The sequence below is a fragment of the Gallinula chloropus genome (genome assembly GCF_964237585.1).
Source record: "Gallinula chloropus genome assembly, chromosome: 1".
NCBI classification, from domain to species: Eukaryota; Metazoa; Chordata; class Aves; order Gruiformes; family Rallidae; genus Gallinula; species Gallinula chloropus.
Genome location: NC_140085.1, coordinates 55,112,072 through 55,256,250, shown reverse-complemented (window position 1 = coordinate 55,256,250; position 144,179 = coordinate 55,112,072). Strand labels below are relative to the sequence as shown.

General features: G+C 43.7%; 4 protein-coding genes across 5 annotated transcripts; 3 read left to right on the top strand and 1 right to left on the bottom strand.

Moving 5' to 3' along the window:
* The first annotated feature begins 45,822 nt into the window (after positions 1-45,822).
* On the top strand, positions 45,823-74,765 carry NUDT4 (nudix hydrolase 4). 2 transcript variants are annotated; one of them, XM_084278364.1, is made up of 5 exons: positions 45,823-46,234; positions 59,778-59,888; positions 67,474-67,518; positions 69,391-69,475; positions 71,053-74,765. In XM_084278364.1, exons 1-5 carry the CDS (start codon positions 46,136-46,138, stop codon positions 71,253-71,255), a joined length of 543 nt encoding a protein of 180 aa, XP_084134490.1. In that variant the 5' UTR covers positions 45,823-46,135; the 3' UTR covers positions 71,256-74,765. The 2 variants fall into 2 exon arrangements, with proteins under 2 accessions (XP_084134490.1, XP_084134489.1); XM_084278363.1 differs by having other exon boundaries at positions 69,388-69,475.
* Positions 74,766-80,500: 5,735 nt separating this feature from the next.
* Positions 80,501-102,371, bottom strand: UBE2N (ubiquitin conjugating enzyme E2 N). The gene is made up of 4 exons (XM_084275760.1): positions 102,271-102,371; positions 82,115-82,361; positions 81,787-81,927; positions 80,501-81,187 (listed from the first exon to the last, which is right to left on the bottom strand). Exons 1-4 carry the CDS (start codon positions 102,298-102,300, stop codon positions 81,147-81,149), a joined length of 459 nt encoding a protein of 152 aa, XP_084131886.1. The 5' UTR covers positions 102,301-102,371; the 3' UTR covers positions 80,501-81,146.
* A 10,887-nt stretch (positions 102,372-113,258) lies between these two features.
* On the top strand, positions 113,259-123,442 carry MRPL42 (mitochondrial ribosomal protein L42). Its single transcript, XM_084261959.1, has 6 exons — positions 113,259-113,527; positions 114,916-115,087; positions 119,510-119,573; positions 120,572-120,656; positions 121,911-122,074; positions 123,327-123,442. The coding sequence occupies exons 2-6, from the start codon at positions 115,003-115,005 to the stop codon at positions 123,370-123,372; spliced, it is 444 nt and encodes a 147-aa protein (XP_084118085.1). The 5' UTR covers positions 113,259-113,527; positions 114,916-115,002; the 3' UTR covers positions 123,373-123,442.
* An 18,045-nt stretch (positions 123,443-141,487) lies between these two features.
* Positions 141,488-143,077, top strand: SOCS2 (suppressor of cytokine signaling 2; the record flags this gene model as incomplete). Its single annotated transcript, XM_084279192.1, has 2 exons — positions 141,488-141,644; positions 142,629-143,077. The coding sequence occupies 2 exons, from the start codon at positions 141,488-141,490 to the stop codon at positions 143,075-143,077; spliced, it is 606 nt and encodes a 201-aa protein (XP_084135318.1).
* Between the last annotated feature and the right edge of the window lie 1,102 nt (positions 143,078-144,179).

The window sequence follows — 144,179 nt, the reverse complement described above, 5'->3', positions numbered from 1 at the left end:
GGGTCTCACCAGGGTAGAGTAGAGGGGCAGAATCACCTCTCTTGAACTGCTGGCTATATTTCTTTTGATGCAGCCCATGATATGGTTGGCTTTCTGGGCTGCAAGTGCACACTGACAGTTCATATTGAGCTTATTATCATCCAACATTCCCAAGTCCTTCTCCTCAGGGCTGCTCTCAATCCATTCTATGCCCAGCTTGTAGTTGTACTTGGGATTGCACCAAACCATGTGCAGGACCATGCATGTGGTCTTGCTGAACTTCAGTGTTTCACATGAGCCCACCTCTCAAGCCTGTCAAAGTGCCTCTGGATTGCATCCCTACCCTCTGTGCCAGTCACTTGTTTTGCTAAGCAGTGCAGATCTCTCCTACCTCCCATGCAATGACACAATTATTTGCACAGGGTTTTCAGAGGTGCACTAAGCTAAACTAATGACTCCCTGAAACTATGATCAGGAGGTCATGCTTCTGTTGTTTATCTTCTACTAGCTCTGGTGCTCACCAGACCTTCCCTTGAGCTAATTTATTGTGCTAAAACAGCAGAGTAAAAAATGGGGTGGCATAGTTTTCTGCTGCTCTATCTGGTAAGCTAAATCAGCTCACAGAAGGGTCTGACGTATTGAAGCTGTTGTCAAGAAGGAGGAGAGAACCAGTGCAAAGCCGGGAAACCTCTGCCCTTTCACAGAAGTAAGCCAGCACCTCCTCCTGCCCCCTTTTTGTTTGCACTATTTTTAACCTTATCTGGTCCTCTGATCCAGTTCACAATCCCTAAACAGTTGTGTCAACAACTGAGTGAGTGACAACCTGAGTGTAGAATTTCTTCAGTTAGTTTCTTGCTAAAGGCCACGTGTTGTCTGAGCAGCATTTTGCTTCAGACATGTCTATTAGGATCATTTAAACAAGACCGTGGATGGAGATGTTACCAGGCATTAAAGATGCTAATCTGGTGTATTCAATTTTTACCAAGGTTCTGTTAGTCCACCACATTCTCTGCTCTACCAGACCAGAAAAAACAACACTATGTATGATGGGCAGCTGTGGTATATTCCACAAACACCACTGTTTACCCATTGTTCACCTTCTTACATACGAGGTTTAGTCTCTACATAAACTAGAGATAAGCTTACTTTCCTTATTATCACTAATGAAGTTTCACAACTGTTTTCTAGAGATATAAAAGATTTGCCCTAAAGCTGCTATGACATTTCAGAGTTTATCTCATGAACAGAACAAGACAAAACTCAACAGCAAGAAAGGACCTAATTTATCAATAAGCTGGCTCCTATACTTGCTTAGGAGGTACGTAGCTTCAGGGATGCATTTCAGAAAAGCCCTTTCAACTATCAGAAAGTTACATAGTGACAGACAGCATTTCATAAGTAGCAAGGTAAGTTTAGTGCTGCAATTTGGTGGGTCATCAAGGCTGCAGAAAAAGTAACAGAGGTGCATTTACCTGACTACAATCTTCCAAGACTACAAGAGCTCAGAAGGGGAAGCTTCAGCCAAAATACAGTTGAGTTTGGGTGGCCACTCTTACTGAAATGTAGGAAAATGCCTCAAAGACCAGCCATCAGCACCCCAGCTGTACATTCTGCTAAACCTTTCTCTCCACTGGATTTATCAACCCTGTGGAGTGGCAAGACAAAGAAGATCATAACTTAGCACTGACATGCCATTAACTATTGCAGTCCTGCCTGTGACATTTATTCATCTGTTTCCAAATGCAACAAGGAGTTTCTTCATCAATAAACCTTGCCCAATGATAGTCTGGGAAACATTGGGCATTTACATTTCCCAGGGAGTGAAACCAACCATCCTGAGGATCATGACCCAGTGGGTTCAGCAGAACCAAGTGCCTCCACTCTGCACTTCCTAAACTGTGCATCTTCCACCAACCTGGCACATACCAATGCAGTAGCAACCACAATTTTCTTCTTTCATAATCATCAGGACAGCAGGCAAAAGACCTAGAAGGTGGGCTTCCCCACAGATGTCATTACAGTGGATTACTTCATCTTCAATCTGTGAAAGCAGAGGAAAACTAGCTATGTACAGAAGACTTCTCTCAAAAATCTCAATGCACTAAAAGGTCACTTGAGCTTTTTAATACAGATACAGCAATACTATTTCTTTGAAGTGTTCCCAATTAAATCTTTACTGCTGTACCTATAAAGACCAGTGTGAAATTAACTTGGATTTTGGTTTTGAAAACAAGAAGTTAACAGCCTGAGCCTGAGATTGTCAACCAGAGAGTCAAAGCTTCACCTAGGTTCTATTGCTAGATTTGATTTTCTCTGACCTGTAAAACACAAGAATGCTTGTATCCACGACTAGTCTAATTTAGCTGACAAGACTGACGCAGTACCTATCTGACAGAGACACTGTACATTCAAGAGATCCTTTGTAAGGCAAGCTGAGGACTGGTAATACCAAGTAGTCTGGCTACATACAAGTTCTCAAGCAAGTCTGACTGCTACAAAACTTTCAGAAAAAGGCTAGTAAAAAGTTTGAGACATCAACTGAAAATTTTGAGAAGTAGCATGGCACACTGTCATCCCCATCTCTGACTGCCCAGCTCAGAGGGCAGTGTGGCAGCTGAGGTGATCAAAATGCAGACTGATTTTCAGACCTTACACTCACACTTTATCCCTTTGGTGTTTCACTGATTTTAATGCTCATGTATGTGGCATTCCTGAGAAGTTGAGAAAAATAACAGATATTGATTCAAACTGGGATATATATGGCTATATGCTTCCAGGACTGCTTTATCTTTCAGGGAGCAGATCTGATCCTTCCCATTCCTGTCCTTATCCCATCCTTTCTTTGCCCCCTTTAAGCAATGAGACCAGCCCAATAAGCCTCCTGTCTGCTTAGCACTTCGGTGAATTTTTTAGTCAGACTTGCAAACACCGCTAAACATGATCCTCAGCTCTCACAAGACTTTTCCTCACTAAATTACTGCCATTCACCTAGCTGAGCTGCTCTTCAGCAGAACTGTAATACAGTAGTAGCCAGTGATGCTGAGAAAACAGCAGCAAACCATTCCTCCAAGCAGTGTAAAATTCTGTGTCACAGCCACCCAGACAAAAAACAAAGGCATGACTGCAAGGATATGGCTAACAAGTAGACCAACATCTGCATAATGACTGCAAGATATGGTATCTAGAAGAAAGAAAAGAAACATGCCTTAGGTAAGACATCTCTATGGCTAACAGATCAGGAAGCAAGAAAGCATTTTATACTATTCAGCCCAGATTAAGAGATGAACACGCCTAAGAACGTATTTGCTATTTTCCACCCTTTCATTCTACAAACAGCATTCAGTGGGATGATGGAGTTAAAAGGGTGTGGCTGTTGTTCTCCTCTAATACCTCCATTTACAATATTCTGGTACTGGCAAGCACTATATATACATAAAAAGGAGCAAAGGTTGGACACCAAAAAAATTGAAGAGTTTACAGGGTTGGGTTTTTTTCCCCTTCCTGTGGGATTTTTGTTGTTGTTGTCTATCAATAAACCATTTAATCATATAATGCAGTATCTCTGCAGTAACTCCAGAGAAAATTCATAGTTGTTCTTCATGTAAATATGTTTGGGTTTGGTGTTTTTGTTTAAGTAGTCACTGAAATGAACCAGGCACATATGTACTGGATCTGTTTATCTAATTGCCTTTGAAGGATTAGCGATCACACATGCACTTCTTTAGCATAGGCTCCAGTTTTGCTTTGTCAGAGATTTGCAAAACTCTTGTCAAAATCATATTACTCCTGTTTTGACTGGATATAATGATGTTTTCACAAGGCCAAAGTTTAGACAGACAAAGAGATAAAAATATAAGGTCACCTGAGTGAGGCAATCTGAGCTGGAATGCACATTTTGAATGAACAAATATGTAGACTTTGTACAAGGCTTTCCTCTCAGCCCTGCACAGCCCTTCCAGTGGCGAGTATCAGCCTGGTGACAGAAGCACAGACTACAGAGTCAGCTTGTATACCTGGCTTGGATACAGATTTGTTGTGTGACCTTGATCAAGTATGATCAAACCTCTTGCATTTACTTATTTGTAAACAAGAATAACCACCATCCCTTACCTCATAGGTTTAATTCATGAACACTTGCAAAGAGCCTTGAGATTCTTGGCTGAATGTTGCTATAGAAACAAGAAACATAACTACAGTACAATCGTGTATGATACTCCAATGACCCCAGTCACTGTAGCACTCAAGTACCTCAGCCTTTCATTTTAATATGCAGTGATATCGTCATTAAGAGTGAAATAACAGCAATTTCATCCATTTTTGGAGATAGGGAATTGAGACACAGACATCACACCTGGACAATCTTTTGAGCTCAAAGTCGTGCTTTGATTTAGCTTTCAAATTCAGTCACATACATGAGGTAGACACAAGAAAGACTAAGGACAGAAAACTCAAACCAACATTCCCCTTAACATGGGTCCAACTGGACACATGTACAAACCATATGGGCAGAGTAACCCTGCTGCACTTAGCTGGCCATTAACATTTATCCCATCTGCCCTTCTTGTAAGAGAGTTTGCTACGTGCTTCTTAAGAAAGTTCAGACATCACACATTGCAAAAGCAGGTGACAGGAGTTTTAGCGTAGAAGACCACCACCCCCCACACTTATCAAAAGATATCTAGTGGGTGACAACATAGCTTCATAGAAATGTGTGAGGGAATGAAACAGCGTTAACTTTCCCAGTAGTCCAGCCTGCACAGCACAGGTACAAACATGGACACTTCCCTCTCTGCTTCAGTCAGTGACATAATCCACACCTACAACAGTCAGCAAACGTTCAGTCACTAAATGACCAACTGAGAAACAAAGAGAGTAACCTGCAGCAGATCTGCTACATCTCACGTTAGTCCTCTGCATGACCAGTCTACTCTTCTTCTGTACACATGGAACTGCCAGCACTGTCACTGTGAGTGCTGCACATTCAGAAGAGATCAGTAAAGCTGAGATCACCATGATCCAAGGAGATACTTCTGCATAATGCATGTAATGGTACATGCCATTCATGCAACAAAGTCAGCCTGTACAGCAACCACGGAACTCATTTTATTTCAGAAACATGTATTAAACAGTTGGAAATCACAGATAAACACAGTTATTGTTTTTGCTGTCCCTCAAAATTTGGTACTGTTTGAACTGTAAGAAGTTTTAATTAATCCTTGTGAATTAGCACATGAATTTAATGTCACTTTTATATATATAATGCTTTTATATGCTGACATTTATGATAAGATTTCCACTAATAAAGTTTTTTTTCTGACAGGCTTTTTGCTGCTCCTTCCCCCACCACTAATATTGCAGGCAGCCAGTTTAATCACAACACTGCTAGATGTGAAGCACTGAGGTATCTGTGCTCTAAACCTGCTTCAGGACCTACTAATAAGGTACGTGTCGGGGAAGGCAGTAGGCCTGCCAGCAGCCTGACTCTCCTCACAGAAGACATAGGCCCTGACAACATCCTCACATTCCTGTGAGACAAGAAAGTTACTCATGTTGAGAGGTTTCTGGTAATCATATTCTCAAAACACAATGGCCTTGAAGACAGGGGTACAGACTGCCCTAAACCAAGAAGGAGTTGTGGGAAGAGATTTGGGAGTAAGTGAACATGTCAAGAACCATCCATAATAAATGGTTGATACGGCAGGTGTGCAGACACTTTTAGACATCAAAGGTAAACTGACAATGTTTGGCTATAAGATATGCTTATCAGAACCCGATATAATCACTAACCAATCAAGTGTGGTGTGAACAGTGTGTGTGACCAGTTAGCAATTTTTTAGCTTGCCACGTTTGCAGTAACAAATGTCTATAATCTGTGTGATTTCACTCAGTAGATGGCTTCACCCTAATTCATATCGAGTTGTGTGTTGCCCATCGCTGATCTCCACAGGTACAGGGTAAAACTATCATATAGGTTAACTTCCTGTCATGAAAGCCAGTAGAGAAAATATGTGGAGAAAGAGTGTTTAAGTGTGACACAACTTCTACAGCAAATCATTTCAACTGATGCAGATTCAGCCACTTGCTCACTGTCAAGATGCACAGGACTGCATCTGCTGCTATGGGAGTCAAGTTGGAAGGGACAGCCTTTGTCACTGGTTGTACCTCAGTCAGCAAGTGTTCTCTGTGGCTGAGGAATAGTTTCTGAATCAAGATCAAAGAACCACAGAATCACAAGGTTGGAAAAGACCTTTAAGATCATTAAGTCCAACCATTCCTGTCCTGTGATAAGCCAAAACATCATAAAGATCATCATAAAGTACAAGATTCTGGAGTTAAACCTCATCACATGCACAGATATTCTCCCATCACTGTGTAAAAGTATATTTTTTTAAATTATATACTATATTTTCTTACAATATTTATAGAAAGGTTTTGAATTATTTTAAATTCTGTTTTTTAAAAAAGAAAAAGTGGATTAAACTTCCTACATACAGTCTTCATAAATATTTTTTCTACAGTGCAGTAATACAAGCATTTGACCTAATGCTCTTTTTTCTTAGATTAGACCAACAAAACCTTGGCAGCAGTTTCTGGACACTAGTATAAACATCTGGGTTCCCTGTGGGTCCAAAGATACACTTTACAAAAAAAAAGAGTCCATGGTAGACAATTTTATTCCAGACCCTTATCATAATGTTCATCCTGAATATCTCACTGATGACAGAGAATACACACACATTAGGCAAACTTTATAAAAAGGCCTTTCTGGAGGCCCCATCTTAGTTGGCCAAGGCCCATTCTTAGCATTGTTTTGTCCTTCTGCCAACACTGAGGTTTGCACAAATTGATGACCTTCAGTACCTTTGCGAAGGAACAGGGCAAATGACAAGTTAGGAACCAACCCCCACTGATGAGCACAAGGCTTCAGCAGGCTTAGCTGGCAAGCTGCTGTGAGCTTGGTTAACACATCTGGGGCTTTGTTTGAAATCTGTGCTGTACAATAGCATTTGTATGAATCAGCAAACACAAAGAAATATATGTATAGATATGATATGTATAGAAATCAATATTGGTCATTTTATATCAGGCAGCATATCTTTGTTTTCTTTTCTGGTTTGAGTTTGACTACTCCACAAGCCTAGATTAAAAAGAATGACAAAACACTCTTCCTTTAGTTAGCTACTCTTGATTGCTTTCCTCTCACCAAGGGAAAAGCAGGGCAGAATCACAGACTGGATCTTCCTCATTTTATCCTGCATAAGAAAGGAGGAAAAGGAAAAATAATAATAAAAAAAAAAGCTATGAGCTCTCCCTCTTGGGATTCTGCCAAGTGTTTCTCACGCATGACCAGTTAATGGAATGTCCAATGCTCAGAAATTTCACAGCCTGACTCACACTACTTCCACTCCTGCCTATAATGTCTTCCCATGACCACAACAGAGGTTATCTGTAAGTGACCCTATGCTTTTAGCATGGGAGGGACTTCCTCTTTTCCATTGTTTTTCAGGTCCTTCAGCTCCTTGGTCTCTTTGGATTTTTATTTGGTTTTACATTTTGAAAGGATATTTTTCGTACATTAATAAGGAGGTACCTGCTTTCTGTTAGGGATGGAGAAGGAGGGTCCTGGTCTGTCAGTATTCTGTCTTTGCTATTAAAACTCTGCAGGTCAGTTTGATAATGGCAGTTCAGAAATCAACAACATGCCAGTAAGAGCTTACTGGACTGAATCAAGGCACTAGGATGATTTCAAGGCATAAGAATATGAATACAAAGGAAAAAGACCGGCATTAATTGTACAAGTCCAGGGCCACAAAATTGCTACAAATCTAATACATCAGTTTCTTACACTTTGTTTATCATATAAGGCAGAAAAATGTGGATATAGGCTGCCACGGGTCTAGCTAAGAAAAGTGCAGACGCAGGATCAGACCTTTACAACCATCAACAGGACAACCTTGGAGGTATTTCCCCAGTCATTGTGAGAGAGATTCAACACGTGCAGTGCAGAGTTAACATTCTGAAAAAGGATGTAAAGTATCAGCTGTGCACAAGCATTTAACAGCTAGATGCAAAAGAAGTAGAATGGACCTCTGCCTTCTTTGCCTGCTCTGCTGCTTTTCTCACAGCAGCAGAAAAAGTGCTAGCATCACCATGAGCTGTGTAAGGCAGCACTAGCCACTTTAAAAAGTGCAACTAATATCACAGAATCATAGGGGTTGGAAGGGACCGTGAGAGAGCACTGGGTCCAACCCCCCTGCCAAAGCAGACTCCCTAGCTCATATTGCACAGATAGGCATCCAGATGGGTCTTGAATATCTCCAGATATGGAGACTCCACCACCTCCCTGGGCAGCCTGTGCCAGGGCTCTGTCACCCTCACTGTGTAGAAGTTCTTCCGCATGTTGGTGCGGAATTTCCTGTGCTCCAATTTGCAGCCATTGCCCCTTGTCCTGTCTCCACAGACCACTGAAAAGGGGCTGGCCATTCCCCCCTGCATCCCATACTTAAGATATTTATAAACACTAATTAGGTTCCCCCTTAGTCTTCTTTTCTCTAGACTGAACAGCCCCAGCTCACTCAGCCTTTCCTCATAGGGGAGATGCTCCAAGCCCTTAATCATCTTTGTAGCCCTTCTCTGGACTCTCTCCAGGAGACCCCTGTCTTTTTATACCAGGGAGCCCAGAACTGGACACAATACTCCAGGTGGGGCCTGACCAGGGCAGAGTAGAGGAGGAGGATCACCTCCTTAGACCTGCTGGCCACACTCCTCCTGATGCATCCCAGGATCCCATTGGCCCTCTTAGCCACCAGGGCACACTGCTGGATCATAGCCAGCAGTCAACCTGTCATCAACCAGGACCACCAGGTCTTTCTCCACAGAGCTCTTCTCCAGCTGGTCATCCCCCAGCCTGTACTGATACAAGCAGATATTCCTCCACAGGTGCAAGACTCTACACTTGCTTTGTTGAATCTCATCTGGTTTCTCCCTGCCCAGCTCTCCAGCCTGTCCAGGTCTCTCTGGATGGCAGCGCAGTGTTCCTGTGTGTCGGCCACCCCTCACAGCTTTGTATCATCGGCACTTGCTGAGGGTGGATGCTATTCCCTCATCAAGGTCGTCAATGAAGATATTAAACAGGACTGGACCCAACATCAAGCCCTGAGGAACTCCGCTAGTCACAGGCCTCCAGTCAGACTCTGCTCCACTGATCACGACCCTCTGAGCCCGATCCAACAGCCAATTCTCAACCCACCTCACTGTCCACTCATCTATCCCATGCTCTCTCAGCTTTTCTATCAGGATGTCATGGGAGACAGTATCGAAAGCCTTGCTGAAGTCAAGGTAGATGACATCCACTGCTCTCCCTCCATCCACCCAGCCAGTGATGAGATCCTCCTTCTTGCCCTTTTTAAAGACTGGAGTGATATTGGCTATCCTCCAATCCTCAGGCACTTCTCCTGTTCTCCAAGACATTAAAACATTAGTCCATGTTTCACATCAACCTAGTCTAAATGGAAAAAGAAACAAAGAGATGATATCTAATGAAAGCATATAGACCCATATAGAAAAGCTACAGTATAGAATATAGCATATATACCTGTTCTCAAATGTGTCACCCGTGCCACATTGCCACCCCCGGAGAAAGAATTTTACTTCACACCCAGACTTTCTTTGGCCACAGAGGCTGCTAACTAGCTCATCAATCCTATCTACATTGTCAGCTGTAGGCTAGAATAAAAGCAACAACTAATTATAGAAAGGCCCTATGAAAATGTTCAGTGCTAATGGCCTTAGATTATCTGAGCTTTTAGACGTTCTAGAAGGTGGAAGTCCCCATGTGTCCCAGCTTGCCTTGCCCTACTCACCTTTGCTCCCTCTTCAGGATCTCTATAACCTCAAGTTCACATTTGTAAAGATTGCATGAAAGCTGCCATATTATCACATACTTCACTGGCAAAGCTGCAAAAGCTAGCAAAGCTGTGGCTACCATCCCTCATATAATTAAGATGTAATAGCAGTGCAAAGAGAAAAGCAAGAGAATGCTTTAAAGAAAAATGTCTGGTAAAACTTGAGATGTAAGAAGCCAAGCTTTATATTAATTTAGGAACAGCTGCTAAAGAATTGCAGTGCCTCCTTGATCCCCAAGGAATTTGCTGTGTCCACTGATAGATGAGGAAGGAAGAGGAAAGGATGGTAGTGATAGGGCAGTGCACAGCAACCCTCAGGGGAAGGGAAGCTGAGTGGCACTCCAGTCCTCCCGATACGCAAACCCCTTTTCCCCTCTGGAAATCCACAGAGAACACAAACTATTTCCTGCTCCCTTCTCTAGAACTTCTGCTCCTTTAGCTATCTGGCACAGCTCTCACTTGTAGCTCTGGCAAGAGGTCAGTCATCACATAAACACCACCGAGTGTATTAATTACTGTGTTCACATGGTCCCTGTGTCTTATTGCCCAATTATTTCGTCACGGAGCGCTATGTACCGTGCCAGACCCAAGCACACAGCTCTCACTGACTTCAAGGGCTCCCTTCACGCATAGGTCTGTTAGAATCCACGTTTTTCATAGCTTTATTTACCTGACCTGTAAATATTTTGGAGAACATAATGGTGCTTTTGAACGTTTGCATATTTGCCTTGTCTACGCATTGGAGCTGTACTTACACATGTATCTCTTGCAGAATTCATTCATGAGGAAAACCATACAAGTTTACAAGTTAATCATTTTCCTGAATGTCAAAAGCCAGGGCAGAGCAGGATGTGCATTGTGTTGGCAGAGCTGGAAACTAGGCTGCTTTAGTATTAACAGTAAATTTCCTAGCCTCAGTAAGACTTTTAATAGTTTATACAGCAGGTTAACAAGTAGCTACAGTTATTTGCTGTAAGTAATCGCAAAGCACGGGAAAAAAGTGTGATTCTTAAGAAAACAGGTGACCTGAGCGTTCAGTTCAATAGAAAAGGAAAGTGTCCGGTGTGGCCTTTTAGCTTTCAGCTCCTGAGTAAAACAGATACTCTGCCTTAATAAGAAAGAGCAGGATTTCAAGAAACCCCCTCATCAACCCATTTTATATATCTCAAATGTTCCAAACCAACATCCGGTAAGATTCTGTTATGGCTGCTAGCTGTAGAGTGTGGCTCTGTACCTCACAGCATTTAGGCTCAAGCTTCAGTTAAAGGATCAATGAGGCCAAAAAGGTAACACTCAGCTGCGCAGAGCAGGGTGGCAAAGTATGCTTTAGCTGCTCCACCTCACCAGCTGGTAGATAACAAAACCCACCTCATGAACAAGATTGTTGACTGGGATGACTGGCACGCTAACACACATTCTGCCATCCTAGTTTTGGGGATAGCAACATCTGGCAAACAGAACATGAACACCTGAGAAAGCTTTTCTCAGAACACAGACTAGTTTTTTCCATCCACCTTAGGAAGATAAAAGCCAGTAAGATCTTTACAATGACTCTTCAGAGATAACCACCCCCACATCTGCCACTGGTGATAGCCAAGAGGAGCAGTCTTCTGTGTTTAGATTTCATCAGACACTCATATTCTTTCATCATTCTCCCCTACTCATTTTCTTTTGATTGTAAATCATGAGATACAATGTGTGTGTAAGCTATTTAACATTCTGCCCCTTTTGTTTTCTCCTCTGATTGCCCCTTCTCCTGTCAACCCCAAATTTGCTTCTCGCGGCTCCCTACAGAGAGCAAGCAGAAAGTAGGTCAGACAAATGGGCACTGTCAGATGACTAGTTTCAATTTATGGACATGTTGTTGCCTCTGTAGTACCACAGCAAGTTGTTACAAATCCTTAAAAGTTTGTTTTAGCCTGAAAGGCTAAAAAAGACTTACTCAACTGGCAAAGGAGAAGGCTTTCTGCAGGAATTTCATCTGGCTAAGTCAACAGAGCTCTGCCTGCACAGCACAGCTTTCAAACACAAGGCTTCATTTTGTACAATTAATTCTTCACCTTCTCCTCTTTATGATGAAAACAGTATTAAATGTTTAAACAACTTCACACCTGGGGTTTATTTCCCCTTCTCCCCTCACCTTTGCCCACACACTCCAACCCCACAGTTTCAGTCAGTCATTTTAGTTTTCAGTGGTAACCAGCGCTGCTTGCCCATGCTTTGCATATTGACGTGCTTCATGCTGCAACGTGACAGAGTCCCATCACACAATGAGGAATGCACACCACACTGGGCAGTGCTAATGGCAGGGAAGGAGAGTGGGATTTACAGCTATTTTAACTCCCTCAGTAAAGCCACCACCAGTCAGTTACAGGGCCAAACAACACACTCTGACAGAAGTATGACTGGAGTTGACAATGGTCCCCCAAACTTCAGCAGCTTCCAGCTATGTTCAGAATTTTAGTGCATCAATGGCAAGGCAAACGGTATCTGCTCAACCAGTTTTGTGGTCTGGTAAGGCCAGAAAGACAGTTTTAATAGTTCGATGTCTAATCACCTGTCAGGTATAGTAAGTATCTCAAAGTTATAGTGAAAGACTGTAACCATGAGAGAAGGCCATTCTGCTTGATGCTCTATAGTCTAATAGGGCATGCCTACATTTCCATCAAGGCATTACTCTATCATATGAAGGTATAGTTGAACATATAGACTTGCAAGTAGCACAGCACTGAAGCTACAGAAATTGGCACAGCAAAGCCTGCCTGAAAAGCAAATTCAGAAAATTAATCTGTGCTGAATTCTTTCCTGCTCAATCTATACTGATAGCAGTATTTGACTGATGTTAATTTAGGGTTAATTTAAGTATTTCTATGTAAGATGGAGTGAAAATGTGATTGCTATGTAAATATCTTTGCAGCACAAGACTACTTTCTTGTGGTTGCCAAAATTCAAGAAAGGTAATGTCATGAGAGGACAGGGATACAGTGAAACCACGTGGCTTCCTTAATTTCCTGCTAAAAATGACAAAAATGCAAAGTGCCTGGCATGAACTACAGTGAGTGGGTACAGAAACAGGTAATTTCTAAACTTCAGTCTCTACAGACTTCAGAAGCAGCATCTGTGGTTAAGACAGCCCAGCATACCTTACTTTTCTTTATCAGTACAGTGTCAACTCCCTGTCAACTTCAGTTCCCAAATTCACCTTCCCACTTCCTCAATCTGAAAAAAAACAATAACAGCAACTCAAAAGTCAGCAAAAGCAAGGGTGGCTCTAGTATTAGTGATGGATATTTACCACCTTATCCACTCACTTTAAGGACTATGAAAGCAGGGCAGTACATAAAAGAGTTGTTCTTTTCTGTCCACTGCCCATTAGAGCTCCTCTCACATATCTACAGTGCTGATTGCACAAGTCACATGGAAGATGACATCAGAACTCCAGCATTAGAAACTGGTGGGATTTAGCAATAGCTGACCACTAGGTTCAGTATATACAAGAGGTCTCTGTTATACTGCTGCTGTTGTACAGTCCTCTGAATTTCTGATTTCCGAACACAGCCTTCTGATACAGTTAACAGTAGTATACCATGGTTACTCAACTCATTCTGGGGACTGAAAAAGGAACACAAAGACAACAAACTTTTGAATACATGGTCAATTTAAAAAAAAAAACAAAACAAAAAAAAAAAAAACCACAGCTTTTGAGGCTCTTTCGCTTCTTGAATTTTTTGTCAAGTCTTTCAAGTGACTCAAAAAGTGACAACCACTGACACTGCCATGTGACTGTATAGCTAAAATACTAACACTCTATATGAAAAAATGAACCATGGAAAAGTAAAACTGGAAGCATTTTTAAAGTACTGACTCAGAAGAACTATTTCAACAGGAAGTTCACAAAACTCAGAAGGAAAAGTAAGTAAAAGAGAACAGCCAGGAAAAGATTAGAAAGTCATGTTATATAATGTTGTGATTTAACAGTAGGTTGGCTAAATCTTAACACATACAAACCTGAATTTTCCAAGCTTGAAGATTTGAAAAATTCACACCTTTTCCTCAGTACTGTCATGAAATGTCCTTTCAAATTAGTCCCTTCTTCACAGAAACAAGCTGAAAATATGTTTTCATGTGTATAACCAGTGCTATTCTGTTGATGGAGAAACCCAGGAAGAGCAAGCACAAGCATATTAAATGACTTTATCAGACAAGACCGAGGGTTTCAAATACACATGTAGCAAGCCCAGTATCCCAAGCACTAGTGAGACTTGGCACTGGTTACATGATTCTCAGGGGTATGACAAATTCTTGGGCAAGTCTTATATGGTAAAAATATGACATTTAATGTCTAAACATACAATTCGAATGTTTAGGCCTAGAAACTAGATGTAAACTTTCCATACAAAGGAGCTCAAATCGGGGAGCTCATACTCAGACCCTGTTATCAAAATGCACATAGAAAAGTCCTTCAAAGTCTATTATACAATCTGCTTGCAGAAACTCCCCAGTCTACAATGTCTGTTCTGCAACTTTAACAAGCCTGCTGAGGACTTGAGGAGTTCAAGTATGCAACAACCTGCAGACTGCCAGAGCATCTAATACCTTTCCTCTATCAGCTGGAAGACATCCCTTTCTCTTCTAATTTCTGTGACACCACACATCTTCTGCAGGAGTACTCACTGATGCTTTTTGAATCCACTGGAGAACTGATTAGTGAGATAACTGAAAAAGTACCAAAATTACCCTACCTTTCTTACTTCATCTAAAGAGCTGAAAACTTACTCAGGTGTAGACACAAGTGAAGAGCATCCCTAAAACAATCTTACAGACATTGTAGGTCCAAATGAAAACACTTTTCTGGGTACTGGACAAACTTTATCAAAAGGTTTATCTTCATGACTGAAGGCCACAAAACAATTCTGGGTTGAACACAATACAATGGTTTGTCATTTGCTTTTATACTGTGTGCAGATGAAAGCTAACCATATTAAGGGCTGCATCAAAAGAAGCCTGAGGCTCGAGGGAGGTGATTCTGCCCCTCTAATCTGCTCTTGTGAGACCCCACCTGGAGTACTGCATCCAGCTCTGGGGTCCACAGTACAAGAAATACATAAGCCTCTGATTCCAGAGGAGAGTCACAAAGATGATCAGAGGGCTGGAACAACTCTACTGTGAAGACAAGCTGAGAGACTGGGGTTATTCAGCCTGGAGAAGAAAAGGCTCTGGGGAAATCTTAAAGCAGCCTTCCAGTACCAATAGGACAAGGGATAATGGATTTAAGATGAAGTAGGGTAGATATAGATTAGATATTAGGAAGAAAATCTTCTATATGAGGGTGTTGAGTCAATGGAACAGGTTACCCAGAAAAGCTGTGGATAGCCCCTCCTTGGCAGTGTTCAAGGCCAGGTTGGATGGGGCTTTGGGCAACCTGGTCCAGTGGAGGGTGTCCTCTCCCATGGCAAAAGGTTGGAACTAGGCTTTGAGGTCTCTTCCAACCCAATCTATTCTGTGATTCCTGCTCCACTTCCTGTCTCCTTGAGAAAACCAGGGGCAAAAAGCTGGGAAAGTTAAAACTGTTCCCCCAAGCAATATAAGTTCTCTCTTGGCCTGCTGCCATCACAATAAAAGGCAACCTATTGCAGACAACTGTAGTCAGCTACAGTACAGGCTTTTAATGCTGAAAGAGTCATCTCAGGCCTCCTTTAAAATCATTGGAGAAAACAGGCATTTAACGAGTGATTCATCTGGTTTATTTTAGACAGTGCCATTGGGATGAGATAAATTGTGATTCAAAATGAAAAAGAAGAAAGACAGAAAAAAAAAAGCCCAAGAAATGCCTCTTTCCCTCTATACACAATAAATGAAGTCCAGATGAGGAATCGTCTGTATTTGGTAAGATGAATCCCACACAGTAAGCCTGTGGCATACATTCACTCCTCTCAGAGACCTTTTGTTATAGCTGTTACAGTTCCCATCATTTTCAGACTACTGGGCAACCAGAGTACCTCCATGATGAGCTCTAGATGGACAGTGGAATCACAGGCATGTGGACTGACACGGATCTGGAGGATATTCCTTGCCATGTAGAATACATGGTAAATGGGAAAGAAACCAGAGAAGCTCTCTTTTCTGAATTAGGAACATAAACACCTTCCCATTGCAGAGTCTTATAACAAAATCTGAAAGACTAAAAGCTGCATGAATATATGCTACAATTTTCAAAGAAAAAATGGATACTAAACTGCATTCTTGATTAGAACATCAAAATACTAGCAACCTAGAATCCACAACACAGGATGAAAAAGAATCCCCTTTAGTTGAAGACCTACATCATCTTCCTCACTCCGTTCTATAGCAGTACTGAATACAAAGGGAGGAGAACATCTGCTATGAATCTTCCTATCTAGAAGTCACCATAAATGCAAAGGCCTGCATTTTGCACTCCTCATTATGTAAGTTAGGCTTGACAAAAGTCTATTTTCTGAAAATTCACCTTTATGTTATTTTGTATTAGATGGAAATTCCCAAAAATTAATTGCTAAAATAATTTCTGCATGCATGATAACAAAACCAATCACTGACTGGTTAGTGCATACCATCCCAATGCTCTCTTTTATGCTCCCTCAAACAGTTGGTACATATGGTAGACAGAACTGATGTATCTCTGACTTCAGCAGTTAATACAAACACCTTGTTTCTCCATCTGAACAAGTCTGCGAGGGACATGATAGTTGCAGGAGTTCTCAAAACAGTTTCACTATTTTATAGATGGCTTTGAGTACTGTGTTTTTTTTGGAGCTCCCCATCACAAGAAATACATTGTTGTACCAGCATGAGTCCAGCAGAAGGCTACCAAGTTGGCTGGGAGCTGAAGCACATGATGTACATCGAGAGGATGGAAGAACTAGGTTTGTCCATTCTTTAGAAGATAATATTTAAAGGAGACCTTACTGCTGTATACAACTATCTCATTGGACTATACAAGGAAGAGGGAGCCAGACCCTTCTCAGGAATGCACAGCAGCAGAACAAGAGGCAGCGGGCACAAGCTGAACAGAGGAAGATCCAGGCAGATATAAGACAGTAGTGAAAAACTTGGTTGCCCAGAGAGGTTGTAGAATGCCCTTGAAAGTGGTTGAGTCAAGCAGACAGCGCCCTGAGAAACCTGATCCTGTTGAAGCTGCTTTGTGTAAAGGATAGTTGACCTTCCAGAAGTTCCTTCCAACCTAAGTAATTTTATGGTTCTATAATGTGAATGGGAATAAGTGTGAGAATACTAAATACATTCTTGCAGAAGAGTTTCTGTGGCTTTAATGCACAGCTCCCCCAGTTCCTAAAGGATACTTTCTCAGTATTCAATATTCAAAAGCAGCATCACCTTGTTACATGCCCAATAATGGCACATTAATATGGTTGGCTCTACACATAGATACTTCAGACTGCCCATGAACCCCATCACCCTTCACAGCAAGTGATGACACAGCTGTCCCAAAGACAAGGAGCCATCTTCTTACCCACACAGAAAGCTGAATTAGCCAGGCACACAGCCTATCCACATAACAGTAAGGATACTCTTGAACAAGCTTTAAATCTTCAGCACTACCCAATATTTTTCCTGCTGGAGAATTGTGTTTTCATGTGTCCCCAGGTTCAGGAATAACGACGCCCTAACAAGTGTGGAATGAATAGCTAAGTGCATTTGGCTTCAAGACAAGTACCGCACAGCATTAGAGACACAGATACCAAGATCCTCTTACATGCTACATATATTTTGCCAATATAATCTGAAGCCATGAAGAAATATATTGCCAACAGAAGCAGCCAAATGTGAATGCATTCTGCCAAAAGAACTTGCTAGCTGCATTATGCCAACAGACTGTTTGCCAGCTAGATCTCCTCATGCAGAAAAGGCCACTGGTTTCCACTGTCCTTCAAACTCTGTCAAATTCCAGTATTAAACGGATGGATTAACATTTTGCAAACAACAAGGTGACACTGGTTATCTTCACAAGTGTTTTCTGTCAGAAGTCAGTACTAGTCAACATGTCCATTTACACCACCTTCTGTACTGAACCATATAATAAATACAAGGCTGCAAGTATCTGGGAGTTCTTAGTGAGGTGATGTTAAACTCCATAAATGTAGGCTTACTTGAGAAGTCTGTGAGGTTTCATATGCTGCTACAGACATTACATGCAGACATTACTACTGCAGCAAAAGAAATTCTGCTCATTTTAGCAGAAAATCTGAAAGAATGTATTTCCAGAGTGTACTAGCTGAGGCTAAAAATGAGATGGATTGCCTAGGTTAGCAAGCAAGGGTGAGCCTCGGGTTTGCCTTGAAGCTATTCAATAACTGGTGAGGAAACATGAGGTGATCACCAACTAACTGCCTAGAGACCATTTACACACACTAAATTTCTGAAAGTAACAATATACTCTGTAGCCCTGAAAGGTGAAGTAATTCCTGGAAAATCTATTCTAACTTTTAAAGAGATAATTCAAACTTAATAAGGAAATTTACCAAATACCATTTGCCTTCTGCAGGTCTTAGTTCTTTGAGAGGCATCAGCATAAGATAACAAACCTTCAGCTTCTCTCCAAGTTTCAACTTGTAACAAACAACCATTTTGAAGGAAGTTTTCTATTCCTATTATTTAATATCCTTCTCCTGAATGTTTGTACGGATTATTAGGCAAACGCTTGCAAAGGCCCTAGATCATTAGGAAGTATGGTTATAGAAATACTATACTTAAAATGCAAATCAAATTATGTTTATCATATCTTTAACCACCTCATTTTGAAAGTTAGGGAAAGTTTTGCTCTTGACTTTAATGGCTACAGGTAATACATCTTTTAAGGGTTCTGTTAGAGGTGCACATGTACTCAGTACTACTTGCACCTTCACTGAAATATTTTTCCTTTAAAAAGCAGTTACCATGCAGTCATGGGGAGCACATCAAGTACAATGTAAGCCAGCCCTCTACAAACACTCTGCAAATCTTTGAGCTAGGGTGTAGTTCTGGATGAAAAATATTATCTACTCAAGTTTTGCATAGTTTAGATCAATAGTTTTGATCTTCCCACCTACTTACTCTTCCCGCTTTAACACTGCTGTGAGGAGGTATTTCTGATATCCACCTACACCAAAGAGAATCTGATTTACAGCCCTTTTAAATTTCAGTACTCCAAAAGACATTTTCAGCTAATTGCTGCAGACAAACACTTTTGCAATACGTTCTGTGGTTTTCCTATGCCACATCAACAGGTCAGTTCTGAAAATCACTAGTCTAACCAGCATTTCTAGGTCATCTTCTCAGATTTTAGGGTAAAAAAAAAAATCAGACTGTGCTTCAGCCAGGCCTAGGTACAGGCTAGGTCAGTGACACATGAGTTCAGCTATGAATTCAGGTATTTTGACATTGCATTAAAAGAGGTGGTTCAAACTAAAGAATTAACAGGAGGACTCAGAAGAGTAGAACTAAATCAGGTAACTTTTTTAAATGGTGTTCCCGTGGTGCATGTCATACAAAACATGCACATTTGATCACTTAAACGTTAGCAATGACTAGTGTGTTGAATTGAAGGTAACCTATAACTGTTCTTTTGGCTACAGTAAGTAGCTTTCCCATTGTGGCTTTATTAAACTGCAAATAGGAAATGCAGGATGGATGGGAGAAGGGTACTTTAGAGACTTCTTGGGGTTAATGTTACTTTAAAGATCCACCTCCTGTGAAATACTATACAAAGCATGAACCAACCAAGCACAGGTTAAGCAAGATCGAGACAGCTAATGTGCTATTCCCTCAGGTATCTTCTGGTTTAGGGGTGGGAGTACAGTGAGGCTTGGCTAAATACTGGTGGGTGTTTCCTTGCTGAATAGTACATGCAGAAACTCTTAAGTCCTATTATCTTTATCTTGAGTACCCAGCTCTTGTTATACAAACTTTGATAATCAAAGCTAAGCTTATCTTTTCAGCAATTACTTCTCTTCCTCTTTTTTTCCCCATAAGTAGCGGTATTTCTCGGCTAGTGATGGTGTGTTATCACTTCTCCATGCCTCTGGTGACTGAGACAGGCTAAGGGCTAACTGTTTTAATGAATGTTTTGTGGGCTGTTCTGTGAGTGCAGATTGCAAGCTTTCTCAGAGTCCACAGGCTTCGCTTCCTTTTAAGCTTTTTCAGGGAACTGGCATGTGGTAACACCTATCTGCACTGCTGTCAACTAAAAGCCTGGTTAGACCTCAAGAAATCAAGCTCAGGATGACATAATTCAAACATCTGACCAGCCTGAACTGGATTTGTAAGCATTTTTTCCACTTCTTAGAAGGAGCATTGAGTCCTATGCTGGCTTTTCTTCCAGCATTAAGCACCTCAGCTGGAAGGACCTATTTTTACTGAAGAATAGTCTGTATGTCTGAGAACCACTAAAATTGTTTTTTAGCTTTAAAAAGAGTAGGTAAACCTCACTAAAATTCTATGTGTAAAAAACCCTAAGTCATTTGAGAATCTTCTTAAAACATAATGGACTAAGCTTGAAAGACTGTCCAAATTATACAGGAAACCTGTTTTTAAATGGCATACTTCACAGAGTTGTGCTTCTTTAATTTTACTTTGGAAAGATGAACAGCATTAACACCAGTTCATGCCTTGTAGTATAGCATTTGAAAGTGGCAGCACCAGGTTCTCTAAAAAGCCAAGTTCTATTTTGCTTTCTAATTAAAACACTTTGGTAAAACTTAAGAAGTTCAGATCATCTACTAAACTTTTCACCTACAACATTTCTGACAGAAAAGGTATATGCTTATTGTAGGATAATTACATTTTCTTTAATTATGATACTGCTTTACTTGGTGTTCTCTTAGAATACCATCATTATTGCTTCTTCATACAGGCACAAATGTACGATGCTTCAACACTTAAACCTGGAAATCTGACTTGAGTATCATCGGTAGATCACAGTTAATACAGGAGTACAGGACACTCATACCCTAAGGCTGTTGTTTGAACTGCCTGCAGAATCAAATATAACTCTGCATTATTGGTCTACTCTCTTTGACCTCACTACAATCATTCCCTCATTTCATGCGATTTCTCTTCCTGTGATTTAAATATCCAGGAATCCTGTTCCCAAAAGTCAGCTTTATCCACTGGACACATAGAGCATTCTTTTGTGATGCAAATGACAGCACAGACAGCATACAAAAATAGCTGGGAAAGGGCATTGATTTTTTTTATTTTTCACCACACTCAACTGCTGGAAACAGACTAATGCCAATAACAGTGATCAACTTTTTTATATATATATACTAAAAGTGACTTGTTGAAACCCTAATATATAATTTAATTAATGATCTATTCTATATCTTTCTATATCAACAACTTTAAAGGCAACAGCTGCTGGTGTACAAGATGTAGTGCAAAGTACACTAGATAATTTATGTAATCAGTCCTGGCTCTGAAAACATAAACATCTTTACTTTTATCTTTACTGGGGTTTTATTTCTGGTTGCCACGTCTGTCCTACCCTCACTAGATTCCTTATGTTATTCCACTTTGTCTAACTGCTATTAACAGTCATTTCTTAGCAACTTACTGAAACTCTCTCCGTAGTCCCAACTTCAGTTAAGGCCTTTGATGCTGTCTCCCTAACAGCCTCATGGACAAGCTGACAACAGAGGGGTGAGATCAGCGGACAGTAAGGCAGATTGAAAACAACAAAGGCCAAGCCGAGAGGGTTGTGGACAGTGGCACAAATTCCAACTGGAGGCAAGTCACTGCTGGTGTACCCCAGGCGTCAATACTAGGGCCAGAACTGTCTACCACTCTCATTAATGACGTGTATGAAGGGACAGAGTGCACCATCAGCAAGTTCATGGATAATGGAAAACTGGATAGAGCAGTTAATACACTGGAAGGATCTTGGGGTCTTTCCAACCAACATGTTGACCATGAGCCAGCAACATGCCCTTGCAGCAGGGAAGACCAAGAACTTCCTGGGCTGCATCAGAAACAGCGTTGCCAACAGGTCAAGTGAGGTGATCCTTCCCTCTATTCAGCCCCAGTAAGACACATCTGGGGTGTTGGGCACACTGCTAGGCTCCCCAGTGCAAGACAGAGACTTACTGGAGTGAGCCCAGCAAAGAGCAACTTATATTATTAAGGGGCTGGAGCATCTGACATAAGAGGATAGGCTGGGAGAGTTGTAAGTGTTCAGCCTGGAGATAAAAAGAGGTTAAGGGTGATCCTATCCATGTGTAAAAATACCCAAAAGAAGGGAATGAAGAAAAGGGAGACAAACACTTCTCAGTGTTGCCCAGTGACAGCATAAGAGGCAATGGACACAAATTAAAACACATGAAATCCCACCAGAACACAAAAAAACATTTTTTTCACTCTGTGAGAGTGATCAAATCATGGACCAGGTTGCCAAGAGAGGTTGTGGAATTTCCACCCTTGGACTTACTCAAAACACAACTGGACATGGCTCTAGGCAACCTGCTTCAGCTGACCCCGCTTGAGCAGAAGTTGGACTAGACAATCCCAAGAGGTTCCTTCCAACCCCAGGCATTCTGTGAATTCTAAGATGGAGATAATGCTAACATTTTCATTACTATTTCTCCTTGTAAAATCTATACAGGAATGGGATGGAAAAGAATAACCTCAATCTCCATGCTGTCATCTTCTTCCCAATGTTAAAGTGTTCTTTTCTTAAACTAATCAATCCTAAATGAAGTTAGGACTCCCATTCTCACACCTCCTACTTGAAGGTTAGGTGGTTTAAAAAACCTTACTCTAGCTTATTTTAGCCTACCTAACACCCACATGTTCTTATCCTGACATTGTTTTTCAGCCTAAGTATATTTTCCCCTCCCATGTATTTATAGGGATGTGGGCTTATTTAGCATGTGAAAACAAAGCTTTTTACGGGCTCTTATAATATGCTGTCCATTCCTGTGACCATGCTCATAGTCTTTCCCTGCACCTGTTCTGGTTTTAATTAATCCTTCATGAACACAAGAGAGAAAAATGATATGAATTATTCCTCAAAAAAATCATATTAATGCCTCCCTCCCTGTTCTGTCTCGTGTAAACATTTCCTGACTCTTTGTGGGTAACAGATTTACTTATGCCAGGCTAAATGGGAGAAATTAACACAATAGAATACCCAGGTGCTTACCTGCATTGTGCTTACAGCCTGTACCACTGTGGGCAACAGATGTGAGGCACCTTTCTGCATCCTCACAACCCTCATCACAGTCATAGGGCTATGACGTGCTGGCTACAGCCATTTCATTAAGATCTTGCTTCCAGGCACAAAATCAATTGAAGTCTTTTTATTATGGTTGTATTTCCACCCATGTGCATTCTCTGATATTGCAGACTGCTTTTCTCAGAAAATCTCCAGCAGCCTCTGTAAGATGTTCTAAGAGCTAGAAAAATCTGAGCCACGAGGGAATCTGACTCAAGTTAGTCCAACACATACCAAACTACTCAGCAGAGAGTAGGTGGGTTTGGCTTTCTTTAAACAGAACCTGCATTTTAAATCATGCCTATTAGAAAAATTTTCAAACTTCTCTGCTTGTACCCAGTTCTCTGTAAATACAAAAAGATAAAGAATGGGTTAAAACTTTCAAAAGTAGCAGAAGGCTCATTGGTCACTTATGAAAATGGGACTTCAGAGCTTTGGAATTTCCATTCTAAGTAAGTTTCTAAATTGGAGAAGACACTGAAACAGAACTTCAGCAACAGAGCAGGACATTTGATAAGCCAAAAATAGCCGTTAGCGAAGCAAATATAACTCTAAAGAGATGTAATCTATTTAGAAGAAGTTTGGAAAGTGGAAGGTGATGGAAGGAGGGGAAAAGCTAATGCAGAGATCACTTAACTTATGATGTAAATGAAATATGATCCCATGGCATCCTGAAGCTTGGGATATATTTGTTCATGAGATACAAGCTCATCATCTTCTATATAGAGTTAGGACAACCTTGGAATATTACTTCTTTTTTTTTTTGGAAGAAGAGTGAGGTAAGAGAGCTATAAAACAAAGTGAGAGAAATTACTCTTATACGGAGCAAGCCACTGTTAGTTTTGTGCTCTTTGCTCTTATTTGCTCTTACAATGTTTTTTATAAGACTTTGTTTCTGTCCTGATATTTCTCATGCCATTACAGCCAATAATATGTGAAAGGCTATTTCCGAACCCCTATCACTGTCCTTCCTCCTATCTTCCGTTTCTTGGAGTAAATATACAAAGTGAAGAGTGGAGGGAGACGATATTTTTTGTTTGAAGGTAATACAGTCTACAGAACTAAAATAAGAAGTTGTATTAAATAAAATTGTAACCACAATTCCAGTCCCAAATATTTTGCTCCTTATAGAGTGATTATGCATGTTCACAGGAAGGACGCAAATGGCAATCCAATATTAGGTAGATTTACTGCAGCTAAAATTAGAGTAAATATCAGCTCACTGAGACCTTAGCCTCAATTCATTAGCAAATCTTATCCTCAGTATCTTGATATATGCACACTGTTACACATTCTGCTAGCTCTCAGCAAAAGGGATTTGACTCCTTCCTCGTGTATGATTTTTCCTTGGTAGCTGATACGAATACAGCCACTCCAAAGAAAGGGACGCTTACCCTTTGCTTGAGATTATATTTTTAGAGTGTCAGTTATAAAGATACACTAAAGCAGTAGCTCCCTTTTACTTGATAATAAACATAGCCCAACAGCTGAAAAGATACTTTTACAATCTTCCACCAGAATCCTCCCAACCCTGTACTGCTAAGAAAAAACAAGTGGGCCACTGCAGCATGTCCCAGAACTATTTTGGTATGGGGGAAGTGCAAGTTCCAAAGCAGTGTGGAAAAATGCCCTGCCAGCTGCTCCCCTCTCATACAAATGGAGGCTTGTCTTCCCTGATCAACTAGTAGATGAAGGAACTTTCAGTTAAGTTGTTTCTACGTCATTAGTGCCACATCTAGAGAGATTTTTAGGTGTCCAAAGGCCCAAAGATTCAAATGAATTGCTAGGAGCTAATCAAGTATCACACCTCAGATGAACTACAGTAACTGGCTGTGCAAGTCAACAAAAAAATGCCATGTAACTCCCAGCAGTTCAGCTCCCTTCACTACAGGGTACACTCACGCCAATTACTTGTGCCTGCCACATATTAAGACCACAGAGCATAGAGACCTCCTGAGGCACAGTAACTTGTTACCTCATACCAACTGTCTCTGCTCTGACTAACATTTGTATTTATAAATATCAATCTGCTTTCAAAGCTCTAGCACCTCAAAAGCCATTGGTGCTTTAACTCTCACCAGTGAAGTCCGCTGAGTGCCGGACGTTCTGCTGCTCTGCATGCCAAGACCCTGGTTTAGCTGAGCATCTCAAGGGCCTGCCTCGAACCTGCTGAGCACAAGCTACCAGGCTTTGTCTGCCAATCAACCCAACAGACAGGCTTGTAGTATCAATGTCAGACTGAGACCAGATTAAAACACTGGGTATAACACACACTTTCGCTCAGAAGCACTAAGAAAGCAGAAGGTGGTATCCCCCACCATTTACATGGCACATGGCTGTCTACAGGTGGGCGTACTCAGGGAAGAAGTAAGAGTCTGAACTGTGTGAGTTTTGGGCCCCTCACTAAAAGAAAGACATCAAGGTCCTGGACCATGTCCAGAGACAGGCAACCAGGCTGGTGATGGGTCTGGAAAGCAAACCTCCCAAGGAGTGGCTGAGGGACCTGGGGGTGTTTAGCCTGTAGAAGAGGAAGCTGAGGGGAAACCTTACCACCACCCACAACTACCTGAAAAAACGTTGTAGAGAGATGGGGTTTGGTCTCTTCTCCCAAGTGACAGGTGATAGGAAAAGGGGGAATGGCCTCAAGCTGTGCCAGGGCAGGTTCAGATTAGACATCAGGAAAAAGTTCTTCACCGAAACGGTTGTCAGACATTGGAACAGACTGCCCAGGGAGGCAGTTGAATCATGATCCCTGGATGTATTAAAAAGAAAGGTAAACAAGGTGCTTAGGGGTATGGTTTAGTAGAGAATGGGTATGGTTGGACTCAGTGATCTCAAAGGTCTTTTTGAACCTAGTGATTCTGTGAGGCTACTCAGCTGAGGGGATTCAAGCCCAGATTCTTTATGTTCTTCTTGGAAGCATAAGGGCATTTGCCTTTCTAAAGGGAATTTATAATAGAGATTATGCTTCTAAAGAACAGTTTAAAAATGTGAACCTCCAGTGAGTCAAAACCTTGGGAAGCAAACAGAAGTCAGGTTCATATAGATTTTTTCTAAATCTCATGACTCCTGGAACCTGTGGCATTAATGACAGTAAATGCAGTAACACCAATGATAATAGATGATATAAAGCATCCTGAAACTAATTTACCCTGGAAATGAAATAAGAAAAAGAAGATAGTTGGACAGCCTATATGAACTGCATATAAACACAGCTCCTTGGTTAAGCTGCAACCAAAAGCCAGACCGGCATGGTCTGGCCGCTGATGCTGCAACCCGAGTGCTTCTTTTGTCAAGAAAGCTTTTGTAATTAATCCTCCTCTTTCTTCAGAAAGACTTTCAGGCTACTTCTAAGTCTCAGTCAAGAGTAGGACTGAAGCTGATTTACACCAACACTCGTTAGCTATAAGCAAAGTAACATTGCAGAGGCTTTAGTTACCACATAGTACCAGGATACCGCCCAGGTTTGTCCAGCTGAAGCCAGATTCAATGCTCTTGCTAACTTCAGTGCCGTGGCTTAGGCTAGATCAATATTTGCAAAGCAGTAGTTATACATGTTGCTATCACACCTCTCACTGCAGTGCAGATACAGTCACAGGTAGCTACGATCATTAGTGCTCCGAACTCACATCGGCACCAAAGCTGGCAAATTGCCTTCTCAACTCTTTGAGACACTGAATTCCTGTGAGCAGGCTAGGTCTTATTAGAATCTATGGATCACAGTTGGAAGGACACTGCAAAGGGGTAAATGACATGACAAAGCAGAGAAGCAGATGGGGAATTAAATTTATCTCAGTGCAAACTGTGCCAAATTTCCAAGACACACTGAAGACTGCTATTTCAAAATTAAGAGATGCTAGACATTTGCTGTGCCACATTTTGATTGCCTAACCTAATGCTCTCATGAACTCAAATTATAGTGAAATTTGAGGGGAAGCAGTTAAGCCACGAGCAACTTCTATTAGTCTGCCAAGATAAATTTTCCCTTTTGATGCACACAACAGTCTTGACCTTTTTCTGAAAGCAATATATTGCATCATAGTAATGTGCAATTTTACTTTGCAATGCAGTTATATATTTAAGGTAAACTATAACATATGCACATGCAGACGCACTGAGAAATTGTTTTCAAAAAAATACTTTGGTGAGCCAAGCATCCAGGGGAGAACCAAGGCTAACAAAATGCTAAAACTTAGAAATGTTCTAGAATTTCTGGAATTATCATCCTCTACTCAGTTTTAGACCTGAAGCTTTCATAAAGCAACAATCAAAAGACCATGCTGCATATGTAGAGGGAAGAGGCTATAAAACAGCAGACTTCCAATCACCTAGACCTGAGCACACACCCCATGCAGAATGGCAGAGCTGGAAGAGCTACTGCCTCTATTATCACTGTTCAGACATCTGCATCTCTTACAACACAAATTTGTTTTATATCTAGCCAGGCTCTTTCCAATGGTTTGGGGTTCTTTTATCTCCCAGTAAGCACATTCTATCTTCAGTTTCAACCTCAGGATAGAAGGCAAAGGCTGAGAGCTTGTGCTACAAATTCCATCTGCAAAACCTCTTGTGTGGGCAGCATCACAAGAAATTCTTCAAGGCAGATTGCAGCTCAGAAGACATTGATGGTTATGTTTGCACAATGTAGTGACAGTAGATATAAACAATGTTTGAGCATGTTTTAAATTTAATTTCAGAGCACATCAACTGTGGGCATCCAGAAGATGGGAACAAACATCAGAGCAGAAGTGCCAGAGTGCTATCACCTCATCTTTGCAACAGCAATTCTCAGTAGCCCTGCAACAAAATTGGTAGAAATTTTTACATCACACACACCCCCATAACACTAGTAGAGCATTTCCTCATCCTGCTGATTAAGCTTAAATGGTTAGACCAATATCACCCACCTCCAGCACAGGACTAATAAACATTGTTATAGTAACACTACTTGCCTTTACAAGCAGTATCACTGTGCTGTGTCCAGAAAAATCAGTGAATAAAAATGGTCACATACATTTGATGATGCCCCATCCCTGGAGGTGTTCAAGGCCAGGTTGGATGGGGCCCTGGGCAGCCTTGTGTAGATCCAGGCCTGGAGGTTGGTGTCCCTGCCTGTGGCAGAGGGGTTGGAACTCTATGATCCTTGGGGTCCCTTCCAACCCAGACCATTCTATGATTTGCTACAGTTGGTTAAAAAGAATACAAAAGTATCTCATGATATAATGACATGGCTACAAGACATGGTACCACACAAATTCAGTATTAAAACATTTCCTTTTTTTTTTTTTTAATAGGGTAGTGAGAGACATTCAGATTTAATTGCACACAAATATAAAACAAACGAAGCAATCCAAGAAACAAACAGCTTTCCCAACTATGGAGTTTTTCTCTTTCAATGCAAAATTCTCTTTCAAATGTAAAATTCACGCTACAGGTTGCAGAAAGGACTATCTTTTTAAGTCAAAGAGTGAGAGACAACATACATCATGCACGAAGGCATCTGTGGCTGATGCAAGAAGCAAAATAAGGAAAGACAACACAGAGAAAACTATGGAGTCTTTGCTGTGGGCTACTGTCAATGGAAAGCTCAACTCCACTGTCACAAAGAACAAGCTGTCGACAAACCCATCGCTGATGGTGGTCTGAGAGCTGACTGGTACTGTTCAAACAATGGGTAGGACCAGCATGAGAATGCAAGTGGAACCCAAAACGTGCTGGTTGATCCCATCCGTGGTTCCTCCCAGAAACATTTTTATGTGGCCTAGCCAGAAGTCAGACCCACATAAGCAAGGGCCCTTAGGCACCCAGTTCCTATTGATTTCAGTGGGAATCAGGCTCCTAAAAGCATTTGTTGGTCTCAGCTTTACAGCTTTTGTACTGCTTTCGGTCTCAGTTTCACTGCTTTTGCTTTGTTCTCAGGGAGAAGCTTTTGTACCACGGTGTTTCTGCCTCAATACTTTTTCAGGACAAAGGTGGGGACATATATGCATGCCTTAGGGATGATTTATGTTCATTTTATAAGGAGATAACCACATAGCCAGCATTTAAAAATAAACAAATCAAGTGGTATAGCATTATCTATGGCTTCTAACAGTACATTGCAGCACTGTCTGGTTATCACAATTCTTTCAGAAACTCTGATACCAAAGTCCAGTATTAACGAAATGCCTATTCTCCTTCTCTTTCCTTCAGGTACCTTTGAAAACTAGCTGTGAGGCTCTGCATTTGTGTGACATTCTAACAGTTCTTTTATACACAAGATGTATTTGGGCATAGTTAACCTGGCTGTCAAGCAGTTTGATCGCACCCATTTATTACACCACAACAGAATGTATTTAAGGTGACTCTCTTCAGAGTTATGTTCTGTTAGTGTCCAACCCCCTTTATGAGACAAGATGATTGAAGAAAAAAAAAAAATCATATGGCATCTATTACCAAAACAAACACATTCCACATCTTGTTTCTGAAATCCTGCATGCTACTCCAGTTACTTAAAAAGAGTTAAAAACCAACAACATACATCAATTCCATTTATTGCCTCCTAGGGTTTTTTCTTTCTTTTTTTTTCCTTTTTTTTTTCTTCTTTTTTTAATTTTTTCTCTTTTTTTGCCTGGCAACAGGACATTACAAAGATCTGATATTCATTAAAAAAATGGAGAAAAGCAACTGGGCTAGAAATCATGAATGTCAAGGAAAACTGAGAATGCTAGCACATGCTGAGTCATGTTCTCCAGCACTTTAGCAGTAATACATTCCAAACCCAGGATTTATCCTAAGAAACTCTGATTGGGAGAAGAAACTATTCTTGTTATGGAAACAGAGATATATGCAAAATGATAACCAGTACTTATATTACTTTCAGTGCTCAAATTCTTATACAGTTTATGGACATACCAGTGTAGACAGCATTATTTGTGCATGCCACTGTGTCATCACAGACCTTCAGCAGTGACAGCTGACTGACAATTTATCTCCTTTTGTATAAATGACACATAGCTACCAGTCAGACTACCCTGCTCCCAAAGACAAAGAAACAAATCTTTGTACCTAGGACAAAGACTTGATAAAATAGGACTTAAAGTGTCATCTGGTCCATTCCTTTACTCCATGCAGAATGCAACTGTTAGGGTTCAAACTATATTTTGGCATTTTTGAGTCTGTATCTAGAATAGCCTAGAAGATGGGTGAAACCAAACCTCCCTCATCCCAGAAGAGGTTTCCACCCCACGAACTAATTTTGGAGGGGAAAAAAATAAAGATGATACTCCAGGAGTTGCAATTAAATTACATGGTTTGGTCTAGGGGAGGTTATTGTAAGATGTACTGTTCTGCCTTGGAAGTGATGCTTTTAGTATGAGAATTCCTGAACACAGGAATGCCTATGTCTTCAGGCCTTGCCATCAGCTAACAACAATTTGCTATACTGCAAGCACAACAGAACAGTTAACAACTGTCTGATAAAACAATACACAAAACTACCTGCTTTATTTTCTGCATCTATTAGAAACGTTGCACCAAGGTACAGTTTTCATTAGACACAGACTGACATATCCAGCTTGCAGGTAAGCAAATATTCCCATTTTAACCAATGAACAATGAGAATTAATGTTTAATATACCAGGTGACAGAAAGGCCATCTGAGGAAATAGATGCTTTGTGTTGCTCCTGAAGACAATGTGATTTGAAGCCTGTTTATGCACAATGTGTGGAATTAACTTTTTTCCCCTCTGAAGAGGGAAGTAATCTGCAATTCTACAGATTACTTCTATGTAAAAAAAACCCCAAAGTGTAAAAAAAAAATTAAAATTAAAGCTAAGCACATTTGCAGAAGTATTCTACTGTTTAGTCATCACTATGAACAAAAAGTTGGTTCTTTGTTAAAGAGGAAATATCACAAATACCACATGCAATGAGTTTCCCAAAATGGTAGCTAGCAGCAGCAGCAAATACGCTTTCACTGTTGCAAGGACCAAAAGACTCAGATGGGCATATGAAATACCATTTTTACTAGCTGCATCTAGCATGCACCATAAAAAGCATATGTTCTCTTTTTAATTTTTCCATTCATACCTGCTCTTCCCTTCCTGTTCCATTTTCTTGATGCTCACTCTCGTTACTTTAGTTTTCAGAACTTCCTTCCATAGGTTCAGTTCACCTTACTTTCAGACCAGCATAGAAGTCACTGCTTTCCTACTGTTCTCAAACAACAATCATTTTGTTCTAGAAAACAGCTGAGGAGCCACAGCTGAAAAAAAACCCCAAACCAACAATCCAAAAAAACCCAACTTGCAACTATTTCAATCCTCTCTTGCACAGCAGCCTCAGGTAATCTGTGATGATTCCACTGCTGGAAGAGCTATGGCAGGGGGAGGATTTTGAAAGGAAACATTAACATTTTTGTATACTATTTCAAAGCAAAGTAAAAATGGTTATGTTTACTTTACCATTAAAAAATAATTGGTTAGAATTTACATGGGCCAGTCTGCCCTGGGTTACAGCTTGACAAGTGTGAGTCTACATGATCTACTTAAACCATTTCATAGCTCATTTTTTGAGCAAGATTACCTTTTAAGTCATTGAAATGACACTGCTAGATAAACCAGTAATCCTGCTGTTTCCATGAGCACTTGTAAAAATATCCTTCAAAGGAGGTTATAAGAAGCCCTGAAGTGACAAGTTCCATATGGGAATTTTCTTTTTAATTACAGAGAATATTTTTATTTTTACATTTAATTTTCAGACTCATTTCAGTTATTCCATGTTTCTTCATCTACAACCACACAGCAAGACATGTTACGGAAGACAGCTGTGAGAACATTGAGAATGGAAAACTTATTTTTGCTTGAACTTTTCTAAGATACCCACATTTACTCTACTGAATAAAAGGCCTTCCAAAATTCAGATACAGAAATAATCTGGGTAGCATAAAACAGTATAAATTTATGAGAAAACCACTGTGGGCCTAATCCTTCAGATTTTCAACTATGACAATAAAAATACAGGAACGGGACTGGTTTATGTAGTAATAGAAGGTGAGGAGGAGAAAGATGTTACCTCTGTGTGCAGGAAGACACAAATTATTCTTATACAACATTTTTATCTACATACATTTAATTTTGCACTTTGAAGTCTTCCATTCCCTTAAAAATAAAATAGAGAAAATACTAATGCCCCTATTAGCACAACACTATCAAATCAGCATTTCTGCCAGCATGGTCATCAAATTATAAAGGTACTAGCAAGTCACAACAAAGTACTCTCCCAGCAGTATGCCAAAGACTTTTACAATTCATTATGAAACCTCAAAATCAGGACAGATACTCTCCAGTAAACTATTGTCATAAATGCATACAAGATGAGATGCAGGTAGAAAGTAGACCATACTTTCAACCTGTGGACAGTATACACAAGCAGAAACTAGCCTGGCTAATTTGTTTAGTAGGAATGATTAAGGCAACTGAGGTATACTAACCTACACAGCTCATGAAAAGGAGCCACAGAAGAAAGAAAATAACCATCTGACCGCTTCTGCCTTTTTCCATCTAGATCTCAGCATCCAGTTTCCTCTCCCAAGCTCTGCAACATTCTAACACCATCTGCTAAAGCCATGTCTTGGAAGATCTCCCAAAGCTTTAACACTGACAACCCTCCCTGGGTGTGAGCTGCAGTTACCAGCATCACACTGATGCAGCTTTCACAGGTAACGTTGTACAGTTCTGTGGGCTTTTCTACATGAGAGTAATTGAGACATAAAACCATATTTCATGAGTTTTACTGAATACATTTGAAGACACTGAGCCTGTGCAAAGGAAAAAACCTTGTACACATTTTCCAAGCTGTGCATTTTGATAGGAAGTGTTCAAAGATGTATGTATTTCATTTATACTGTAAGGATGAATACTCATTCAGGCTATTCATACAGGCTCTCTGGAAGAGCAAGGAAGCATTAAAATAAATTAATTGTAAATAAAATGCAAATGAAACATTAAAAACATAAATCAAGGAACAGCTCAGTTTTTATTTTTTTGTTACTGTTGAATATGGGAGTACAATCAACTATGATAAAAGTTAATTAACTTTTGAACAGTCCAGCCCTTCTACACAGTGCAACAGTGACAATTATCCTTCTGTTAGCAACTTCCATATTGCAGGATAACCTGATCACTATAAAAAGAAGCAAGCATGAAGAAAGAAAGGAAAAGCTAAAAGGAAATGAAGAAACACAGACTTTTGTAAAAACAAGACAACTCAATATATATGAAATGTTTCCTCCAAGTCCCAAATTTTTCCCGTGTTTATGTCCTGTACAAAGTAGCTTTTTCTTTTAAGAAACATTCCTTTCTGAACTTCAACCAGAATCAGGCCACAACCAACATCTCGCTTCCCAAGAATCCTTCTTTATTTGCAGACCTTGCTACAGGTCTGCTCTGTCCTCTACTACTCTCTTCTGTCCTACTGTTGTGCCTCCTTGCAGCTTTTTGGGGGTTACCTGTCTATCTTAGCAGCCCTTGCCTTCACTACCATCTTTGCTTTGATTCTGGCCCTTCACCAGCTGCAGTTCCCTCTCACCCTTAGCACCTCAGTGAGGATGGCACTTCGTTAGCACTCTGTTGGGTGATCCAGCTGTCTACTACTGCTTCTCAAATTAAATTTTAACACATTTTTGTGCTCTGACACAGTGACAATTCACTCACACAAGTGCTAGTTTCGTCTATGCCCCAATATCCAAATATGTGTCTCTCTGCCTTTAACACTTTGCCACCTTTGCCACTTCTGTATTATACTCAGGAAGACTCTCCCATTCCCTGGAATAACCCCATATACCTACACACCCAGGCTGACTCCACCCATTGCCTTACACATCTTGCTTCAGAGTACGTTCTTTTCCCCACCTTCACTCAATCACATCCTCCTCTTCCTCTAGTACTGTTCAACTTTTAAAAATACAAATATGCTACTACTCTTGAGGCCAAAGTTTCAAAGTTCTATTAAAAGTGAGTGTTAGCAAGTAAAAACGTGGAAGTTCCATGTGGGAAGGAGCTATCTTGTGACTGCAGAAAGAAAAGGCACAGTGGAAATGCACATCAGTAAGCAGTTGTCCTGGTTCTGGCCAGGCCAGAGTCAACCTCCCCAAGCAGCCAGCACAGGCGAGCTGAGTTATCCTGGGCTGTTTAACACTCCACCTGACATCACTCTCCCATAGAAGGGGCTTGTCAAAGAGAGGTGATTCTGTGCAGCTCTAGGACAACAGCAGTTCAAACTCACAACCTCAGGATTAAGAGCCCTATGCTCTAGCGCTACCCCAGCCCTTCAAGCCTCCTCAAATCATTTCACAGGTATTTCCTAGTTCACAGAAATTGAACTTAAAGGAACCTGAGCTTTTGTTTAGGACTCACTACAAATTTAGTTTGCAGCACACTGGAAGTACAGTAGGGAAAGACTGCTGACCATGATGCAGCTGAGTGAGTTGCCTCAATCTACTTCAAAATCTTATTCCTATTGTTGGCTTATGCCAAGCTCCAACTGTTGAGTCATCTCTTTCTGCGAACTTTTCTCCCAAATATTTATTGTATAAAGCATTACTCAAAAAGGAAATAACTGAAAGGACAGGGCTTTTTTTATAGCATTTTACATCCGAAATTGCCTACAGTATTTTAAGTCTATTCACTCAAATATGATGAGGTAAAACCAAGTGAAAGCTCATAAGGTTAATGGTCCCTAACACAAGCATGAATTTTACAGTACATTTAGAAGTGAGAATACTGAGGCAGTTTCTCTGCATGAATCTAAATCACTGCAACAGGGAAGTTGGTAAAATAACTAATCCTTCACTAAAATAAACGAACATCTCTGTATAATCCATGAACATTATATTTAAAAACTGTTTGAGACAGCTAGTTTCAGCATGAATTTTAAATGTGTGTAGTAAAGCACTTGTACTACTTGTTCATTCTTTGTATTTAAGACTTTATTACATAAAAAGAGGCCTGTACATTGAGTTCAGCTGAGGACAAATGGAGTGGCAGACATTACTTCATACTTAAATGGGACTGGTCCACTGCTGTTGAGCCAGGAAAGCGTAGAACTGGAGTTCATATAATACAGTTAGTATGCCATTTTGCAGCATTTCACATTGAAATGGCCTTATGATCTCTAATACTGGGGTGTTGCTCACAGATGAAACTGTGAGTTCTCACAAAGTATATCCCAATTCTACGATTGGAGCTATTCAGGTCATATTCACATACACAAAATCCCAAAGGACTTTTGAAGACCAAGGTATGAATGTGACACAAAGCTTATACAAAGAGGATAGTACTTTCTGAAGAAAAAGAGATAAAAGAAAACATCATCGGGATAGTCAGAGAAAATTGGATTAAAAATAAAGGAGGGGGGGTAAAGGCTAAAAAACACACACTCAGCAATTATATGATGGAATTTTAATTCATGTGTTCAGTTTTCACATATTTTACTGGACTCTGGTACCATTTGTGATGCATCTCTAGACATTCTCTGTGCTTTTGTCAAAAATTTTGGACCTACTATTGGGGAAAACTAGTACCCAATTGCAAAGTCCTCTTCAAGTCCCATTTCAAGGCAAGTATCTTTAACAGCTGATTTCAAGGGACATGTCACCACTTTGAATGGTGACGAATTTGCAGTTGCAAATACAACTGACCTCTCACGTAATCAGGACATGAATTGTGAAGCCTTCGAACCATCTAAATTTGATTCATTCTCGGTCAAGTCCTAAACCTTATTCCAATCTTAATTTACACCATAATAACCCTGTGTCTTTTAAAACTCAAAATTACAAGATCTGTAGTAAAGCATTGCCCTAGGTGGGTCAGTCTTATATGTTTCCTGCTAATTCTAGCAGTCCATGAGGTCCTCAGTCTCTACTAAGGCAGAAAAGAGACATGATAAACAAAGAACCACAGAAACCATGTCCACAGTTGCCATTACAAAAATTGGAGAATTGGGATTATGCCTGTTTTAACAGGCTATTTGTGACACATTTTATGCTTTCAGTGATTCACTGCTATGGTCAGAACTGTCTTTCTTATACACATAGAAAGATGCTTTATCTAAACTTTAAAAATAATTAACAGCAAGGCTCAGGAAATAAAATATAAAATCAAAAGAAGCCTCCCCCTTTTAATATTAGTATGTGCTGTGAAAAATGGTAAAACTGACTGCAAAAATTAAATAAGAAATAAACTTCTACAAACTCTTGTCCTGGAGTTGTACTTTAGCCTATAATTTATATAAATGTGGCTTAAGGATCAAGATACTGTGTGTCTTAAGAAATTTTACAGGTTTTTTCACTTACTCTTTGCCCACAGTGAAAATATTAAGTCCTCATTCAGAAGAATCAATTTTAATTTAATCAGAAGTGTTACCCATTTATTACTCATTTACCCCAGGAAAATCAATATTAAATTCTATTCAATGGAAAATGAAGCTTTTAAAATCAAATTTTAGTTCTTGTAATATGAGTAAATGTTGAAATTTTTTAAGTTCTCTACACTCCCACTTGATCACTTGAGAATGAGACAAACTCAACACCATCCCTAAAAATTCACACACAGGTTCACATAAACAAGGAAGCCTGAAGATAAAGCTGAAAGTAACTTTTTAAGAAAACTTGTGATATATTATGACATTATAGCTCTATATTTAAGTCAACTAAGATTACATGAGCCATTGTATCCAATTTGGCAAGTGAGTTAAAGTTTTAAAGCTTGCACAAGCACAGTGGAGGTTTAGAATTTGTTGTGTTAATTATTTAATTTAATAAGGCAACAAATTAAGTAATACAGCAAAAGTAAAAAAAAAACCCCAAAAACCTAAAAAGCAGCCTTCAGGCAGCTAAAGAAACAATTACAACACAATTACATTGCCACACAAAGAGACATAGTCTATCAATACTAGCAACAGACAGACCAGAGAAATCCTACAACAGTAATGACTTTCCTCTTCTTCCTGAGAAAGGTTTAAACACCACAGCATGGAACATTTTTTTCTGTGGAGGAGTCCAAAAGAGCTGAATTCCCAAATTCAGGGAATAGCAAACTTTAATAAAACAATGGACCAACTCTTACTGTGGTTCAACTTTACAAGCAGTAACAATGCAAAAAGGTATTAATTTACAGCATGCTCACACTACACACCATTCCCATCAATATTTTAACATCTATAATCAAGAAAATAGTAAAACCAGAGTGCCGTTACGCTGAAAGATATGAAGCTGTTAACACACAGCTCAATAAGGAGTTGCATTTCAGAATCAAACACCCTCAGGCTTTGATTTGAAACTGCCCACATTTGTTGTCTTTCAGGACATAGTTCACTCACCATTTACTCAGCTTCTACTGGGAGTGAGGAGTAGCTATGATAACATAGTAACAGACACCTAATTTACTAAGGTTGGGAGGAACTCCAGCAGGAAAACCTGGTTTTATCCTGTGTAACACCATTTTTCAATTTATCTGCCTAAAATTTGGGAGAGAGGTTTTAAATCACTGTTAAGGAAAACTATAGCACTGGTGAATGCACGCTCAAGGCTTCATGCATATACTGGACTCCCCCCATACTAGCTATATGAGGAGAAAAAAAAACAAACCTTCTCAAGAAGATAAACAGGTAAGTTTCAGCAGATATTTATCAAAACACGCAATTTAACTGATTTAAATAATAAATATGAATTGTGGCATAAAGAAAAACACTCAAAGCATGGGTCAGAGAAAGAGCTAGAAGTTCTCTTCTTGGCTGTTGCTAATTTGAAGCTTACTGGATCTCAACAGTCCAACCATCTGTCCATTCTGATGGTCTTTCTCAAGTACAAGTTCTATCTCAGAGAACCTAGAAATTTTCCAGAGACAGTTTGTCAAAATAAATGCAATCCTTCTGTCAAACTTCCTTTTCTAGGGAGAAAAGAACCTGAGAGAGTCCTAGCTAGCTCTAGTAACATATTTCTGTTTCACTCTGTCCCTCATATCCATGCCATTTTATTGTAGTCATGCACAGAAGACATATTCCACTTGCTCAGAAGCTGAGCAACAGAACCCCAAAGCATATGGAAATCACTAGGCTAAAATCCAGAGCCACCATAGTGATTTCCTACTGTTATCAACATGTAAGTTTATATGCAAATCTTCTGGCCGCCCACAAACTGTCTTTGCAGGATCCTCTATGTGAAAAAAACAAACCAGGCACACGTTTGCGCCTCTGAGCCCAGCAGAGCGCTTACGCGCAGCCTCAACGCTACCTTCTACTGGCCCTCTTAACACCAGGAGGTTCAACTGTGAAACTGCAGGCAGCTCTGGTGTGTATATTTAGTAGCAGCAGCTAAACCACAGTCTGATACAAAAGCACCGAAATAAAAGCGATAATACCAGGCCCTACTGTAATTTGGCTCCAGTGCTGGTAACACATTCTGTCACCACACAGCCTCTTAAAAGAGAGAGCGATGATCAGCTTGCATGCCTAGTCTAGGTGTTTTCAATTAGCCCATAAAAAATGATAATGACTAACTATGATTCAAAATTGGTGGGGTACCTATTATGAGTCCACTCCACCCATACTGACCTGTAGAACTGATCTCTTTTTTAAAAGCTGCTTTGTGCAAGAAAGGTTAAGCCTGACTAAACACATCAGGGTCAAAAGCCAACGTTTTGGAATGAAACCTTCAGATGAAAACAGCGGAGAGAGGAACATTCAGGGGTTTTTACTGCTTTCTCTGCCACCACACCTTTGCAGTAATCACTTTTTCCAGTAAGTTGGTTGAAGCCTGCAACGTAACAGCACTCAGAATATTGCTCAGATATTTCATAAACCGCCATGCTCCAATACGGAGGTTTACCTTTGAAATTCAACCAGACCTAAGAGTAAAATTTAAGCATTGCTTATTTCTCACATGGAATTACCTCTAGCAATTATGTTGAGCACTTTTTGAACTTGCAGCTACGAGTAGCTTTGTAACTCCTACTTAGCACAGTTCCTCCAAAAGCATGGCATGGCCAAGCCTCCATTGTTTTTCCTGCCACAAATTACTACATTTTTCTACACAGTCAAAAAAAGGTGTCACTATCAGACAAGCTTTTCTACTACATTTATATAGTGTCCTATCAGAAATAGGCAGGCTCAAATAGTCAGTAACCTGGCTACACAAACATACCAAAACAAACATAATAAATAAATGACCTGTTCTGTGGGACTCAAGTGCCAAGTCTGGCCAAGCATACTTCCGTTAGATTAAAAGATTGCTTAAATGGGAATCCATCCTTCCACTTTTGATGCCTCTGTTAATAATACTACCATTCTATTATTAACCTGGCTTCTAAGAGACACGCTCTGCCAGAAAGAACTACGTGATTTCGAGGTATGAGATTTCCAACTACCAACTCTTTCCCTCACCCCATTGTTGGAAAACATGCTCCACAGTAGATTTAGACAAACAGAACACATGTCCAACTCTTGGCAACCCAGTTTAGGGTCCCATTTCCTCTGGACCTGAAGGTACCTGTACCTTCTCTGTGCCTGGAGCAGTTGATATTTGGTACAGGCTTGCTACTCTGCTATGGAAGTGATAAGGACTTAACCACAGATAGACTTCCAACACAATTCAGGTATTTTCTCAATATTGATTCAGTGAAGCCCTGTTCTCCCAAGCCAAACTCCTCAAAGGCTGTATATATTTACCCCTGTTTATTCAGGAAAAATAAAGAATTCCAACAAAGAGCTTGCTTACACTACTGCAATCTTCATAGAGCCACACTTACAACTTTAAACATTTGCAGGTAAAGCAGGATTTCACTACAATCACTGGAAGGCCTAACTTAATGAACAAGCCCAGTAACGCATAGAGTCTCTCCAAACTACCTCCACTGACACCAAAAATATTCTACTGTCAGAAAACCTGAATAACAAGAATATTATAGCCATGAATTCATAAATAAGGAGGAGAAAATACTATGGATCCAATTGTGAAATGCACTGCTCACACGAATATATTATTATAATTTATTAACATAAAACTAAAAAATAGGACACCCCACCAACAAGACCCTGTACATTAAGGAGCTTCAACACAAGTTTAAGATTACATAATCTCAGAGAATTTGAAATTCACAACAACAATCATATTCATAGAATCATAGAATGGTCTGGATTTGAAGGGACCCCAAGGATCAGAGAGTTCCAGCCCCCAGGGACACCAACCTCCAGGCCTGGATCTACACAAGGTTGCCCAGGGCCCCATCCAACCTGGCCTTGAACACCTCCAGGGACAGGGCACCCACCACCTCTCTGGGCAGCCTGTTCCAGCACCTCACCACTTTCTCTGTAAAAAAACTTCCCCCTAATATCTAATCTAAACCTTCCCTCCTTTAGCTTTGATCCATTACCCCTTGTCCTGCCATTGTCTACCCTTTTAAATCCATACTTATGTTAGAAGTCTGGCAAAATCCTTAGTATTTTAGGTTGTCTCTACAATAAAGATAAAAGAGTTTGCATCAGTTAAAAAAAAGCCTTCTTCAGGTACTTATAGCAAAGTTGAGTATTGTCAACCTAGCTTTATTGTAGAAGCTCAATAATGTATGCTAAACAGTTCTGTAAAATACAACTTATTCTATTTTCCTAAAACAGGTTGAATTTGAAGCAAATCCAAACCAATCACAATTCACCAAACCCATAAAAGCACACAAAAACATACAATATTCTTATCATATACAAATAAACATGCTCAGATGTCTACCCTCAAAGAGAACTCTATTTAACTGATTTCCCCCTTTTCATTCACCAGAGAATATCATATCTCCTCCTCCTCTGTAAGCATTTAATGCAACCCCCTATCTTTACTGGAAGGGGCCCTCTTACCAGGTATCAAAGCAAGGTTAACTACACTTTTTATAAAGCTGGATTGGCAGACAGTAATTATGTAATTGAATACAAGTTGTTCAACAATAACAAAGCAAAGGAAAAGTTATTTGCTGACAGCTGCAGCAAAGCTCAAGATTCACCTGAAAATACAGGAGTCCTGAGGATGGGGAACGCAACCCTTATTGTAGAGAGCACGTACATGTGTTCTCTCTAAAGTGCATTTTACAACAGATTCAGGTGAAGATCTGGCTCTAAGGGAAAAGACAACGTGGGAATAACTACATAAAAGCTGCTTTATGCAGAAGCATGATTTAGAAATGAGTAAGTGTTCCATTTTTTAAAGTTAGTTCTCTCTGTGTTCAGTGTTTACCAGAAGCGAGTGTGTGTATGATTTGGCAAGCCTTTTGCATATTTTTTGGCACTTAAAAGTATTTTAAGACTAATGCTGGCATTTTCATAACTGCTAAATCATTAGAAAGATGACATTTTAAAGTCTGCAGGGAAGTTAGCTTGGCACTGTTCTCATGTGCTTCCTTATAGCTAACCACATAGTAGTGTAAAATCTCAGAAGAATCACTGCGCCCTCCTATTGTATCTTGGTGGAGCGAGTCACCTGAAGTAACTACAAACCAGATGAGTACTCGCCCTTTCCACATATCAAAACTTCTTCTATTTAAATTCAGTTAGGATTTTTTTTTCCTAGGTTTGGGAAAGATGTTAACCGGCCTGGTTGTCAGGTTCACATTGCCAGCCTCCACACCAGTCATCCTAAATCCTGCTGAAACAATGGCCTGGGGGAGAGCTGCAGGGAGCCTTTCACTGGGCTACAATGCAACCGAGTGAGGATTTACAGTAGCAAAAGCCCACACAACGCAGCACCACAGAGATGCATTTTCAACACACAGTTTGCCCCTCAACTTTTGGATTTCTGTGCCTGTTTAACTGTTGACTAACAAAGAAATGTTAGAACCATAGCAGAACCAATTATCTTCCAGAACAAGAACAACTAAAGACACTGGTTTCCCTCACATAAAGAACTTTAATTAATTTGATGTGCTATTTGTAGAGATGAGACAAAAATATCTGAGTATCTACTTCTCTTCAGAACAAACGTTAAGTAGAGGACTGAGAGTACCTCCAAAGCAAATATTTAATTTTTATTAACCATAATAAACTAAGAGTGGAAAAGAAAGTTACATAAAACTTGCCAGAACATAGTTATTGAACACTGCAGTTTCTAATCTCAGCACTAAATATAGGTCAAGGGAATTGGAAAATTTAATTACTCTGTAAATTTTTAAACCTGTTTGTTTCTTCTCAAGGAAAAGAAAATTGTTCCCTTGCATCTAAGCAGACTTCACTCAAAGTGCAACTACACCTGAGTGGAAGTTATTTTTGCCTGAATGTAGTGGGTTTTGAAATTCCTTTAAAGTGTCTTTACATCCTGCACCGTACACCCAGCTATGGTTCATACTCATATTCACAGTATCATCAGTTACTTTGCAACTGCTATAGCTACAGCACAAAACCCAGACACTCTTCAAAACAACAACAAAGAACCCCACCTCTGAATAAAACAGACCTTTGGTACCACACTGTAGCTGTTCCTTTCACTAACATATCCCATGCAGTCATCATTTGATACCCAGTATTCACACACTGCATGAACAGAACACGAAGCAATGCATCATTACAGAACTATTGTGAATAGAAGTATGTGATAGCATTGTAAATGTTAATTATTTACTGATGATCTGACTGGTTCACATAGTTGTTGCTGACTTCTGCGTAGAGACAGACTGTGTAACTTAGACTTACAAGAGGAATGAATACTTTAAAAAAATACAAAACCCCTTGAAGATTCAAGCCTCTTGGTGATTCTAAAAACCAAGGGCTGCTTAAGAATCCCATCTCCAACAACAAAAAATAATTACAGGCATTTAACTTTAAATTAAAAAAAAAAAAAGCTGCATCTCCCAGAACAAAATCCCTCAATGCCCAAAACTTTCTATCACTTTACTTTTTAGGATTCATCTATCATTGCTTTTTAATTTTTTTTTCCATATTCACAAAGATGTGTTTCTTCTGTTTTGTAAAATAAGAGCCTAATAGGCAGAAGCTGACTCTTTTCACCACAACAAAGAGCGCCCCAATCAATATACAAATCATTGCAGTTGTTATCATGCTTGAGGATACGTGGACTAAAAAGTGTAACTGGCTGTCCTGTCTCACAGAACTCTTTCTTCGGCTCTCCCCTCTGTGATACGTGACGAAGAAACCACCGAGTTTCACAACAGAGATAGGATTTGTGTGTTGTGTTCTGATTTGGCAGTCAAATGTTTTGTTTGTTTTTTGGGGGTGGGAGGGATGAGTTGTACAGCAGTGGAAAACCTGACCTAAGCTCATCTGATCTTTGGACACTGCTCTCGTTAAGTTTAAAGCCTACTTTTGAACTTCCTCCAATTGCGTGAGAGGTGAAGCCTTCCAAAAAAGAGAAGATAGTTCAGGAAGACCCACATTGAGGACTCAAAACACATTTGTCTCAGGGCGAGTCCTGAAACAGTAGTTTGAAGAACAGAGCAAAGCAAAATTACTTGCATCATAATGGTCTATTTAAAAAAGCAGACCAATTTTAAGATGTTTTTCAATATATATACATTGCATGAATGTGTATCTATGGTGTTTGTAAAGATGTTTTTAAAAGGGAATGCAATGAAGATGGCAAGGTCATACATGAAAGTCATTGAACCAATATTTCATAGACTTAACTGTGCAATCTAGATAGATGGATAAATAAATAAAGAGTAGATGAGGTACTAAGGGATATGGTTCAGCATAGGATGGGACCAGCTGGCTTCCTTCTTCTGTATCATAGGCAAGTTTATGTGCACAGGCATCAAAATCATGTTTTTGTTCCTCAGCATTCTCAAAGGTTTCAGATCTCAACCCCTTAAACTTTGAATTCAAATTTCAGATTACAATTGAGTAATGGTCTTTCCCCTCATGAAAAAAAAAAGAATCTATCCTGGCCAGGGATCCATTAAGTAACTACCAAAATTATATGCAGCCTGAGGCCTGGGTGCTAACAGGTAGTAAATAAATGGGACCTGCATTCACACAGAACGAGGAGGGAAAGAAGTCTGATCTACCACTCCATTTCCTAAGTGGCAAAAGTGGCACAGGTTTTAATAGGAACGGTATGTTTATACAAGTAATCAATGTGTAAAAGCAAATTAAATTTTGAGTTTTGGATATTTGACACTATAGTTCATTATAACTTTAACAAAATCATATAAGTCAATACAATCTGGCTTTCCTTCCTTCAGCTTCCATGGTTTTCAAGCATGATAGTGCACTAACTCATTGCACTTTGCTCACGTTCTAAAGAACAGAAGGTCCAAATTTCACTAAGGAGCAGAGTAACCAGTGATGACAAACCAACCTCCTATCAATGCATGCCACAAAAAGCATACAAAACGTCTGGCTTGTTACAGATCAGAAATATTATTTAAATTTAAAAAAGAAAAAAGACATTTTAGGAATTAAAAAGATAGGTGCTCCGAAACAAGAAGAAACGTGCAGGATAGAAGTTTAAAGTCCACTCTAAAAGCAAAGGAGTCTACTAAACATCAGTAAGATTCAGATGAAGGAAAAAGTTAATGGAAGTTTGGATGGGTGGTTTCTGTAAGTGTCTGAGCTCACAGTACCTTCCATCTGCCAACACAACCAAGCAATCTTTCATGAGCAAGCATTAAGTGCTTTGATGGCTACATGCAATTGACAGCAATCCAGGGGCATTGATAACAGCAGCATTTCCTTGTTTTGCTTTTGGGTTGGGTTTTGCGGGTGGGTTTCTTTGTGATGATAATGAACACTCCAGGGCTTTCGACCCTACCAGACTGACAGAAAAGGTATGTGAAGTTTTTTCCTGGCCCACTGGCAGCATTGCAGAGGCCTTTTGTCCATCTCCAGCTCCCAAATAATATTATATAAACAAGCAAACAAAAATTAGCATGGGCTGCCTGGTTTTCCAGCCTGTCCACACCAGAATTATTTGAAAACCGGTATAATTTATACTGATAAAGCTACGCTCTTACTGTGGTACTCGAGCCACGAGCATCCTCCACCCACCGAGCCTCGCAGAAGGGAGAGCCGCCCTGCCTCGCACACCTACGCCGGGCTCTCTGCCACGGAGCCTGCCAGCAGAGACCGCATCCCTTCCGCGCTCGGAGAGCCGCGCTGGACTAAGGCCCAGCGCCGCTGGAGCGGCGCCTGCGGTAGCCCTACGGACCCGGGGGAGACCGACCGCGGCCCGGCGCCGCGCCCGCTCCCGCCCCCACCCCACGGGGACATCGGGTCTCACAAGCCCCTGAGGTAGCCCTGCCCCCCCCCCACATTCGCCCCGGTTCGGCAGGGCAACCGCAGCCGGTGGGGCAGAAAGGACAGACAGCGAGGATAGACCCCGAGCCGCCCGCCAGCAGCCCTGGGCGGCACGGGAGGATTCCTGTCAGCCCGCGGCGCTGTCAAGGAGGGCGGGGCGGGGCCGGGCCGGGCCAGGCTAGGCCGGCCTCGCCTCGCACCAGGCCCTTCACCCCTACCCGCTCCTCTCAGGGGCAGACACAGCCCCCGACCCTGGCGGAGCCCCACCGGTGACTAAGCACGCCCGCCGCCGCGCCGTGACCGGCCTTTTACCTCCCCTCCCGCTCCCCGGGCTCCACCCGCCGGCGGGACCCGCCTCTCCCTCACCCCCACCCTCGTCCGCTGCCGCGCCCGGCGCCTGCGCGGTGGTGCGCGGCGCGCAGGAATGTGCGTTACAGTTAAATAGTGGGCGCAGGGGCGGCCGCCGCGGCGCTCGGGGCCGGCGCGGGGCGGCGGCTGAGGAGCGAGTCGGGCTGAAGCCGAGCAGGGCGGCGAGGCAGCCTCCATGGCGCGGCGCGGCTCCTGGGGCGGTGGCAGCGGCGTGGCGCTGCTGTGACAGGAGCTTGGCAGCTGGGACCGGCCTTCCTCCTGCCCCTCTGTCGAGCAGGGGCCCCGCGCCGGCGTGCCGGAGGCGCGGCGGCGCTCGGAGAGCGGAGCCGTGGCGGCGGCGGCGGCGGCTGGCGGCAGCCGGTGTGTCACCGCCTCTATGATGAAATTTAAGCCGAACCAGACGCGGACGTACGACCGGGAGGGCTACAAGAAGCGGGCGGCGTGCCTGTGCTTCCGCAGCGAGCGGGAGGATGAGGTGAGCCCGCCGAGCACGTGGGGTGGGGGGCGCCGGGCCCGGTGCGGGACTCCCGCTTCTCTGGGCCCGCCGGTGCCGCGTCCCTTTGTCCGTCCGGGGAGCGCGGGCCGCTCCCGGGGAGCGACCCCTTCGCGCACAGACACACACACAGACACAGTTGTGCCGGTGCTCTTCTCCCCCGCCCCCTCCCGTCCTCGATCCGGAGGGAGGACTAACGCGGCGGAGCTGTGCGGACCCCCAGCCCGCGCCCTACTGCTGGCAGCAGCGGCGGAGGGCGCCCCGCTTGCCGGGCCGTCCGCGGGGGCGGGCGCGGCAGCTCCGCGGCGCAGCGCGCCGCTCGCCCACCATCTTGGGGCGGCGCGGGGCGGCGGGGCGCGGGCCCACGTGCGCGGCGCCCGCCTTTGTGCCCGGCCGCGGCGGCAGGCGGGCGGGGGGGGAGGGAAGGGAAAGGGAAAGGGGAAGGACGGGGGGGGGGGGGGGGAGTGTTGGCCCCCCGGGGCCGTATCGGACGCCGGCTGCAACTCCCGGGTTGTTATCCTTTGTGCGCCCGCGACGCGCGCAACGCCGGGTAATGTATAATGGCGCATCGAGGGCAGGGCTGGCGCTGCCCTTAGAGCGAACACACACACACACCCCCCGCCATGCTTTGGGAGGAGGAGAGGGGTGGTGTGTGAGGGTAATTGAATAAAAAATGAAAAATAAAAAGTAATAAAACCCCTGGGTTTGTGAAAACCTGCGCCTCGGTGGGTGCTTCCCACCAAGAGAGTGGAGAAGGTGCTCACATACATGTGTCCCGTGTGGGGGGGGCGGGACGCGGGGTGTCGCGGCCCTGGCTGCGGGGGACGGAGCGCGGCAGGGCCTTTGCGGTGCAGCGGGATCGGGAGGTGGCAACGCAGCCCTCTTACGCCGAGCCAAGGTCACTTGCGCCGGCCGCTGCCGGGGAACTTCGCTGGTGGCTTCGTTGCACAACGCGTCTGTAGGCTGGCTGGGGCTGGGAGCGTGCCCTCTCCTGACTCTCCTTTCGTCGTTTGGGGTTTGGGGCGGGTGTGTCTTGGGGTTTATACTGGGGTTTGGGTTTTTTTTTTGGGGGGGGGGGGTGTTGTTGGGGTCTTTTTTGGGGGGGTTCTTTACGTGCAGGAAGAAACTAGTGTCCTACTTCGACTGTCAGTATGGCAAGTACTTATTTTTAAACATCTAATAAGGAATAGAAGGGAGGAGGGAGAGGCCTGATCTCAAACCGTTGGGGTCAGGCAAAATTTTCACATGGTGTTCTGGTATATGTCATGCCCTGCAACGTTACAAACACAGCATTGAGGCCACGCTGATCAGCTCTGGCTAGTAATATAAAGGAGAGGGGTGCCCAGCAGGAATCCTGCTAGTTCATGCTTTTCTTTGCTGTCAGGCAGCACTGCTGGATGCTGCAGTGTGCTTCCCCATCTGTGTCTCTTCTGTGTTTACCTTTGGATGCTGCTCCAGCTCCACCTTGCTTGGGGTTCAAATACCAAATCCACCAGAACAGCTCTCTTGCACCAGCTGTGGTTAGAAATTCATGGTTGGGGTCACCGTTGTCAGTAATTTCCCCTTACTCTTCATTTTCTGCTTCAACTTCTAATATTCTCTTTGGGTCTTGCATCTGAGCGAGACCCTTGGTCGCTTCAAAAATTGTGTCTAAGGACACCCTCTGAGGCTTCAGATGGCGGTAGCAGCTTTGCTGGGCTGCGTCGGAAGGCTGGATGCCGACACTTGTCGCACTGGAGCAGTTTGGGGTTTTGCAGACGGAGCACCTGTATGGCTGGCATGAGGCTGGGCCTTGGCATTGTCCGAGTAGGCATGCTTGAAGATTAAATTAATGGGATAACACCGAGTCTGATTTGGGATGGAAGCTAAGCCTGTGGAAGCAGTTCAAATCTTTCAGATATGTTGTTTCCAGAAAAGCAGTGGCAACATCCTGAACTCACTTAGCTGTTTCCCAAGTTTCAACTCTGCCAGTATCAATACAGAACCTATCCCATGGAGATTTGATGCCTGTGATTAGCTTGTATCACCAGCTATGTTCCCCAGATTGGTTGGATGAGGCTTGCTTCTGTTCTTGAATGCTGTTGTCTTCATATGTTTCTGTGTAGGCCTACTTCAAACTCCATATAAATTTCTTCAGTTCTCTAGAGGTTTTCAACTGACCTACATCTCCAGGGACCTTTAAAATGCACAGCAACTTCTAGTGTAAAGGAGCACAAAGTCTGTGCCTAAGTGACTTGAGTGAGACAAGGGGAACAGCAGACTCATGTAGAAGCTATTGGGGGAGGAAATAGTTTTAATAATTATTTTAATCCACAGTGTTACTACCCCCTAAGCAAAGGATTGCTCGTCATTGGAGGAGAGACTACAGAAAACTGAAAGCAATCTTGAGCGATGCATTTCTTTTTAGGAATCCTATAACAAGAAATAATTAAGAAACCCCAAAAACTGGAGATCCTGCCTGCAAGACTCCATAGATCTCGTTCTACTTTTCAGCTGGTTGGTTTTTATCCAGAGAAATGAGTATCTGCTGCCATCTTCCAACACAAAGCTTGGAATTAACCTGTCTTCCTGCTTCCTGACTTTGAAAGGCCGGTCTGTATCCAGTTGTGCCTGTGCTTTAGCTTTTTTCCTCCTTTCTTGCAATTTGCTTTCTGACATATTTGTAGACATCAGTAATTCGTTGCTTGGTACTCTTGTGATGGACTTGAAGTCGTGGAGCCTTGTCTCCCAAAACCAGTTTAGCACTTTCATCTCCTTCAGTTTGACAGCCGTAACTTTTGAATGTGGGTGACAGTTGTAGTTGCTTTAGATGAAATTTCACTGTGTTACTCATGCTTCTCCAGCCATAACAGAGAAAACAAAACCAACCCCACGTTGTGATATGACCCACCTTTATCACGATTGTAAAGTTGCCATGTAGTCATCTTGTGATTAGTTGTGTAGGTAAGTGTATAGGTTGTTCCCACCTCGTGAACTCTCAGATTGTATGAGAAATTCTTAGTGTCCCACCCATCTCTCACACACAATATGTTCTTAATCAAACGTTCTGCAACTTCAGTGTGATACTGATGGACACTGCCTCTCAGTCTGGAGACTTACAGATTTTGGTAACAGTTTGTTGTGATGGTGACCAATGACAAGCTGGTTACTAAAACATTTAATATTTCTGGTTTTAAACACCTTCTTTTAAAATCTGCATGTTATGGCTTTGTGGTCTATTCCCTATCCAAATTGCACTTCTCATGTTACATTTGTTGCCTTGTTGAAGGTCGTGTTACAGCTGAGTTTTATGAGGCAAGATGTGAATTGAAAAAGACTGGTAGCAAAGAATGGGGTTGTTTTTGCAAAGCCAAGTTGTACAACCGCTCTTTTTCGAGTCACTTCTTAATTTCTTTGTTTGAAACCTAGGTGGGCTTCAGAAATTCAGTCTGGTGCCCCCTGCAAACAGTTTGAAATACAGCTGCTGTCCTCCTGCTCTCAGCTATAGCACAGTTAGACTTACCAGCAGCCTTTGCTGCCAGACTGAAAACTGTTGAGTCAGTTCTCTTGGGTGTTACAGGCTGGTAGCTGGGCTTGCCCGCAGTCTCTCAGCCTGTCAAGAGCTTCTGCTTTGTCCCTGGAGCTGGTATTGCAGCTGAAAGCACCTACTTATGAGATGACTGATGGCTGTCCAGATGCAAAAATCCTCCCTTCCTGTTTCTTTCTTAATCTGGAAGAGATTCCGCATGTGCCAATTTACTGCTGTGTAGCCCATTTTGGTTTAGATTTTGTAGCTTTTGTGCCATGATACTGTATGATTTATTTAAAAAAACCCAAACAAACCCAAAGCCAACCAACAGAATCCTGGATGAAGTCAAAATAGCAGAGTAGTGGCCAATAGCTTTGGATTTCTTTTTTCTGGAGTGTTTTAGAAGATCTCTTGGACTACTGTCCTTAAAGTGTTACCTGTTTTGGCCTCTCAATGCTGTCATTTGGGCTGAGGAGAGAGAGCAAGATGGCTGGGTATGAGCTGAAGTGCTGGCTCCTACTGTTGTTCTTAATGGAAATGAAGCAGTAATTGCAGGCACTGTCTGCCCTTTGAAGGAAGAAAAATATGCTGGAAATTAAGCAGGAGAAATCCCATGAAAAATGAAACACATCTATGTGGGCACAAAATGGGTGGGGGCTGCTGGCTTTTTGCTTTGAACAAGCAAGAAGCTGTTAGGTGTGTGTGAAAAGCTGATGGCATTCAGCAGACTGGGATGGGCTGGTGGATTCGTGTGTGCGAGGAAAGGCAGGTCTCTGCTGAGCAAGTAGGAGGTTGGGATGGCAGCTTTAGGATAAGCCCAAAGCAGGACATCTCAGCACTGTGAGGACTGACTGCTTCTGCACATTGGAGTCACCTATAAATACTCTGCAAACACTGGTTTTGCATTAACTGCTGCTGGTTTAGGGTCTGGGTTGAGGGTAGGCAAGGAAATACTTACCTCAAAGTAGAGAACAGGGCAGACCTTTGTTACCATTTGCTCTGCTTTAAACTTTTTTCTAGTCATTTCGATAACTAAAACAATTTTAAAAGCTAATTTAATTTTTCTTCCATCTAACTAGATATTATGCAAACAAATGAACAGTTATTTTTAAGTACTTTGAATATAAACCTTGAGTGCTTTTTAACTACTTTGGCATCTAACAGTGCTTTATGTAATAGAATATAATCTTGAAAGCCCTACTTTAGTGTTCAACCAGAAGTTGCAAGTGGCAGATCTGAAAAATAGCTTCATACTCAAAAAATAAGTGTTTAATCTCTTCAGTTTTGAAGTTTGCCTTTTTTGTTGTTCAGTCTTGTACAAGAGACAAAAATAGATGGGATGGGTTTCCTGTTACAGCAGAGAGGATGACTGTATTGTCACATACTTATGGAAAATATAGAATTTTTGTGCTTTGTTTTCTGTAGCAAGGCATATACTTGCATGTTAAGTGTTAATTAAGAGTTAAAAATGATAAGCTTCTGGTATTGTATCTAATCTATTTCTTGGGCTGTGGAATGGCAAGATTTAAGAAACCCATGCTTAATTCACCTGGTTCTAGTGGTGACTTTTATTATTTTAAAAATGATAGTAGTGTTCTTCAGTTTCTTACAGCTGTTGCTTTGTATTAGCAATGGTTCTATTAAAGGGTAATAAAGGAAAGAGTAAAATGTTAGTTTTATTTACATTGGTCTAAATAGACCAAAAACTAGAAAGACCTGTTGTAATGTAACCTGTTGTATAAAACCAGGGCCCAGAAATGTCACCTGGCTACCCTGGCAAAATGGGGTGTTCTAGGAATTACTGCAAATGAACTTGAATGGTGATGAAAGATCTTTTCAGCTTGACTTGGAATTTGTCACTTGGTTTCTTAATCCTTCAGTGTAAGCTCTCAGGTGTGAACACACAGGTAACATGTGCTTTAAAATAGACTTGGAGTATGACCATGGCACCATGTTTAAGGCTGGCACTCTTCCCAAAGCAGTGTATGGAGTGACAGAGGTTACCTAGCTTGCTTTACAATTCCCTAATAGAATATTAATTCTAATGTACCAGAGAATACACATTTCAGTATGCTTGGGCGTGCTGTGGTTTTTACTTGTTCTGTCTCATGTTCGTTCCTCATTGACAGACAGGGGGAATAGTTGGTACAGGATTACTGCCTGCTTTAACTTTTTTTCTCAGCATTTTCTTGATACTTGGACATCAAATCCCCTGTGTGGGAAGGGGTATAGCTTGAAAAATCAAGTCCTATAAATAGCTTCCAAAATGGCTCTTTATGAGGTGTCTGCTTATAGTATATCCCTGAAGACTCATATGGAGTTCTGCCATGGTTTAAGCTTCTGTTAATGTTAAAAATAATGTTAGGTTGCTGTGGTGGGGTTTATATCAGGTAACCAGCTTACAAAGCACAAGTGCCTTGTTATTCCTACTTCCACAGGAAAACAGCTTTCTGCAGGCATTGCATATGCACCTTGCCTTCTTCACATGGGGATCCCTTTTCACCCTCTGCAGTTGCTTGCCAGCCCTGGAAGCCTGTGAGTAGGATGGATTTGTAGGAAATCAGCTGTCCACCACAGCAGGAAGCTTCAGTCTTTGCTTATGCCTCTTCAGATATGTAAATCAGTCAACCATGAGCTGTCATGGTTGGCTTTTTTTATTACAAAGCCTTGATAATTTTTTTCCAGTACCCCATGGTATTACTTGTCTATGTCACACAAAGGTATTTAGTGGGGTGGCTGAAGATGGGCTATGGAACAAAGGAAGTGTGGCTGTACCTGACTTGACATCAGGCTACTGTGTCCTGCCACAAAATGTGTTTTGTCCTGTTTAGAAGGTGCTGTCTTTTTCAACTGGTAATGTTTAGTTAGATGCTTGAGAAAATACCATTTATAGCTTGCACTGTCCTAAGTTTACTTAGAGGATTTAAACCAGGGGCTAAATTTGTTTGACTTGCCCCACTTAACTTGGTAGTGCTCAAAACATTCAGGTTACCAGTTTTTGTGAAATAAGAGAGGCAGACCTCTTCAGAAAGATATGCAAATCATAGCCAGAGGTATATAGGCATATATAGGCACACATATGTGTATATGCCTAGCTAGGATTTGTAACCATGTTTTAAGCATCTTTTGTAAATAGGTGACCTGATACACATCAACTTGTGGTCCATGAATGTCTATTATTTCCTTCCTCCAGTCATGTTTGTAGAACACTTAAAAAGCTTATTTTAATTAGGTGACTTACTCCAGCTTGAAGAAAGATGTGTTTGGCTTTGGCGAGCCACTGATTTCATGAAACACTAGAGTATGACATAGTGCTTGAGCACTGCAGTGGAACCAGTCCTGTAAATGTAAATATTTTAAAACAATCTTTTTCTTCAAAGATGTATGTTTGTTTTGGTGGTTTGTTGTTAGGTGGGCTCTTTTTTTTTTTTTTTTTTTTTTTTTTTTTAGAATCTCAAAGACAAGAAAAGGCTAGAAGGTAACTGGTACTTGTCAAGAAGTAACCTTGTCAAGTCTTTACCTGCAGCTGAATGGTTCTCAAAGACTTTAAACTCTTGTTTCTGACTAGTGCTTGGAAGCTGATCCCTTAGTCAAACAGATTATGTTGCTGAGTAACCAGTAAAGCCCAGTTCTCCTGCTCAAGATTATGCCATGGTTTCAGGTTACAAAGAAATGGGCAGCAATTCTCCTTTTGGCTCTTCCCCTACTTTAGGTGTTTTCTCCCTTGGTCTTTATTGGCAAGCATAAAGAATGAAGGACATACTGTAAAGTGTTGTTGGGGAATTGACCCAGTGTGAGAAAATTCTCCTATAGTCACTTGTGGGGAGGTGGGTTTTTTTTGTTTGCAGGGTTGGATTTTTTTTTTTTTCAGCCAGGAATCTTTCTGCTGTATGGCTGTGTGCAAGATCCTCACCCTTCGTTGCACCATGAGACCTGTCACATCTGATTCTCCAAAGCATGCCAAAGCTAAGGGGGAGATCTAATGTTACAGGTGACTTGAGTGCTTGTTGACGTGAGGAAATGTGTTCTGACTGACGTACCACAGTAGTATAGTGCTGTCTGTTCCTGATATGAACACTTTAGCCAAAGAACAAAACAAAGTACTTTAAATAGCCAGGGGAAGATACTCAGAATCTAAATTGCTGTAACATGTTAGCTAAATGCATGAATTTCATGTGTAATAAAATTTACAGAATAATAGAATTTTAATTGCAAGTCAAAGCAAAAATTCTGAAAAAGGCCAGTGGTGTTTTTCCTATTGCTGTGTATCCTTCCAGTCAGAAGATATCAAAGGAAAAATAATTTGCAGGCATGATTTGGAAGTATTAAAAAATGTATGCATGTATTTCTTAATCATTCATCTTCAGAAATCTGGTAAAGTTGCACTGATTGATGTCCAAGCACTGTGCTGCTTTGGACAGTGATCTTTCCTTGAAGTTGGGAGAACATTTCAGACTTCATTAAATATATTGTATAGACAAAACCTGGTTTTCTGGGTTGTTTTCAAGATGCTGCGCTCAAGTTAATGAGCATTAGGATTGATGTGCTGCTGGTTGTTATGCCATTTCTCTGCTGCTCTGCCAGTTCCTGTTGATTGAGACTAAATCTTGTTTTTAACCTCCACCATGGACTGGAAAGCAGTACCTAGCTATTGTCTGTAAAAAAAAAAAACCCCAAAACCTTTGCTAGAGGTTCTCAAATTGATTTTAGGCTGATGTGAAATTGGGTAGCTGCAGCGATGCCTTTCTTGCCCCAGTTTGTGTGGTCCGTTGTCTGGCTGTGTGCTGACCAGCGGTGAGCATGTGCAGGCTGAAGGGGAAGCTGTAGTGGTACAAGGTAGTTTTCAGCCAGACCAGCTTCCTCAACTGGTTGTGTCATTGTCAGGGTGACAGTAAAGATGTTGCAGCCTTGGCTTTAATTAGCTTTTAAAATGCTGTCAGGTCTGATCCTGTGGTTTTTATACTGCTCTGCAATCACTTCACCCACACTGCATCTCCAGGTTAAGGAAAGTCATTTCGGAAATGATTGCAGTGAAGAGTGAGGAGTATTAAGTGGTTGCTCTACTGAGGCTGTTTTTAGGAAGACAAAAGGATGTCCCTTGCTAAATGCTGCCTGGGAGGCATTGCTACAGCAAGTCGTAATGCTCTGTTGCATTTATCAACTTTCTGTAGTCCAAAAAAGAGTGGATGGCATTCCAGGACAAGGATACCACAGTAAGCTATAGGGAAGCTGAAAAGCTGTTTCAGAACTGCTGAGATGAGGTAGTGGTTCTTAAAATAGCAAAAAGTGGTAAAGGAAATACTTTAACTACAGTAGCAGGTTGAAATGTTCAGTTTTTCCCTTAAATTCATGCTGTGAATCCTGCAAATGTGGTCCAGTTGGCTGTTATGATGGTTTGGTGAGATCTGTAAGAGATGCTTTTTCCTTGCTACTTGGTAATATTCCTGTGTTGTGGCATTCAAAGTGGTTTCCCAATACTTTTCAGGAAGCTCCTGAGCTGAAAACAATTGGAAGTTGAAAGTGTTAGGGAATAGTGGAATATTTTCTGCTCCCATCACAGAGCATCTGCTTGTGGCTGTTTTCAAACAAATCTTAGGGCTTGATTGACCCTTTTGTCTGTATTTGGATTAAACCATCTTCATGACTCTTTCAGTCATGACTTTATGACTTTGGCAGATTAACCATGTATACTGCAGTCCTTGCTGACTCTGCTAGGTTAGACTATATTAACTTCAATCAAAGTGTGTCCTGTTGTTTCCTCTGAATAGGGTTGGATTGGGGTTCTTTGCCTCTTAACATTTCTGGTGCTTGTGAGAACATACAGTACATCTGATCTCTAACAGTATTTTGACACTCTTAAGAAAAGGCAAACTTGGCTATTTCCATCATGTCATTCAAACAGCAAGTCGGACGTAGCTAGTGGATTAGTGTGGTGATGAGAGGGGAGAAAACGAGATGTGCAACGGGTAACAGAGGGGTAGATGTAATTACACTGGGAGGAGAGAGCTCACAGATCTGATGGCAGTTTCTGTGGAACTGGAGAGGTATGCTTTTCTTTGTATGTAATATATGGACTACGGGGGGGGGGAAAAATCCCATCTTGCAGTTGGTTTACAGGGGCTTCTGTTGCTTCCTTACGTCAAGTTGTGGCTGACTTTGCTCTGAAGTCGAAGAATCCTGTGCCAGTCATGGGGATTGGTTCTGTTTAGAAAGTTTTAAAGTTGATTATTAGAATTTAAGGTGATTTTAATACAATTATTGTTGTAAACTGTAATGCCCTGCAATTAAGGAAGATAGAAAGCAATTCTATTTTGTACATAACCTTCAGTAATTGTCTGAGTGCTTGATATAAAAAAAAACCCACCCCACTTAACCATGGGAGTAGCTTTTGGTTGTAGCTTGTATTACTCTGAGGTGTTGCCATTTTAGTCTTCTGGATTATATGGCTGCTAACTGTTTCACAAGTTTCTTTTTACTTGAGAACACTAAACAGGCCAGAACTTTGGCATCTTTCTCCAGAAATTTTCGGTTGTTTGTCTGCAGGCTTAGCATTTATAGTGAGCAAGTCCCATGATGCCATATGCCCTGTAATTACCTTTGGGTTTTTGGTTAACCATATCTTGGTTAAGCATATTGATAGGTGCTTATTACAAGTAGGCTGGCTAGCAGTTTCTCTTCCTCACTGCACTCTCAAAGGTCATTGCTATTTCTGGACTTGAAAACAAGGTAAAAACTTGGCTAGTAAGAATTAGTGGAAGAATTTTTCTCCTCTTAGCTGAGTTTTGCAGCTTTACTTACTCATTTGGCAGTGCTGTGCAAAATAGCAGCTTTACCTTCATCTTTGGAGTAAGATAAACTCCACGGTATAGCTAGGCTGGTGCATTTGATGCCATCCATTACTCTGTAGGTTGGAAGTCTTTTGAACACGAGTGAGTCATCAATAGCAAGGCTTTTTCAGAGGCATGGGAAAGGCGTTGGCCACTAGCAGATAATACAACATGAGAAGTCTCATTCCTTTCTCTGCATTCAGAGCTATGGGATTCCACTGCATTAGAAGTGCTTCCACTTTTTTTCTGAGCCTAATGAGGTTATGATGTAAAGTCTGCTCTGTGTGGCCCAGAAAATAGGTGTTACTGCAGTTTTATTTTTCAGTAGACTATGGTAGTCTGTGTGAACATGAACATCCTCAGAAAAGACTTGAATGTCCATGAGATCTAGATCTCCAGTCTCCTGGTTTGCCTATCCTTACATTAAGGGAGGATGAATCAATGGCTTTTTGCTGCGGAGACAGCTGCTTCTTTTGCAAACGAGTGCAGTGCCAGCCAACCAGCTTTTTGGTGTCTTCATTTTTAAGTAGTCTTTATATTTACAGCCTAGTCGTTCAGGTACTGTGGGATGTGGCTCTTGGAAATACCTGAAAACTACTGAAACCAAAAATGTGGAGGCAAATGATTGCTACTGTAACTGAATCTCTCTGTGTGTCGGCCACACAATCTTATAATTGCCAGTTATCACATCTCAGCCTGTGTAGAAGATCATTAACACTAAGTGCATTTTTGCTACCATACCCTAGGATGGCCCCCCCACAGGGGCTTCAAATGTTCATCCTCTTGGGAGGAAAAACCCTGTGTGTTTGAAGGTCCCAGGGATGTACCTTAGCATGGTTAGTGGGATCACAGGAGAAGAGAGCAGAGAGGGAAAGATGCTTGAGAAAATGCTTCAGTTGCAGGGATAGTGGAGAGCTGCCAGAATGAACTCCCAGGCTGTAATGCTTGGGGGTTAGTTGTACCTATAGCTGTAAAGCCTGTCTACCAGAGTGGATGTATTTTACCCTTGATTACTTGTTAGATATATTTGTTTCTGCTTTTTAAAAGGGTAATGTACAGCTAATAGATGTATAAACCCAGCTCAATAGATGATTGATCAGCTTACCAGTAGTCAACTATTTATATGTAAAGGCATAAAAAAAATTCCTGGCTTTAAGATATGCTGCCAGAACCAGCAACCTGATTTATCCCTCAGTAGTAATTAAGAGTTTTATGTTAAGCATTAACTACACAGTGAATACTGATTAAAACTATTCTACCAAGCTGGGAAGGATTTAATGTGATATAATCATCCTTTTGTTCATCATTCTTGCCAGCTTCCACATGACTGCAGTGAGTGCTAGTTTCATCAGCAGAAAATTATGTGTAATGCTTATGTCTGGGATCCCACAAGTGAATTGGTAACTTGATTTTTCTACAACTGCTTTGTAAGCATTGCCAATTTGGTGGTTCTTTGTAGTGATATAAATGCTCCACCTACGTGCTCAAAAATACTTTAAAAACTACGTTTAATAGAGCTGTGTAACCTCTGGGAATCTTTTGTTAATATCAAAGGATCTTAGGAAAACAAAGCCTTTGGTTGTAAGGATCAAGTTGAGACCCATTTGTGTCTAACCTTGTTGCCTTTGACTATTACTAGGGTTTTAAATAGCTGAATTAAAAAAAAAAAATGAGTTGACTGAAAATGTGAACACTTAGTACAGTCACTCCCAGCATCTGATCTAAAAGAGGTCTCTGCTCTAATCCTTATTTAGCCCAGGAAAAAATACGGGGAAATTAGTACAGTGGAGAAGCTTTTGGAGTAGGGCAAATCTTGACTGCAAATCAAACTCAGATTACAAGAAGAAAATGCCAGGTAAGGCTCTTCTAGGTACACTTGAGTATGCACATGAATTACTGCATTCACATAGGTATGCAGGCATCTTAATTACACTCCCTGGTTTCTGTAGGTGAACCTGCACCTTATTTCCACGAGTGTCAAAGGGACGTGGCTTAAGTGATATAAGCACTTCCCTGTTGCCCCATGTCAGGGAATCATTTTCCTACTCCATCCAACAAGTTTAAAGACCTTGAAGGTAGTTGGTGAGGACTGGACTGTGACTTCAGTCATCTGGCACCAGTCAATACTTCAACCTTTAGACTGAGTTTCTTGGTGCTAGTCTTCTAATTGCTTTTAAAGGTTTGAGCACTGACCCTGTCCTTTTGCTCCCCACAGTTGTCCTTTGACTTCAGGGTAGGGCTTACATAAGTACTGCCTAGAATAGGAAGCATGTTACTACAGATAGGATTGAGTATGTCTTACTAATCGGGGTGTGTCTCAAATACAAGTTATGCTGGTTATTTCCATGTGGTCATGAATCAATGTCTTATTTTCTTCAACTTCTTCTTAAAGTTACTCCAAATCTGAAGCATCCTAGCTGGTTAGACAGGGGGCTAAAATCTTCTCTGCTCTGAATATTATGAAGGACAGGCCCTACTGACTAGTGGGTTTTAAATTGGTACATATCAATGATACAACCAAGCTATGGAGTCAAATTAAGTGAAATTAAAGTGTCTTGGAAAAATATTATTTAAAATAATTTAAAATTTAATGTGGTGTTTTCCTCTTAGATCTTAGAAGAAACCGAATTGGACAAGGGCAAATGAAGTACTCATTTAGTTAAGTGATATTGTAAGCATGCCACACTAGCATAACACTTCAATTACTGAGAGGAAGCTTGTCTAAGGCTGAAAGCTGCAAGTATTTTCAGAAGTCCACTTTTTTAGCCAACAGATTACATTTCAGAATAAATAGTTTAACTTGTGTGTGATGATGAAAATGGCAAAACATAAAAAAAAAGAGACATCTATGCAACCACAGGGCTGTTTGTTGTCAAGAGTTTCGATGTACGTCTTCGTTCCTGTGCATGTTATAATGTGCATTTTTCAGATGGTGTCTAAGCATTAAGGAAAGTGTTTGTGCAAGGAGATTACGATGACATTGTCTTGATTTAGTTCTATTAAAAAGACTGGATATTAATAATTGCGCTTAACTGGATATTAATAATTACTCCTAACTGCCTATTACCTTTAATTTCTAAAGCCTATAATCCTCCTGGCTAGGTGACTAAGTGCATTGCTGAAAAAGTAGGTACTACCAAGATTCCTGACTGGTGAGCTATATTTAACAGTCATTTGCAATTATTTATAGGTGCTGTTGGTAAGCAGTAGCCGATACCCAGATCAGTGGATTGTACCGGGTGGAGGAATGGAACCAGAAGAAGAGCCAGGGGGAGCAGCCGTCAGAGAGGTGTATGAAGAGGTAACAAAACCAAAACAAAAATCCAATTTCTTTCTGCTGCTGCTGCTGTCTTCACGTGGGAGGCACGAAGGAAGAGGGATCTCTTCTTACCTCCTTTAATCCAAGATTTGACTGAGGCTTCCATGGTGTCAAAATTCAAAGAGCTACGCGTTGGAGTGGGGGTGTAGCGTGGTGAGGTGAACTAATTAGCTTGCTTCCCAGCACACTTTCATTTCACAGCTAAATTTCTGTCTACCTTTATAAACACTCACTGCAGGTGGAACTGCGACTTTATGCCAAATAATACTTCTGTGTTTGTGCAGAAATTGTCTGACTTGCAGCTCTTCTAGAGCAGACTGAAGGTGAACTAACCATTAAGATGTAGCTACATAAGAAAGCAATAAACAGACCCTTGAGGAGACTCCAAACTAAGCGGATTAGAAAATGATATATCTGAGCAGTTGAGAATTCAACAATAAAAAGGCCCTGTTAAGTGCACTTAAGGCTGTTTATCTATAAAGGAAGCATGATAGGCATAGTCTGCTTTTCTATCTCTGCCCCTTCTCCTAGCCAAAATAGAGCTTTAGGCCTGGAAGAATTAATGCAGCTTCGCACTCTAGTATGGTACTTAAACAGAATTTAATTTAAAATATAACTGGCTATTTTTGCTAAGCAAATTGTTTAAAATGTTAAATGTTACTTGAGTATCTAAGGGCCAGGGCTGTAAGCCAAATAAAACCTCAAGAAAAATCAGAGTCACTTAACTAGGAATTGTGATGCATAAGTGACCACAGATCAACTCTTAATTCTTCTCATCCTTACTACTTAAATAACTTTTACAGAAACTGGATGCATCCTGGCAAGTGAGCAAACTACAGGATTTCTGCTAGTCTTAAACAGTTTTCTCATCCCAGTTTGACTGTTAGTATTCACAAAACACGCTCATGTTATTGCTAATTAGTATGTGTAAGGATTGTCTGCTGGGTTGCAGAGGCTTGGGAGCTTGATGCTGCCTGCAGTTTGGTGTCAAATCAACATTTTTTGTGACCTGTGGTTTGGTGACCCTCCTCTTCTCCTACAGGAGGAACAGACTAGTTCAGTGTTCAGTGCTCTTAGCCTTCACATGCAACAAGGTTGGAGCAGAAATAAGCCTCGCTGATGCAGAGTTATTCTAGACTTTCTGTCTGTGTCCAGTTTCAAGCTGCACAGGACGTGCTCACATAAGTGCTTGTGTGTTTGTAGAAGGGCAGCTACAAAGCAGCCTGTTTGAAATGAGCAAAAGTAGTTGATTCTAGGGATGAATCAGCAAAGATTTAGCCTTTTAGGCAGTAGTTTTGCCTCTGGGGAAAGTCCTGGCACTTCTGCTGTCACAAGTTTGTGGGTGGGATTAAAGAGCACAGGACCAGTGGCTCAGTGTTCTTGTGATCACCTGTAGTTTTAATCACGGATCTGATCTAAGGCACAGTCTAAGATGAGGGATAGTAAAATCCCATCTCCACATCAAACTAGAGCTGACTGAACTGTAGTCAAATGTTTGTTATGTTGGGTTTTTTTTTCCTTTAGCGGTGAAGAATGGATCATCCTGAAGGGACAGGTTTGCAGTTAGTCATCAGGGGTTTAACAGAGCATTGAAAGCTGCCTGAACTGAATGGTCTAGCTTCTCAGCTTGCAGGAATGCAGTGCTACACAAGAAGCTGTCAGGCTGAATTCATAGCAAAGCAGTATAGCACTGAGACTTGTGACCTGGGGGCAGATAACTAGTTTTCTACTACACGGGTTCTGCTCTGAGCATATTCTGAGGAATGTTTCCAAGTCCTGGCTTTTCTGGAGCTCTGCAGTGTATGGACCGTGGGCGTTCAGGAAGGTGAAGCTGGGATAGCTAATGGATTGGGGTAGAATATTACTGGGTAGTGCATCATATAGTGTAAACTTTGTACAAATTTCTCTGCTGTTCAAGCCCAGTCAGAGTGTGCATGCTGCTCAGATACTGAACATCTCTGGTTTGTACAGATACCAGAATGCTGGCTACTTCTGAACCATCATTTTTTTACCTTTGGACATGTTATCAGACCAGCCAGCAAGCCAATAAAAGAGCAAATCACAAAATGAAAATAAGGAGTACCTGCAGTTACGATGTGAAGCTGTCTCCCTGTAGTTCAGTTTTGTTGTTGCCCTCACTACTTTCTCAGGGCAAAGCAAAAGACTTCCCCATACATCATGGTGCTTCTGGTCAAGGACTGCAGTACTCTGCAACCCTAGGCTGTTTGAATCCTGAAGACAGAGGTCAGTCTCCTTCACTCATAGACAGAGCGCTCTCTCAATTGTGTTTTGATATAGTACAATCACACAAAATAATTCTTAATACCAGCTACATGTAAATGGGTTTCAGGCAAATGCTTTGATTACCTTTCAGTGGGTTGTATGTTGAGCTGTTCTGCAGCATATGTGTGTTACCAGGATTTCAGTAAGAGGCTTCATAGAAGAAAAGCTGCACATAGTAAATGACTTGAAGAACAGTGTCATCGTTAGTATTTGTACACTAAGAAAGAAACTGTTTCTAAAAATAAAGAGAACCCAGCAAATACAAAGCTCTTGAGTAGTAGCTGACACAGGGACTTTTAGCTCAGAAGTTAAAACAAGTTTTATTCACTGTTACTACAGTGGCTATACCTTTTTCTGAAGATGTTCTGGAGTAAGACACAAACAAACTGCCAGCCATGTTCAGCTCTGAGCTGTGCTTGCAAATATGTAATTTTTTTCTTCAAAGGCTAGGGGCTTTAATAATAAAAAATAATTTGTTGATGTTTATTCTACAGCTTCAGGTTTGTGGGGTTTGATAGCTTGTGTAGCTGATGAGGATTAATAGCTCCTGCCTTAAAGTAAAATATTCTTGAGCTACAGGCTGAATCTTCTGTGCTGCCACGAGGCTGCAAAGTGCCAGTTTTAAAGAAAAGCCAGGGTTTTGACTGGAGTCATGGAAATTCATGCTAACCTTTCTGGAGATGGATGTCCTTTCTATTTTTGTACGAAGGTCAATGTCACCTGGCGGGCTGGTTACAGTACAGTGAACTGTTAAGAGTTTTGTGAATTAATAAACTTCAAAGGGGACACACTGTGGCACTGGTTTGAACTGTGTCTCTTCAGCATTGGGTCACACACAAATTAAGCACTGGTTTCTAGTAATTGATTAAAATGGAGAAATTAGGTACTGGGAGTTAAGAGGGCGGGGTTTTTTTGACGGTAGGAGTGCTAATAGCTCACAGCGTGATAGCCCACTGGCTCTAAACATCCCTCACCTTCCCACCAACACCTGTGTATTTAAAATAGTTGGCTTAAAACTCAAGTAAGGGTCTTTGTAGACTAATCTATATATTCACTGCAATTGTTCAATAGTCTCCCTGCATGTGTGACTCCAGCTGTTCATGGTAGTGATTTGGGTTTTTACCTCTGCTAGTTTCATTTAAGCTTGTCTGCCTTTTCACAGGTTACAATAGTTAAGATAGCCTGTCAAGTTCCTGAGGTACAGTAAGTTTTTACAAGTGTGAAAATAGAACATGAAAGTGAAATCACAGCATAGAGCAATCCCAGAAAGGTATTAAATCACATCTAAATGAGGAACTACTTTGTTCGTGAACTTGGAGCTTAGTCTTCAGTTGGATAGTGTGAAAGATAGAAGCAAGAGCTGTTTGCAGATGTAGTGTTTGTAGAGGAATACGACACAAATAATAAGGGTGGCAAGCTGATGATGTCCAGCCTATTAAATGGAAAAAAGGCTCCCTCTTTTCTTCCTCCTCTTTTCCTTTTCCTTCCTCCCCCACTCCCTTTTGTTCCTCCAGCTCACCAAAAAATTACTATGTGTACTTATTTGGAATGCCTGCCACGAAAAAATGCAGCTCACCCCCCGACCTGTGTGAATGTAGCTTCTGTGAAGGGACTGACCCTGAGGGCTGATCTGCCCTAGTAGTGTGTGTGGCAGTAACACTGTCTGAGCGACTGGGCGTTGCAGGCGGGGTAGAAGCCTTAAGAAGCAATTACACGAAACACCCTTTTCAGAGGAGACTTTGTGGCACGTAAAACCCTTTGGGTTTTATAAGAGAATGCAAGAAGCAGCAGGAATAGCCTCCAGAAGCGTGTAGCCATTAAAGTACTACCCCGCAGTTAAAAAATAACTCAAATCTTTGAGGTTCTGAGCAGCTTTCTGCCCGGGCAGCGTTCGCCTGGGCCTGTTTCAGGCTGTTCGCCTGGGCCTGCAGCGTGTCTCTTGCTCCATCTGCAGGGAGCCCGAGGCACGTCTGGCCGCAGGCCTCAGCGGCTGGAAGGGTGATGGGATAGAGCAGACAGAGGGTTTTCCTTCCCCTCTTGTGGCTGGATTTAGACTTCACGCTAAGAAATAGGCGTGAATTCGGATTGGAGACGTTACCTACATGGTACTCGCAGGCTTCCTTAGGGAATCATGTTCACAGAATCACAGAATTGTAGGGGTTGGAAGGGACCTCCAGAGATCATCAGGTCCAACCCCCCTGCCAAAGCAGATCGCACAGGGAGGCATCCAGACAGGGCTTGAATCTCTACAGAGGAGACTCCACAGCCCGCCCAGGCAGCCTGCCCCAGTGCTCTGTCACCCTCACTATGTCTTAATTCAACAGTTTGCCTGCTAAAAGAAATGCTGTTTCTTCAGGCTTTTCTCCCCGAAGCTTAGACTGTCTCACTCGTTGTAGCTTATAGGATTTTGGTTGGTCACTTAAACTGCTGTATTTTAAAAGCCATGGGCACATAATGACCAAAGCTGAAAGCTATTTTTATTAGACAGCATGGTTCAAAGTCTAGGACTTGAATGGTGTGTTGGATTAGAAGTTTACAGTTAAGAAAGTGGGAAGCTCATTTCTAGGGAAGATGCTGAAGCATTTTTTTGGTTCTCTAGCACTTTAATTTTGACACATTTTGAAGGAACTACATCAAGGTGAGCACCTGGAGGAAATATTTTAGTTAGCAAAAGCCTTTTTTTAAAAATAGCAATTAGTTTAATGGTGCTTTTTAAACTCTGAAGATGATTCAGTTGAATATATTACTTCAAGAGGTGTCCTGAGACACTAGTTACCACCTTTTTTGTACTTCTGGATATTTCAAAAGATGCTACTCTCTGGAAGAAATGATGCTACATTTTTGAAACACGTTATCTTTGCCTAGAGAGAAACTAGACATCAGTGAGGGTAATTACATTTACATAGCAGCATCTGGTTGCACAAAAGCTTCATTGTAAGCTTTGCCGAGTGTTTATAGCAATTGAGTGCTTCTAATTGTTTCGTTCAGAATTACTCAGCTAAACTATTTGTTTAAACCACTGATTTGCTTGAAGGGAGAACAGAGAAGCTGTTAAGTAAATTCCACTTAGAATAACACGGATGCAAAAGACACATTGTGACTATGTGTTAATAATGAGTTGAAAACGTCTCTGTGAAAGCTGTTCAGTATTGATAAAACTTACCTGAGTGTGGGGGTTATCAGGTGATTTTTGAGACTCAGCAGTTCAGAGAAGCCCTTCTGCATCTCTTGATAATGAGTTTTTTGTCCTTCAACAGCCCTGTTGCCATACAGCTTCCTTTAAGAAATCCTTGTAAGGTAAATAAGGCCTTGGGTAGGACTTCTTAAAGATTTAACAAATCTAGATTTTGTTTTGTTTTGTTTTGTTTTTATTGGGGGAGGGTGGTGATTGGGTTTGGGGTGAGGGGAGTAATTTTCTGCTTTTTTCCCCTCCCTCTGGTAGAGCTTCAATAGTCCCCTCAGAGCAGTTCCTTGGTACTTAGAAAAGCTTTTCTTAATGTTTGAGAAACCTGCAGAGTCTGTACTGGGCTCTCTGTCCTGCTGTTATGCCATATCTCTAAGGTTATTAAACAATCTTGTTCTCTGCTGCAACTTCAGGGGAGAAATCACAAAACTTGTGCAGCTAAAATTGCACACTTGGACACCCAAAGTGTTACAGACTAATCCCATACGTTCGTCTTGCATTTTTTATGGGACAGGATGATAGAAAATTGGGTAAGACTTGGAACACATGCTGAAGAAATGGGTTTTTTAGGTTAATTTTTTTTTTTATTACTCAGTGTAAAGCATAAGCAGTCTTCAGTGCGAGTTGTGGCATAACTGACGACCCTTTCAGACCAAAATAAGTCTGTCACTTTATGTAATTAATATATGCTGCCTAACCACTTACCCAGCAGGTCCAGCTACATGTTTCAGCTTCATGAGCTCTAACAGGTATCTCTGTCATGACAGCAGATGTCCAGACAAACATAACATGTGCTTTTACATTAACTTTTGGTCTGGCCCTTGCTCTAGGTAAGCAAGAGAGTTGTGGAGTTGCAGGGGTTGAGAACAGGCTTCCTTCATCAAAGCCACTGAGTAACTAACACCACCTGTCTGCTTTCATTAAAGACAGAAAACAAACTTGTAAGAGCTTGATTAGACCTATTGCTAAACCCTGACCTTTCCTAAAGGTCTGTTGCTAAAGTCTGTAACTGTTACTTGTTAAAATGTAATTAAGGTCCATAGATGCCTTCATATAGACACGTACCACACTTCCCTTGGTTAAAGCTGGAAACAAAGACTGAAGTCTAAAAAATGTCATCTTAGCACTAAAAAGCCTTATTTTAAATACCAGTTTTACAAGAGAAAAAAATCTAAATATGCCTTTTTCTACCAGTAGTAGATTGCATATAGTTTGTTTAGAATAGATGGATGATCATAAAACACTTCTAATGGAAGAAGCATTGTGTTTTACTTCTGGAAAAACAAACCCAAGACTTGTAGAAGAATACAACCACCTTAACTGTATTAAATCAAAAATCATGGTGCACAGGCTGATATGCATAGGGGTTGTTTTAAAAACTTGGGGTTGAAACTCTGAATTCAAAGGCTTTCATAAGGTTATTCACTAGAAAAAAGAATTGAAAAGTGTTTGTAGAGAACTGGGGGTGTAAGTTTGGGTTCAGGCTTGCATGCCAAAAGCTACACTTTTATATGAAAACTGGTGGGTGTGAAGTCATCATCTTGCAAGATCAACCCTGTAGCCTACAGCTTAATTTGTTGTTGTATTTTGAAGACTTGGACTTAAATTTCTATGTAAAACAGCAACAGTTTTAACCACGGGCTCACAGGATATATTAGGTTGGAAGGGACCTTTAAAGGTCATCTAGTCCCACCCCCCTGCAGTAAGGATTCCTTCTCTAGATTTGTTATTATACTACTTTAAACTATCTCTTGCCCCTCTGCTTCCTTGGATTACTTCAGTATGGGATGTCCTTTCTTTCTTTAATAAAACACAGTACACAAAGAGCAAGGTAAGTAAAACGGCATTTTGGTCTGGATGGAAAATTTTAAAGATTTATGTTTTTTTAATCTCCTCAGGACAAACTTTTATGCTCTAATACTCAAAGTACTCTACAGTGAGATATTCCAGAAGCAATGCAGCACTTTGAAATCAAAGCTCATGTTAAAACACTCTTAAATAACCCAAATTGGAGCAGCAGGCTAGTGTAGGAGGCTGGTACTGATACTTTAGTTTTTGAAATTAAAACCACATTAACACTTTTTCCTGTTTGCTTTGTAGGCTGGAGTAAAGGGAAAGCTTGGCAGACTGCTTGGGATATTTGAGGTGAGCTATTTCTTTTTTTACCTTTTAAAAGCAATGTGTTCTTCCAGAAAGAGGTGATAAACTACAACATCTGACCTAAGTTCTTAAGATTACCTGCCTGTAATCTTGCAGCGCTGCTGGAAGTACTACATTACTTCCCTTGAGTTGTTACATGATGTCTGAAAAGTTGAATCTGAAGGTTTCAAACTACTCAGAACTTTTTTTGAAAGATTAAAGTAGTACTTGGACAATATCTAGGAAGGTTTTTAAAAGATTAAACCCACGTTGATAGAGGTAGGATTTCTAAAATATCCCACATGCCTTTTTGGGGGTACCGTTGGGTTGTTCCTCTCTAGTTAGGTTTCGTTGTAGCAACTGGAGCTTCACAGACAGACCATCAGTTTGGGTGTGTGAAAGTATCTCACTGGCTTTGATTCACTAAAAAACCTGATGTTTGGACTACCTCTAGCCATATAGTTTACAACTTGTGTGTCTTAGTTTAAACATCAGGCTCTGGGTGTGTCCTAGGTGGAACTCCTTCAGTGTTGGTGTTGCCTTAGACTTCTGTGCAGGCTTTAGACAGGAGTAGACAGCATAATTGTAGGTGTGTCTTCATAATACATCCAGTGTTCCTATGCTGTGCTGTGTGAGGAGTGACAGTGGAGGTCCCTTGGTCTAGTAGGTAGGTCTGAGCCTTCCTTCACAGCTGAGTTATGAAGCTGAGCATTCGGAGGCAGGGATTTCCATGCAGAACAGTGTTTGGGCCTGTAGGATCAGTTGGTGTGGTACTACAGGTGTTCCCATTGTAAAATACTGCTGGCAAGTCCTTGCTCTCTCTAGCTACAGCCACAAATTATAATCTTTTATTTGTGTGTTTACTCCCTTAAATAGTGATATTGACAAACAGCTGTCACAGGGTGTTTTTATTTCCTAGTAGAGCACAACAGCTTAAAACTACAGTAAGCTTTTAGTGATGCAGAAATGGTTGATGGCACAAGGATAAAACCATCTGTAAGGGGAGCTAGGGTATAATGTCTCTCGGTTCTTAATATAGCTGTAACCACTAGGTGGTTCCCAGGTTTTCTAGGAGCTCAGCTCTTTTTCCAGAGGGTGAATGGGCTAGCACCTTTAGGAGGAGTGCACTGCTAAACCTGCCTTGGAGCTTGCAGGTAGTCATGCTTACACAGCCCTTGCGTGGACTGGCTGCAGCACAGTGACCCTGCCCTGAGCAGGCTATCACTGTCAGTCTCTGACTTACCTTGTTTCAGAAAAGCATGTGCTTTCTAAATAGGTGGTTGGTGCTGCTAACAGGGTAGAGCTGTGGAGCGAACAGATGGTAATGATTCTTGCATTTGTCATGATTGCAAACATAGCCTGGTTAATTTGCCTCGCTCACTACAGTGAAACACTATAGCCAGCGTTGCATAGATGACCTGGCCACGTGAGGCAGCGACCAGATCTAAGAAAGGGGTTATTTTGAACAGCCTTTCATCTAGGAACATGCATTGTGGAAACAGTTCCAGCCAAATGCACTCTACTGAGGTAAATTAACAGCGTAGGTAAAAGAAGTAGCAGGTCGGACTGCTAATGTTAAGCTGGATGACTGAGAACACAGCTTGGTCCCAACTTGAAGATCTTCAAATTTTGCTCCAGTGGGGTTTCTTTTAGTAAACTAGAATAGCTCTTGTTTCAAATAAAACTTCATTTTTCCCATCCTTTGAGCCTGCTCAGTAGAGACATTTATTCAGTGAAAACAAAAAGGCAGTTTTTGTTGGCAAGTGTCCTTCAGGGTAAGTAATTTCTAATCTTATAGTTGTGGTAAGTCTCTTAAGTTTTAGTTTTGGGGGATTTGTTTTCTGTGAATTTAAAACTCTGTTTCTAATATTCAAGCAGAACCAGGATCGGAAGCATAGGACGTATGTTTATGTTCTTACTGTGACGGAAATACTGGAAGACTGGGAGGATTCAGTTAACATAGGTAAAGCCCCATTCTCTGTGTACTGCACTTCAAATGTATCAAGCAAACTGCTTTCACTTCCTGGAGCATTCTCCTAATTCTAGGGGAAATACTAATTCTGTTCCATAAACTGAAATCAGTGGGCATTTGTGATGCTGTTCTTGGATGCTTTTGCATATGTATCACTAAGGCTGCTTCCAACATACCATGTCATGTTCATGTTTTATTAATTAGGGCATTTTAAGTATCAGTATGGAATAAACTTCATTCTTAGTTGCTGATACAGCTCCTCATTTTGCTTTTAGGCCAAACATTCTACTAATGACTCTTTTCCTTAAAATGTAGAATGTTTTACTGTCAGATTCTATAGGGTGTTTTTGAAAAGGGTCTTTGAAAAAAAAAATAGGGAGGGAGGGGAAGGACATTAAAATTTAGTCTTTCTTTAGCCTTATTTTTCTGTGGGGATGGTGCTGACCTAAAGAGGTATCTGTTCCTATACGTATACATTTATATCACACAGATACCAATGTCATGTACTAAGTTTTCAGTTGTACTAACACACTCCATGATGTTGTATGTATCTGCCACTTCTGAATTTAATTAGAGTAAATGCATTAATTGGGTTTTGTCCTTAAGTTAAAAAAAAACCAAATCCAAGCAACCCCTGCCACTGAACAACTTGAGTACGTTCAGTGTGTTTGGCTGAGTGACCCAAGGTTATTGCACAAAATGACATCCTCTGCTGATGGGTTATGCTTTGCCTTTGTCAGGAGGTGGTGCTTTGGGAGCATTAACACTGATAACTGTGCTATGCCTGTCTCAGCAAGTGGCATGCAGCTCTGAGGGCAGCCTTCAGTCTGTGCTTGGTGTTCCATGTGAAGAGAGCGGGTTTTGTGCCTCCCTCTGTCACACTGTGGGGAGTGCAGCCTCTTAACTGCACCCACTTCTAACAGTGCCACCGTTAACCCTGTCTAGAAGAGTTTTCAGAGGCCGCTAATTTTAATCAACTGACTTGTGTAAGAAAGATGGTCTCAGGACTGTCTTACTGAGCTAAGTCTTAGAACTTCACTGAGCACATCTCTGGTGTATGATACAATGTTTTTGGAAGCTTACAGCTAACCTGAGTAACTCCCTACATGGGTAAGTTCTGAGTAGGGCACGCTGCTTTCTAAATCAGACCAGGCTGCTCTTCTGTAAGTCCACGCGTGTGTCTTCGTTCTCCAGGTGGGTTCTGTGCCTGGCATAACAATGCAGCAAGGCAGTATGAAATCACTTAAATAGTATTATCCTTTTCTGTGAGGACTAGATGGGGGTTCTAGAGTGTAGGAGCACAATCATATCAGCCTTCTGTCCAGTTGGTATCTGCTTCAGGAGAGCTATCTGAAAGGCTTCATGATGAACTTCATTTCAGTAAGCATAAGGGAGTCTCCTGTGCTCCTCATCAGTTCTTTTGGTGTCTTTCTGCTCTCTGTCTTTTGCCTGACAACCTGAACTTGGGAAGCAGAAGCAGTGAGAAAAAGTGAAGGATAAAGATACCAACAAATGGTGCTGTTGCAACTTTGTAACTCTGTTTCTCTTTGTGGCTTACACTTGTTCAGGAAGGAAAAGAGAATGGTTCAAAGTGGAAGATGCAATCAAGGTCCTTCAGTGTCACAAGCCCGTTCATGCAGAGTACTTGGAAAAACTGAAACTGAGCTGTTCACCCACCAATGGAAACTCTGTGGTTCCCCCTCTTCCAGACAATAACTCCTTATATGTCACTTCTGCACAGACTTCTGGGTTGCCCTCTACTGTGAGATAAACGTTTGGATTACCTTTTTATTCATGTCGTCACCAGGGGAGACATCCGTGATCACATGTAGGCATCTATATAAGTGTCAATTCTAAGTGAAATATGTGAATGTGTTGTAATGTCAAATTTATTTTAACCTTTTTTTTTTTCCTTTTTAACAATGTAAAATAGTATTTCAACAAACCAAAGCCATATATGGATTTTTTTAAGATGCCTTAAAAGGCCATTTTTTTAAACAAAAGAAAGAAGAAACTTGAGTATATAAATTTCCACACGCGCTAAAGTAAAACCTGCATCTCAGTGGTGTTCAGCTTCTGCAAGGTTTGTCAGCTGTAGCCAGTAGGTCCACAGAGTACTCTTGTAGAGAAAGAGCCGGTGAGCAAACGTAGTCCTCTACCTAAACTCTTACTTGGTATCCACAGATGGAGTGCTGAGACCTTAAGGTGGCCCTGTTTGGGTAAAGGGGTGTGCTGAAGGCAGAGATGCCGAAGCGTGACCACGACAGAGCAGTAAACCCCATTCAGCCCGTGGAGAGCGAAGGATACCGACACTAAGCACTGCTTGCCTCAGTTATCCAAAAGGTTGCCTTGTCCTATGCAATCTTAGTGTAGTGTGTGACCAGAGCAAGAACAGGCTCTTGGTCTTGCAGCTACCACAACCCTGGGCTGTACTTCCCTTTGGTCACTGGGTCAGCTGACAAGCTGTCAGGCGACTTGCATGAAAACCATTGTAGGTCCCTCTTCCCTCATTGCATTATTTCTCCTGGGGTTTAACAATGTTTTGTTGGTGGTGTAATTAACAGTGTGGTTTCCAACTCCCAGTCTTCAAGGAGAAGCATCTGGTGTAGTGCTCCCACAGGCTGTTGTCACTTGAAACACGTGTAAAGTTACAGTTACCCAAGGGACACCCCAGTGTTACAGAGGTGGCTGTCAGCAAGCATGCAATGGAGGTGGCTTGCCCAGCAGTGGTAGGTACCTTCCTGGGCTTGCAGGCAGGTGGGTTGGCATTACTCACAGAGAAGTAATACTCCTCTGTCTCATTGGAAACTGTACTGAAAAGCCTGTTTTAAGTTAATTCTGAAATTCTTCAATCTTACTGTTCTAACAGTAATGGCTTCAGCTTCTTGAATTACAAGCTGGCCTCTTGATGATAAAAACTGAGTCAGAAGCAATGAGGTGCAGCTGACACCTTCCCTGCCCTTAGTTCTTTTTCTCCCCTTCCTCAGCCAAAAAGATGACAATGAAATCCACTGTTGGTCTTAATGTTTTACAGTAGGATTACTCTCTCTGTGTGTATGTGTGTGTGTGGTTTCTTCTACAAGAACATGATTCATAGGAACATCCTAATTCTGAATTGTTTTCCTAGGCTCTAAACCCAACTGTACCTCCTCTATAGCCAGCCAAAACAGAGGTTGAGGTAGAACATTACCTCACGTGTGAAGTTTATTCTGGGTAAAGCTCATTCTCTTACACAGCATTTGAACCGTTGTAAATAGTCCAACTAGTAAATAGTGAGTGTAAAATGGAAAATAAATGTAATTTAAACCTTTTGTTACTCAATACACAAATGGTTAACTTCTACTTTTTTAACACAAATTGTGTAAAATGCTGCTATAAATTAAACTTTTTTTGTGCTGTTACACTTTTTTAGGGGGGAAAAATGTTGTTGCCACAAGTTACTCCTTAGAAAACCAATATTGTGCCATATGTAAATGCAGTGAAACTTGGGGAGACAGATTCCCTGATCTCTTGATGCTGCTCTCTTTGAAGAGGCATAAATACTACTGACAAGAGGCATGAGCCACAAAGCTGAGGACTTCTGAAATGCTGGGTGGGATGCTGCTTTTCCATCCCTGGATCCTCTTCTAGGTCACTTCCAGAACTGGGGAGAAGGCAGAGCTCTGTTAAGGCACACCTGAAGGTGGAAGTATTCACCTGCCCCCAGCTTCTCCATCCTTTCTCTCAGGAGGTGGGGGGCTGGGGAAGGGGCAATGAGATCTCTCAGTAGCACCCAAACATCTATGTCTGCTTTAAGCTGGACCTAATCCAGACTGGGGGACAGTTTGCTCCTCTCACTTCTTCAAACTGAATGGTCTACCAAGAGCCCTGGTGTTCTGCCAGGCAAAACAGAAGCAGGGGGAGTTGAGCATGTTGAAAAACATCTGAGTTCAAACCATGACCATGGTGTGTGAGGGTTCCTCTGGCTCTGAGGCTGCCTTTGTACGAGTGAATCATTTAGCTCCCCTTTTTTTGATCCCTTTGATGCTCACTTTTTTGTTCAGTAGTCATTTTAACACTTTAAATTGAGCAAACGTGTACAGGCTTTCTTGTAACAAGATTCTATAGCATCTGTGAAAGCTAAAACAGGAATCCAGAGTAAAGAGTTCTTATTCATAAAAAGAAGAAAATGCTTCTGTCTCTGTTTCAGACTCTTGGAATGAAACCAATCCAAGCTTGTATGAGATTTACTGGTAATGCATGATCTTTTTTTGTAACTCTTGAGTTATGTATTTGATAATAATGTAAAAATGTACAGTATTGCTGTTGCTAACAAACTCAGAGTTGATTGCCTATAAATATTTTTGGTTATTTTTTTTTGGTCTCACACATTTGAGCTGTTCAGTAGTGCCAGACAGAGATTTATTATTATTATTATTATTTTTTCTTTCAAACAGCATTCATTGTATAAATCTCTCCAGTCTCTATGCAACCTTCAGAGTGAAGCTCTATGGCTTAGTTTGGCTTCCACACCCTTGCAAAGGTTCTGTGAATTGTAAAGGTAAATTTGACAACAACTTCAGTTAACAGGACAGGGAACAACAACTGGAGGAGAAACAGGCAGCAGTGTGGCTTTGGTCCTAATAGGATCTGATGCTGAACTCTAACAGAAAGGGTCTCTCCCAAAATCTGAATAGCTTCTGGGGTGGAGGAGCCCAACCTGTCTGACACAGAGCAGGTGTGAGATTGTCTTCTCATGGCTGAAGCTCTGCACAGTGGATCCAGGTGTGGCCCTTCCAGAGGAGAAAGGGAAGAGACAGGTTGTCACCTGTAATTGTCAGAGAGTCTGGTTTGTACCACTGCTGCTCCTGGCTGTGAGGTTTTGAGGTCATCAGGCATTAGATTACAGTGGCATCAGACAGAGATGGCCCTAAATAGCTTGAAGTTGGGTGGAGCCAGAACTAAGTGGAAGGGATGTGCTTTTAAACACCACAGGAAGGACTGAGGGATTGCAGAGAGGCTGGTAAAGTGAAAAAATATTATTTTGGTGCTTACTGCACCCCTGACTTGGCCCTAACCTGGGTCTGGTAACAATGTGCTGTGAGAAGAAAAGAAGGAAAAAGAAGAAGAAAAAAAAAAAAAGGCAAACACTTGGTTTACTTACTGACATGGCTTGTGAAATGGAAACTGTTCAAGTTGTAAACATTTTGACTTGCATGCATGGATTTTCTTTAAAGATTGATGTAAGAATTTTGACTTTTTATATTTGAGAAATACCAGAATAAAATCTAAATTAGTCCTGTGGATGGTGTAGTTATTCCAGCACAAATACTGCATAAGGGTTTATGCAGGAGTCTTCAATCTTGTCTAGAATACACTCCATTTCAGCTGCTGTGTCCTACTTCTTGCCTTGTCCTTGCACTCCAGCTTCACTGAGCCCTCCAAAGAGCTTTCTTCATCACAACTGTTCTATCTCACTGTGCAAGTCTCCCCCAGGTGGCTGTTGCTCACCCAAGGAGCTCTCTCTTGCCTTTGGTGCTCTCCCTGCCTGCCAGCTGCAGCACAGATGTGTGTATTTTTTGAAGAGGTTGAGGGAAGACCTTATTACTGCCTACAGCTACCTGAAGGGAGGTTGTAGAGAGGTGGGCGATGGTCTCTTCAGCCAGGTGACAGGACAAGGGGAAATGGCACTAAGCTGTGCCAGGGCAGGTTCAGATGTTGGGAGAAAATTTTTCCCTGAAAGAGTTGTCAGGGCCTGGAACAGGCTGCCCAGGGAGGGGGTTGAGTCACCATCCCTGGATGGGTTTAAAAGACCCATAGTAGTTGAGGTACTTAGGGATATGGTTTAGCATAGGATGGTGTGGCTTGTTCCCCCATCCAGACACAGCTGCTTTGCTTTGGGGAAGAAGTGGGCTTCCCCACCCCCCCCCCACCTCGCCCTCCCCCCCCCTCGCCAAGAACACTCCAGCCTGGCCTAGGGAGCATCAGCAGAGCTCAGCCTGCTACTGCAGACCCACCTCCTCCTGCCTTCCTCTGTGAACTGGCTTCCTTCACTTGGTTTGACAGTGAGCAGTTACTGTCATTCCCCCACCCCCATACAGCTTCTGACAAGCAGACAGCACAAGTCCTGCTCTTCCCAGATCTAAGTGAGTTTTCCTACAGTTGTGCCTGGTTCCCATCAGAGTATCTCCTGTACTTCACCTTGAAGCACACAAGCAGGGGCAGAGCACGTGTCAAAGTGCAACACGAAGAGGGAAAGGCAAAATTACTTTTCCAAGGCACAAGGTGGCAGGTCTTTTCCAGCTTTAAGTAAGTTGGATCTGCTTGGATGTTTTGGGTGTGGTTTGGGGTTTGTGGGGTTGTTTTTTTTTTAAACTTACCCCCTTACTTTCACCACTCTTCTGGCCTTGATCCTGCTGCGATGGTAAGCTAGGCACTGTGTGCCCAGCTCAAGTGATGACACCAGCACTGCATCCATCTCAAGCCAGAGCTCCACCCAAGGAACAGAACCACCTCAGCACCTGCGGGCATCTCCCTTTGCTTGTGGTGACCCAAGCGCTGTGGGCTACGTGCCACCCGGAACAATGCTTTTGGACAGTTTTCTGTCCATAAGTAAGCAGGAAACACTGTTCAAAGAGCTAGTTCAGGAAGGGTAGAGCCTCCTGAAAGCCTCCTGTGTCCCTGATGATGGCTCCTGCTGTACTTCAGTGATTCTCCGTGGCAGTACTGGTTCCCAATGGCTTTCTGTCCCTAGTTGTTGGCACCAGTTCCCAAGGCGGCGCAGCGTGATGATGCACGCCCAGCAACGTGTACCACTGCCCAGAGACCATCAGCACCCTGTGCTGTCCTTGGGGTTGGCTTACCTGGGGCCTCCAGACAGGCCGGATGGGAACCAGGCCCTTGTTCTAAGGGACACTGTGTTGCCATTTAACTGCTTAACTCCTCTAAACACTCCCTTCCTCTTCCCTGCTTCCCGGGTACGCCCCAGCACTGCCCGGCTTTGACTAAGGTGGGCAAACATCTGCAGCAACTGAGGAAAGGAAAAATAACATTACAATCACCCTCATCTTACTCTCTAAGACTAGCCCACCTTGTGCCTGGGGCATAGACCACAGACACCCCTCTGTGAAGTTATCAGTCCTTCCTAAGCCTTCAGTTCTTCCGGTAGTAGTAACAAACTAGGTGATGGGAAATCCGCAGCAGCAGCACCCCTGAAGGCACAGCAGGTGTTTGGGCTGAGACGAGCACATCTGCTACAGGAAGCATCCCCTGAACGTGGCACACAAAATCCTTCAGCTTTGTAACTGGCCCTGCGAACCAGGCCAGAGAAATCACAGGCACCTCAGGCAGGGAGGTGCAGCTCAAGCCTGGGACTAAGCCACCCCTCCACAGCAGGCTCTGAAGATGAGATCCTGACTACACCAGAGCAGCTGAAGCATGACTTTGCAACAAGAAGTACTCCAGGCAGAGGCGAGTTCCCCACATGAAATAACATGTATTTTCCTTTTTAAGAAAGCAAACAATAATAAAAACAATACATGGCACAGTTGCATCAATCTCTTTATCAGGGAAGGGCCCACACAGCACAGTGTGCAGAACCCCTACCACCCCCTGTTCTCTGCCTCCAGGAAGGTTCTTGATTGTTCAGAGTTTCAGCCCTGGGGCTGACAACTCCCCAGCAACACACCAAGCTCCCTGCATCAGCCATCTCAGGGCATGGTTCCTTCTCCTTGCACAGGCCAGGAAGGGGGTAGCAGCCCAGCTGACACACACCACCACCCCCCCTCATTGAATTCGGAGCAGTTTTTACCCCTCCTTTACTGCTCTGCAGAGAGAGAACAGCCGCTCTGCCTGCACCTAACCCCTCCTCCATGCAAAAGCCACCACAGACAAAGCAGTGGGGCTGCTTGGTGCTGCTCCTCTGGCGTACCCCAGTGTGACACGGCCCTTCAGTGCCGGCTCCAACATCTCCCTGGGGGCTTAGAGGGGAAAGGCGGCGATAGGCAGCATCGTAACAGACCTGTAATTATTAACTTCGTGCCACACTCATAACGTGACAGGGCTTAGCAAAGCTTAACACAGCTGTCAGCTTGATGGCACTACTAACTGTCCAAACTGTGAACCAGGAAAGTCTTGTATGTAAAAAGGCAGGGCAAACAAACAAAAAAGAAGGGGGGGGGGAAGCAGCGCATCCTCTAAGCAGTCTCCTACTCTTTTCTCCCCATGAAAAAAGAAGGGGGGGGAAAGAGCCACAGCAATCCAGTGGTTACTAGTCCATTAAGATGTTCCACAGTAATGTCACTGTGCTGGAAATACACATACTTGAAACCTGCAGAAGCAACTCTTCACTTGGTTTAATCTAAAGTCAGCCAAGATACAAAACGCCTGTTCCATCAGCAGCTCCACACCCATCCCAGAACATGGCTACATGTTAAGACACCACCCCAAAAATAAAGGCTACATGTTAAGACACCACCCCAAAAATAAAAGCCTTCCAAACCCTCCACTTGACACGAAGAAAACTATCACAAAAAGACTTTTTGCATAGGTGGTTTCAGAGCCCATGTGATGACCCTCAGGCTCCACAGCTACACTGTTGCTATCCATCCCCTAACACGTAAAAACGCCACTTCTCCGCTCTTGCTTGGGGTGTCAGGTTTAACACAGCAATGGTAATGTCAGAGGAAACCCACTTATTTTGCCTTCACTTTATCCAAATCTATCCAAAAATGGAAATGAAAGTAACACTCCCTGAAAGAGGAGGCATTTGCCAACCAGCTGTACCAGCGGATGGAACAGAAGTACCCCTGGGTTTCAGCTAATGGCTGTGACTACACAGCTGCTTAATTGAGGAAATGGTGCAAGAATTAACCTGAAGGCTTCAGACACTCCTCAGTGTAAGATGGAATGGAATTCCCAGCTTGGCTTTACACAGGGCCCTTAAGTGAGGCTTAAAAGTTAAATACATATTATTTAATATTTATAATCAACTTAAAAGGGATTAAGATATGCCTGAACAGACCCCCCCCAACAAACAGTTTTAGGTTTTGGGAAGTTTTGAAGCCTCTCTCATTACTGTATTTTACACATCCCTTTACACCATCAGTTTCAGATACGCCATTGCTATGGACTTGGGTTCAAACTCAGACAGTAGGGACTTCCATGAGACCTCAAATTCATGGATAGTAAAAGGAGAACCTTGGACACACCCTGGCTACCGTGTACTCTAACACTTCTCTAACCCCCTCTATTTGGTCACTAGCAAACTGAGACAGAGGATTTCCCCCCCCCCCCCCCATTAACCATATTCCATCAAGAACTTGGGTTTAGTAACATCCTGCGACGAGGAACACAAGCAATCCCTGAACATGCAAACACCCAACCACCCCCTAAATGACCCTGGGGTCTGGATCCCTCCCACCCAGTCTGAAGTTAAGCTGTGGAAGTGGCAGTTCAGGTCCCATTTCTTTACCAAAGGCAGGGAAAGCCACTCTGTAAGGAGGTGCTCAGGTGGGGCCGACTGTCCCCTGGACCTACCCACTCATCCCTGGACTATGGGCAGAGCTGAGGAAAGCTCCATATGTAGCATAAGGCCAAACTTTAAGAAGCAGCTGAAGTTAATCCAGGTCTACCCCCAACTCACACATCATTTAGCTGCCTGCCCCAAAAGCTGCTGTGTTGGGGCGCACCCAGGGTGGGATGTGTGTGAGCTAAGCCCAAACACACACCCATGCATAAGGAGAAGGCAGGGCAACCAGGGCTCACCTGCTCCGAAGAACAATGTGTCCCAACACACCTTTGGCTTCCATTCAACACAGAAACTACTTTTAAAACTGCTTTGTTTCCTTTTTTATAGCTGTTCCGGGGGAAAAGCTGGAACTCCAAAGCAAGCTTCAGCCACGTCACAACGAGCACTTCGAGGGACAGGACAGTTACTAAGCACTGAAACCACCATCTGCTGGAAAACGTAGTTTTAATAGATATTCTTCATCTTACATAAGAGGACAATAAATACACCACATTCTATAGAACTTCCAGGTGACACCAGAGTAAGGAGAGGCGGAAGAGGGAGAATACCAACAGACATAACCGTACCCCCGAACTGCATCACAAAACACTCCCTACTGCAACCACTACAAGCTGTCATTTATACACTGCCAAAAGCTTTTAAGAGTTTTTGTTTGGTTTTTTTGTTGGGGTGGAGGGGGCGCTGTGGGTTGATTTTTTGGTGAGGGAGCAGGCCTAGGGAAAAAGAGGAGAATAGGGACATGAGATATTAAGGGAAGCAATAGGATGGATTCCCAGAAGAGATGCTGGACTCCCAGACAAGATGCATACACAAAAAAAAAAAAAACCAAGGATAAGAAGGAAGTTTTTAATCCCTTTCCTTCCCTCCAATAAAGAAGCCTTGCTGCTATTCAAGCAGACTGGTTGCTCAAGCAAGTAGCTTAGTAAGGCTCGTAGAGAAAACCGGTAGTACCAGGCTCTATCTGGAAGTGGATAAGCAAACATCAGTCAACACACGAGCTGGCTGGAAGGGAGGATTCACACACCGGGACCTGGAAGTTGGAAACCTGCTGTAGCCTAACACCTGATAAGCATCAGCAGAGGGAAGTTATGGAGAGACACACAGAGCATACACAGGAGAGCCACCATCTGCGCTCGTCCTCCCGCCGGAGTAGGGTTACCTCCACGCACGCGCTTATCACCGCATCACTGAAGCGATGGTTACAGCGGTTACACCAGAGACTCCTTTCTACAAGTCACTCCAGCTGCAGTTTCAGATCAAATTGCCCAGGCAAGGCCATCCACATAACACAAGCTGATAGAAAAACCAAACAAGTAAATAAGCAGAAGCAAAAGAAATAAAATAATAATCTTGTGAATTCCACATCTTTGCTGTTTAACCCGCCAGGCTGGTGAAGACAAGCTGCCAATTCTAGTTTGAGGGGATGTTTTGTTGTTTCTTTTTTTTAAATAGGATTGTCACATTAGAGAAATGAAAACACAGCAAAATAAAACTGTACAAAGGCAAAGTAGAATAACAAAAAATATTTTACTAAAACATAAGATTTACAGGAGATTTTCCAGACAAGCCATACAAAATGGTCACAAGCTTTTTCTTGGAGGGATTTTTTTCTACACTTGACAGCAGAATCACAATATTATTAGTGAAGGTGATGGATGTTTAATGTTCCCATTTTTTGTTCAAACAATGAAGCTTGTCCATCTACAGCGTCTAAGTTAGACTGGGCTAGAGGGTATATTCTAAAGTATAACTGGTTAGCTGCTTTTACCAATGCAATTAGCATCACCATAAAAAGGGAGGAGGAGCCCACAAAATTAAAACAAAAAGCCCCGCAGCTAACCCTGCCTACCTTCATTCACAGTGCTTATACTTAAACTATGATGGGAAAAATGATTAAAAGCAGAGATGTGCTGCTGCTTTCAAACAATTTCACAACAATCCAGATGATACTTCTAGCCTCTGCTCATGCGGTACAATAGTGAATTAGGACAAGACACAGATTTGCTAATGTGCATTTAATCACCAAAGGACTGAAGATGTCTGGGCTTTTATTCTGTAACGTTTCTAAGACTGTGTCCATTAAATGCAAACAAAAAAAGGAAGAGGTCTTGGCAGAACAGGAGAAGTGATGCACACTTGATGTTCAAAGCACATTTAAATATTATTCATGGCATATAGCCTAGTCCATGCTCTGGCTGTAAAGGAAAAGAAACACGTTTAAGAACACAGGTCTTGTTCAGGCTTCAGTTAAAGTAACTTTAAATACTTATTTTTAAAAGATCACTTTTACACCACTGCTGCAAGCCCACAGAACACATCAGCCCCAAGATTCTCAGTGCAATTCCAGCAACTGTCAGCTATTGTGTATTACAGATGGTCGGGCTGTAATCCTGAACACAAGGAGGCACAACACAAGGATCGTTTCACTCCCCTGCAGCCTGCAGCAGAAGCAGGTACAGCAGAGGTGCTTCCTGACACCAGCATACCCGTCCCAAAACCTTTGAGGAAAAGCAGTGGTGTGTGCTTTTATTTTTACCACAACTCCAAATTAGACCCTCCTGCAATTCAGGAAGATTAAAACTCAGTGTAAAACAGATAAAGAGATCTTTTCTTCTGGCAAGTGGCACAGACTTGAAAATAGACTGCTGCAGACACATCTGGGGTACCTGGACCATGGCTGTACACAATACGTTATGTTCCCCAACTAATTAGTAATTGTCTACTTCTTAAACTTGGGGGGGGGGGGGGGGGGGGGGGGGGGTGGTGGTGTAGGTAAAAGTATAAGATACATCACCTGTTTCTATGGCTTGGGCTTCATTGGTCTTCCATTGCTCAGCTACATCATTTGCTAGTGGATCATCTGGATTGGGAGCGCTTAACAAAGCCTGGATTGATAGCAGAACTGTACGGATCTGCAAGGCTGGGGACCATTTATCTGAAGAGACATTTATAGGAGCATGAAACACCACATACGCCACAGTCTGCAGAAACAGCAAGTTTTCCCTTCCCAGATTCAGGAAGAAGCCAAGTATTCTTTAAACAAATGAAATCTCTTGTTTAGGCCAATTTACAAGTTTCTGTGCTTGATAAGATGGAAAGAAGGAAAACAAGGTAGCACTTACCTTTCAAAATATCTAAACATATTCTTCCCAGCTTGTCTACATTAGGGTGATAAATTTTGGTCATGAAACGTACTTTAGGAGCTGCCATTGGATATTCTTCCGGAAGGAATAGTTCAAGTTTAAATGTCCCACCCTCAAAGGGGGAATCCTGTGGGCCTGCAATGACCACGTGAAAATAACGCGCGTTGCTCTCATCTGGCTCTGCTTTTATCCCAGGGACTGGCTCTGCCAGCAAACGCTGGGTTTCCTAGAGGAGGAGGAAGAAGAAGAGGCCATGTAACAAAATACCACCCAGATAAACTAAACATGACTTGCACAAACTGTTTTTTAAGAATTAAGTGTCCACTATAAGCTACTTGAATGTTAGATAAATCCCTCTGAGTCAACAAACACCTGCAGACAGCAGATGAGGATGCGGCCAACTGGCGCGCATCTCAACTGCCCTAACAGCCTGTGCTGCTATAGCACAAGGTAACAATTAAGACATCCTCAAATTTTTAACCTGTTGATTAAACTACTGCCAAACTGTTTGGTTGTGGGTTGCTGGGTTTTTTTTTTTCTTTCCCCCAAAAAAGCTTTATAGAATACCACAATTAAAATACCAAAAGCATTTCCCCATTTTACCTTAAACAGAAAATCCTGTAAGTGAAAAGCCAAAAGGGTTAATTGCTGAAGGAAAGCATTGGATGCTCACTCTAATAAGAGTGGACTGGTTTATTAAGTTGAACATTTGCACTAGAATCAGATCCAACACCACAGAATTTAAAGTACTACTTACTCTGCTGCCATGCTAAAGGTGTTTTTAAGGATGCTTTGTATATTTACACATAAATAGCTTTAGTGTGAGCACTTCCAGCTGCAGACAACCATGTTTAAAGTCACCCTAACAAGCAGCAAAACCAGGGAAGTCTGGTTTCAGAGAGACTGGTATACTTTATTGCTCAATTCCTCTGCCTGCAGGACCAATCTTACCTCAGGCACCAGGATACCCAAGAGCCGCCTGTGCTGTGACCATCCACCCCGCTAATAAACAGCGTGGCCAGACCAAACTCTGTCTATCCTCCTCTCCCCTCTGTCGTCAGCCTTCACAGGTCTCACAGGCAAAATTCTGCTCCTTCTTATAAAAAAAAAGAGGACCAGAAGCCAAACGGGCACAAGGAGATTAGACAGGGACAAGAAGTCCTGCAGAAGCCTCATTTCCTCAGGTAATTTTAACCTCATTTCCTCTAGCTTGTTTTTTTACCATGTACAGTTAATTTCTTCCCCACCCATCTGTGATGGCTTTCATAAGGAAAACTTATTCTGTTTCTACTGACAAAGGAAAAAAAAGGTAACTTGTAGGTCTAATATTAATTTTATTATTAGTTTTACAGCATATTTATTCTGTGTGGCATGCAAGCACAGACCAGACAGATTACCTTGACCTGGCTCAATACATTCTCCAAAAATAACTGGACTGTTACAACACTGGCATTGTGCAGAAATAAATTTACACAGCATGTAAGTGACACAGCCACCCTGACACAGTTAAGTAACACCTCACTTCAGCCAAAAATAATGAGATGTATACTATAAAGTGAAGTCACAGCAATTGATGCTAAAATCAAGGTATTCATCTCAACGTGGTCAAGGTCACACAAACCATAATATTGAAGTTATTCCTACAGACATATGCAAACATAAAAATACATTTATCTGTTGTAATTCCTTGTGACTCCGCACTGCCTACTTATCTGTATAGCTATTTGCTGCCAGTGCCACTTGTACACCACACTGGAAGTCCATCTAAACTTCTTAGAGCTGTCTACACTCACTTCTCCAAGTATTTTTTTAAGTGATACACATAAATTTATGATGTGCTCAGACTTTGGATTCTGCTAGCTATGTACTTGTACTGTAATTATGTAGAAAAGCAGTTATAATGAATGCTTAGAGCTTTACTCCAGTGGTAGGGAAGTCAGTAAGAAACTACAGATTATCCTTGTAAATGCATTAAACATTCTCTGCTCCTTTCAGTGGGCTTTTGGTGTAAGTGCTGCCACAGGTAAATGGGACAATTTTGGATTTCCACCTACAAAGGGCCACATACTTATTAGTCTCACAGTCTTCTGCCAAATACTCACTAATACAGTAGAGCCACCTTGAAATTACAAAAGAACAAACTTCACAAAAAGACCCAGGTTTTAAGCTTTTTCATAGCTGCTACCTACCACCTGGACTCTGCCAGATACACATTAGCAGGCAAACCAGGGTTTTGGTTCTTACAGGCATGCTCAAATTTAAGACTTCTTTTTATATTAAGTATAACACATTAATAGCTCAGCTGATCTCAGCAGTCCCTAGCCCCCACTCTCTCATTCTAGTCCCCAGACTGCCTCCCTGGTTACGCCAGTATGCTGACTGTAACCATACTGGGCAGCCAATCCTGGCTTAAAATAACCCAGAATCAGCAGTTCACCGGCAGCAGCATCAGCACTTCTACCTGCCAGCCTAACTGGGGGAGCAACGCAGGGCTGGGAGCTGCACATTCTGCCACTAAAAAGCGTCAACAAACAATGAGAGAGACGATTATTTTGACTGAGGTACTGCATCACACTGCAGGGGCTATACCTCTGCTAGTACCTCATCGCCTTCAGATAACCCTTAACCCCTCTCCATTAAGCAGCCACAGGTATTTTAGCCATAAAACAGAATCACAGAATCATAGGGGTTGGAAGGGACCTCGAGAGATCATCGGGTCCAACCCCCCTGCCAAAGCAGGCTGCCTAGTCCATACTGCATAGATGGGCATCCTGACAGGTCTTGAATATCTCCAGAGAAGGAGACTCCACCACCTCTCTGGGCAGCCACAGTGCACAGAAGAGGATTTATGCTGCGTACAGCTACGCAGTGAGGCTACAGACCCCCTGGGGAGCATCAATCTTAGAAGAAGAACACTTTAAGCAAGCACACCTCACTTCCTGCCCCGTGCGTGGAGCTCCTACGCTATCAGCGTAGCTGGTGCTGCTTTCAGAGAGAGATGAGGAGGAACACTTGCCAGGGAACTGGCTGGCACTCCTCTTCCATACCCACCCGGCTCTGATGCTGCCCAGAGCCAGTGGCAGGCTGAGCCTCTCACACACACACACACACACACACAGGGGAACAAGGGTAGGTGGGGACTCCTGAGAGGGCCCATCGCCTGGCGACCGCTTCATGCGCACGCTGAGAGGCAGATCTGGTTCTGAAAAGGCATCTTTCTTAAGAGTGTAACACAGACAGGCTTGTTGGGACTACGAAAAACACAAGAAAGATGCCATTTATTAAAAAAAAAAGAATATGAAATGTTTGTACTTAAACACGTCAACACCAGCTGCTAGATTCTGACAGCAAATAAGGCTTTTTGCCCTTCTTCAGTTGTGAGGAAATTTGTAATATCATCTTCAGTGTATGGTGGGGGAAACCATGGAGAAAGGACAGAAAGGGAGAAGTTGATCAAAAGAAAAAAGGTCCAAGCACACCCAACGCTTAAATGTACCATCTTAGAACTGGACCTACTTGTGTCAGGGACTGAACATCTCCATTTTACAGTAAAAAGGTGTGCTGATACTAAAATCGACTTGATTTCCCATAAGACTGAGAGAAATAAGTCATATTTGAGATAAACAGTTGTCAGCCAGTACACAAAGCAACCCTATGCACCAGGACAGGAAACTGAACTGCTTAAGGATCTTTGATATTTTTTAAGTGTACTTTACCAAACACACAAAAAAAATCTCAAAATCATAAAAACAAACAACAACCCCTCCTCCTCCCCCAACAACAGAAACCCACCACCCCAAAACCACTCCTGTGGGTGACTTACAGGGAGTCTGAGATGGGGACTCAAGCCACAGACAAGGAAGCATTAAACTACACGTTGATTTTGTTTTAAAATTTTGTATTACCTTCCCCAGAGAATAGTTACCCAGTGAAAAACTGTCTCTAAAACATGCTTAAGGAAATAAAACACTTGTACTTAGTTAAAAAGGTGGGAAGCTTAATCAGGAAAATCAAGTGTATGCAGTACTTGACTTTCTAGGCTCTAACTCATTCTAACCCATTTTTCGCTGAGGAAGTAAGTTCTTTGCAACCTCTTACTTTCCATTTTCTCCCCTTCATCCAATATTCACTTTTCTGTATATGTTTTGTAAGCTGTCAGTGGCTAAGAGAGAAACCAAGCTCAATGCTACCAAAAGGAAAGTCATGAACTCCTCTGTTATTACATGTTGTTTGGCCAGTTTATTCCACCCAAGTACATACTATTCTTGCCTGGCCAAACCCCCCACCAGTAAGGATAAAAGGAGCTGGGACACACACAAATATTAACGTGCTAAAGAGGATAAAGGCTGGATTCCCAGAAAACCAGGTTGTGCAGTTCTGTTGCTCACAATAAATGTTCTTACAATACAGCAGATAGCTTTGCCTTCACAGGAACATAAATTTCCATGGAAGTAAGTGTTGCAGAACAGCACTTTAAAGTGGTTTTTATTAGCTCTCCTCTAGCCTGCTGCAGGAAGCTTCACAGAAAATAATTCAGAACATATTTTTGCGTTCCAAAGCATTTAATGAAGCATCCTATGCTGCCACGGGGTTATTTCTGTTTGTAATACTCTGCAGTGTTTTTAGATTGAGATATCTTCTCACTCCTGCTTTTACTCCCCTTTTTCCAAATCCAAGTTATTGTCATAATCTCCAGTGACTAAAGAAAAGTAATAAATTCAAGATGAAGATATGAGCCAGTCGGTACTTAAAAAAAAACCCAAACCCAACCCACAACAAAAATCCCTGCTGTCATTCACAACTGGTTATCTTCCCCCCCTCCCCATCCCCCAATTTTATCTTTCTTATTTTTAATTAAGTGGTACAAAAACATGAAGTGTTGAAAGTGTTTTGACAAGCAAAGCAAAGCTTTTTTTATTAACACAGGTGGCCTGAAGTAGAGTGACAGATGGTGTAGCTGACATTCTGCACAGCTATTCTTCTATGAAGACATTAAATTGAAGACTAATTGTACCCAAGAGGGGAGAAACCCTCAACCTGTTCTTACAGTAACCTGTGAGAAGAAGCCTCAAGAAGAAAGTGCTGTGACCTTTAGAAAAGATCGATGGAGCAGGAGGCTTTTTGGGTTGCCAAGACTGAGAGACGCCGCGCTAACGCGAGAGATCGACTCGCAGGGGGGTTTCACTCTGAGTTTTCGCTTGGTCATCCTACTGTCACTGGAAGAAGAGTTACTGAAATCAGGCTAACTACTGGGCTTCTTCTGGCTCATACACCCAGAACAAGACAAAGCCCACCCTTAAGGATGTGAACTGAACTATCCACAAGATGCTTCTATATACAGACACGTGTGAAAATCAATCATTAGAGCAAAAGGAGATACCAGCAAGCACATAGAGAAGGAGCTCATGGAAAAGACACTATTTCAATCACTTACAGTTTTGCAGAAGTGTTTATAAAAGCCTCAAGTTGCCAAGGCCAAGACAACCAAGAAGATTCCTGTATGCTATGGAAAACAAAAAGCTACTTCAGATGTCTTGCTTGCTATCAACAAAGGCAGGATCAAACGGCAGCACAGTGGCAATAACCACAATAAGGAAACTCATATTGTACACAAGTATTTGCAAAAAAAAGCCCAGAACATTCTTTCCTCCAGAGCAGAGCCACTGCAGCTCAACTGAAATCTCTAAACTTCACCTGTGTGACAAGAGGCCACTCCTGTAGTGAAAGAAGAAACAGCTGCAGGGGATTAGAGAATTTTTAAAGCTTTCTCATTGCTTTTTAAAAAGGAGGACTCTATTCTTTGCTTGGAAAAATAACTGCAATTCCATTAGCTGTACTATGGCATTAGTTAATAATCACAAGTTTCACAATGTGTGTCAAGGGCTGTTGGCTAAAAAGGTTAAGAACAAATCAATATCTAGCACCTACAAAAAACTTTAAGGCTACTGTATGAAAGCCATTAGAGTTTAAGAAAGAACTTTAAGAAAGTCAGCAAAGACTAGCACAAAAAAGAAATCCAAGTTCCATGTCTTCAGCCAAATCTGCTTTGCTTAACAATCCAGCTGTCTGCACAGTTTCCTGACACCCAAATTTTCCTTATTTTAGTCTGTATTACTGCTATGCTGTTAAAAGTTTTGCTTATTAACCCACAAATTAACTACAGCAGTCTTTTGTGAGACATTACAACTGACAGGCATCCCAGCTTGTATCAGAAATAGTGTGGCCTTGAAGGCGATTGTGCCCCTGTGCTCCGCACTGGTGAGGCTGCACCTCGAGTGCTGTGTCCAGTTCTGGGCTCCTCACCGTAAGGACATTGAGGTCCTCAAGTGAGTCCAGAGAAGGACAACCAGGCTGGTGAGGGGGCTGGAGGGCAAATCCTATGAGGAGCGGCTGATGGAGCTGGGGATGTTTAACCTGGAGAAGAGGAGAGGGGAGACCTTATCACCACCTACAACTACCAGAAGGGAGGTTGTAGAGAGGTGGGTGAGAGGAGATGGGACAAGGGGAAATGGCACTAAGCTGCACCAGGGCAGGTTCAGATTAGATGTTAGGAGAAAATTTTTCCCTGAAAGAGTTGTCAGGGCCTGGAACAGGCTGCCCAGGGAGGGGGTTGAGTCACCATCCCTGGATGTCTTTAAAAAAGAGTAGATGAGGTACTCGGGGATATGGTTTAGCATTGGATGGGAATGGCTTGACTTGATGATCTTCAAGGTCTTTTCCAACCTTGTGATTCTGTGACAGTTTTTGACATTACAATTACAGTTTTTGACAGCATCTAACATAGTCTTCTGCTCTCTACGTCCCTTAACATCAGCTGTGAAAACACCTGGTGAAATGCATTTGAACAAAGGGACCCTAGAGAAATCCTAAAACCTTACAAAGCCATGAACATTTTAAGCTGATAAACAAACAGCCACTGGGGAAAGGAAGACAAAAAAGCTGTGCTGCCTTTCCCCTTCAGCCTATTAGGCACCTCCACTTTTGCCTGTATAGCTGTCTCTCATGGTGAAATACAACATGTAGCCGATCTGGAAGAAAAACACCAAAAAAAAAGAGGAAAAATATCATACAAGTGCGAACAGTCCCTGATGCAATTCACCATATGTCCACACAAACAGCTGTGCCAACAAAAAGGAGGGTGCAGACACATGCCACCAGAAGGATGGGAGAACAGACTGCTCTGCTTGGTGAAAGGGCTAAAGAGCTGAGGCCGCAGCGTTATCACAGCAAGTTACCGGCGTGACAGGTCACTACTATTCCATAACCAGCCTCAAAAGGAAATGCAGAGGTTACCTCTTCATACTGAAGGAAGAAGCTTAACTACCAACTGGGCTAATTTCAGTGACAGATAGTAAACTGCTAAATTAAAGTCTTCATCCATCTATAAAAGTCTTAAACATCAGAAAGACTGTGGATCTTCTTACTTGTTATAAACAGTTATCTGGTAACCTTTAACAGAAAAGCATCCTTATGACCAGCAGCTTTAACTGGAACAGGCTGCCCAGGGGGGTTGTGGAGTCTCCGTCTCTGGAGATACTCGAGACCCATCTGGACGCCTCCCTGTGCAATATGAGCTGGGGAGCTGCTTTGGCAGGGGGGTTGGACCTGATGATCTCTCGAGGTCCCTTCCAACCCCTATGATTCTATGATTAAGAAGAGACCGATAACATCATTAAGGCATCATTAAGGCTTTCAGAGGTCAACATAGCTGTGATAAAATTATTCTAAATCTTCATAACAGAAGATATTCATGAGGTTTCTTAGAGAATACTGCAGTTTTTCGAGCTGTTTAAAAGGGCACAATGCAATCTTTACACAAAATCTCAGGGGAATGACGCTCTCCTTGTTTTCAGCAGCACATTTACTCACTCAATTCTCTACATAGCAATGGAGTAATTTACCTTCTGCATCACCTACTAAGATGGAGGTTACACCCCTACAACTTTCTTAGGCCAAGGCAAGGTACAAGCCAACTCTAACCCACTTCAAGCACTTAAAAAATTTAGGTAATATCCACCTTTACCTGGAGGTTTAACTAACAGATGATGAGGGAATACCTTTATCTTAGTATGACTGAATCTGCAATAGGAATTACAGCTCAAAGTCAATTTCCAGTGCTTATTGCTGCCCCCTTGCCAGAAATCACTATCCTGCAAATCTACTGAGAAAGCAAAACTCAGCAAGCACTCCACAACCCCCCTGGGCAGCCTGTCCCAGGGCTCTGTCACCCTCACTGTGAAAAGGTTCTTCCGTATGTTGGTGCAGAACTTCCTGTGCTCCAACTTGAGGCCACTGTCCCTTGTTCTGTCCCCACAGACCACTGAGAAGAGGCTGGCCATTGCCCCCTGTGTCCCACACTTCAGATATTTATAAACATTAATAAGATCCTCTCAGTCTTCTTTTCTCCAGGCTGAACAGCCCCAGCTCACTCAGCCTTTCCTCATAGGGGAGATGCTCCAAGCCCTTAATAGTCCTTCACAGGACTCTCTCCAGGAGATCCCCATCTTTTTTATACCAGGGAGCCCAGAAATGGACACAATACTCCAGGTGGGACCTGACCAGGGCAGAGTAGAGGGTGAGGATCACCTCCTTAGACCTGCTGGCCACACTCCTCCTGATGCACCCCAGGATCCCATTGGCTCTCTTAGCCACCAGGGCACACTGCTGGCTCATGGCCACCCTGTCATCAACCAGGACCCCCAGGTCCTTCTCCACAGAGCTCCTCTCCAGCAGGTCATCCCCCAGCCTGTACTGATATAAGCAGTTATTCCTCCCCAGGTGCAAGACTCTACACTTGCTTTTGTTGAACTTCATCTGGTTTCTCCCTGCCCAGCTCTCCAGCCTGTCCAGGTTTCTCTGGATGGCAGCGCAGTGTTCCTGCGTGTCAGCCACTCCTCCCAGCTTTGTATCATTGGCACTTGCTGAGGGTGGATGTTATTCCCTCATCAAGGTTGTCAATGAAGATATTAAACAGGACTGGACCCAACACCGAGCCCTGGGGAACACCGCTAGTCACAGGCCTCCAGTCAGATTCTGCTCCACTGATCACAACCCTCTGAGCCCAATCCAACAGCCAATTCTCAACCCACCTCACTGTCCACTCATCTATCCCATGCTCTCTCAGCTTTGCTATCAGGGTGTCATGGGAGACAGTATCAAAGGCCTTGCTGAAGTCAAGGTAGATGACCTCCACTGCTCTCCCTCCATCTACCCAGCCAGTGATGAAATCACAGAAGGCTATGAGATTGGTGGAGCACGATCTCCCCTTGCTGAATCCATGCTGACTACTCCTCATGACCTTCTTCACTTCCATTTGCTTGGAGATTGCATCCAGAACAAGCTGTTCCATCACCTTTCAAGGACAGAAGTGAGGCTGACTGGCCTGTAGTTACTTGGATCCTCCTTCTTGCCCTTTTTGAAGACTGGAGTGACATTGGCTATCCTCCAGTCTTCAAGAAGCTCTCCTGTTCTCCAAGTCCTGTTGAAGATGATACAGAGCAGCTCAGCAATCACCTTCACCAGCTCCCTCATCGCATGTGGATGCATCCCATTAGAGCCCATGGATTTGTGTGCATTGATCCCTGAGATGCTCCAGGACGACCCCCACCTCAGCCAGAGGGAAGCTCTCCATCTCCCGAACTCTCTTTCTTCCTTCCAGGGCTCAGGAGTCCCAAGGGGAAGTCTTTGAAGCGAAGACCGAAGCAAAGAAGGCATTCAGTATCTCTACCTTCTCAGCATCACCCATTACCAGGGCACCCCCTCATTCAGCAGGGGATCCAATTATCCCTAATCTTCCTCTTACTGTTCACATACCTAAAAACACCCTTTTTATTATCCTTTATATCCTCTGCCAGCTTCATTTCCAGGTGGTCTTTAGCCTTCCTAGTTGCATCCCTGCAGGCCCTGACAACATTCCTATATTCTTCCCAAGTGCTCAGACCCTTTTTCCACAATTCACAGGCCTTCTGCTTCCCTTTGAGTTTACGTATGAGCTCCCTGCTCATCCACACAGGTCTTCTGCCACCCTTTCCTGATTTCTTACTCACAGGTACGCACCGATACTGGGCTTGGAAGAAGCGCTGTTTAAATGCTACCCAGCTCTCCCAAGCTGCCTTACCTTCTAACAGCGTAGCCCATGAGATCGCTCCTACTGGATCCTGGAAGAGAGCAAAGTTTGCTCTTCTAAAGTTCAGGGTACCAATCCTCCTTTTTTGCTTTGCTTCTTCCACTCTTGAGCTCCACCATCTCATCATCACTATCTCCCAATCTGCCCCCAGCCACACTTCCCTAACAAGCCCATCCTTATTGCTAAGAACAAATACCTGCCCTCCTGCCCTGTCAGCTCCTCCACCACCTCTATCAGAAAATTGTCTTCAACACATTGCAGAAACCCTCTGGTTCATGCATGACTGGCCCTGTTGCTTACCCAACCAATATCTCAGTGTTGTGGTTTAGGCCTGGCTGGAGGCCAGATGCCCACCAAAGCCACTCTCACTCCCCTTTTCAGCTGGACAGGGGAGAAAATATATACTGAGAGACTCAGGAGTCAAGATAAGGACAGGGAGAGATCATTCCACAATTAGCATCATGGGCAAAACAGACTCAACACAGAGTGAAGGAAAGAAAACTGTCTAATTCATTATACTATACTACACACACAATGACACCAGAATTGGAGAAGCACAACCAGATCTTAAAACACCTCCCTCCCACACCTCCCTTAGTCATGATTTTGCTCCCTTCTTCCCCCACATTGTGGCACAGGGAGGGGCAGGGACTGGGGAAATGGGGGCTTCAGTCAGTTCCTTGCAAGTTGTTTTCCTTCTTGGCCAGAGGGGCCATTCATTCCACACACCCTTCCCCTGCTGCACCGTGGGGTCCCACCCACAGGAGACAGTCCTTCACGAACTTCTCCAATGTGAGTCCTTTCCCACAGGGCTTCAGCTCTTCACCAGCTGCCTCAGTGTGGGTCACTGCCATGGGGTGCAGTCCTAAATCATAGAATGTCTCTCAGTCCCAGTCCTCCCTGGGGTCACCAGCCTCCCCCCAGCAAACCTGCTCTGGCGCAAATCTCTCCCTTGCTCATCTCTGTGTCTCTCTCTCTCCATGGGCTGCAAGTGCTTGCTCCAATGTGGGTCACAGCATCTCCTGTATGTCTGCACCTGCTCCAGCTTAGAGCGTCTCCCGGGCTGCAGGTGGGGTCTCAGCCTTTTCCATGGGCTGCGGGGCGACACCCGCTCCACCATGGGTTTCTCCATAGGCTGCAGGGGCATCATTCTCTCCAGCACCTGGGGCACCTCCTCCCTGCCCTTCACCAGCCTTGGTGTCTGCACAGTTCCTTACATCTTCTCACTCCTCTGGAAGGAGCAGGCAGCTGCCTGCAGGTTTTTTTCCTCCTATATGTGATTCCCAGAGGTGCTGTAAGCATCGCCCATTGGCTCAGCCTTGGTCAGCACCAACTCTGGCCTTGAATCAGCCAATGTTTACTCCCCAGTTTACTTGCAGCTGCTTCTCACAGCAGCCATTTCTGCAGCCCCCCCCCCTCCCCCCCGTTCTCTAACAGCACCCAGCTACACAAAACTGTGACACTGGGTAATTTAAGTCCCCCATAAGAACCAGTGCCTGGGATCACAAGGCTACTTCTAGCTACTTGTAGAAAGCATCATCAACTTTCTCCTGATCAGGGGGCCTGTACTACACACCCACAACAGTATCACTCACACTAGCCTGCCCCTTGATTCTCACCCACAAGCTCTCAACTGGTACATCACCCTCCCCCAGGAGTTCCATACATTCTAGCTGCTCTCTCACATAAAGAGCGACTCCACCACCTTGCCTCCCTAGCCTATCTTTCCTCAAAAGCACTACCCCATCTAATGAAGATGTCCCTGCTTACTGCAGGGGTGTTGGACTAGATGACCTTTAAAGGTCCCTTCCAACCTAACACATTCTACAATTTAATTGCGTAACCACCTATGCATATGTATAGGGTGTAGGTGTCAAGGTGCTGGCAGGAGGGGAGCCCCACAGGTGACCTCTGTGAGAAGTCAGGGCTGCACCATGCCAGACACAGCCAACTCCACCAGACCACTCTGGTGGTCTGGTAAGGAGGAGCGAACTGCAGAGAAGAACAGTTACAGACTGATCACAACCCCCCAATTCCTCATCCTCTAAACCATCATGTGTAGGGGAGGTAGAGTAATCAGGAGCAAAGGACCAAAGGAGAGCATGGAAAAAGAGGGCAAAGGTGGTGTTTTAATTTTTTCTTTGTTTCTCACCTTCCAACTATTTTACTTGGCAAAAAGTTAACTAATTTTCTCCAAGTAGTCTTTTTTGCCCATGATGGTAATCAGTATGTGATGGCCCTGTCTTTGTCATGATCCAAGACCTTTTCCATCTTATCTTCTCCCCCTGCCTCAATGAGGCAGGGAAGGTGGTTGGGTGGGCACCTGCCACCATCAACCCACTACATCATATGCCACAAGATAACTTCTAATCTGAAATGTGTTTGAATTGTTGTATACATAAGCACATGTAGAGTGAATGTGGTACACAGTTTCAGGCTCTGCAAATTAGTTTTTCACAAAGAGGTGGCAGACTTAAAACAAAAGGCACTAGCTCCAGTTCCTGCTATAGCTGAAACAGTAACATCACTTGGAGGATACCACACATATGGATACCAATTTATGTGGGAGATGATGCAATTAGGAAGAAGTAGTATCTTTCAGTTTAACTGACTGCTCATCAGTGTCTTCAATATTTGCTTCCTAGGAGCACGTCAGACATTTACTGCCAAGTTCTCCAGGAACAGAGGAGAAGTCACTACTAATAGCAAAAACCTAAGAGATTTTTAGAGTTCCACTCTTAATGACTAAAAATTACTCATTTTTCATTGGCTTCGGCTGTTGAGTTCACAACTGAGTGAAATCAGTTTTCTCCCCACCATTTCAGCCTGGTTTTGTGGTTTTGCATAGCAAGGTTCTGGTGGAGGAGGGGGTGTCTGTAGGGGTGGCTTCTGCCAGAAGCAGCCAGAAGTTTTCTTTAGGCCCCAGAGAGCAAACATCATCCGGCCCAAGGCCGCAGTCATTGTTGACCAGAGCCAAGCCCATCAGTAATAGTCACAGCACCTCTATGAATCACATTTAGGGGAAAAAAAAAAGGAAGCTGCTGGTTTTTAGCACCAAAGGAGGGAGTCGGAGGATCTAAGAAACTTTGCAGACACCAAGGTCAGTGAAGAAGAGGGGGAGGAGGTGCTGCAGCCTATGGAGAAGACATGGTGGAGCAGGTTGTGCCCCTGCAGCCCATGGAAGATGACAGAGAGCAGCGACCCCACCTGCAGCCCATGGGGAGGCCCCACACTGGAGCAGACATATGGAAGACACTGTGCATGGAGAAAGGGGCCCATGCTAGAGCAGGTTTGCTGGAGGAACTTGTAACTCCATGGGGTACCAGGCTGGAGCAGCCTGGGCCTGAGAGACTGCACCCCATAGCAGCGACCCACACTGGGGCAGCTGGAGAAGAGCTGAAGCCCTGTGGGAAAGGACTCACACTGGAGAAGTTCATGGAGGACTGTCTCCCATGGCTGGGACCCCATCTCTCCCAGTCCTTATCTCAACTCCTAAGCCTCTCAATGTATATTTTCTCCCCTGTCCAGATGAAAAGGGGAATGATATACTGATTTTGGTGGGCATCTGGCCTCCATCCAGGGTGAAGCCACAAGACTGGTTCTCAGCCATCCTTGATCACCCTCACTCACACCTGTAACTACCTCCACCTTTTCCTTTCCTCATAAAATTCAAGGGTTTGCCTGGGTGGGAAGCCCTAACTTCTCAGCAGGGCTAATTTGTACAGTCACCCTTGCGCACTCCTTTCATCAGCCCAAGCATTTGCAAAGTCAAACAACAAAGGAGATCCCAGAACTGTTTTGGTTTAAGAAACCACCTCTACTGCAGAGCTCTGAGTCAAACCAGTCCAAGTGTACTGTAGCAGCACAAGAACTTTTGTGGGAGCACATGCCAGGCTAAATCCTTCCATGCGGTGAAGCTGCTCAACATGAAGAATCCCAGGCTAATCACCTTGAGAACTTCTGGTTAATCTTCACTAGGCAGTAACTTTTTCACCTTGTGCTGGCTACCTGCAAAACCCACAGAAATATGCCACCATTCAAGGCATTTCCAGTCAGACTACATACAGCATACTTTTGTTTCAGATTTTTATTTTGATTGCAGGAAACCCTTGCCAGGTGCCAGTGTCATTATCTTCCAATTACATCTAATAGTTTGGATAAATTTGGGGGTATGAAATAGAAACTGAAGGTTGTAGCTGCACATGGCAAGACTTAAAGCACATTAGCAGACAAACAAGCTGTAATTACTTGCCGAATGACAATTCTTTCCTGTTGTCTGAGTGAGAGGAAGGGGGAGCTAAGGGGGAAGATCACACCAATCTCTTTTAACCTAAAGAACAGGTGAGCTGCACATACGGCAGACCACATGTATGGGTTTGCTTTGATTTTTGAGGGGGAGACAGTAGGAGAAAGTGAAGCTTATCAATCAAAACTGCCTTCTACATATAGGGATAAAGTTCTCTCAGAAAACCACAACTACTTAATTCAGAAACTTTCTATAACACATCACATTTCAGCACAAATTCTCCCAGGGTCTATCAATTCTTTACCTACAATTACGTAATGAACTGGCTATATCAGTATTACTGAAAATACACTGGTTACCTAAGCAGATGTCACACTGTCAGAGGGACTTCAGAATGTTTACATTAAAATTATATTATTGTAAAACAACTACATTTGAGCAAGTCTTCTGAAAATAACATCCATCTTTTAAGAGGAAAAAAAATAGCAATAAAGCTGTAAAGCAAATGTCAGACATCATAAATAGAAGGCTGAATTTGTGGTTTCCAGTAGCTGGCCACACAAATTCTTCTCTTCCTTACCATAGAATCCCCAAGTGTCAGCATCCCACACACCACCACTTCCCAGACTTGTTACTGGGCTAACATCTCTGCACACTAATGCTTCCACCACTCTGCACGTTCCTAGGCTCCACCACCAGCCCTGGCTGTGTCTACTCCCCCACTTCCACCCTCCAAAAAAAAAAAAAAAAAAGGCAAGAGAGTGTTCTGCAAGTCAACATGTGGATGGCATCAGCTGTAAAAAAAAAAAAAAAAAAAAGAAATAAGAGTGGAACAGTAGATTTCTAAACCATTAACTAGTACTCAATCTGTGGATGATTGTCCAGCAACTTGAAACTACACCTCTGCTAAGCAAGCACCCTGAATTCTGGATTGCTCCCAATCTTCCTTTGTGCACTTCTGGTTCTCCAATTCTCATCACCACCAGTTTCAGCCACTGCAAAGTCACTTACAGCTGGATGAGGACAATTCTTTTTCCTTTCCAGAAGAAAAATAAATCCAGAATACATCCACTCTTGGAAGAAGACCTTGTTACCAAACAGTAACATGAAGAGGGGCATTTTTAAGGTCAGCAACATTCATCAGGGAGAATGACCTCATTCTCAAATTTTCCACAGCAGATTACAGGATTTTGGAACTGTGAAGCTGAGATCCTAGACAAATTCCCAGAGGATTATCTACGTACTAGCACAGATCAAGCTTGGCATGGTGCATCTCTGGCTATAGTAGAGGCATAACTAAAAGTCAGTAAGCTAATAGTGGCAACCATTCCTGTGGCTGTAGTGATGGAGCACATCTGCATTAGAGCCTTGCATTAATAGACAGCGCAGAGTCAACTATCAGAGTGTCCTTAAAGCAAACAACAATTCATACAGAGCCTTCATCCAAATGCCATTTATGGCAAAATCTGTCACTTGTTTCTCACTATTAACCCACCAGTCACATGTAACTATCAAACTGTGGGTTTGGTTTACACTATTACACCAAAAAAAACATGATGATGCACTGAAAGCTGTGTAAACAGAACAGACAAGTACAATATAAAACAATTGTGTGAAAAGCTATACCAAGAAAAAGCACTATCATCTGTCCTCAGGAGTGTTTCTCCAACAAATGCTAAGAGCAGCACTGTCCAGAAGTAATGGGGGTTTTATGCCCAACTACCCTCCAAACAAATGCAAAATGCCACAAAAAGGTACGAGATTTACCTCCAGGCTTCCCCCTCCCCAGGAAATAACGGCTGGGAAAGTCAGAGAAATCAAAAAGTAATGGTAATTTTCTGGCAAATGTCTATGCCCTAGAAACCCACAGGTTCAAAGACAAAGCTTCAAGCTGACTGCCAGTAACACTGCTTAAGAACTTCCAGAAAGTTGCAGAAGTCACAGACTAAATACCCAGTTCATAAATTAAAAAAATAGTATAAAGCTGATTATAGTGACCTCTAAGAGAGAATGCTGTAAGTATCTACCACCACACACACCACGAGGATCTCCATAGAGCCTTCCAGGAATTTTACATTTTGAGGCCACATCTTACAACTCGGCAGTCCAAGTGTTACCCAGATTCTTGAAAAATACAGCAAGCAGGAGCTCACGGGCAGCAACCTGGAAATACCTTCTCACAGTGAACAGTAAGGAAGGCGTATCTCGGACAACATCACACTACCATGCAAGGGAAAAATCAAAGCCTTGGAAATTTAACAGTGATAAATTAATTTTTTTAAAAAATTAAGAAGTCTCAGATACTGCTTCAGATGGCTACTTCACCATATGAGCAGCTGCAGTCATTGCAACAAAAGTGCTACAACAACTGGCCACACAGACTTGGACATCAAATCATGAATGATGAGGTCACTGCAGCAGTGAAAACAGCAGGAAAAAAAAAAAAAAAAACAACATTTGAAAAGATGACATGAGGCAGCACTGTCCATCCCATTCAGATATACTGGCTGCACTTGACACAGCAATGAAGTGGTTTGAATGTCAGCCAAAAAAAAAAAAAAATCAGATGCAATTCAACTCCTTCCTCGACTGGCGCTATGTGACTTTGCAACACTGGAGAGAACTGGCATAATGAGTGCTGCTTAACAGTAAAAATCGATGAGCCCCTTCACTGTGTGTACTGCAAAGGCTCACTTTTTAATACTATGCAGTAGGAAAAGAGTTTACAGCATCAAAACCACACAGCTAGGTAAACGTGCTGTGCTGGGTTTTTATTTTGTCTTACATTAATAGATTTTCTTGTCAAGGTGATTCTCAGAGGACTCCTGGTTTTGGACTGCCGAAGAAGATAAAAATGCCTCTTCTCTATTCATAAGATATGTCTTCCAATTCTGATTATATATTTAAATGTTCAAAATTATACAATCTACTCACCAATGGTGACGTGCTAACATGACGTAATAGCTCTAAAGCAAGTAAGTAACACCTCCAGTTCACAGATCTTTCCCCCTCCCACTTGCTTGAAGTGTGTTTTTCTGTGTAACCTGCGAACAGCAAACCTGGAGCAAACCTGAATCTTCTGTAACAACTGCTTTGCAGCACCTATACCCCTCACCTTTTAATTGAATTTGGGAAAGTACTGGAAAGGTAAATAGAGCTCTCTGCAGAGACAAGGAAAGCTACTGCTCTCCTACCGGGCTAGATGACAGCCCACACATAGGGAAGAAGCAGGCTGAGGAGTACAGGGCCGCTGGTCAACCTGAGTGCCAGGCCATCTGCCAGCAGTCGGTCAAGACGAGGAACGCCAACTGCATTTCAAGCGGTTAGCTAGACCCTGATCTCAGCTGCAGTCCCAACATGCACTCCTACCTCCACTCAGCCATAGCTGGTCTCCCTCAGATGGCAACACAAGGGAAGCATGAAGACCAGAGGGAGACGGTCCTTTCTTGACAGTCGCCTAAGTCATTCTCATCACATTCACTACTGTGCACAGAGAAAATTGTATCTTCTTGTTATTGGAGTTGGTTCATCTTTCTATAACCCTTTCCTATCTCTCTTTCTCTTCTATTTCTTTTCCTGATCTCTCAAATCCTCAGCAGCAGCCAAGTTCACGCCTTCCTCTCCCTCTAAAGCAACCAGCAAGAGGGAATTGAACATCAGGATTGGCGACACAGAAAAGGTCAGAGCAATTACCACCTGAGACTCTGAAGACTCAAGCAGGCGTAGCTCTAGGTCTGCACCTCTGCAGCTGTGATGTATCAAAATATGACTCTGCACGTTTTTGAGGCTGTAGGTAACTAGTCAGTCCTGGACCATATGCACATCTGGCAACTTAACACACGTGCAGTACAGCAGCTAAAAAGTCAGTCATCTAACATAACCATCCCAAGATTAGAAGCTCTAGGCTGGCTGCAGGCAATTTAGGATGCACGCATGGAAAACTCAACCCACCACAAACACCACCCTGGAACAGATAATCCCAAAAACTCTAAGAGGGATCCTCCTGAGAAAAGCTGGAGTTTTTCTTCTGTTACCCTCCATGAGGAGAAATATTTCCACCTCATCACAACTTTGAAGCAAATCATGCAAATTGCTCCTGGTTTCTTTTTTTTTCTAGAAAAGCATGAAAAAACAAATGTACTAAGAAGGAAATTTATTTACCATCTTAAAAGTGGGTGTACTTCTTGGTTTTATTCAGGGGAATTGTCAACAGCTATTGAAAAACAAACAAAAAATCTTAACACAGATGCCAGCCTCACACCATAGCTGAGCTCCTACCACACCTCTGATGAATGCCAGCTCCACTGGATTATGAATCAGTGTTCCCGCTCACACCTGGAATACACTCAGCTTTGTATGCCATATGAGTGTCAAACTCACTCCACTAAGATTTGTCTTAGCTATTTTTACTGTTTACAATTCTGAGCCCTGATCGTGGTTTAGTCTGTTGCGCACAAAGCAAATGCTACTCCCACTTTACCTTGTCTTCTGTATCAACTAATACATGTTTTGGCTTTTTAGAGAAAATCCAGTTTTATTTTTTCATTCACTGTTCAACGTATTCTACATTCAGGTGTTTTACACCAGTTGCCAACATTTCACACTCAACCAAGCAAGCTTCCCGATGTTATAAATTATTTGTGACACTTGTTCGCTTCCACAAGAAACAAGGGTGTTGTTATTTCCTAGCAAGGCTAACAAGCCTTACTGGAATCACTTAGGGACTTTTAGAAAGGGAGTGGCCACCAACTTGAGGGCTTCAATTCACATCACTACAAATTAAGTGGGATATAGGAGCTCACCACAATCATCCATGCTACAGAACCAACCTATCTAAAAGACTCACTGGGACTGCAAGGCAGCTACCTGTACCTCTGCTGCGTGACTCCAAATTATTCAAGTCTTAAGCTGAAACTGTACTCAGAGGATCAGTTGAAAGTATCCCAAAATTGAGAGGCCTTTCAAAGCTTAGCAAGACACCAAACCGCCTGCACAGACAATAATACACATGGGCACACTGCACAGAGCGCACCTTGGAGTAACCAGGGGCTAGCCCAGGGTGTACGGGTACAGCCACCTCCCGACGTACTGCTCAAGCCCGGGCTTAAGTATTCGCTCATGTTTTGTCCCTCCTCGGACAGGAAGAGGAACCCGAGCACCGGACACCGCCGCGCTCCCCCGACCCAACCGCGGCGACAATTGTGACGGGGAGCCCGGGCCAGGCCGGGCGCCGCGCTACCCGTCTGCGGGGCTCCCCCGGCCAGGAGCCGCAACGCCGGCGGAAAGGGGCGAGGGAGTGCCTTTCAAGCTCCGGCTCCCGGAAAGGGGGCACAGGCACCCGACGGACGGGAGCACCGGAGGCCGTGAAGCGCCGCCGCTCGGGCGGCTACTGTGATAGGCGCGGGCCCGCTCCCGCCCGCCGCCCACCGGCCTGCCGGGAGGGCCCAGCCGCTCCCGCCCGCCCGCCCGCGCACGCCGCCAGGCCCGGGAGCCCCCTCGGACGGCCGCGCACAGCCGGCGACAGCGAGAAAGCGACAGCGGGGTGGGGAGGAGGGATCCGCACGGCGCGGCGGCCCCGCTCGGTCACCCGCCGGCCGGCCGGCACGGGAAGGAGGAGGCCTGGGAGCGGCCCTGCCCCCGCGCGGCCCAGCTCCCGAGCACCGGAAGCGGCGCTCGGCCCGGCCCGGCCCGCCGCGCGAGACCCGGCCGGGCCGCCCCTCAGAGCCCCGGCGGGCGGCGCGGCGGCGGGGAGGGCGGCGGTACCTTGATGATCCTGCGAGGCAGCCCGGCCATCTTGTCTCGTCGGGGTACGGGCGCGCGGGCTCGCTACCGCTCAGACGCTCGCGCACGGCCGGAAGTACCCCGCGCGAGGCTTCCGGCGGCACCGCCCTCCTGCGCGGAACGCCGGGCAATGTAGGCCGCGCCCGCCCGCCCGGCCGCTCGCCGCCAGCCCGTTGCCGCTGCTGCGGGGCGCTGAGGGGGCGAGGCGGTCGCCTCGGCGGAAAGGGGATCTCTGGACTGCCCGCGGGCACCAGCGCGGCGGAGGGGGCGCTGGGAGGGGACCGGGAGCGGGGAGCCGGGAGGCGGCGGGAGGGTCGGGCTGTGTCACCGCCCTCTGCCTGAGGCCGCGCCTCCCCCGCCGCGGGTGGCGGGACGAACCCGCCGCCGCTCTTCACAGGGCGGCGCGTTGCCCCAGTCTAAAATGGGCCGGGGCGGCAAGCCTGCGGGTCTGGGAGGGCGGCTGCTTCTCCAAGTCCTGTGGGCAACGCCGGGGGTCAGCGGCCTCCTAAGCCACCTGGGGACGAGCTGGCATAGCCCGGCTGCCCGTGCTGCTTACGCTGCTTTACCCCCTCCGTGAGGCGCCCCGGCTGTCTGCAAAGGCAGGAGAAGACCCCTTATAGTAAATGTGTGGGGTCACCGCGCAGCGCTGACAGCACAGGGATTCCATCGGCACGCTTTGTGCCCGGCAGTGCTACAACGTGTGCTATCTCCTCATTTTACGCAGGGTTAGTGTCACTAAACCTGTTGCAAATATAGCTTAGAGCATCTTTGTCTTAACACACAGTTAGTGACCCTTCTCTTTTAGCAGAAAGAGAAGTTAGACTATAATTACCAAGTGAGCATCCCAGGTCATTACTACAGCTGTATAGTAATAGTAACATCTGGCACCATGCATCATTATTGGTGGGAAACAAAAGCACAGAACGATGAAGTGATTTGCCACAGGTTACCAAGCAGCATAGCAGCACAGCCAAGGAATAGGGCCCTGCCTGCATACATAGAATTGCCAGGCAAGTGTTTCCTCCTAGTTTAAAAACAGAACTTCTAGATGATCTATATAGTTTCTGTACCCTCTGGTAGAATGTAAAGTTCACTGACACTAGCAAATCTGGACCATGTCATTTCTGGAACATCTTCTGTAGGCTAAAATGTAAGCATTTATACTGTTACACAGTGGCTACAATAACATGAAGCACCTGTCAGAAGAGTGGTGTGCCTCCTTCCTTCACCCTCCCTACAATACCTCCCCAAAACTTGACGGGTTTTCCTTCCCTGTCCTTCTCATGGAGCCGTTGGCACTAAACAAGTTGAGTTGGTTTATGCTATTTGATATCCTCAGCTGTTAGACGCTGGTAATGCCAAACTTCATGTCAGTTAATGAAAACCCATAATCCCTGCGAACTCTCAGCCCTTTAAGCTCCCAGTTCCTCTCCTACCTACCTGAACGCAGCTTTCCCTGAAGTCAGTCAAATCACCCATGACTCGAGATGCCCCAAGAGGGGTGCATGAGAGCAGCTTTGCAGCATTGGGGCTTACAGCATTTGTGGATGACACCCCCTCATTCTGCAGAGGAAGAGGGGTGAGTTCATTTGCATACATCAGCGAGTGAAAGGTCGGTGTTTAGATGCCAAACCTGCTCTCCCTAGTTACACACAGAACTATTCTTCAGTCATGGATTTTTCTTTTCACTTCATTATTACAGCCTGTTGCTACTGCTAAACAAGAGCGAGTAGATACCTTTGTGTACTCGGTACATCCACAGTACTTGCCATCTAATACCTAAAAAGGTGAAATGCTGATTTTTAGAAAAAAAAAAAGAGTCTCCTAAGCTGGAGAAAAATCCTTCTAAGAGAGTGTGCTTATCAGCTGCATGTCAGATAACGAAGTATAGTACATCTGGTGCCTTAGAATAAAAAATTATATAAAAATATAATTATAAAAAATATAGTAAAATTCTAAATGTCTAGATCCTCACAAAGGCTTGCTCTGCAGTGAATTTCACACAGCATAAGCACAGTAACACCTTCTCAAACTGTCTGTCGCTGGGGAGAGCAGTGAGATTGGTATAGAATGAATTGACGACGCCTGGTGATGACCACAGCGCAGTGCTGACCCCACTGTGTGAGTAACTGCTCTGCCCCTGAGCGGTGTGTGGATGGGGTAGAGGATCTAACTGGTTTCCAGGGGTGGGATTACAGCAAACTTCGCTTAGGAAGCCAAGGGGAAAAAACAAAAAAATCAGCCCAGAAGGTTAGTGAAAAGAGGAAAATACCATTCATATCATCCTGAAACGCTGCAAATAACTGAGCATATTTGTAATCGTGTTGCTATGGCACCGAGTAATAACTGGGAGCCTTGGTTTTGAGATAGCATGCTGACATATGTAGCAGGAATGCAAATATTTGGGTTATTTGAAAAATTGCACTCGCCATTCTCAATTCCCTGAGAATTTTATGAAAGTGGGAAGTAAGAAAAATCGTTGGTGGGAATCTCAGTAGGAGGAGCACTGCGTGACTCCAACTCTTTAATTAGACATTAAAGAGTCTTTACGGGGCCATACCCTCAAGACCAACATAATTGGAAATCTTTTGTGGAATTACTTCTTTTTCTCTGTTTCTGCCTTCCCCGACTCTGATTTCTTTGGGGTTGTTTTGTTTTTCTTTTACCCTTCTCTTGTAATTCTGACCATCAAAGGATGGGCACAAATGGAAGAAAACATGAGCCAAAAGATGCTGTTTAGGTTTGATGTGAGTAAAAGGCCACTCAGTTTCTTGAAAGTGCTGGAACCTCTGCTCTGTGAACCTTGCCATGTGTCTGTGAGATACAGCAACAGTGGAGCTCAAACAAATGCTCATGAATGTTGCATTCAATGTCCTCTTTCAAGTATTGTGGACCAGGAATCTTGCTTCAGCCTTAAGTTGCAGCAAGTCAACCTGGCAAGATATTATGTCTTGAGAGTTTTCATTGCTCAACTTGTGGCCTGGCATGTCCTGGGAAAGTTGTGGTTTTTGTGACACCTCTTTTACTGGCTCCTCTTCAGAAGAGGCTTTTGAAGTCCGATTGCTCAGGAGATGGCAGTGAACAAACCCACTGTTTTCCGTGGTCCTATCTACAAAGACATAGCTCTTAGAGTCCTCAGCCACTCTGGCTCCTACAGGGACTGCAGCAGAAATCCCCAAGTACCCCTATGGGTGCTGGAAAAGCCATCCAAACTGGCTACTCCAGAATACTGACTTCAGGCTTTGCTTCTTTGTGTTCCCTCTTTATCCAAGGATATCTTACAAGAGAAGCTATCATAAAAATTGTCCTCCTTTTACAGCATTCCCAAATTCCCAAAGGAGGTGACTTAATCCTCTGAATCAGCGCTGGAACAAGATGCCTAAGTGCCAGGGGAGTTTTGTCTCCTCAAGCTAGCCACACCCCACAAAGGTTCTTACATCTTCCAGGTGCTCTCCCAAACCATTGACCTTCCAGTGTCTAACTTTGCCCTTCAGGATTTTCCACTGGGCCATAGTTGCCACTGGGAGTGGGTTCTGGACCACAGCCCACACCACTCTGTGTGCATATCCTCCATTAGGCACATGTCTTGGAAGACATCCTTGGAGAAGCACCATAGGTGATCCAGCCTAGCATGCTTCTGCTTTCTGCTTCCCTGGGTGGAATAATACTTCAGCACTCCTGCTCTAGAGGTCAAGGTTGTTGCTAAAATGTTTTTTTTTTTCCTCTGCCAGATTATTTGTTTTGAGAAGTATGGCACAGGGATTCTTTATTAATCCCATTTTTCAAAGCCCCATATACCATTAAACATATGACACTGCCATTAAACCACCTAAAAAAAGTTTCTTGAAGGGTATGGAAGGGGGGACAGAGAAAAGTAGAGAACTAAAAGTGGATGCAAAAAACTAGCTTTCCACAGTGCTGCATGTGTAGTTTGTGAAAATCTGCAGAGTGTTTCAGCAATCTTTATTTTTACTTTTTTTTTTTTAAATGGAAGTTTGATGAAAAAAAATCCTGCTTTCATCATAAGTGTTGTAATTAATGAAGTCATGCATTCTTATTTAGACAGCTGCCCTCCCTGGCTCAGCCCAGTATTTTTCTTTTGCTGGGCTGAAAGATTTAGGTGCAACTTGTTTGGGAGTATATTAGACTGATAATTTTGTTTAAAATACATTGAAACTTTTCATTAGACTCATTGCCTGGAATTCTGCCTGATGCTGTCTTAGCAGGGGTGATTGCTAACTCTTTGCTCCAGTGATATCCTGAAATAAACCCTGCACCTCAGGCAGAATGTAAGGAAATCTGGGAATGTCATGTGTTTGTATTTGTCGGACACATGCTGATAAATAGTTGAAGGACATCAAACAGGACTCTGGGTGGTTGTACCGCCCTTAGATCAGTAAATGGGCTGCTAGCTGCTATTTTGACTTGTGGTGGTTTGGCCCTGCCTGGAGGCCAGACGCCCACCAAAGCCGCTCTATCACTCCCCTTTTCAGCCAGACAGGGGAGTAAATATCTATTGAGCGGCTTAGCAGTCGAGATAAGGACAAGGAGAGAGAAATAATAATAATAGGAGTTTCATAGCAAAAGCATATGAAGCTGATGATACACAATGCAGTTTCTCACTGAACCTCACAACTCAGGCCGTACAGCTCAGGGCTGCCTCGGAGTTGGACCGTCCCCAGAAAGTGTGTATCCTTCAGGTGCCTCCACCCACTCTGGTGTGGGGTCCTCCACAGGATGTAGATGGGACCTCTGCTCCCCATCATTATCCATGGGCTGCAGGGGGACAACCTGCTCCACCATGATCTTCCCCACAGGCTGCAGGGGCATCTCTCTCTCCTTTGCCTGGAGCATCTCATCCCCCCCTTCACTGGCCTTGGTGCCTGCACAGTTTCTTACACCTTCTCACTCCCTTCTCCGGTGGCAAAAAGCAGCTGCTTGTGGTTTTTTCTTCTTAAATGTGATTCCCAGAAGCGCCGTGACCATCGCTGATGGGCTCGGCCTTGGTCAGCAGCAGGTCTGACCTTGAGCCAGATGGTGTTTATTGGGCCTGCATAGAGCTTCTAGCTGCTTCTAGCTGCAAAACTACAACATGACTCCACAGATTTGTGTCAGGGGTGGCCTCAACTCCTGTCTCGCCTGCCCCGAGGGAGCAGTGCCACCCGTGCTGCTTCCTGATGCTTTGCTTCTGAGATCAGAGCACCTGAAAATGCAGGTTCATTTTAGAAAAGGGATTTTGTCACGCTACAGTTGCTGCTGGCTGGCTTTACTAAAGCAACATTCCTACTTGCACTTCAGAGGAAACATAAGTATGGTGTTCAGTAAGACCGGGGTCACCGGTAGTGCCCATTTACATCAGAGTTCATTCCTACAGCCCAGCTCCACCAAGGCCTGATTCCACAGGTGTAGTTTCCTGGCAGGGTTACACCACTTAGTATTTGCCTTGCTGTTAAAGAGAGCTCCTGCCCTCCTCCTCTGCCACACGCCGCTGCTCCTTTGGGTCACATCATGATCTCACAGAAGATGAGCTGATCAAAAACGTGAATAGTTTCTGGGTGAGCAGGGAGCTGATGTGAACCACGCAGCTGTGTAGGTCTAGCACAAGAAAGGGGACAGGAGCCCATATGTGAGAGTACAAGAAGGGGAGCTCCTGCTCCCTCTCCCTGTGCTCTGCCCTATGTTCCTGATATGTACTACTGGAAGGAAAGGATCAGGATTACTCCTTCCTGCGGCAGTCACCATCCTTTTGGCTGATATGATCTTGTCCCACCACCCCGATATGAAGGCCAGGATGGAGAGCACCATCCTCCTCTCACAAATCCATAACCATCACATCATCCCTGGGATGACAGCAGTTCTGAGAATTAAGTTAGGCAACCGCCTTATTCACCAACAAAGTGCTCTATAATGTCACCATAGGCAGAAGAGATAAACAGATAATTGGAATTATGCAATTAATACTCCCACAACAATTCAACACAGCTGCTGACCATCTTCCTATGACAGCTTTTGCTGTCATTGAGTTACTCACCAAGTGGGTACATCCAGGCCAGCAGAACCTGTGGCTGACTAATCTTACTTCCTCCTCCTGCCCCCCCCTTGCAATCTTATAAAAGTTATACTGCAATTACAACTCTTATTTCAAACCCCAGGTTCTTTGTTTGCATAAAAGTTTTATATTCTTTCAAGTATTGTAGAAAGTCTGCAAAAAACAGATGTATGTATGTACATTCGCATACAGTATGAATTTGCATGGTAATACCTAGATTTTATGTTAAAACCATCCTTTAGTAAATCCCAGAGTATTTTACAAGAGTTATGATGCCCTATGTACAAATGGGCAAGGAAGTGCAGTGTTTTTCACTTAGCACTAATTGTGAGAGTGGCTGGACAATTTCTGAACGATCTTAACTGGCTCTACTGGGTGCAGCTCTTTTGGGAGAAGATAAAGCCCACCAGCTATGTGTTTTACCAGCTTAGGATATCGGAATGGGGTGCTGGGAGAAGGAGCCTTCGCTGCAGCAAATAACTTCTGATGTCTTTTCATTAATCAGCTGCTTGAATAGAGGTGTGATATTGCTTACTTGAACTACAGCAGTCAACAGGAACACAAATTATCTCGGCTGCGTGTGGCCGCTACAGGCACTTCAGCTTTGTCATCTGTTATTGAGGTGTCATAGCTTGACTCCTTACGAGATGGTGTGAGATCTGCTGAAGAATGATAGCCTACTGATGTAAGTGTTGGCATTTACTCTGGGTGTTTACAGATGGACTTAAAACATAGAAATTTGTCTGGCTACAGCATAACATGAGAAGATATGAGAATTAAGACCAGAACTAAACCACAGTGTCTCATTAGAAATGTGTGCCCTACATTTATAGAATAATCTGACAAAGAATATGATATGTTATTTCAGGAGTGAAGGTTTGTCCATCTCCCCTTGTGAAGAAACCGTCTCTACAATAAAACAAACCTATCCATTCACAGATTCAGTTCCACCTCTAGGTATGATTGTATAGTACCTTATCTATTCCAAATTTAATGAGAACAAAGGAAGCCAAGTGCTTATTCCCAGAAGATATTAAAACGTAGGTTTCTATGAAAAAAAATCATTTTGCTAATGAGCAGCCTGAGTGATTTTACTGAGAAACCATTTCCTATACATGCTGCTGCAGCAGAAGAGCTACAACAACCAGGTCCTGGTTTTCCATTTCCCACAAGGAGCGTGCACGTGCATGTGTGTGCCATACACAAAATCCCACGCCACTCCAGATGCCAGCTCTGATTTATAAATTTGTTCTTCTAAAACAGAGCCAGCCAACACAGTCCTGCCCTCCTCACTGCACACCTTCTGTTGACTGACCGTGTAGGGCGCAGTTGTGGTTTATCACTCAGAGCGTTTCCTGGAGAAGTTTGTAATTGGCTGTTTGAGTTACACCAGATGATGGCTGTTCATCACTGAGAGAGCAACCTGGAAACAAAACTGCTCAGGTTTCCAAAGGCGTGAATTCCCAGGGGTCTGGAACTCATCACCGTTAGTGCCTCCACAGTATTCCCGCAGTGAATGGTGGGAACAACCTTCGCTGTTCTCAGAGAGAGCGAGCAGCTCTCCTCTTTGCTGTCTACACCCTGCTGAAGCAAGCAAGGAGGCTGGCAGTTATTAATAACCCCATCTCCAGACATGCTGGAGAAATGTGTAGGCACACTACTGAAGCGATTCTCAGCTCCCTACCACAAAGTTGTAATCCCTCAGAACATGCTTCTAAGAATAGACTGGCGGAATATTATGTGTCAGGGAGGGGGTAGACCTCCTCTACTGTCTCCTAAAAATAAAATTCCTTTTTATAGAAACTGTCTTAAAATAGACTGGAAGCTTAACAGGGAACGTGGTTTCTGTTTTCAAAAAATAAAAGTTCTGCATTACCTTCAGTTGCAACCCTTTCAAACTGGGATTTAAGTTACAAGATGTGCTGTTACAGTGATGATTTAAAAGCACACTTTTCCAGAATAAAATCATTACAGAAATACCCCCAGGTTACCTCTGATTTAAAACTAACTATGCAAAAATCAGGCAGTATGAAAAATCTAGTGAAGGCTGTTTAGTGAATCAAGATTCCAGAGGGCTGCCAAGCATTCCCAATGAGTTCACATGAGGGACAGAAGATTGCTAACAGTTACTGATGAACCTTGCAAGCAATACTCCATCATGGTGATGGGAAAGAGTCTAAAGATGTGGTAGCACTAGGCAAGATACCAGAAATCCTCCCCATGGCTGCCCTCCTGTCAGGAATCAGGCTGTCCTCCTGTTTGGAATCAAAAATTCTCCCCAGAGACTCAAGTAGCAATAAATAAATGACCTGTAAAGGCTGAAGAAGTGGGCCCATGAGAACATCATGAGGTTCAACAAGGCCAAATGCAAGGTCCTGCACCTGGGCTGGGGCAATCTTCATCATCAATACAGGCTGGGAGATGAAGTGATAGAGAGCAGCCCTGCAGAGAAGGACTCGAGGGTGATGGTGGATGAGAGGGCAATTTTCTAAGGGACTAGTGAGAAATTTTTAAAAATTGATTTTTCTAACAGATGCTGCTCAATAGAGAGAAAATAAGGGTGTTTAAAAAAAAAAAGAAAAAATAAATAAGTGTTTTATGCTGGAGAAAGCAGCAGGTGTGGTTTGCAGTGGTGTCCAGCTGGGAAGGGAGTTAATTTCCAGGTTTCAATGGACAGCAAAGGATGTTTGTCTCCTGCACGGATGAACGAATACCCTTTGAGAAGGCATCTGAGAATCAGAGATGTCAACCACAGTCATCATCATCACTGAGTACAGGCAATCTTTCCAAGCAGCTCTGACAGCTAAGTCATGAGCACCTTCGAGATAAGCCAGAGAAGCCTTAATTTCAGTTAGTATTTCCTAGGAAACTAGAGCAAGGCCTCATGCACTTGTGTAACAGGTTCACACACAAACACTGACACACTACACACGACAGCATCCTGTGCTGAGGGACGCAGCAAGGTGCATTTGCTCACAGGTGTATTGCACTGCAGCCCTCCAGGAGAAAGGCCAGAACATTGAGCAGCAGCTCCCCCACTGCCACCAGCTGCTCCTGGTCAGAAACTTGGCAACAGGCACTTTGAAGTAACTCTGATTATCCTCACTATGCCTACAGAGAAGATATTCCCCAAGCTCAGCCTTTAAATGCAGTTTCACTCCTTTCTTTCAATAAGGCCATGCTTGTTTCAGACAGTTGATAACCATTTATTTTTGTCAACGCTGTCCTTGAGCTTAAAATCCCCAACATGTTTTCCTTGTCCATCAGTATAGCCGCTATCTTGTTTGTATCCAGCTTCAAAAGGCTGTTCTTCATCCACAAGCTGACCTCATCCTAGCACAAGGATTTCCTTGTGGGAGTCATGACCAGATAAAACTGTGTTGTTCCTGGTGGGTGCCTGAGCCCAGATCAGACCGCTCTGCAGCTGCACATAGAAACTCAATGGGAACGATGGAGAGTTCTGGTTTCCACAAACATGGAGGAGTCCTTTAGTGGAGATGCAGTCCCCCCACCTCGGCGGCATCTCTCCAAGTAGTATGTAAAATATTTTGGTCCACCTCTGCTGCTTCTCTCTACGGCTTACTGAATCTAGTATTGCAAGAAGGCCGAGAATGGATGCCTTCCACCTTCCACTGCCAGGAAAAACATCCAAAAAGAAACATTTCTCTCTGCTAATGGAAAGGTTCAGCTCTCAACTAGCCATCTCTGGCTACACTTCTGTGACACTTCTGGAAGTTACCAGCCTAATTCCTACTCTGCAGCTACAGAACAAAGGTGGGCATTGCTGAAATTGAGAGGCATCCACTGACGGCTGCGTGAGACTGCCGTACCACAGCCAACGACCAGAAGAGACACAGTGGTTTGAAGGTATCTGGAAGAGGTTGCGGCCTTTTCAGAAGGAATTATCCAAGACTCTCCAAAAGAGTAATTCTATGAGAGGAACAAAGACACGGTTGGCTGTGCTTTGCGGGCACGCAAAAGCTTATAGCGCTGGAGTCACTTCAGGTAAGGTGACTGATTTCTGTCTCTACTTCTCGTCTGCTATCAGTGTTCTATTAATATACCATTGTCTTTCAAATGCTTTGTGACTCAGTCTGCAGAAGAACCAAAGCGAGTAGCCCCAGAGCAGCAGCGTGCCCGGGACACGGGGATTGGGATTTCTGTGAGCCTTAAAACACGTGCAGCACGCAGACAGCTCAGCAGGAAAATACACACCAGCGTTCCTCTCCTCTGGAGTTGCCACAGAGGGGCTGGCTGGCGCAGAAGCTGGCTCAGGTGCGTGAAGGCCAGCTTTCCTCAGGAAAAGCCACTGCAGGTACTGTGGAGGTTTGGCAGGCTGAACAGAGCGAGCTGCTGCGTGTTTGACCCTGGAAAGCAAGCAGGCTACGCTCACAAGCTCCTGAAACAACCAATAACGACTATAAATGTCCCTTCAGATTGTAAGACCAGAGGGTGTGTTTTGCAGGAGCGCGTGGGGTGAGGTGATCCTTCAAGGTCGCTTGCAACCCAAACCTTTCTGTGACTCTGTGCCCAGAAAGAGACGCTGCCCCCGCTCAGGCCGGCGCTGCTGCCCGGTGTGGGGTATTTCACACCTCGCTTGAGCAGCTGCTGCCGATGCCGGGGTGCCCCAACGCCCCTCACCCGCTGCCGGTGCCCGAGCAGCTCGCAGCTCTCCAAAACCCGCCCCCGGGACTGCCGGGGAGCACCAGGGACAAGGATAAGGACGAGCGCGGAGTGCCCTGAGCAGGCTCGTAGCCCCTCAGGGTTAGCTGCCGGCGCTGGGGCGGTGCTGGGCGCGGAGGGAGGTGGCAGCGCCTCGCCCCGCCCGGGGTAGGCCCCCTCCGCCCGGCCGCACTACATCTCCCGGCGTGCCGCGGGGCTGCCACCGGAACCGGAACGGAGTTAGGCGCTGCGGCCGTCGGTGTGCTGCTGGGGGGCCGCGGTGGCCGAATAGGTGGCGGCTGTGTTGGCGCGGGCGGGAAGGCGGCGGCCACCGCCGTCCCCTCTGGGCTGTGGCCGCTGGGGCGGGCTGTGGCGTCCGCGCCGGGAAAGCGGTCGTTTCTGCGGGCCGCCGTCGCTGGGGCCCGGGCCCGCCGCCGCGGGCAGGGCCGCTCCGCCTGGGGATCGCGCTGTGCAGCGCTGCCCCCCGCCCCGTTCCTGCGGTTAGTGCCTGGCGCCGGGGAACCCGAGGTAGGCCTCCGGGAGGGGCCGTGGGGTACCTTCGGGAGGTTAAACCCCCGCCTGTCGCTGTCTGGAGCATTCTGGGGTTTTTAGCAGCCTGCAGACCCGGTTTTATAACGGGCGCTCTTTTGCTCGCTTCCGTGGCTTCTGTTCTTTTTAAGGTGGATGTTCTTTAATGCTGGAAGTATCGGGGTTCGCGTCCCTGCTCGCTGCAGGCAGGCCTCGGAGGGTTTTCCGGGGTGGGGCTGTCCCCATCTAAGTGCCCTTGAGGTGACCCCCGGGGACGGGCCCATGCTTGAACCCTGGTCTGCTGCGTTCTCCTCTCCCTTTTTGCCGAGGAGCTTTCAGAGGGCGGGCGGGAGCAGCTCTGTGGGTGCCGCGTTAGTGTTCTCCACAGTCAGCAGCACCTCTCACAGGGAGAGAGAATCACGGGCAGTTGTAGAAGTGGTACAGGATGTGCTGTGGTGATGCTCCTGAGCACTAAATACGAAGTAGTTTTACAGAGGCCTTGTTTCTTCTGTGATGTTTCACAAGTATGTTTTTAAATTGTCTCTGGTGAGGATCTTATTGTCTGCAGGAAAAAAAAAACCAAACCGTTTTCTCTGAAGAGAAACTTACAATGATGCTTAAAGAAATCATAAAATAGTTCTGTGTGTTTCTGCTTCTGTTAAATTTGTGGTAATATTTAAGGAAATGGTGGTTTGTAGCTTTTTGGTGTATTGCTTTTGAGATGAAACCAGCTGCATCTAGGCAGTTTGTTAACTACAGTAGGTAAGTATGTCTGGTTTTATACTGGGTGGTGATATTCACAGAATCACTAGGTTGGAAAAGACCTTTAAGATCATTGGGTCCAACCACACCTGTCCTCTACTAAACCATATCCCTAAGTACCTCATCTACCCTTTTTTAAAACATCCAGGGATGGTGACTCAACCCTCTCCCTGGGCAGCCTGTTCCAGGCCCTGACAACTCTTTCAGTGAAGAATCTTTTCCTAACTTCTAATCTGAACCTGCCCTGGTGCAGCTTAAGTCCATGTTCACAGAACGAACAAGAAAAGCATTTTTCAGGACTAATTGTGTGGAGTGTGCAGAAGGAAGGATGCAGAATTTAAGTGGGTGAGTACTGGCAGAAAAATGGAGAAGACCCAAGATTGGAAGGTTTTGGGTTTTTTAAATTAATAGCATATATTCAAAGAACACCTCCTGCTAAATAAAGTCTTGTACTGCTTTTGACTATTAGAGAGGCAGGTGCTGGTATCTTAAACAATAAGGGTTTCTAAACAACTGACAAACAACGAGGATTATACTGCACTGATTTCATTTATCCGTAAGATACTCGGTAAATTCAGCTGTTGGTCTCTTGTACCCTGAGTAATGATAAACCTGGTTTCTTTCAGAGGGTGTTCTGCAGAAATAAACCAACACAGGTGTCCATTTGAGTCCCATCTTGTCCAGGGCTGGTTCCCCGTCTGTCTGCGGTCGGTATGGCAACACCACTCAGGGCTGCGTGGTCCGGCTTCCTCCGGATGCGTTCGGCAGCAGCCTGTAAGGAGCAGGCCCTGCTGCAGAGTAAGTACTGATGCAATGGTAGAAGTCCTGTGTGCAAATGTGTTCTTTGAGAGGCTCTCCCCTGTGCTGTTTAAAGTAATGGAAGCAATTTTATTTTCTATTTGAACAGAATCAAGTTTTACATTCTGTGTTCTCTGCTAATAGCTGAAGGATATCTTGGTACTTTTTTTTTCTTTCAGTGCTTCCACAGTTCACATATGCTTTTCTAATTAATTAATTAGCTTGTAAATACCACTCCTCTCACCACTGATTATATTTGAAGATTTAGATGTATTTTTTCAGACTTAAAAACAGTGGTGAGAAAAGGCTATGGTAATATCTCACTGCTTAACATAAACAGAGAACAAGTGAAAACAGGCAATATTATTGCTTAGGTTTTGCTCATTGTTTTAGGTGTCAGGAGAAAGATGGAGGGGAGAGAGGAAAGGTGGTAGAAAAGTCAGGAATTGAGAAAATACTAGGGACGTGTTACATTTTAGAAGTTAGTGGGAAAGGAGGAGGAAGAAATGCAAACTATTTGCAGTGCTATTTTACCAGAACACAACTTCTTAATAACTAAGAATGGTTTAATTGTAAAAAGTTAGAGCATGAAAGTGCTAACAGAAGTTCTAAACTTAAATAGAAGTTTTATATTTAAAATTCTTAAATATATTAGCCATATATAAATTTAAATTATAGAATTTTACATGTAAAACATTCCTGAGAGGAAAACAGCTGCAGAGAATGTTCTTGGTTCTCTCAGCTTGCCCAGTTCTGATGCACTGAATGCTTTCCCCCTTCATTATAAGCAGCCAAGAAGAATCTACCACCTTTTCTATCTCCCCTCCATCTTTCTACTGACACCTAAAACAGGGACCAAAACCTATTTCTATTAAAACTAGAGATGGTCTACATAGAATAACATGTCAAAAAAAAAGGTTGAAACCTTTTTGTGACTACTTTGCAAACAGAAAGCTCAGAACACACTAAGACTTGGTTCTTGTGACTGTAATTCAGTTCTTAAAAAGCAGTGATAGAAGAATAGAGTATTTCACTTGGGAAGGTCCTACAACGATCATCTAGTCCAACTTTCTGCCCACTTCATGGCTGACCAACAGTTAAATCATGTTCTGAAGGGCATTGTCCAAGTGCTTTTAAATGCTGACAGGCTTGGGGCATCAACCACCTTGCTGGCAGCCTCTTGCGGTGTTTGGGCCACCCTCTCAGTACAGAAATGCTTCCTAACATCCAGTCTAGCCCTTCGGCTCTGACCAGTGCACCATGAACCCACTCATCCCACAGTTGTACAGCTTGCCCAGAAGGACACTGTGAGGGACAGTATCACAGGCCTTACTCAAGTCCAGAAAAACTAACCTCACTGCCTTCCTCTCATCCACTAGGCAAGTCACCTTCTCCTAGCAGGTATTGAATTAATTACACAGGACTTTACCTTGACGAACGCGTGCTGATTGTGCCTGATGATTGCATTATTCTTGAAATGCCTTCCAGTAGAACCCAGTACAGTCTTCTCTGTAATTTTTCCAGAAGTGAGGTTAGACAAACGGGTCTGTAGTCCCCTGGGACTGCAATAACATCAGTGGGCTCCCAGTCAGGAGGGACCTCCCCAGAATCCAAGACCTTCATTTTCTAGATGATTGAGAGGGGTCCTGCCATGACATCCAATAGCTCCTTTCTGGGATGAACCCCATCAGGCCCTGAGGACTTAGGAACATCCAAGTTAGTCATTCCTGTTAGTCAGATGACCATCTTCATCAAGTATCCACCCAGTGTTTCCTTGAAGAGTCCTTCTTGTTACCTGGAACAACACTGGCCAGATTCAACTCTTAACTGAGCATTGGCCTTTTCCTCCTCTCTTTCTTCAAGGCCAGGTTGGATGGGGCCCTGAGCAACCTTGTGTAGATCCAGGCCTGGAGGTTGGTGGTCCTGCCTGTGGCAGGGGGGTTGGAACTCTATGATCCTTGGGGTCCCTTCCAACCCAGACCATTCTGTGATTCATGCATATAGGAACCACAACTCTGTGATCTTCCTGCAAAGCCTGACCTCACTTCCAGAGACCATACCATTCATATTTTCCTCTTGAGCTCCACAGGAAGCTCCCTGCTGGTCATCCAAGCTGGTCTTCCTTTCTGTTTGCTTGATTTACAACATAGTGGAATTGCCAACTCCTGTGCTTCTAATGGGTGATTCTTTAACAATGACTAACACTAGTGGACTCCTAAGTCCCCAAAAGCAGGTTCCCAGGGTACTCTCCTGGGTAGCAACTCTGTGTCCTTTTTTCTCATTGCGCCGAAAATGTTAAACTTGACCATTCACTGTGGCCACAACAGCCACCTAACATCACATCCCCAAGTCCTTCACTACTCAAAAATAGCAAGTCTAGGAGGGCATCTTTCCTAGTTGGCTCACTGAGTACTTGTAACAAGAAGTTACTTCCTATAAAACAAGAATTTCCAAGACCTGCTCGGCACAGCAGGATGATATTCCCAGTTGATGTCTGGGAAGTGAAAATCTCTGAGAAGGGCAAGGGCTGCTGATGCTAATTGCCTACAGAATAGCTTGTCAGTGTTTACATCCTGGCCAGGTGATCAGCAGTAGAGATGCACTACTACAACTCTTGGTTCTCCATTCCCCTAACCCTCCACCACATCACTGCTAACTGTAGGGGCTGTGCAACCAAAGCACTCCCTCACATACAGAGGGACACCTCCACCTCGCCTGCCCTGCCTGAGCAGCCTGCAGCCCTCCATCCCAGCACTCCAGTCCTGGGACTCATTCCACCCCATCTCACTCGTACCAACAGTATCATGCCTCTAGGAGCTGACCAGTGCTTCCAGTTCATCCCCTTTGTTTCTCGTACTGCATACGTGGCTGTACAAGCACTTTAGATATGCTCCTGAGTCCCCTGTGCTCCCAGGAGCAGTGTCAGTGTTCCCACTAGCATTGCCAGGCTGTGGTGATGCCATGCCAACCCTTAGCTTACCTGTTGTATTGCTGGTGGCGTGTTTTCCCCATTGGGACAAGCGGATCCCATCAGGCCCTGCTGTGGGGGGCTTCACTGGGATCAATCAGAAACGTGCATGTGAGCTTGTGCCAGGTTGCAGCAATGAAGGAAGGGGTTTGGCAATAGAAGTCAACTACAGCCACCTCCCAGGCCCACCTGGCTGTGGAGGGCAAGATGCCTGTGGTATGGCTCCTACATAAGGGAGCCAAGAGTTGGACTCGATGATCCTTATGGGTCCCTTCCAACTCGGGGTATTCTGTGACTTCCTGTCTTAACACCTTATGTTAGGTTTATGGTTGGACTTGATGATCTTAAAGGTCTTTTCCAACCTAAAATATTCTATGAAAAAATGGCAATGAAGTCATGGGAAAACTCAGTTGGAAGGGACTTTAAGTGGTCTGTGGTTCAACCTCCTGCTGAAAGCAGGCTCAGCTCTGCATTCACACCACGTCGCTTGGGGCTTTGTCCAGCTGGGTCTTTGAAATCTGCAAGCTCAGAGCCTGCAGAAACGTGCCAGAGCCCCAGTCCCACTGGTTGGCTGTCCTCATGAGGAAAATGTTTCTCTTCATATCCAGTCAGAGCCTCTTGTTTCAGCTTATGGGTGTTGTTTCATGTCCTCCCATGCACCACTGCAAACATACTGGATCCTTCTCCGCAATAACCCCAATCCTCATACATAGTCAGTCAGTGGGGGCTGCTGTTAAGTCTCCCCAAAACCTTTTCTGCTCCAGGCTGAGCCAGCTCCAGCCCCTGACCATCTGAGTGGGCCTTTGCTGAACTCACTCAAGTTTATCTTTTATTAAAGGCCTCCAAACTGCCTATAGTATCTGACAGCAGCTGAGTAGAGGGACATAATCCCTTCCTTCAGCTCACTTAGGACAGTCCCAGATACTCTTGTTTTTCTTTACTACTTGTAGTTTTTGTGATTGCTTTCCTTGGAGCAACAGGAACCTGGGGCAAGGGGTAAAGTTCTGTAGTGTGACAGCTGCCACGATGTGTGAGTTCTGTGGTTTACGTAACATGTAGCAGTTGCTGGCAAATTTGGGTTTCATAATAAATTTTGCTATGAATGAAATTACTGTCTTCTCTGTAAGTTAATGTTCTTTGCACATGTAAAGATATATATGCTCTGATGGTGAAAGCTATAGGTATTTTGTTCATACTGTGATTTTTCTTAGGAAAACAATACAGTTGGAAATGTAGACCGTAGCTACCTAGGTGCTGTACGCTTTGATTGCACTAGAAGCCTGTAGTAAAGTGAGCTTTGATTTAGACAGCATTTGGTCTCTGTTAACCTAAAGCTGAGTATGATTATAGTCCCTGATGAAGATTTAGAACAGATTGAAGATGTAAATGTTCTTACACTTGGCACGGCTCTGTTTGGTTTCACACGAGTTTTCTTTCCATGTGTTTTTTTGCAGCTGGAGCCGTGTGTCACGCTTGCCCTAAATCCACGTACTCAGTTCTCCCTGAAGACTACAACTGGTACTGAAACGTGCTTGTGTGTGTGTGTGTGTGTGTGTGTGTCTGTTTCATGTGATGCTTATCCCAGGGCTGCATTCTCTGTCGTGAAGCTGTCGTGTAACAGTATCAAATCCATCTCCTGCCAGTTTGGGATATATGCAGTAATTTTAAGTGAAGTTTCTGATGGTAACAACTGTGAAGTGACTATTTAAAAAAAATAAGCACAATGAAAAATCACGCAGGACTCATTCTGAAGGTGGTGGTGACCCCAGTACCCCTGCAGGTTTCTTTGTGAAGAGCAAAAGTAGGTAGGAGCAGATGTTCTCGTTGATGCTTCTTGTTAAGGCAAAGTCCTGGTATTATTGTGCTGCCAAATGGGAAACTTGAACAGAAACGTGACGAGAAGATAGAGATATAGTGAGAAACGCGGCATTCGTGTCATACGAGGCTTTAGGAAGCTGTTGTGTCATCAAAGTTAACAGGGAAGGAAGGTGTGAAGAATCGTATTCTCTCAAGGAAACTCTCAATAGGACTTTCTGTTCATTATGCTCATCATCTTTTACCAAATACAACAGTTGGAACCAAAACTAGGGCTTTAATTTCTGTTCTTTCTTGAGTAGGTGTCATAACCCTTAAAAGGGCATGCATGATGCGCTAGCAACCGCTGATGATCGTAACCCCCACACATTGCTGCAGTTTTATATGTAACTATTCAAAGTGTTAAAGACTTTCTCCACCCATACTTCCAGCTGTCTTTCATACTTTATTTTAGCCCTTCTTTCTTCTCTGTCCAATAAAGAAACACGAAGATGGCAGGAGAAAGGGGGGAAAAAAAATAATGTTCAGCTCAAATCTTTGTGACCCTTATTCTTAAGGGTTCTTTTATAGAAGGTTCTGAAGAATTCATGAATGCAGGGACAGATCTGGTTTCCTTTGGGGCTTAGGCTGTCTGAAAATTTTAATTTCAGAAAATGTGATGGGATCAATCTGTGTGTAAATCTTTATATTTTTTTTTATAGCAAAGTGGAACTTGCTGTGACATCAGATTTGAAGACAATTGTCTGCTACCACCCTTCGCTTGAGATTCCCTATGAGCATACAAAAGTATGTCCAATTGTACACGTTTTCATTTCTTACTGATGTAAAAATGAAAGCTGTTCATAACTTTGAGTCTTCAGGGCATCTTTTAGCACTTAAAATGCTGAGGTGCTTCTTATTATGTCACCAGCGTGTCTGTGGAGTAAGTAGATTATGAATATCGCTGCTACCGTGAGGAGGGTCTTGTTCTTAGTTGAACTGAGGGAAAGCCGCAGAGCAAGAAATGCTTGGATATCACAGGGGGTAGTAACTCAAGTAGAGTGAAAGGAGGCACTCAAACACTTGTGCTACAGAGAATACTAGTGTCTGTCTCTGAGCATGCTCCTCGGGGAGGATGTTTGGTGGGCAGGTCACAGTTGACACATCCTGCAGGATACAGATGCAGGAGAATACAACGAACTGCTGCTGTTTTCAACTTGAGCTTGAAATTTCATTTCCAAGTGCATAAATAGAACAAAAAATTATATAAGTATTGAATTTTTATCTATCACTTTCAACATGTTCTTCACACTGACAAAAGTAAGTCTAGATGAACTTCCGTAGTGTACTTTTCTTGTTTAAATTTCCAGTTCTCATGTGCTAGTAAAATGCCACTCATGGTAGCTGCACTGTGAAATTCTTCCTTCAGAACTTAAAACCTTGTAGCCCTCTTTGCCTGCAAGTTACATACCGGTATTTTTAATTCATCAGTTGCAAGTCTCCCAGGAAAAACAGGTTTAAAGGACTAAACCAAGGACAAGTATTTGTATCTGGTGCTAGTAGTTGGGTTTTGGGTTGAGAACAAACATCTTGGTCTTAGCAGGTATACAAACAATTAGGAAGTGACATTCTTCTCTAAGATGCAAATCATCTGAAAGCTTTTTTAGTGATGATGGTCATCACTATGAATAAATTTCTAAATAGGAATAATAATGAGTACTTTTGTATTAGTCAAACTGAAGCCTGTGATTCAGCTAATGAATTGTAAAGATGAGATCAGCAATGATGATGACAGCAGTGCTGATTTTAGGGGTAGGGTAATCAGCTCTAGCACCCTGGGGTCATGAGATGTTTCTGCACATCTACTCCATGCTGATGCTGTTCTGTTTGGGGGGGGGTGGGGAGGCAGTAAACAGCCCTTAAAATTACAAGTATTCTTCTGTAGTCCTTTGGTTTCAGCTGTTAAGCATAAATTGTAGTGCTCTCTATGTAGCTTGGCTTTTTTTCCTCAAAAAAAAAAAAAAAGGAGAAAAAGAAAATATATCACTCCTGTTTTTACAGCCCATACCACGGCCAGATCCAGTGAATAATAACGAAGAAACCCTGGATCAAGTTCTGAAATCCAGATTGGATAAGAAAGAGCTAAAGAACAGTACAGGTCCTACAATTGAAGAGCTCAGCAAAATGTTTTACACAACAAAACATCGCTGGTATCCTGTGGGGCAGTAAGTATTTTCTTTTCCACTGTTTGGTCCTTTGGGATGTAAAACAACATGCAGGAATAAGTTAAAGACTAGATTCAACCTAGGGTAAGTCAGGTGAGACGAGGTAGTGTTAGGACATGGGCTACAAAGTAGAATCTTAACTGCAGCATTGTGTAAAGGGAAGGTTGGATTTTGTGAGGATTTTTAACACTGGCACTTTGGTAGCCTTTGCAGCCTTTTATTCATTCTGTAAAATGTGTCATGGGGTGGGAATTTTTCCTGCCTTCTAGTTAGTACTGGCTCAGGTGATGGATTAAAGTTGCAAAGGTGAAGTCAGCGTAAGAGACTCTAGTACACAAAGTGCCCTCAATGGATAAAACCAAATACAGCTTGCAAATTTGCACTGTCTGCTCCTTAAAAACTTTCCAGACAAAACCAGACTGGGGTGAGTAGAGGGGCTTCATTTGAAATGGCAAAATATTCAGAATGCTAGGAGGAGGAGAGGAGCAGATACAGGTGACCAGGCTTGCAGAGGAACTTAGACGTTCAGATACACTGCTGGAAACAAACTGCACTGTACTTCGTGTCTCTCCTTGCCAGTTGGTGTTACTGCAACTTTTGGTAGCTGCTGGTTTTATACCTGTGGAGACTTGATGCGAGCAGATTATTGGGTTTTTCCCCCCTTGTCCACAGAAAGCTTTGTAATTATTGTGTTTTGAGAGCAGATAAAAGGAATGAAACGGTGGAGCTTTCTGTGGACAAAGGGTAGCTGTCGCTTTAATGAACATCAAACAGGATCTTCATTGTTTCAGGGTGTGCAATTAAGAGGGAAGTAGGGATCATTTTTGTTTTGAGGAGTTTTCTTTTTAGCTTGTCTGCAAAACATTACACTATTTAACATACAGTCTGGCAGAACTGCTTTAAATGTCAAGACTCTTTGTTCTGTAGCAATCATTTTAGCCAAAGGAAAAGCTGACCATGTAATAAAATTAACTTTACACAAAGGATTAAAGATAAACAGCAGCATTTGTACCCATTCAGCTGAAGAACTGATTGGATTATCATGTGCTTATAGCAGATATAGCAACAGAAATGAGTAGTGTTACATAACTCCATGGACAACACAGATGACATCTAATGAGTGGTGCTCCTGGATCTTGTGTTTTACTTGTGTAACCTCCAGACCACTCTTGGTGGGGGAGGAGGAGAGAGGATCAGGAGAATCAAAGACTGTCCAAAGCTACCATTCACCACAGCCTTTTTTTCCTTCTAGGTATCACAGAAGACGGAAGGATCCTAATCCTCCTAAAGACAGATGATTGGGCTAACTTCTTGTTCGTCAGCACTTTGCTATTAAACTGTGTTGGAAATAAAAACTACAGAAAGTGAGATGTTTGGCAATTCTCTGCGAGTGCTCAAACAGAAACACCCATAACTAAATTTGACTGGTTGCTACTTCAACTAGTTTGACAGAGAAACAGCAGAACCACACTGCTGGAACAAGGATCCGGTAAAGGCTTTTGTACATGCACGAGTGTGTGACTCCTAGAACTGGGGGTAGCAGGTGATGAATGGGGAGCTCTGATTGAAGTCAGTCAGAGGCTTATGGTCAGTAAAGTGAATGCAGAGAGGCAGAATGTCAAAATGGGAAGTCTAGAACCAGACACGTTAGGGTTTGGTGGGATTTGGGGGGGGCTAATCTTTTTTTATTTTTTAAATCTAGTAACTGAAATGCAGGTGAGCTCGAATGCTGAGGTATTAGTGAAATAGTAGTCATGAAAAATATGAGGTATTTAAGCAGTGACATAGTTTTGCTGCTTCTGTTTCACCTGTAAGATACCTGATTCCAGGTTTAATCCTACATCAGTCAGGTGCTTGTATTTAAAGCTATTGCCATGTACTGAAAACTGGCCAATGTGGTTAAACTGTGGCTTCAGAGGTATAGTAAGTCGCCTATTTAAATCACCCAGCCTGCCCAAATACCAGAGATAGGTTCTGTGTCTGTGTGTGTTGATTTGTTTTCTTAACCTCACCCCAAATACCGTTCAGTGAGGATGCTGTGTTGGTTACAAATCAGAATAGCTGTAGCGCAGGACAGGCAGAGTTCTTTGTCTCAGCAAAGTCATCAGTGAAAACTCCCAGCTCTTTCTGGCTTACCTATGTATGGGGAACGATTGACCCTTTGTTATATAAAATGCTTTAGCTTAAAGAAGCGTGGCTTGGTTCTGTACCACAGCTTTAACACCTTGCAGTGCTTAAAGGTTTCTGTTACTACAATATTCTGTGTTCATCTAGCGTATTTTCCCTCAGGAAAAGGAGATTCTTTTTTCCAGCCTACACTACTAGGGATCAGCCTTATAAAAGAAAGGTCGAGCTTGGCACGTTGTGCCCCTGCAGAGATCCTAGTGACTTCCTTAAGCCTTCTTAGCACATCCTCATAAATAATCAGAAAATAATTATTCCATATATGTCATAAATTTCAGTTTCATTTCCTTTCCAAAGCAACTTGGATGAGCTAGAAAGGTTCTTGCTTCTTCTCTTAGTCTAGTGTTGTTTTGTCAGCGTGTGTTACAGATTTTGCTACAAGTCTGATCCTGGTCATCATTAGCATAAAGAACACTCTTCTGAAGTTACTGCTAAATAACCTTTTTTCCTTGAATTTCCTTTACTTGTGAATAAAGCAATGTTAGATGTGTGTAAGAAGACCACCTTTAAATACTTCTGGGCAATTTTACTTACAGCTAGTCTGAAGTATTTATCTTGGTGTTATTTTTAAAAATGCATTTTTAAATCCGAATGCCACTTAGCTGTTAGTGGCTTATCGTGGCAGAGCATGAGATTGTTTTGCTTACTCTCTCTTATGCTTGTAAGATATCTGAGTCAATGTTTAAGCCTACATCAGCCAAGTCATTTTGGCTCCGTCCTGTACGATGTGTTTCTCGCGTGATAACAAACATATTATCATGAAGGAATGTCTATTGTGTCTATGAGAAGGATCGCTGCTTACTCTGCGGGTTCAGTCACATGAAAATGTATTCTTTCTAATGCCTAGAACTTTCAAAATAGTTCTTAGTACTTTGTAGTATGGCAGGTTTTAGCGTCTTCCTCAATTCGCGGTACCTGGTGCTGACAGCAGCACGTAGGCGGGCAGCTCACCTCTCCTGTCCATGTTCAGCTGCATGACACTGGGCCTCCTTTCTTTGTTGGACAGCCAAGACCTGAGTTGTCACGGTTCGACTTTACTCCAGTGTAAGAAAAGATTCCCTGGATTAGTTTAACTTCCTGTTGTTTTTCCACCGCCTTCTCCCTGATACTTCTGCTTATTGCTGCCTAATACTATTAAGGCATTTTGCTTTACAGAAACCTTCTGTTAGCACTTCTGTCAACCCCTGTTTATGATCAAACAACCACAATCACTGTAGAAATGTTTCCCAAACATTTTTGGATGCTTTTCAGGCATTTTGAGGGCTAAAAGTCTATGATGATGTGCTGGAGTGCTATCTGTAAAGTACTTCCTCTCCTGACAGGCACACGCTCGCTGGATGTATCCTTTGCCATGCTGTTACGACATTAATTGATAAAACTGGTATTTAAAAACCTTTCCCTGTGTTACTCTGCCACTCTCGGTCTTTCTGAGTTCTTTTACACTGAATCTTTCGCATGGGTCACCTGAAGTATAACTTAACTAAAATCCTACTCTCACGGTAATTCCAAGCTGTCCTCCAGATTTTCCAGTCCTTGAGCTGTCCTGTTTCTCTTCACCTGAAAACTCAGAAATCCATCCATTTGATTCCTGTGCCATATCCATGCAGAAGATTAATCTATTGGAAAGTTACTTTGGGATTTCTGGTTTCTGTTGCTGTCACTCTTTTTAATTGAAAACTTCAGTAGAATTCCCTAAACGCTGAGCCTGCTCTGGCATCTTTGTCTCTGCTATTAGGCACTTAGCCCTTTGCTTTGGATCCAGTAGTTACTTAGCACTGCAGAGCTTACTAGGCTCATTGCTGTGGATATTACACAGTTGGGTACATCTTCCTGGGGTGTATTTTTTTAATGAAAACTGCGCTTCATTCAAGTGTCAGGATGTTTGTTCTCAGACCATCTAAATGACAGATCTTGACGTCTGTTGTGCAAAGAAAGATCTTTCACTTCCTCACATCAGGCAGGAATTAAGAGGAAGCTTACTTTCTCAAGCAGGTTTTTTTTGCCTTTCCTCTTTGCACTTCACGTTGTGCTGCAGGTTCTCGGTACTACCACCAGGAGGCAATCTTGCACAGTAACATCTGGATTTGTCTCAAACCATAGAGGATTTGGCTGCAGCATCAAATGTAACCCTCTGAGAGACACCCGTTAGCTGCCTTTCACTTGAAGCTGTACGTACTTCAGAAAAAGCAGCTTCCCGGCAGGTCCGAGAGCCGTTGGATTCACCCATGTGATGTGACTTCTGTAACGCGCACCAGAGACGGATGTTCACACTTCAGCAAAAACAGCCCCACCCTCCTGGTTTCAAAAAACTGAGCCAACAGCAGAGCTGTAATGGGGCCTAACTGCCACTAGGCTCGTGCTTTTGGGCTTTCAGTTCCTTGTGAATGGAGGGAGCATCCATCCATCCATCCCTTCCCACCCCTCCAGTTATTCAGCCCTACAGGGAAGTTCTCTTCTGTTCCATTTACTGTCACAACAGATCTGAATTTCACCTGCCATGCCTCAATTCTGTTGTGCCAGAACAAATCACTGCTGTGGCTCTTACAAGTCACAGCAACGCTGGCCCCTGAAGGCCAGCACTGCATTTCTCTGTTACTCCAGTCTGCTCTGCTCTAGTTCCTCACACTCGCTCCATCCTCAAAACCAGTACCAAGTAGACCGTGAAGAGATCGAGTAGATGCAAACTGCATTGCTCTTCTGTAACACAGCAAGTATACTTTTAGTGCTACAGGATTACAAAATTGACTTCAAGCCCACCATTCACTCAAATAGACATCAGACAGATGGTGTACCTACAATATGAAAAGTTGGATTTGTCTCTGAGCTTAAGACAGCAGTTAATTAGACAGTTAACCCTTGTAGGCTGCCCTTACAGTCAGATGACACCAAAAAAATACCTGCGCAAAGGCAGTTGGTCTTACTGTACAATTTCATTGTCTGGAATGTCATGCACATTATTCTGTGTTGGTGATTTTCTCATCTGTGAAGCTGAGTTGAGATTCAGATGCCTGTATAAAGACTGCAAATAAAAGCAGTCTTACATCGTTTTATTATTTCTAGAGAGACTATATAAGTAAAAGGAAAATATTCCACTTAAGATAAACAACCCAATTTTTCTGTTTCTGCTAGCATGTAGTCCATACATAGGAACTCTTTGTTTTCTCTATAGAGTAATTCAGACACATTTAATTTGCAGTTTTGAATGAACTGTGCATAGGATTTTAATATCGCTGTATACTTAATGAGCCCTCCGATGCTAAAATATAATACTTAAGCTGTTATTTTTGTTTCATCTGGTGTATAGTCACAGGAGAAGATAGACAGTTACTTATGTATCTTTATAGCACCTCTTAATGAGCTCATGATGCCAACCGTTACCTCTAGGTACTTCTAGAAAAATGGACACACAAATGACACCTTAGTGGGTAATTGCACAGAACTTTCTCGAAATTTAAACCCCATTTTAGTCCCACAGCAGTTAGGACGCTGCACAGCCGAAGGTGGGAGCCATGTGGAAGCTGCATGAACCAAACAGGACAACTGGTCAGCAACTTCACATTGCACAGCTTCTAGATGAGTAGAAGTTTATGGCCTGGAGTACCCCGTTATTGAGTGTTGTGATGTAGGTGAAAAATTAATGTATCACAAAGTTTTTCATCACTTCGAGGCACCAGGCGTTTGGAAAGGCCAACGGAGCTGAGAAAAGCTGCCAACTGGCCTTTCTGAAAACAATAAGTAATAAATACAGAAAATAGTTGTGATTATATTCAGGTTTTCTGCGAGTCAAGATGAACTAGAGTCTTGGGTCAGAGGCAGTTTTCCATTTTAAATAAGGTCAGTTTTGATTGCTACTAAAGTTTACAATTCCTCAGCAAAAGAATCTCGCTACCAGCAAAACAGGAGATAGCCTACAAAAAGAATCTTGGAAGAGCTGGTTTGTAGGCTCTTGTCTGCCAAAACTAATGAAAGTTTAACCATGGAAGTATCAGAAAATTCAAATGAACAGTGAAAAGTGACTGTTAAATTAGGCTACTGCATTAAACCATTATCACATAGAATAAAAATTAACCTAAGTAAAAGATTAAGCTATTAAAGCGTGACCCTACTGTACAAACATGTATCTCCTCCTCACAGAACAGAGCTTTATAGTTTCTTGTAAAGAAAGATCAGCGTTTCTCAAATACGGCTAGTCCTTCTTGTCCTTCAAACTTACACTATAGCTCTTAAAACAAATGATGAGCCAGAAGCGGTCTTCTGAAGTCAACAGCTGTAGGATTTACACCGTATCAGAGCTGTACTGCCACAGCAATCGTCACCTGCTTTAGTTAAGATGCACTGAGTATTTAAACTGAAGAATAAACTAATGTCAGGGAAAAGAGTATTCCTTGACTCCCAAGTAGTTAACAATTGGTCGGTACACAGCAGCATAAGGCTTCACATCCCTTTTCATATTTTTTTATTGTTTTCTAATTTTTAATCCTGACTGGTTTAAGTATGTATTCACTTGTTTTCCAAGAATACCTCCTGTCTTTCTGTAACTGCCTTCCCCCACCCCAGGTTTCACAGAGTTAAAATCCTGGTATTAGTGATGGGCAAACAGGATGGCAGCGAGTTTCACATATTTTAGAACTGGGTTAAGAAAAAAGATTTCCTATCCAGAGTAAAGACACAGTGCAAACAAAATTCATGGCAAGTTCACCTAAGCAGAGATAAGAAAAACAGCACAGAAATTCCCTTTCTAGAGCACATCTTTGTACATTCAAACCTACCAAAGTTAACATGCTGTATGTTGGCTGCACGGGTTACAATTCGTTGACTTCTACATACAGCTGTATTTCTTGAAGATGTGAAACGAGCCCAGAGAGGCCGCTGGTAAGGCTGAAAGGTGACACGATAGCCTGGGAAGGGAAGAGCAGCGTCAGGCCCAACGGAGAGCAAGCTGAGTCACTGGAACCTGTGACTCTGGAAATGACACACGGGAGCCTTATGTTTCTTTAAGAGCGTTTATTCTGCAGTCAAAATGCCTGGGTCTACACTTTGCTCAAACCAGAGGTGGTTCCCCAGCAGCAAACTGATACTGGGGGTCCCTCTGATCATGTCCTTACCACTGCAGGCTGGGGAGCAAGCCCTAGCTGATCCCCACGCCTCTCACCTGACTCCCCCTGCTCCAGGCTGCCCTCCATAAAGTCACGGCTGCACAGCCCTGCAGGGAGAGTTCTGCTCCCAGCATCACACCTTGGTGGACTTTACCTGCTCTTCTGAACTGCTCAAGATGACCTCAGTCATTACCCCTTCCCAAAACATGTAATACATACCCCTGCTTTCATGTTGGAAAGGCACTGCTCTCACTGGCTGCAGCACAGTTTCACTTAGTATCAGACCAAACTGAAAGACACGTTTAAAAAAAACCCAGAATTAGACATTGGTTCCATAGGGGCACCCGAAGGAAGCCAAGGAGTCCTGTGGGATGTGAACACAGGAGCCTGCCCTCAAGGGAACTAGCCCCAGCTAGAGGGAATATAAGCTGAGCCTCTTGGCATCGGGGACTTTTTAAATTGCAAAGACAAGCATGCCCTCTGAAATCGGGTAGTTGGGATATGCATAACTTTTACAGACAACCTGAGCTTGGGTGGTTTGTCTGTTTGGACTTACCAAGTCTGAATGAGTCTGGTACAGGATTCTTGAGACACATGTAATTAATGTTCTCTCTGAACAACTTGAGACATCAAGATTCCCCAATCCAGTTCAGAGGTGCCGCAGTTGAGACTCCTGTAAAAATAAAAGGATTTTTCTTCTGGATAAACAAAATTAAATGTACAGAGAAGAAAATGCATTTCTGTAACTTCAAACAAAATCTGGATTCAGGAGCAAGCACCTTCTTCACCAGTCCGCATCGGAGTAAATGAACTGTATGAAAAGTCACTAAATGTCAATGTTCTGTAACTCTCAGCCTGCAGAGGATCAAAGAAATCTAAAGAAACGGTTTCAGTTGAGGCATTTGGCAGAATGATGAGGTGAAAGGCTTTCAAAGTTGTCTGGAGAAAATATAAAAACAGTAATCGGACATAATTCTCAAAATCTTCATTTAAGCATTGCTAAATAAAAATGCTGTGTTTTCATTTCAGGGCTAGTGAAATGTCAACAAAAGAAAATAGTGGTATAAAAATCAAGCTGCTTTTCAGTTATTTGCAGGACATAAGGGATTTATTTATTTTAAAATCTGTGACACTGGCAAACAAGCTATTACTTTAAATAGCTTGCCAGGTGTTGTTTTGGTTTATTGTGGGATATTTTTTTCCTTTTCAGCTGTACTCATAGGACAAATTAATTTTGCTAGAAATACAGTACAGATTTTTTACCCATTCATCTCCTTAGCTGGCATATTCTCATCCCCTTAGAACAGCCCAAGGAACTGATCCTGAAAATGTCCAAGGAGATTAAAAGACACGCTTCAACTGATCGTTGCAGTCTAACTGTCAGAAGCATAACTGATCAGTGTTGTTTGGGGAATTTCATTGTTGCTGCATCTTTTCCATTAGCCAGTCCAAAGGGATTTCATTAATATCTCACTAGTACCTCTGACTAAGTAGGAATTTTGACTAGATTGTGAAAGCTTCTAGAAATAATCTATTTTGAAGTGTTAAGTAGATAAACGCAAATTGAGTGGAAACAGCTGTTAGTTACATTCTCTGGATGCAGGATTCCACTCCCTGGTGGACAGAAAAAAAAAAAAAAGCCATTGAAAGGACATGAAGAAATTGGAAAAATCTGGATCAAGTAAAAATATGTGCAATGAACCACACTGTCGAGTGGTATCAACCGGTATAGCTTCACAGGTTTGCCACCGTAATGATATATAGCCCACCTGCCAGGAGGACCTGAAGAGCTTCACATATTTCTCGGGGAAAGGGAGGGGATTGAGAAGGAACGAACACACTGGAAACAAAAGCATATGAACAAATTCATGTTTCAGCCTTTTGTGCACCAGCTAACAGAGCACCAGCCGCCTTCAGAAAGAGTCCTGCAGAACAAAGCCCCTATTCACAACAAGAGATTCTGCTATGGACTTCTGTTAGTTTGAGATTATGGTCTGGAAAATTTACAAAAGCTTCTGAAGAATCTAAGTAGCATATTCCAGACCAGTGTGTCTGAAAGCAGAGGACTGTGCTGGAGGGAAAAGCAACCAGAGTGTGAAAACTACCCCCTTCAATGAACCCAAGCTTTATCTTTTTATTAGCTTGGCAGAAGACCCCCCTGCAAGTCCCCTCTACATGTCCCCCCTCACCTGCAGCAAGATTCCTGATGTCACAGTTTTCACTGGAAAGCTCAAGCTCCCACCTGCCATGCCTGCTTCTATCTGTAATGCCCCTGGCAACCACCTAGAGTAAAATGAACAGTAATAGGCTGTCCTCAGAGAAGGTTAGGCATGTTTAAAAACGTACACAAATCGTGGCTGCTGATTTCATTTGGACCAAACTCAAGTCAAGTCAGCGTTAAGAACCTACGCTGGAGAACTAAAGGTGGGATTGTTTTGATGGGTTTTGCTTATAGAAGGGAAAAGGAGTTGATAGAACCAATGCAGATAAAGCTCAAGTATGACAGAAACACTTAATTCTTAGAGCCTGTAGAGTGAATCCCTGTTTGACTTCGTAGTGCTTTGTGCCTGCCAGGACACAAAACTGCCCAAACGCAGGCAAACAGGGGGCAGAAATTTTGTTGGTTTTCCATTTTAGATAGAGACTCTTGTCTGCAGGTCTGTCGTACGCAAACAATAAATCCAATGTCTAAAGGCATCCTTTAGTTCCTTCCCAGAACAGAGACTGATCTACAGCAGCAGGTTTTGCAGCTTCCTTCCATCTAGCATGGTGTGGCCTGAAATTCTGTGGAAAAATTCTACTGTGCCTCAGGCATCTTTCTGGATCAAATTTGTTCCCAGGGGGATCATTTATCAGAGAAGTGAGCTCTGAAAAGAATGCTAAAAATAGTGTTAAAATTTTGAAATACAGGATAATGGCACTGAAATCAGAAAAGATGTCTAGCCCAAACTCACACTTTCTGAAAGGCTTTGCATATTTTGTCATAATTATAGATATTATTTTCCCTCTCCCCATACATTGACGAAGACAGAGAGATAATAACAAACTTCAGCAAATCTGAATTTGCTTATACAGAGCCATCTGTTAATTCTGGTATATGGCAGTAGAGGGCATCTAAGGACTTCAAGTCACATATGGTAAGGGATTAAAATCAGATGGCTGAAGGAGTTACTACTCTCATCCCCAACCGTCACCCCACCCCATGACAAAATCTGCCACCTCACGACCAAACAGCTCACGAAGCTGTTCCTCAGAGACTGCAGTTTTGAGCCCCGCTGAAAACGGGGTTGATATTAACACACCAGACTGAAAGCTGAAGTTGTCTGGGAGGAGATGCATGAGTTAATTTCTCATTCCTGCTGCAGGCAGCACTCTGTCAGAGCCACGGGTGGTTCAGGTACAGTATTAAGGGGCGGCAGTAACTGCCTCAAGCAGTCTATCCAGTTTTATCTACTCCTCTTCGAGCTTCAATATCCATGTGCCTGGCAAAGCTGCTTACGGGGTAGTGGGGGGGAAGCAATCCTGGAAATGGACAGGCAGTGCCAAAAGACAAGCTGTGGACCAATGCTCTTTCCTTGACCAGGAAGAGTAGCCCCATGTCTGTTTCCTCTCATTGAGCCCAAAAAAATGACAGACAGGCAGGCTGGCTGGTTGGCCTGTATTTCAGCGTACATGCCAATCAGTTATAGGATGATGCCTTGAGCTTTCCTGACAAAAAAGAAACACTAATCATGATAAATAGAGGGAAAGTAGTTGGCAGCTAACACTGTTATCTCGTCATCTGTTCAGTCTGTATGACTGTCCGTGTCCAGCCTCTCTTTATACTGAAGTGGGGAAAGCAGCCATGCCTATCTTGAGCCAAAAAGAAGCCAATATGTCAGAGGCAGGTGAAGTTTATTACCTGACATTAACACTTAAAGCACTAATCTGGAAAAGGTATTTAATCCGAGCAGCATATACACATACCATGGGCAGCATACTGTCAATTAACAGCAAGAAGTTTCAAATTATATTAACATGTTAGTAAGTGTTGATTATCCTGTTATTCAAACTCCTAAATACAGCAACACGTCAGGCCTTATGCTGAAGTCTATTATAGCCTTAGTTGGAAATTTAAAGGCAGCTCATGTAAAAAATTCTATAACTCATTTAATGATTCACAGTACTCCTGAAATGATATTCATCTGTCTGCTTTCCATGGCAGCACTTTCAGTCATAAACACTTAATTGTAGGAATTCATCCTCAAGGCCAAATAGCTCTGGGTGAATTAAACCACCTTTAATATAAGAACTAGAACAGTGATTTAAAATTAATCTTTTTCTGATGGGAGACGATTTATTCAGAGACATATAACCTGGTTTCTTCATCTTCCTTTTACTTTGCACTCAAAACTCTCGCCTTTGGAGACAGCCACTGCATCACCTGTTTTAATTTTCCTTAATAGTTTCAGAACTGACTCTTCACCAACAAAGGAATTTTAATTACTTATGGCTTGACAGAGCACAGGAGAGCTGCCTGCTGTCTGTCACAAAAACTTTTTTCACAGACATTATTTGCTCTCTTTTACTTCGAGAAGCAGGACTCGTAACTGGCAAGAAAACATCTTGAGCCTCCTCAAGCATAAAAGGCTTGTTTTTTCTGGCAGCACGCAGGACGAGAATGCAACATTTCAGAGTGCTTTCAGCTGTGCTATCTCTAGGATTTTTCTAAAACAAAGAGAAGAGTGTACACTTCTCCAGAAGTCCAGAACTTCAAAGAGCACGGTTGCGAACGTGTCTATGTATAGGTGTATATATACACCTATAAGCTCGTTCTCAGGCATATACACAGTTTCTCAGCCAAAAATCAAGGTAAATAAATATTAGTCACAGCATCCCATGCTATAATCTGAATATTAAAATCCATAGCAAACATTTTCCTAGCAGCTGTGTAAAATGACTGCTATCAAAACAGTTCTTGCAAGTAGTCTTCTTTTCCTAGCATGTTCACAAAAAGGCAACACAACAGGGAAGAAAATGCTGTCAAAGCATCTGTATTTACAAATTACCCTCAGGTACCTTTCAGCAGTATTTAGCTGGTTCTAGTCAGTGAAATTGCGTAGCTCACGACATAACAAATGGATGGAACAAAATTCTACTCACTTAAAGAAGGTTAACACAGCATAAGGTGAAAATTCCTGTGCAGATTGCCTTTACTGTGTTGCCACATCCCACTTTTCTTTAACAAGTCCAGCAGAATTACTGTAAACAGTAAATCAGGGAAACTACAAAAGCACTACACTTGATGTTATTAATTAAAGATCCTAAGTATGTCTAGATAACCTCTTACTTGATGCAGTTGAGGCCTTTAGATGCTACAGTGAGTTTTGAATAGCATAAAGCACAAGATGAGATGATAGGATTCAAATGCCACCTTTTTATGGTCAGAGTTTCATGCTTGCTGGTGATTATCTACCTATCCACTGAACTAAAGGAAACGATCCTCCTTTTTCTGACTGTCCCTGAAAGAAAATAATCTGGATGTTATTTCAAAGTACTCCTCTCTTAGTGTTATCTCTTAATGGTTTGCTTTTAAATTACAAGTGCTGTTTTTCTTTTAGAACACCACTGTTTCATAGAAATTATTCACTGAATTTTTTATTATTCTCCTTTACCAAATGTACTTTCTCACGGAAGATAAAGCAACCACATCTGAATAGATAAAAATGGCAGGAAATAAGGTGGCAGCTGGTTAAGAGTAAAATTGTTTGGTATACATCATAGTTTACTTCTTCAAAACATTCTGTTCCTCGGTTAACTGGAAACGGCAGAGTGATCCCATTTATGAAAATACTCTGTTGTATTTATTATATTTTAGGGACTCTTTGTGAAATAAGCAAACCTTCCTCCTGACTGCTGAGTGAGAAATTCTCTAAGGGCTCGCATTGCAGACCTTGTTCGTGGTGCAGAGCTACAATTAACTTGTTCTAATTTGCTTGAGATAAAGGCTCAATGTTCACATTTCTTTGCTTGAGAACCATTCAGCCTGACCACTGTAATCACAGGACAGCAAGGAACCGTGGCAGCTATACATTGTTATTTAGGTCAGAGTGGGTAAACAGTTGTCAAAATATGGTCAATAAACAGGCATATGTGATAAGCAGTAACTGGCCTTTTAACTAAAGCGGGCATTATCTGACCAAATGGTATGTCCTGGATAAGGGATATTCTGTGCTGCATCTTCAGGATAAAAATAAAGGATGCAGAGTGCAAGGAAAGGCCCCTTGTGTCCTTCCAGGTAGCTAGATAAATCCAGCTAAACACATCAGTAAACCTCTTCAGCAATTCAGAGCAGAAGTAGCAAAATCAACCGGGCCAAAAATGCACTACCCCCTCCTCCACTCACGCCGTATTATACGACTGAATCAGTGCGCTAGCTCTCCAGTAAATTGGGCATACTTTTCAGGAACAAAGTGAAAATCATTTCTAGCAACAGGCACTTCACAGAATTATAAAAGCGTTGCTGCCTCCTTCCTTGGTCATGAAAGGGACTTTTGCCCAGAGGAAGAATAAAAAATAAATTCACTCATCCCTCCCCTTCCCTTTTTGGGCACACGTCTGAAAACAAGTCAGAAACATAATATATTCTGCCTGTGATTTTTGAGAACTCTTAATGTTCATGTATTTGCTAGTAATATAAATCTTGATTAAAGATACCTAATATATGGATGATATATGATCCAAATCAGAACGCTCACACATGGTAGAAAGTATCTGGAAAAGAAATCAGAGATTCCTTAAGCTGGTGCCTTTCATCTCCAGTCGGATGATATGCCTCTAAAACTGTCTCAGAAGAATTCATAACTGCATACATCCAGGCACGATTTGTCCCAGCACTGCTACCCCAAAACATACTGACTGAAAATAAATAAAGCCCTTTGCTTGAATTGAACTTAAAAATTTTAAATCCCCGTTTGTATAAACTAATTTTCTTTTCATATTAGTGAGTCTGTCTGGAAGAAGTACTGTTTGTTACACGGCAAATTAAAAAACCTTTATTTTGTTTACATGATGGAAAACTAAGTTTTAACTGAGCTGCCTGTGCTGCTTCTTTTCTCTTTTTCCATTTCTCATCTTTCTCCTACCCCATTCTAATTTTTATATAGTATAACACTTAAGGCAAACCAAGTATGTATTAAACATTCTAATGCCAAAGCAGCTAAAAAGTAGCTTAAAGTAGTTTAATGCACCACATGTGGCCCATAATCCCAAAAGTAATTTAATTTAATCACCTTTTCTTACACTTAAAATTATTTTTTCTCCCCTGTGACTGTGTGAAAGACTCACGCAGACAGAGGAGAAAACCAGCTAACTAACATTGTTGAAAGAAACAGTGAAATGCTAACTTATTCCACCGAGCCTGCAGTACTTACGGGAGTCTCATACCAGAGAATAAAGGTAACTGAATCAAAGTATTCTTAAGAGGTACCAAAAGTGTCATTTAAAGATCAGTTTGCAGTTTATAAGTTTGAATTTCATTACTCTTGTAAATTTATCAGATCTTTAGTATGATTTGTAAAAGACATTAACTTCTCATGAAAAAAATAAAATTAACAGAACTCTGCTTAGGAAAGATCCTGCTGATATACTGCCTATTTAATTTTTATTCCACCTTTTTCATAACAATATCTGAAGTTTTAAGTAACAAGTATTTATTACATTATTCTGTTCTTGTTTCTCATTCACCACATAAATCACGGTCTTCCTCTCTCTGCCTTTATAGCAGCCAGCTGTGGTTTTAGAAACAAATTATTATGACTTCAAGTGACGAATAAACAGCAGAAGCAAAGGAAGTCTTGAGATACTATCCACATAAAAACGCCATTAATAAATAACATCGGGAAAGAGGACTACAGCAAAGCCGTAAAAAAGCAGCTCTCCATCTAGACAAGATGCATTCCATTTCTCTAAGATGAGTTAGTGACCTTTAAAGGAATGGCCCTAATTTGAACACTGTTGTATCAAAATAACGTAATTTTGAGCAAAAGCCCTATGTCTGCATATATATAGATAGATAGATACACAGTTATTTTAGTGCTAAAAGTAGATCCATGTTTTTTTTCTGTTCTGAACACGGTGAAGTCAGTGCAATTCAGAAGAAGTAAATCAGATTTTTATGCCAGATCTTACATCGTCCGTAGCAGAACTGTCAACTAAATTCCAAAGGGGTCAGACACATTCTCCCCCCTCTTCACATATATCCAGTGAACAGTTAGTGGGGATTCCCCATGGGTCACTGGAGCCTTGAGTCTGAGGCTATCTGAACTACATGGATGAAAACAGGAACAAGAATGACCCTCAAGTCCTAAACTGTTTTAAACAATTTCTGAAAATGCTTAAGGAAGAGTGCTCCTCAAGACCCCATTTTAAATCTGCATTGCTGTCAGTGACTAAACCCACTTTTTTTCATAAACTGAATGAATTAAATTCAGAAGCACCCAGCCACTGCAAACAGATGAACCCATACTGACCAATTCACTTAACAAAGTTACTTTTTTCTCAGATGAATCTGCTTAATTACTACAGACAGCACTTCATTTTTAAGAGAACAATAAACTCTAACGCTCTTCATCCATCCCCTTATATTTCAAAATTATAAATACTGTGTATTACAAAAGCCTTCAAGAACTGCCTAATTTTTGTCAAGAACGCCTCTTAATATTTAGTTTTATTTTTCCTCTTGAGAAACACTGCATTTCAGGAGTTCCTGGGGAGCACGACCTAAGGCAGGAGCGTCCCTGTGGGAGCTTTCTCTGTGCAGAGGAGCTGGCGTGCCGGCGGCTGCCCCGCTCCCTCTGCCTGACGGTCCAGCCTAATACATATTCATTTATCTCTTTGATAACAAAGGCTCCTCCTCCCCCCCTCCCCCCTCCCCGCTTTTTAAAGAGATTGTGTATTATTTCACACTCGGGTTTCCTGAGGACTTTAGAAAGACGCCCCTTCATCTTCCTGCCGTCAAACCCGAAAAAATACTCCCTCCCAAACACGGCCGTGCGATTTGCAGGGAGCCCTGTCCTGCTGCCAGGGGCTGGGGTGAGACTAATGCGGCTACTTTTGCTTTGTTTCCCCTCTTTTCTCTCTCTCTTTTTTTTTTTTTCTTTTTAATTTTATTTTTAAACCTTTCTAAAGCCGGCTCGAGGCCGCCCGGGCAGCGGCGGAAGGTGGCCGGTTACCGAACAGCCCCCGCGGCGCAGCCAGTCATCTTTACGCCTAAAAAACAGCGTCGGGTTTATTTAATAAAAAATAATATTAATTAAAAACAAAAATCTTGTGGGGTGGGGGGGGGGGGGAGGGAAGGGGAGGAGGAGGAGGAGCGGCGCGCGCATCGGCGGGTAATGGCTGTTTGTAGCAACGAGGTATTTAGCGCCGGAGGGTGAAGAGGGGGGTGGAGACCTGGGTGGGGTGTCCCAGGAGCTTCGGCCGCCGCAAGTCCCTGGCACGGAGCTCCTGGCACCGGCTCCTGACGAGCTCCCGGCCGTGAGGCGAGGCTCCCCTCCTCACCCCCCCCCCCCCAGCCTCCCCTCCCTCCGCCGCGCTCAGGTGCCCGAAAGCTGGCGGCGCCGGGCAGGCCGGGCGCCCCTCGCACTTACCCCGTCGCCTCCGCTCTACCGAGGGAGAGGAGGGGGGACGGACGCGCCACAGACACACGCAACGCCAAACGCACCGCGCTCCCCCGTCCGTCCGGTTACCTCAGGAGGTGCCGCGCGGCCCGCGCGCGCGGGCGGCCGTTGGAGCCCGCCGGCGGGGCCGTGCCTGGCGGGGCGGTGCGCGCGCCGCCCCGCGAGACACGGCCCCGCCGGCGGGTTCCAACGGCCGCCCGTACGTCGGTACCTCAGCGGCCCCGGCCCGGCCACTGACCTGCTCGCCGCGCGTCTTCCCGCGGCTCCGCGGGCAGAGGTGAGGGGAAGGGGAGACGCGAACGAAGGGGGGGAAAGGGGGGTTACGACGGGACCGCGGGGGGAGGGTTAGGAGACCGCTGCCCCGGCGTGACAGGGGCGGTGGCTCGGTGCGTCGGCCCCGGCTGGCCGCGATCGCGGTGGAGGCGCCGGAGCGGGTCCTGTCACATGATGCGGTTCCTGGAAAGTTCCTGGAAAGCAGCCTTTGTATGTAGCCATCCCGGGAGGGGGGGGAGCGGCGGGGGGAGGATGCCCTCGCCTCGCAATCAAAGGCGAACAGACCGCCCGCGCCGGGGAGACGGGGGAAGGCGGGGGGAGAAGAGCGGAGGGTGTTGTTTCCCCAGGAGCACCATCCTCCTCCGGCAGCGGCAGCCTGTCTGTCTGCCCGAACGCAGCCCCGACGCTTCTCCCCGGCGGCGGGTGCCCGTGCCCCACCGGCCCCCCAAACGCCGCCGGGAGTGAGAACAACCTGACCGCCCCACCTCCAGGCGGCGGCAGCGGCGGCCCCAGCCCCGTCCCGCCTCAGCCCGGGTGAGTGTCGCCGTCGTCGTCGTCGCCTTCGTCCGCCCTTGCCCCCCCCTCCCCCCAGCCCCCAGCAATCGCTCGCTATGTCCCGGGAGCCGGGCGGCAGGATCCCTCGAAGCCTGAGGCGGCCTGCATCGGGGCTCTTCGTCCTTGCCGGGGGACGCCCCGCTGCAGCTAAGCTGCCACCGCCTCGCAAACCCTCCGTCCCTCGCCGAGCTCCCGCGGGCGACGGCACTTGGCGGACAGGCGTTCCCGGCGCTTCCCCTTCACAAAGGGGACTCAGTGTCCCACCTGCTCGGGGTCTACCGTGGCCGGCGGCCCCGCGCCCGCTCCGGTGACAGGCGCACCTGCGCCCGGCCCCCGAGCCGGCGGCGGGAGGTCCTGCGCGGGGCAAGAGGGAGACGGGGATGGGCTTTGCCGGGAGGTTGCCGCGTGTGTGCCCGCGTATGTTGCGATAGAAACCCGGCACAGCAACCTATCAGCTGCTAATAAACTTTACTTTGGAAAAAGTTTCTGAGCCCCGCCGCGGAACTTGTGAGGAGAGGAGCCACCCCGCCATGACCCCTCACCTGGCGCCTGCTGCGCACCTGGAGGCACAGACTCTGCCCGGTTCGCAAGCACCGGAGGGGGTCCCGGTCTTCCCTGGGAACCCTCTCCCCGCTTCCGGCCAAGCCGGTTGGGCTGCCCTTCGCTGGCGTTGCTCGGTCGTGTCGCTCCCGGCGTGACAGTGGGCGAGCGAGAGGCTCTTTTTGTCCCACCCGTTCGCTTCACCGGAGCGGAAAGAGGTTTTGCTTTTTAATAATACCAGCGTTTAATGGACCGGGAAAAGAATGTTTCCTGCCTCGCTTTAAATATATCGCGCTCTCCACTGCGTTGCCCGTTCCCGTACGAGCCCCGGGGAGCCGGCCCTGCCCGCGCACCCGACCCGCAGCCCCCCGGGCCAGCTGCTGCCCGGGAGAGGCTCGCTCCCAGCCCGGCAGTACGGCCCACGCCGCGCTCCCGTTCCTAGAGGTACGACTTCGCGTATGACCTTACTGAAAGGCGTACCGTGCCGTTCTTAGCGTCGCAGCGTGCAACCAGGGCAGTGCCGGGCCTGGAACCTGCCCCGCTTCGCGGTTACCCCTCCCCACTCATACCTTTATGTGCTCGGCTATCCCCCGCCGCACCCCCCCCCCCTCCCCTCCCCGCTCCTCAAAAGCACCCCCCCCTTCTTTACCCAGCGCTGCCGGCCAGGTTCGCCTACCCCGGCCGAAGTAGCGGCGCATCGGCGGGGCTGCCCTTGCAATTGAGGGAGACCACCTTCGCGGACCGCCACCTCCGACTCATCCCCGGTCCCCCCTCCGCCGTGGACGGGCTGGGCGGCGGTGGGTGGGGGGAGGAGATGTCCCTCCCCCGCTCCGCCGGGAGGTGATCTCTCGCCTCGGGTCCCTCCTCTGGATGCTGGGAAGTTCCGAAGCGGGAGCGCCAGAAAGGCAGGGGCTGCGGCGGGAGCGCCTCTCGCGGGGCTCGCCGCTAACCACGCTCTCTCTACGCTCGCAGGCGGCACCCGGGCCGGGGGCCGGGGCCATGCACCCGGCGCAGCGCTGAGCACCGCGGCGGCGGCGGCGAAGCCCTCTCTCCGCGGGAAGCCCCCGACCTGCGTGTGAGCGGGACCGCGCCCGCCGCCGCCCCCCATGACCCTGCGCTCCGCCGAGTCCCTGGAGAGCGCGGAGGGCGCCGGGGCGCGCTGGGGACACCCCGGGGCGGCGGCGGCGGCACCCGCGCCTGTTGCCGAGGAGTCCCGTGAGGCGGCGCAGCTGGCCACGGCCATGGAGGAGCTGCGGCGGGCAGGTAAGACCGGCCGGCCGGCCGGGAAGGGGGGAGAGCCCGAGGCGGCGGCGCTCTCCGGAGTGCCCGGCTCGCTGCCGCCCGCCGCACCACCGCGGTCCCGGGGGAGGCGGAGCGGGACGGCGGGGAGCCCCGCAGGACCGCGAGGGGAAGCGGGCGGCGGGGGTGACGCTTGCTGTCACCGCCCGGCGCTGCGGGGTCGCGGCCCCGCAGAGGCGAGGGGCGGCGGCGGTTCCGACCTTCTGCGGGCTACGGCGGCCGAAGCGAAAGCACCGGCAGCGCCGCGCCCCGGCGGCAGCCCGGGATCGGGAGGCCGGGCGAGGGCCGGGCGCTGCCGCCGGCCAGGGCGGCCGCCGCATCCCCTCGGCCCCGCGTACCTGCGCTCCGCTCGCCGGCGTGGCGGCGGCTCGCCCGGCCCCGCAGGACGTGGGGCTTGGCCGCGGGGGGAGGGAAGGTCTTTTGTCTTCATCGCTTCCTTGCTAGGACCGCAGCCGCACCGCCGAAGTTGTTTTCTTGCCCCTCTCCGCTTCCGATCGCCAGACAAAGCTCGTTTCGTCAAGAGCCCACCAAGAGTTACCGAGAGCGGGATTTTTGCGGGCTGCCGGCGTGTGCCGGGCGGACGCAGCGCTTGGCCCGGCGTGTGCGCTGCGCGGGGCCGCGGGGCGCGTCCCTGCTCCCTTGCGGGCGGCCCGGGGCGTGGGCGGCTTCGGCGTTAGCCCCGCAGGACCTGCGGGGAACTTCGTGCGTGCGTGTGCGGGGGTAGGAGAATAAACAATGACCTGGGAAGGCTCCGCCGGAACGAGACGCAGTGCAAAGGGAATGAATTTAAATAGCAAATAAAAATTTACAATGCCTGCAGGACGTCGGCTTTCAAACGACAAAGGAAATAGGTTGTTACAAGTACATCAGCCAAAGAGCAGCTTTTTTAAACAAACAAACGAGCAAGCACGAATAGACAAAACCCTTCTTTCTCTCCTCTTTTAACAGGATGGTACTGGGGCAACATGACTGTTGCTGAAGCCAAAGAGAGGTTACAGGATGCCCCTGAAGGGACCTTCTTGGTTAGGGACAGTTCACATTCAGAGTATCTACTGACTATTTCGGTAAAAACATCAGCGGGACCGACCAACCTACGTATAGAATATCAAGATGGCAAGTTCAGACTGGACTCTATCACCTGTGTCAGATCTAGACTTAAACAGTTCAACAGCGTTGTGCATTTGATTGAGTATTATGTTCTTATGTGCAAAGACAGAACCGAAACACCTTCAAATGGAACAGTTCATCTTTACTTGAACAAACCTCTCTATACATCTGCTCCATCTCTGCAACACCGCTGCAGAATAACTATAAACAAGTGTACAAATCAGATCTGGGAGCTGCCGTTACCAACAAGACTAAAAGAGTACTTGAAAGAGTACCAATACCAGGTATAAATATCTTTTCTAAATGCCTCCAACGTAGAGTTACTTCTAAATGCAATTCTTAAAATCAGCCAAAGAACTGAGTAACCAGTTGTACAACTCTGCAAGGAATTCACTATCAAAACAGTGGCAGTTCTGGGGGAAAGTTTTTTATTTCAGATGCCACAAAGGGAGACTTTATGTAGAATAATCCCAGTGTGCATCCTTGGGGGTTCGACAAGGTGGTATGCGATACTTGAGAGGAGAGATGAGCCAGGAATCTGTCCAGCTCTTGTTGCTTTGTCAACGGCATAAAATACTGCACTATCAAATGCTACCTGAAGCAGTGGGACCGGGAGAGACTGCAAAAGCGGTCAGAGACGAATGAGAGTGCTTAAGTATCTCAGTTGTCTGATTCAGAGATTAATTTGGTGCTGGTGTTCGTATAATCCTGAAAGCTTAACTGGATCACACTGTGATAATCTTGCCAAAGTTATGCAACTAATAAATCCAGTCAAAAGAGTGATCATTTATTCAGTTTTTATTGAACTATGATTCTTGTGCTTTTCTGCAAGCAAAGGAGTACTGTAAGTAATCAGTTAAAAACATTGCTTTTTTTAAAGTTCTCTAAAAGCTGACCGTAAGGAGAAGTGCCACATCTTTCATAGGAACCCAGTATGTTGCTGATTATACCAGATTGGTATCCCAGAATCTTTGTTAACATGTTAACATCTTCCCAGTGGTGATATATCCATGTTATTACTATTAAGCCTCTTTTGGTCGAGGCTTTGGGACTGTACACGGCAGACTTGCAGTTCCTCAGTTCCAATGTCAGAACATGGATATGAGCAGTTACAGCTGCCTTCTACAATGTAGAATGTTTTTCTTCAGCTTGTTTCCCAAAATGTGGGGACGTAGGGATTTGGGTTTGGTTTTTTGGAGGGGATTGGGGTTTTTTTTCTTTCTTTTTTTCCTTTTTTCTTCTAATTCAACATTGTAGCTATCAGACAATTATTCAATAAAGTAAATCGAATTGCACAATGATTTCCCAATCTTTGTATGTATGGATTTGCTACTATTCGGGAAACAGTGATCTTAGGAACTTATGTAATTTCCCAGCTAATACTCAAATAAA

Coding starts and splice junctions, on each gene's coding strand:
- MRPL42 (XM_084261959.1), top strand. CDS start 115,003: ATGGCAACACCACTCAGGGCTGCGTGGTCCGGCTTCCTCCGGATGCGT. Junction 119,574..120,571: donor CTCCCTGAAGACTACAACTG/GTACTGAAACGT, acceptor TTTTTTTTATAG/CAAAGTGGAACTTGCTGTGA. Junction 122,075..123,326: donor CGCTGGTATCCTGTGGGGCA/GTAAGTATTTTC, acceptor TTTTCCTTCTAG/GTATCACAGAAGACGGAAGG.
- NUDT4 (XM_084278363.1), top strand. CDS start 46,136: ATGATGAAATTTAAGCCGAACCAGACGCGGACGTACGACCGGGAGGGC. Junction 46,235..59,777: donor GCAGCGAGCGGGAGGATGAG/GTGAGCCCGCCG, acceptor AATTATTTATAG/GTGCTGTTGGTAAGCAGTAG. Junction 59,889..67,473: donor TCAGAGAGGTGTATGAAGAG/GTAACAAAACCA, acceptor TTTGCTTTGTAG/GCTGGAGTAAAGGGAAAGCT.
- UBE2N (XM_084275760.1), bottom strand. CDS start 102,300: ATGGCCGGGCTGCCTCGCAGGATCATCAAG. Junction 81,928..82,114: donor ATGTTTAGATATTTTGAAAG/GTAAGTGCTACC, acceptor ATGTCTCTTCAG/ATAAATGGTCCCCAGCCTTG. Junction 81,188..81,786: donor AGCCCAAGCCATAGAAACAG/GTGATGTATCTT, acceptor TTTCCTTTACAG/CCAGAGCATGGACTAGGCTA.